The sequence below is a fragment of the Perognathus longimembris genome, chromosome 24 (assembly GCF_023159225.1).
Source record: "Perognathus longimembris pacificus isolate PPM17 chromosome 24, ASM2315922v1, whole genome shotgun sequence".
In the NCBI taxonomy this organism is placed as follows: domain Eukaryota; kingdom Metazoa; phylum Chordata; class Mammalia; order Rodentia; family Heteromyidae; genus Perognathus; species Perognathus longimembris.
Window position 1 is genome coordinate 18,986,797 of NC_063184.1, and position 111,284 is coordinate 19,098,080.

At 40.7% G+C, this 111,284-nt stretch overlaps 3 protein-coding genes, 1 long non-coding RNA gene and 1 pseudogene across 4 annotated transcripts; 3 read left to right on the top strand and 2 right to left on the bottom strand.

Moving 5' to 3' along the window:
* The first annotated feature begins 4,391 nt into the window (after positions 1–4,391).
* Positions 4,392–19,956, top strand: LOC125341491 (annotated as a pseudogene).
* Positions 19,957–33,142: 13,186 nt separating this feature from the next.
* On the top strand, positions 33,143–47,498 carry Adh4 (alcohol dehydrogenase 4 (class II), pi polypeptide). Its single transcript, XM_048333733.1, has 9 exons — positions 33,143–33,290; positions 34,108–34,209; positions 35,316–35,457; positions 37,316–37,403; positions 40,226–40,457; positions 41,773–42,033; positions 44,164–44,299; positions 45,901–46,039; positions 46,891–47,498. The coding sequence occupies exons 1-9, from the start codon at positions 33,273–33,275 to the stop codon at positions 46,913–46,915; spliced, it is 1,143 nt and encodes a 380-aa protein (XP_048189690.1). The 5' UTR covers positions 33,143–33,272; the 3' UTR covers positions 46,916–47,498.
* On the bottom strand, positions 46,560–46,883 carry LOC125341663. Its single transcript, XR_007209038.1, has 2 exons — positions 46,727–46,883; positions 46,560–46,634 (listed from the first exon to the last, which is right to left on the bottom strand). It is a non-coding gene; the product is annotated as an uncharacterized LOC125341663 (long non-coding RNA).
* Positions 47,499–53,255: 5,757 nt separating the features above from the next.
* On the top strand, positions 53,256–64,251 carry Adh5 (alcohol dehydrogenase 5 (class III), chi polypeptide). Its single transcript, XM_048333734.1, has 9 exons — positions 53,256–53,305; positions 55,743–55,844; positions 57,759–57,900; positions 58,580–58,667; positions 61,280–61,499; positions 61,600–61,860; positions 62,432–62,567; positions 63,723–63,861; positions 64,004–64,251. The coding sequence occupies exons 1-9, from the start codon at positions 53,294–53,296 to the stop codon at positions 64,026–64,028; spliced, it is 1,125 nt and encodes a 374-aa protein (XP_048189691.1). The 5' UTR covers positions 53,256–53,293; the 3' UTR covers positions 64,029–64,251.
* Positions 64,252–68,694: 4,443 nt separating this feature from the next.
* Positions 68,695–104,982, bottom strand: Metap1 (methionyl aminopeptidase 1). Its single transcript, XM_048333732.1, has 11 exons — positions 104,799–104,982; positions 90,557–90,608; positions 87,889–88,001; positions 85,301–85,361; positions 82,718–82,809; positions 81,434–81,517; positions 78,275–78,413; positions 76,093–76,224; positions 75,862–76,005; positions 71,292–71,357; positions 68,695–70,331 (listed from the first exon to the last, which is right to left on the bottom strand). Exons 1-11 carry the CDS (start codon positions 104,910–104,912, stop codon positions 70,168–70,170), a joined length of 1,161 nt encoding a protein of 386 aa, XP_048189689.1. The 5' UTR covers positions 104,913–104,982; the 3' UTR covers positions 68,695–70,167.
* Between the last annotated feature and the right edge of the window lie 6,302 nt (positions 104,983–111,284).

Genomic DNA, 111,284 nt, shown 5'->3' on the forward strand with positions numbered 1-111,284 from the left:
GTTGGGGTTCAGCTTTGGCCTTGAAGGGGGGAAGGGCAAAGGAGAGCTATCCCGAGACCCTGCCCTTCCCCCAGCCCTGGGGCAGTGCGAAAGCAAGCCATACTTCTCTGGGTCAGGAACCAGAAGAGCTGGCTTTGCAACCAGCCCACCCCCCCACCTCTCTCCAGCCCATGTGCTCCCCATTTTCGCGGGCTTTGCCCATGGGGTAGTGCTATGCAAGTGACATTAGCTCATGAGGGGGTCTTAAGACAAGCTCGCCAGCCTATCACCAGCTCCTGGTCTATCACCCCTTTTCTCCTCACCATTACTATATTAGCTGTTAGCCCCTCCCTTATTAAATCAGATCTTGCTCTTGAAGCTGTCTCCCTGAGACTCCATACACCTGGCTTCCTTCGTGGGTAAGGAGGGAGGAAAAGGGATCTCGTTCGGCCATGTGCACCTGAGGTCTTTCCTAGCCCCCCTCCCCACCCTCCACCCTGGCCTTGCCTGCAGGTCAGGTGACCAGTGGAGAGGGTGAGAAAGGGAGTGCAGATAATACAGTAAAGCCTGACATCCCCGAGCCAGGGGAGGCGACCCGAGCCCGGCAACCTCCAATCTATGTGATGAAGAGAAATATAATAATCTGTATAATAGTATCATGTCTGATTCCAGATGGAAAACATGCATGTTCAAATTAGTTGTGTCAGGCAGGAGAACCAGTGAAGCGAAAGCAACTACATTAAGCAAATTTATGGCACATACATATATCAAGAGCTTATTGTACATCACATCTACATTTTGGCAACAGTATAGAAAGCTCTTGAGCAGGACCTGCTCAAGACTAGAAGGAGCATTGACTAGAAGGAGCAAGTTGAAATGACAGATTTTGGCTTTTCTTGTGATGAAAGGGCGGAGCTTACGTTGTTGGAATTTCTAACCAACCTCAAAGATAAGAGTTTGCAGGTTTTCTTATCAACTTGACCAGATGTGAGATAATAATGGAAAAGACAAGAGTAGGATTGGACCTTGAAAGTTGATAATAATCAAACATCAGAAGTACAATCAAGTGCCAGGCTTGATGGCATTCAACTGTAATCCCTCACTTCTTCAAAGAGAGAGGAAGGAGGGTCTCAAGTTAGAGGCCAGCCTCTAGCAAAAGTCATGGTCAGACTGCCTCCAAGACAAAAAAATAATACCAAAGTGACTGAGGGCTTAAGTGCAAGTTGTAAAGCATTGACCTAGCTCGTTTAGGACCCTGGTTTAATCCTCTCAAATTATTATTATTATTATTATTATTTGCCAGTCCTGGGGCGTGGACTCAGGGCCTGAGCACTGTCCCTGGCTTCTTTTTGCTCAAGGCTAGCACTCTGCCACTTGAGCCACAGCGCCACTTCTGCCCATTTTCTATATACATGGTGCTGGGGAATTGAACCCAGGGCTTCATGTATACGAGGCAAACACTCTTGCCACTAGGCTATATTCCCAGCCACTCAAATTATTAATAGATGGATGGATGGAGAGACAGATACATAGATGAGAGAGAGAGAGAGAGAGAGAGATCTAGATATGTATATATATTTCATTATAATTCATGTCTAATGTGTAATAACTTTAAAGAGGCAAATACCATACAATTTGATCTTTGAATTTTAATATAAGTAAATTCTTATAGAAGTAAATGAAACCTTCAGTCTGAGGCAAATAAGAGGTAGAAAGCAATTGAATGCTCATTTAGAAGCATTTTGAGAAGTTGCTCATTATCAACAATATCTGTAACTCTGGAGGGGACATAGGGAGTCCTCGTGAGGCCTTTGTATTGTGAGCTTCAAAATTCATAAAACACCATAATTGATTCATAAATACACATAATTTTCCTTCTCAATTTAAAAATTAATATGAAACAAAATGAGTATCCTAAACTAAACAGAGCATGACATCGATTTAAGGTGAAACTCATGCTCTGAAGAAAGTTGGAGACACCCTAATTGGAAATAATTAGTACAGGTTTAGGCAAGTCATAGCAGAGCATCACAAGGCCCAATAGCTATACCCTTATGAACACCTAAGATGATGCTAAGTGAAATGAACTCCATGTTATGGAAACAATTGTTATATCACAGTTGTAACTACTTTCAACGTCCTATCTGTATCTGTAGCTTCTATTATTGATGATATTCTTGTATCACCTTCCTGTGATTGTATATACACTATCTATGTAATCTTATCTGAGTATATTGGAAATCGTGTATACTGGTATTAGAAGTAGGAAATTGAAAGGGAATACCAAAATTGAGAGACACGGGGTAAAAAAAGACAAACAATTACAAAAGCAATACTTGCAAAACTGTTTGGTGTAAGTGAACTGAACACCTCCGGGGGGGGGGGGAAGGGGGAGGAGGGAGGGGGGTATGAGGGACAAGGTAACAAACAGTATAAGTAATGTATCCAATGTCTAACGTATGAAACTGTAACCTCTCTGTACAACAGTTTGATAATAAAAATTTGAAAAAAAAAAAAAAAAGAAAGAAAGTTGGAGACAGTTAAAAGCTTTCTGGAAAAGATCAAGTTCAATCATATAACTAATGAGTTAATTTGTGGGTAAATGGGTACGAAGACAAACTACAGCTATGCTATTGAAGGAGTTTGTGAGCAAAACACACTGTTATGTCTCTAGGATCAAAATGTCTACTAGCAGTATTGGAAATAATCATTAATTTCAATAATATCGGGTGTAGATACCTTAACTAATATGACCAACAAAGCCCTTTTCCCTACTCATAATATTTCTCAGATTAAATGTGTGAATTTTCTATGCTGAGCAATTCTTCAATTCCCTGTGCACAACAAACCGGTGTCCTGTAATTTACTTCCATTCTGATAACTACCTACCTGACTTACACACAGTCATACGTTTATAGTTCGTTCTCACTCTCCTGTTCCCCAGTTCACATGCCAGCCACGAGTAGGGGAATCCCCACGTTAGCTACTCTGGCTTGGCTAGGAATCAGGGCTTCCTATGACCCCTTCTCAAGTTTAATCATTGACTCTAACAGCTCACAGAACTCAGGGAAGCATTTTATTTACTTTTACCAACTCATTATAAAAGATACTATAAAAAATACAAATGAGGATCTCAAGGAAAATTCCCAAACCTAGGTGGGGGAAGGAAAAAAAATGGGAGTGTTATTTCTAATTAAAACATAGTATGTGCATGTCTGAAAAACCACACTGAAAGCCCTTGGTACAGTGAATATGCACAAATAAATAACAGGAAAGGAAAATTAACACAAAGGAACATTAGATGAAAGGGATCTGGAGAAAGGTCTAGATGGGGAGCCTTCCTAAGGGGGGTGGGAAATGTCTGTCCTTGCTGAGCTGAAGGACTCCATATTCCCAGTGTGTTTACCAACCTCAAAAGTCTCCAGAAAGCTTCACAACACAGGTGTAATGGGTCACGGTGGAATCTCCAGCCTCTTTCTACAACCTGGAGAATAGGAGGTGAGGCTCAGAGTTTCAAGCTGCGAGTCATGGCTTGTTATGGTGACCAAACCTCATCCTGCAACTACCCAGGACCCTTCCTCAGAATCTTACTAGAACAACAACAAAAAGAAAATGCTCCTGACACTCAGGAACTTCTTAGGGAATTAGGAGTACTAAACTCCTACCATGCAGGAGTTTCAGGGGCTCTATGTCAGGAACCAGAGGCAGACACCAAATAACAATCTATTATGTCACAAGTCACAATACGGAATAGATTATGGTATTTCACCATCACTTTGCCATGCATTATTTCCAGGTCAAAAGTGGACCACTAAGGAAAAATAATGAAGATGATTATCCCTTTTTTAAAGTTTTTATAGAGTGGGTTACAAGCTTTGAAGCAGTTGCTTTCATTTATGTTGTATTATATTAACAATTTTAACTAAGGGTAAAAGTAGGGAAAGGAGTTTTGTAGCCAAGTCAGTTTTAAGTGCCAACACTTAAATTAACTTTAGCTCATTACATGTGTTACTTCGAAGTATTCAAGCCCATTGTGAGTTATTTCTGTTCTGGGTAAGGATTTAATCAAGGCAATAGCTCCACAGCTAAGGCTAACTCTAATTAGAGTTAAGGTTAATTCTGATTTGAATCCTAGTGTTAAAGTTTGCAAACTAGTACAATTCAGCAGATGTCAAAGATAATTTAGAAACCAGCCTATTTTACAGAAGTCCAAAATCTATTTGATTCTCTTTCATTTTGCTTAGGGATAATGTTTTAAGCAAACTTTTGATTTCCAAGAGACAAATGGCTATTTTATTTTTTGGAGTTATTGGATGGACTTAAGAAGAGTGCCTTCTTTACATTCTTTATATGTGTGTTCTTTCTCCAGAGTCTCAAATCAGTATCACTGGGGTTTAGCCTTCCCTTTGGCAATGGTTGCTTTACAAGCTTTAAGAACCTTGTGGGTAAGGTTAGGCTTAATTAATTTCTTAGCTTGGCCAAGGATTGCCATGAACATTTTTTCCATTTATTCTTGAGAAACAGGACTTTTATTGGTGACAGTAGTCTCGGTGGCACTGAGTTTCGTAGGGTCCTACTGAGTTATATTTTTGCGAGTATAGAACCCATCATTCTGTTCTTCCTCCACACAATTGACTGTGCAGTAGGTATGTACAATGAACAAAAGATCAGTCTTTCTTCTGAGTTTACGACAGAATGGGACAGAATGACTGACCTGGGTCAGTCAGACAATCAATAGTCACAGAATTTGAGTCATTTGTCCATAAAGTTGCTCAGGCTTGTGTGTGTTGGTCCACACCTAGCGGTGTGAGTTGGATTTTGAATTATACGTCTTGATGCTAGAATCTGTAACAGAAGCTTCCTAGGACTCAGTATAGGCAGCCATAAACAGTGAGGTTCAAAATACAAGGGATCCTGTAGGAAGGCCATGTAAGCACCACAGAAGGCACCAGTTCAAAGTACAAGTTTACCAGCTAGCAGCAGTGCCGGTTAGCACTCTAAACAAGAAAAGCTCCCTGGTGGTAGTAATTACTCCTGAAACATACCACTTGCAAGCAGCAGTGGTCATTGTCCACCTTCAGTGATGGGAGGCACTTTTCACCCCAAATTGGTTTAAATGTGGACTGATGGCACCACACGTGTACCAAGAGGGTACCATGAAGCTTTCTAGAGAGAATAGGCATGCTCTCAATCAGGCCCAGAAAGTGGTTTACAAAATCAAAGAGAGGCTCCAACCTTTATTCCACTTTAGAAGTAGGTCAAGGTAAAGGCAGGCGGAGACACATAGTGAGAACTACCCAGAGACATTAGCGAGAGATTGCACAAGGGTCATTGTATGCTTGGTCAGATGGACAACATGCCGAATAGGGATGGGTGGGAACTTGAAAGATGTTACAAACATTAAACATGAAATAGGATTAAAAATAGAATCACTTTTATATCTCTCACTAATGGCTTGCCAGCTTAATATATAATGTACATTTGATTTTTTTAGTGGCTCTAGATTTTTCTTCCTTTCAAAAATTATCATATTGTTGATTGATTACTTGTGGGAAAACTCAACAACATAAACCCACTTATAAAGCATAAATTGTCTTTAAGTGGAATCAAAACTATTTTTAAAGGGGGCTGGGAATATGGCCTAGTGGTAGAGTGCTTGCCTCATATATACATGAAGCCCTGAGTTCAATTCCTCAGCATCACATGTATAGAAAAAGCCAGAAGGGGTGCTGTGGCTCAAGTGGTAGAGTGCTAGCCTTGAGCAAAAAGAAGCCAGGGACAGTGCTGAGGCCCTGAGTTTAAGACTCAGGGCTGGCAAAAACAAACAAACAAGCAAAAATATTTCTAAAAACTTTGAGGTGAAAAATATTTTTCTTTACTCCCCTAAATGCTTCCACTTAGGGAATGTATCACTTGGTGTTCTCTAAATAGTTAGAGTCAGGTAATTCTACTTGGCTGTCCTTCATCAGTCTTTACCCTTTTTTCCAAGTTTTTTTCTCTTTTCATAATTTCTCTTCAAAATTCTACTTTCAAAAATCAAAGGTTTTGAAGCCAGAAATCTTTTTTTTTCAAAATTTTATTATCAAACTGATGTACAGAGAGGTTATAGTTTCATATGTTAGGCATTGGATACATTTCTTGTACTGTTTGTTACCCTGTCCCTCCTACCCCCTCCCTCCTCCCCCTTTCCATCCCCCCCCCCAGGTGTTCAGTTCACTTACACCAAACAGTTTTGCAAGTATTGCTTTTGTAGTTGTTTGTCTTTTTTTACCCTGTGTCTCTCAATTTTGATATTCCCTTTCAATTTCCTAGTTCTAATACCAGTATACACGGTTTCCAATATACTCAGATAAGATTACAGAGATAGTGTAGGTACAACCACAGGAAGGGGATACAAGAACATCATCAATAATAGAAGCTACAGATACACATGGGACGTTGAAAGTAGTTACAACTGTGATATAACAATTGTCTCCATAACATGGAGTTCATTTTACTTAGCATCATCTTATGTGTTCATAAGGGTATAGCTATTGGGCCTTGTGATGCTCTGCTGTGACTTGCCTAAACCTGTACTAATTATTCCCAATAAGGGAGACCATAGAGTCCATGTTTCTTTGGGTCTGTGAAGCCAGAAATCTTATCTGAGCTCTGACTAAAATTCATCTGTAATTCTTTTCAAAACTTAGTCTCTTTACCCATTGAATAATAAGATCAGTTGGCCAATAATATCTTGTGACATTTTAAGTACAGAGGAGAACTCCCCTAAGAGAACCAGATGCCTTGTTCTTTAAAAAAAAAATTACAGGGCTGGGGATATAGCCTAGTGGCAAGAGTGCCTGCCTTGGACACACGAGGCCCTAGGTTCGATTCTCCAGCACCACATATACAGAAAACGGCCAGAAGCGGCGCTGTGGCTCAAGTGGCAGAGTGCTAGCCTTGAGCGGGAAGAAGCCAGGGACAGTGCTCAGGCCCTGAGTCCAAGGCCCAGGACTGGCCAAAAAAAAAAAAAAAATTACAAAGGCTATATGTAACATATGCATCACTGGTATCCCATAATAATATTTTGTAGTATGCAGACATATATGAAATTAAACATGCTTTTTTTTCTAGTGAGTGAACTAGATTATCTACATCTTCATGTGATAGAAGTAAAATAACCAGTCGGCATAGTAGATATAATTTCACTTTGTAACTCATCTGATTTTCATTTAATAGCAATAAGCTCACCTTATCATTTTATATTTATGTGCATGTAGATTATTAGATGTCGGGCAGCTGTTGCCTGGACAACAAATGCCCCTCTCTCCATTGAAGAGATTGAAGTTGATCCACCAAAGGCTGGTGAGGTTCGAATTAAGGTAAATGTAAATGAATCTTTTAGTAGAGATAGATGCAATGTATGCTTACAATGATTTTTTCATTTTAAGGGTGAATAGAATTTTACATTAAAGATAATTAAGGGCTTGGGGATATAGCCTAGTGGCAAGAGTGCCTGCCTCGGATACAGGAGGCCCTAGGTTCGATTCCTCAGCACCACATATACAGAAAATGGCCAGAAGCGGCGCTGTGGCTCAAGTGGCAGAGTGCTAGCCTTGAGCGGGAAGAAGCCAGGGACAGTGCTCAGGCCCTGAGTCCAAGGCCCAGGACTGGCCAAAAAAAAAAAAAAAAAAAAAGATAATTAAGACTTCCTGTGATTTTGACCATTTATGTTGACATATGTAATCATGAAACCATTACATGTTGTTCAATATTACAAACATAAGCTATGAAGTATTGGTAATATTTCAAATACAATGTTGTTTTTAAACATTTGAAAACCAGTACGGAAACTGTTCATCAATAAGCCTCACTATTTTGCAGCTATGAAGTTATCTGGATAGTAATTGATATGGCTTGATTGTACCTTCCAACATTCATGTTGAAATTTAATTACTAGTGTAATGAGAGGTGAGACCTTTAAGAGGAGATGAGGACATGGGACCATGACCCTCATGAGTGGATGAAGGTGGTTATTGTGGGAGTAGGAAGTGGGATCCTAATAAAAAGCACAAACTCAGCACCCTTACCTCTCTTTGTATCCCAGATGCTTATCATTTCTTCCAGAATGTTCTGACACAGGAGGGAATCACAGCACAACTTCCAATTTTCTGGTGGTTAATTGTGGATAAGAATCTCAGGGACTTTCCTGCCTAGGTTGGCTTTGAATTGTGATCCTCAGCTCTCGGTCCCTTGAGTAGCTAGGATTATAAGCATGAGCCACCAGCACTCAACTAGTAGGGTATTTTATAAAGAAATGACATTTATTTGACTCACAGTTTCAGAAGTATAAAAGCATAATGCTGATATTTGACCATCTTCTGGTGAGGAAATCATCTTGTGATAAAAATGTCAGAGAAGTGGAAAGATAAGCTGTATTGGTAGCTAAACTAGTCCAACCAGATTTAACTCATTCCTGTGAGGCCTACTCCAATCTTTTGAGAAAGGCATTGACGCACTCATGAAGGCACTATAATGATGATCTGATCATCTCCCTTTAGACCATATATCTTAAAGGCCTACCCTTCTCACCACCATTCTATCAGGTACCATGATTCCAGCACATAAGCTTCAGGGGACAAACCTTACCCAAACTACATCAGAGATCTTAGTGACAAGCAATTAAGATTAGCAGTTCTACTAACCTACAAGGAACAAGTTAGCCTAGAGAATCAGGCAACATACTATTAAAAAAGATCTTACCAGGTGCCAGTGGCTCACACCTGTAATCCCAACTACTCGGAAGACTGAGATTTGAGGGTCACGGTTTAAAACCAGCATAGGCAGAAAAGCCTGTGAGACTCTTAGCCAATAAATTACAAAAAAATAAAAAATGAAAAGCTAGAAGTACAGCCATGACTCAAGTGGTAGAGTGCTACCCTTGGGGGGAAAAAAAAGGAGGTAACAAGTTTGATAAGAAATGTCCTCACAGGGCTGGGGATATAGCCTAGTGGCAAGAGTGCCTTCCTTGGATACACGAGGCCCTAGGTTCGATTCCCCAGCACCACATATACAGAAAATGGCCAGAAGTGGCGCTGTGGCTCAAGTGGCAGAGTGCTAGCCTTGAGCAGGAAGAAGCCAGGGACCGTGCTCAGGCCCTGAGTCCAAGGCCCAGGACTGGCCAAAAAAAAAAAAAAAAAGAAATGTCCTCACTGCCTTACATATGAAAATGTAACACCTGTGTACATCATTTTGACAATAAATAAATAGTAAAAAAAAAAAAGCCCTGACACAAGACACAACACTTGGGCCCTGAGTTCAAGCCCAGGACTAGCAAAAAAAAAAAAAAAAAGGTCTTGCTACACCACATGCATCTCTGAGAATCAAAAGGCTATGTGCATGCAATAGGCAGTTGAGAGCTGTTAGCTACTGTCTAAACATGGGGGAACCTAGAAAGTCTTCCTTCCCCCACATATGAACAGAGCCATCAGTTTAAACAAGGTTTGAGCACAACCTTTGATCAAGTCCTGGCCAAACATTAGTTATGTTGACCCAGGGAAATGTCTCAGAATCCATGCTTTAAAATAAATTTAAAGGGCTGGGAATATGGCCTAGTGGTAGAGTGCTTGCCTCGTATACATGAAGCCCTGGGTTCGAGTCCTCAGCACCACATATATAGAAAAAGCCAGAAGTGGCGCTGTGGCTCAAGTGGCAGAGTGCTAGCCTTGAGCAAAAAGAAGCCAGGGGGCTGGGGATATAGCCTAGTGGCAAGAGTGCCTGCCTCGGATACACGAGGCCCTAGGTTCGATTCCCCAGCACCACATATACAGAAAACGGCCAGAAGCGGCGCTGTGGCTCAAGTGGTAGAGTGCTAGCCTTGAGCGGGAAGAAGCCAGGGACAGTGCTCAGGCCCTGAGTCCAAGGCTCAGAACTGGCCAAAAAAAAAAAAAAAAAAAAGAAGCCAGGGACAATGCTCAGGCCCTGAGTTCAAGCCCAGGAAAAAACAAAAACAAACAAACAAAAATAAACTTAAATGGAAAAAAAATCAAAACCATAGAATGGGAATAGGGGAAACAGTTCTAGATTAAGTCAGTAACCAAATAAGCAGAAAGAGCAAAATCCACAAGCCATTAACAAGGGGAATAGGAAAGGAAAACTAATCCAAATCTATAGGTATTATATTAATTATTCAATTTTCAACAACAAATTATAGGAACAAAGAAACAGGATAGTTGACCATCATACTGAAAAAAAGAGCAGGTGTTTGAAACTTATCTTTGTGAGGGAAAACATTATCATTGAGCTATCCCAGAGGTTGGACTTAGCAAAGACTTCAAATTGGCTAGTAGAAACATGTTCAAAGAACTAAGACAATGGTATGGAAAATACTTTTTAAAGCCTGAAGACAATGATTCGTCAAAGAGAGGAATAGCAGTAAGGAGAAATTATTTTAAAATAACTAATTCATAAATAAATTTTGTCTCAAACTTTGATCTCGGCTTCCCAAGTAGCTGAGCCACTGAGCTTGATTTAGTTCCTTAGAAATAACCCAAACTGTATTCACTTCAGGAGCACATATACTGAAAACAACCCCATACAGGCCCTTTATCTTTTGACTGAGGAGTCTAAGCCATTTATATTCATAGATGATTGACAGGGAAAGATTTACTGTTGGTATTTTGTTAGTTGTTTCAGTTAGTCATGTTCTTTACTATATCTTTTCATCTTTTACTATATTCCTTGTATTTTGTTTAATTTTTGTATTGATTTCTTTTTAAAATTTTTATTTATTTGTGGGGGTTTTTTGGCCAGTCCTGAGCCTTGAACTCAGGGCCTGAGCACTGTCCCTAGCTTCTTTTTGCTCAAGGCTAGCATTCTGCCAATTGAGCCACAGGACCACTTCTGGCCATTTTCTATATATGTTGTGCTGAGGAATAGAACCCAGGGCTTCATGTTCACGAGGCGAGGACTCTTGCCACTCTGCCATATTCCCAGCCCTGTATTGATTTCTTTTGTGTAACTTCTACGTACGTGTGTGTGTGTGTGTGTGTGAGAGAGAGAGAGAGAGAGAGAGAGAGAGAGAGAGAGAGAGAGGTTGGAACTTACATAAAATATCTTGGAGTTGGAATAGTCTATTTTAAGTTAAAAACTTAACTTCAACTTAACTTCAACCAAATGCTAAAATTCTGTATTTAGCCATCCTTTTTGCTACAATTGTGACAATTTTTTTTGTGAACATCTTTAAGGTATTTTATTATAATCATTTTAATAATTTGTTGACTTTTAGTAGATTTAAAAATAATTAACCCATCCACTTTTCTTTGGGGCTATGAGATATGAACTAGCATACCAAATCAGGTCAGGGAACTTAATGTGAAGAGTCTTTAGAGTTTCAGCCTTTTGTACTGGCAGACAGCGTGAAATGCAGGGAAAGAACCACAAACATGGAGGAATGAGGAAGGAGGTAACAAACAGTTCAAGAAATGTATCCAATGCCTAACATATGACACTGTAACAGCTCTGTATATCAGTCTGACAATAAAAATTTTTTAAAAAGAACCACAAATATATCATAACCCAGGGCTTCCTTCCACTTGAATACATATATAAAAACAGACCCTAAAATTTAGGTTGTCTGTTTGTCCTATCCCAAAGAATTTATATTCTTCTTGGAAAAGATCCAGAAAATAATTTAGAGATTTTTGTGATGCTAAAAAAGATCTAGGGAAAACTAAAAAGGCAAAGACAAATTAATTACTATGGTCCTTTTTTCTAAAATAGTTGCATTATGTATAGATTCAATCAACAGTACCTCAAAGGTATAGGCCCAACTATAAAGAATATAGTCTGCTTCTACACTTGGACATAAGGCAACTAATTTGTAAGACTCAATAATTTTATGACAAGACGTTTTACTTCCAATCGTCTAATCACCTTTCAAGATTATAGCCTCTAGAATCTGTGGTACCGAGATGCACATCCTAGAAGGGAAAAACAAAGTGCCATTTCCTGTCATTTTGGGCCCTGAGGGAGCTGGAATTGTAGAGAGTATTGGAGAAGGAGTAACCAGTGTGAAGCCAAGTAAGTGAACAGGCAAGATAGTAACATATTATATAGTAACAAGAGTATGACAGTGTATTCAAACACCAGATATAGCGTGAGAAGTAGGCCTACTAAGACCCAGAGTCCTAGCCTGGGGATGCAGCTTAGTAGTAGAGTATTGGACCAGTACGCATGAGGCTCCATCCCTAGCACCGAAAAAAAATTAGCTAAGAATTGTAAATACATGCAATGTGTTTTACTGGTCCATTTAAAATATGTGTGGTTAAGAGTTCTTTACACATACTCATGTACACGCACTTGATAATCTTTTAAGTTGCCTGGAGTCAGCATCATCTAATATAATTTCTTTCAGAACTTAGTATTTACTTTTTTCCATATTGCACACATTCATGTTTCAAACCCTTTGTAGTAAACTTGGGTCATAGATACTTTATGCTCACTGTATATATGAGGAAATAGAAGCTTTGCCTTTGGCAAAGTTTAACTGTCTTGTTCAGTTTATCTTAGCTACTTAATAGCAAAGCTAGCATAGAGGTAGTAAGTCATTTTACCTCAAAGTTTAGACTTTTGTTCAATAATATATTATCTAGCAGTGAGTATTAACTCTAGCGTAACAATAGAGTAAAAATATTCTTTCAACAAGTATTAACCATACACTGAGTGCAAGCTCTGCCTTTCTCCTGGAATAGAACACTGACAAAAACATACTAGTCTTTTTTTTTCTTATTTGTTGTCAAAGTGATGTACAGAGAGGTTACAGTTTCATACATTAGGCCTTAGGTACATTTGTTGCACTGTTTGTTACCTCCTCCCTCATTCCCCCCTCCCCCTCCCCCTTTCCCTCTCCCCCCATGAGTTGTTCAGTTGGTTTACAGTTTTGCAAGCATTGCTTTTGTAGACATATAACAATCGTTTCTATAACATGGAGTTCATTTCACTTAGCATCACCTTATGTGTTCATAAGGGCATAGCTATTAGGCTCTTGTGGTCCTCTGCTGTGACTAGCCTAAACCTGTACTAATTATTACCTATGAGGGAGACCATAGAGTCCATGTTTCTTTGGGTCTGGCTCACTTCACTTAGTATAATTTTTTCCAAGTCCTTCCATTTCCTTACGAATGGGGCAATGTCATTCTTTCTGATAGAGGCATAAAATTCCATTGAGAACATACCAGTCTTATTTTCACCAATACTGATGTCACTCTTAAACTTGGCTTTGAACCTTTGAACCTCCGTATTTCTAGAGACAGAAACAAAACTGTTTCTGTACCTTGCAGGTCTATTTATGTTAAATTGATTTGTTTTCATTCCAGAGTTAGATAATTGACTTCAATAATAGTGATAATTTTTATTACAACAAATGAATAACATCTACTATAAATAACTCCCTTACCTTGTAAATGTGGTATTACTCTTTATAACTCTGCCTCAGCTGGAAATTACTTTCTTTGTTCTTTTTTTCTAGGGGATAAAGTCTTAATGTTCCCGCTTCCTCAGTGCAGAGAATGTAACTACTGTTTGCACCCCAAAGGCAACGTATGCATGAAGGAAAAGTTAGTCTCCTTTTACTTTTGACATATTTTCACCCTGTTTTGCTTTCCTTGGCAGTATTAACTCAGAACTAAACTATTTTCTCTTTCCATCACTCTATATTATATATCTGTGGAACAGTGTTCTCTCTCCAAATGGATTGATGTTAGATGGCACTAGCAGATTTACCTGAAAAGGAACAAGATTTATCATCTTTACGGCACTAGCACATTCACTGACTACAGGGTGGTTCATGAGATCACAGTGGGGAAAATTGACGATGCTGCTCCCTTGGAGAAAGTCTGCATCATGAGCTGTGATGTGCCCACAGGCTTCGAAGCTGCATTTAACACGGCCAAGGGAACACCGTATGGCTGTGTGTTTTCAGAGACTGTGCAGTGTGCAACCTGGAGCCATGAAGTCAAGAGTTTCTCCCATCACAGATAAAACCAAATGGCTGTGTGTATTTTCTAGTTAATGCAGGACCATCCGCTTTGGATGCCTAATAGAAGTTTAATCTCTGAATTTGCAGGTCACCCCCAGGTCCACCTGTGTGGTTTACGGGCTTGGAGGAGTTGGCTCAGCCGTTGTCCTTGGCTGCTGATCCTCTGGTACATGGATGGTACCAGAATATAGTCATGAGGACCTCTCATGACCTTATGCAATCCCAATCTCCGGCTAAAGGCCTACCTCTAGACAAATAAAGTAGCTACTCTCTCAATGCCCCACACTGCGGATTAAATTTTTACACATGATCCCTTGAGAGACACAGCCAAACCACACCCAAGCCACAGTAACACTGAAGGAACTGATTTAGGTCTACTAACATTCTTCATCACTTTTTTGCCATGTCTCCTTCCTCCTCACTATATATAAACATGCTGACTGGAGGATTCCGAAATGAAAGCTAAAACAAAGTTTTTTGACCAGTTAATTATTTCAGGTATTTTGAAACACTAACAGGAAACCGAATAGTACAGTTATTAAGCAACATAAAATATTTGCAAATAGAGATCTGATAAAAGTACTAAATACCTCTATTGAAAACAAAAACTCTACTTTTTCTTTTTAACCATCACAACCTCTCAGAGTAGCCTAGAATTTTAAACAGCTATAAAGAATTCTGAGCTCTAGACTCCTCAGTGCCAGTTTTTATATACACATTAGTGTTTTAAGATATCACCAGGATTTGCTTTAGTCAAGAATGGTATGACAGGGGCTGGGGATATGGCCTAGTGGCAAGAGTGCTTGCCTCGTATACATGAAGCCCTGGGTTCGATTCCCCAGCACCATGTATACAGAAAACGGCCAGAAGTGGCGCTGTGGCTCAAGTGGCAGAGTGCTATCCTTGAGCAAAAAGAAGCCAGGGACAGTGCTCAGGCCCTGAGTCCAAGGCCCAGGACTGGCCAAAAAAAAGAATGGTATGACAACAGACACGTAGACAATGGCCTTTAAAGAGCATCTTGCTGGGTACCACCAGTGGTTCATGTTTGTAATCCTAACTACTCAAGAAGCTGAGATCTGAGGATTGCAGTTAGAAGCCAGCCAAGGCAGAAAATGTGTGAGATTCTTAATGCCAAGTAAACACACACACACACACACACACACACACACACACACACACACACACACACACACACACACACAGAATCCTGGAAGTGGAGATGTGGCTCAAATGGTAGAACACCAACCTTGAGCAGAAAAGTTAAGGAATAGCACCTATGCTAAATATAAAAGCTAAGAGACAGTGCCATTGCCAGTATAAAAAGAAATGGGGGAGGGAGGGAGAGTAAGGGAGAGGTCTGGAGGGGGAGGAGAGAGGAGGAAAAGGAAGGAAAAGAAAAAGAAAGAAAAAGAGCACCTTAGAGTTCCCTAAAAGAGAGGCCTACAAAGTGAAGTATGTGAGTCAGGAGGCAGAAGGAAAGAAGTAGAAAGGCCAGAGCCTTAATTGTGGGGTTTGTTTTGTTTTGTTTCAGGGAGAAACAGGCAACGCAAGGTAAGCAAACAGAATTTAATTGAATAATTTCCATCATTTCTCGGATACCAGGTTGGTCCCTAGTGATCTGGCAACTGGCCGTGGAGTGTAGAGAGATAGTATTCTGTTGTCCACTTCAGTCACTGAACAGAAGCAGGTTGGTATGGACCTGGTGCTGTTTGATTTGTAAACTAGAAGCATGATCCTAGGCAACTTGTCTGCTATCTCTAGGAATTAGCTAAAGTTGAGAGGGTCTATTCCTTCCTTTGCTACCAGAGCCCCAAAATGTCAAAACATTATAAAACACAGTCAATGGGGGAAAAATTCATAGTCAATAAAAAATATTTAACCTCTCTGAAATTCAGTCCCCAAAGGTATAAAAAATGGTGACAAAAGCCAAGTGCCAGTACCTCATACTTATTATCCCAGCTAATCAGGAGCCTGAGATCTGAGAACCTTAGTTTGGTGCCAGCCCAAGCAAACAAATCCTTAATACTCTTATTAATCAGCAAAAAGTTAGAAATAGGTGTGGCTCAAGTGTGCAAAAAAAAGCCAAGCAAGAGTCATAAGTCCTGAGTTCAAACCCTAGTGCCAACATGAATGTAAAACAATTAAACACATGAAATAAAATGAGGAAACAGTCCTTTCATTTGCCTTCTTCTTGATAATCAAATAGCAAATGGCCTGGGGACAGGGTACCTACCAATAGCATCTAGCACAACTACTTTATTCTACTACCCTGAAAAAGTTGATACAAAGTTAGATATATTTCTGAGGATGAAATGATAGGTTTGTAAAGCAGATCTAGCAACTCCAAGGAGACTGTAGCAACTCCAATCCAACTAGCAGGAGAGTAAGACAAAGGAGCAGAGCTGGGCTACATGGCTCTGAGTGACAGTATTAGATCTGCTCCTATGGTCCTCTAGGTTCACATGTATAGAACGCCTAGGACACTGAGTGATCTCAATATTCCTAATCACCAACTGGGCTCCACTGTTCAATAAATGGCTTGCTGTTGATGCTTAGGAAGAAGGCCAAAGGGTGGATGAGTTAGTATCTACCATGAGTACTTTTGCCAATGATACACATAAATAATTCATGGGATTCTTTGTTGAATTTTGATATTTTTCAAGTCACATCACTTCTGTCCTTTTCTTTTATAGAGTATAAAACCAGAGATGCTATTTCTAAACTGGTAACTGACTAGCTAAACAAAAAAAAATCAACATAGACCCACTCATAACCCATAAGTTTCCTTTGGAAAGAATTAATAAGGCATTTGAATTGCTCCGAGATGGAAATTAGTGAGTATTTATGTGTGATAGGTATATGTATGCCATATATCTTTGTGAGATTTCATGCATATGACTTTCGCATAAATTTTATGAAAAATAAGAATTCTCAGAATGTGTGGAAATAGGTAATTGTGAGAAACAGTTTGGGGAACAGTAGCCAATGAGATCTGAGTTCACTGAGTGAAGCTCTCAATCCCCTATTCTCTCGTTCTATTACTTGGTCTGCATCACTTGTCTTGCTTAAATTGAAGATACCTGACCTCACTTAAGAAACTGCTATGCAAATCAGAGTTTTTAAAAAGATTAATGAAGAACAAATGCTATGAGTATGTTATAATAAAGCTTTCAGTGTTAACTGCTCAAGTTCTAGTATATATGAGTAGGCACTTAAATTATAATTTAAAAAGAGTAACAGTTTTGAAATCAGAAAAATTATTTATAAGCTATAATTTGTTCTACTCTTAGGGGTATATTTTTAATTGACTGTTTATAATTTGGCATTTCAGAAATATTTCTATTCAGCAAATGCCCACTAAGCACCTAATAACAGGACTCTCTGCTGGACACACTGGCTAAATAGGGCTGAATGCAACTATTGTGTTCAAGTTGTTGATAGTTTAGAATATAAAACACAATGTACATGCATAACTACAACAAAGAGGTAGATGAAATGTCTGGCTGGAAAGTCTCAAACTCAAGATTCAAGATATGGGAACTTTATTTCTTGCTGATTGTAGTGGTGAAAAGCATTGGGGAGAAAGCCACACTGAGCTGGGCTTTGGGAAGTTACAGATCTATATTAAGAATATCTGGGTAAAAGGCAGTATAGATATTGGTGCTCTGTTTAGGAGCCCATAGCAGAGAGAATGAAATGTATATATTGTGAATAGTAAACAAATCCATTTGCAAGAAACAGATTGTGCTTGTCTACAGTAGTAACTGTAAAGTTTTGACTACAAAACATTTTCCTATAAGCCAGTATCAGAGAGAACATTTACATCTGGAGACCACCTGGGCTTCAGGATGATACAGTATCTTGCCTTTCCTGAGTGCAACTACATGATATTACTGTGAAATCTCACCTGAGAGTGACTGACATGAAACAATAGTTGGGGTCAGAACTATTCATTGAGTAGACTGAAAATGAATCAGATCCAAGGCATCTGAAACACAATGATGTCAGGTTGTTTGATCTTTAGCCAATTTTCAACTCTGTGATGCTACCTGCACTGAAGTACTGAATTGTGTAATTCAGCTCTGAGACTGGGGTTGTAGATCCTTTAAGAAGGGGATCCAAAATAGATGGATAAAATTTTGAAATTTACCTTTAAATATGTCCCCTTAAAAAAACCAACAACAGCCAGGCTCACGCCTGTAACCCTAGCTACTCAGGAGGCTGAGATCTGAGGATCATGGTTCAAAGCCAGCCTGGGCAAGAAAGTCCAAGAGACTCTTATCTCCAATTAACCACACACAAAAAAACCAAACAAACAGAAGTGGTACTGTGGCTCAAAGTGGTAGAGCACTAGTCTTGAACTGAATTGCTCAGGGCCAGTGCCCAGGCCCAGAGTTCAAGCCCTACAACTGACCGAGGACAACAACAACAAAATAAACAAACAAAACCCTCTAGCTAACCATTCCATTCCTATACCACAGTACTATTCAAAAAGAAAAACTTCATTAGTCACTAGTAGGGAGAAAGTATGGAGAAAATTCTTCCAGCTCTCATTAGTCCTTTGTCTATGTGAATCTCTCACATTACTCCTACATTTTAACATGTTACCCTTTACACCCAATGCCTCAGTTTCTCCCAAACCCTGTACATCAAAGGCTTCTCTAAGGCTCCCATGAGCCTTCACGGCTATAGCTCCTTATCTTGCTCCAAATCCCACCCCAACCAAACTCCACATCTTAACTCTTAGAAATCATAGTGTAGCCAGGCCTCCAGGCTCCCAGAATCCCAGGCTGCATGTCCTTCCCCTCGGCTCCCATTTTACTCTCCTCTCTATGATAGCATGTAACATGAAACTTTGTGGTTGTCTGCTTAGTTATTCGTCAGATGTGTTCTTGAATATCACATTTCTAACTATAACTGCAACCTCAGTTCCACAAACATGGAAGGTTAGCTAACTACTGTTTAAATAAATTAGTAAGTTAAGAACATGAACTAATGATCAAAAGTCCTCCCATATAAAAGCATTAGGATGGTAGATTTGTAATACGGCCCATTTCTGAGGAACTCACCAATATACAGGGTAAAAGATTATTCCCCATGGAATATGGCTTGATAGTTATTAAGGGCATAATAGCAATGTGAGATTGAAACACAAGTGTTGTTACTAAAAAAACATATAGTGATTGTGCTCATGCAGCCATTTATGGGGTGTGAGTGTGTGTGTGTGTGTGTTTGGTACTGGGGCTTGAACCTCTTCCCTTTGCTTGACTTGTTGCGCAAAGCTTGCACTCTTCCACTTGAGCCTTACCTCCACTTCCTACAATTATTAAATAGAGTGGAGCTGTAAAACTGTCCCTCATTTTCAGCAGACGCGTAAGTGGCCATCTGAGAGACTGTCTGAGCAGATGTGACACAGTGAAGGGGCTCTGAAACAACTCAGGGTCCTTTCTTACCCCATTGTTTCTGCTTCTCATTGGCAAAATCAGATCCCACCATTACTAGTTTCCTGCTGTACTTTATCCCAAAGAATTTTTCTGGTGTCTAGAAGGGAAGGGATCAAAATGAAAATAGAGATAAGACATGCGTGAAAACGTTACAGTGCAATCCCCACCCCTCCATATATTGATATAAATCAATAAAAAGGATTTTAGTTAACAGTGGCAAAAAGAAAGAGACAAGATATGGGGGTGGGTGGATAATTCTCTCTTAAAATCATGTTGTAACTCTTTTACAAGGTTTGCATCTGTACAAACAAGTGGCTGCTTCAATAGTTGAGTGTTTTGTGTTTCAGCATCCGCTGTGTCCTCTTGTTCTGACCCCAGATGGTGAAGATGGAGCACAAGCACCCGCACCAGGGCTCCCCCGGGCTTCTTCACCTCCCACCTGACTTCATCGCCATCAGTAGAGGTCAACATTGGAAGGGGGATACTGTAGAATCTTCAAAAGTAAAACTATTGTAAAACTAACTCTTCTGTGGCACATATTAACTGATGAAATGAGTTTGGTATCAAAGCTAACAATCATACTTTAAATTTGCTTTGTTTTAGGTTTCAACTCGTATTTATTTTAAAACATACTTATTGTATGAAATGCTTCCCTTCTATCTTCCTTCGGAAATAATCTTACCAATATCTTGCCTTTTGCGGGGGGGAAGTACTGGGAAGATGGATCACTAAGTCTGAGCTTGACATGCATTGAGTAAAATTTTCCTAAATCCTGCTTCAAAAAAACATATTTGACAGTCACTTCTACAATCCTTCTTCAAATAAAAGTGCATCTTTTCTATTTATCTTAACATGCTGGATAGATTCATAATCCTGGATTGGGCCTGAGCTATTCCCTTTCTCTGCCCCATTTATTTAAGGCTAAATAGATGAAGAATTTGGGGTAGAGGGCAAGAGGAATGCATAATTATTAAACAATTCTTGTCAGAGGTGTCTTCTGGTGGATCATTCTCCCAGACAAGAGCTCATGTTTGTGCCTGGGAAATGTCCTAAAGCATTTATTTTGCCTCTTCCCATGGCACGCCATGCTTAGGTTATGAAATCATAGCTAAGAGCAAAAGGAGTAAAGATAAACAGAATCTCAAAGAAATGTGGGATCTCTTAAATATGCCTGTAATAATAGTGCTAGAATGAGAACAAAGAGGAAAAAAAGGAGTAGGAAAAAAATGCTTAAAGAAACAATAGATTTAAGTGGCCAAATTTTTATCTTTATAAACCTTAATCTACAAATCCTGGAAACCAAACAAACTCAAAGGGAGGATAAACACAAAGAGATCTACAAATAGGCCACAGTTTAAAAAAAGAAAGAAAGAAAGAAAAAGGAAAAAAACAGCATAAGGGAAAAAATTTTAAAACAGCAAGATAAATGTGTTTCCTCAATTACATGGAAGTCTCTATAAGCTTAACAACTGGCTGTACATGTAAACAATAGAGACAGTGGCTTAACAGATAGTGGCATAATATATTCCAAGCATTCAAAGTTAAATAAAATGCCAGTTAAGAATATTATATTCAGGGGCTGGGGATGTAGCCTAGTGGCAAGAGTGCCTGCCTCGGATACACGAGGCCCTAGGTTCAATTCCCCAGCACCACATATACAGAAAACGGCCAGAAGCGGCGCTGTGGCTCAAGTGGCAGAGTGCTAGCCTTGAGCAGGAAGAAGCCAGGGACAGTGCTCAGGCCCTGAGTCCAAGGCCCAGGACTGGCCAAAAAAAAAAAAAAAAAAAAAAAGAATACTATATTCAGCTTATTCTTCTCCCATAGATGACAGCAAAATAAAGATATTTCAAGATTTAAAAAAACTCCAGTGGAATTGATTAGAAGTCCACACTACTGAAGAAACATTCTTAAATCTTTAGACAGAAGAGGAATACCTTAAAACTCATCCTATGAAGTTAGTACCACCCTAATATCAAAAACAAAGACACTACAAAAAAAAGGGAAAACTGGACTTGTATCCCTGATGAAAATGATGCAGAAATCTTCAAAAACTGAATAGACAAATACATTAAAAGCATCATACACCCTAACCATATAGGATTTACTTTGACATGCAAGGGTTGTTGTGGTTAGGATATGGTTAAGGATAGTAAATGGTTACCAACCATTCATATGTGGGAAGACTTGATTCACCAGTTGGTGGCGCTCTTAGAAAGTGTTGGAAACTTCAGGAAGTATATAGTCTGTTGAAAGAAATAGGTTATAACCAATCAAAGAAAGGTTGGACAAATTGCATGAACTGCAGAACTTCTGAATGGTAAAGGACATAGCTTGCAAGATAAACAGAAAACCCAGAGTGGGAGACAATCTTCACTGGCCATACAACAGACAAAGGCCTCATATCTAAACTATACTTAGAACTCAAAAAATTAAGCTGCCTCAAAAACAAATCCTCAAAGAAACAACTGCTCCTCTATAAGTAAGCTAAAGACTTAGAGAGACTTCTCTGAAGAGGAAATGAGAATAGCCAATAGACACATGAAGAAGTACTCAAAATCTCTGGCCATAAAAGAAATCACATGAGCCGGGCTGGGAATATGGCCTAGTGGCAAGAGTGCTCGCCTCCTACACATGAAGCTCTGGGTTCGATTCTTCAGCACCATATATATAGAAAATGGCCAGAAGTGGCGCTGTGGCTCAAGTGACAGAGTGCTAGCGTTGAGCAAAAAGAAGCCAGGAACAGTGCTCAGGCCCTGAGTCCAAGGCCCTGGACTGGCATAAAAAAAAAAAAAGAAAAGAAAAGAAAAGAAACCACATCAGGCTGGGAATATGGCCTGGTGATAGAGTGCTTGCCTCACATACTTGGAGCCCTGTGTTTGATTCCCCAGCACCACATATATAGAAAAAGCCAGAAGTGGCGCTGTGGCTCAAGCGATAGAGTGCTAGCCTTGAGCAAAAAGAAGCAGGGGAACAGTGCTCAAGGCCAGGACTGGCAAAAAAAAGTGAGGAATCTGGAGAAGTTTGGAGGAGTGGGTTGAAGAGAGTCTAGAATGTCATTCATGGAATGATGACTGATTCTGGTGGAAGCCCAAAAGACCAGAATGCTGATAGGAAGTACCCAATAAAGTCTCTGTTACAGTACTGTAGTTTCAGATAAAAAAGATGATTATTAGAAAATGGACTTAGAGTCATCCGTGTTACATTCTGAACTTCTTTACATTTTGTCCATGCCTTAAGATTTTAAGGAAATCTCACTTTAAAGGTGATAGACTAGTTAATCTGGTAGAGGAATTTTGAAGATAACACAGCATTCAAACAGTGGCACTGAAGTAAACTTTCAGCCAGATTTAGACTGACAGTCAAAAGCAAAATACAGAGTAGAAAGCTTTTTAAAATGAAATTCGATAAGAAAGAGAGCATAATTAAATAGGTACCAAAGAGAAAGCAGTTAATGAAAATATTTGTGACAAAAAGAAGCCAGAGTTGGTGGCTCATGCATGTAATCTTAGCTACTCAGGAGGCTGAGATCTAAGGATTGGGGTTCAAAGCCAGCCAGGGCAGGAAAGTCTGTGACTCTTATCTCCAATTAACCACCAAAAAGTTGGGAGAGATGGTATGACTCAACTGATACAGTGCCAGCCTTAAGCTAAAAGCCTAAAGAGTAGCACCCAAGTCCAGAGTTCAAGCCCCAGTTCCAGTACCTAGATAAATAAATAAATCAAGTACTTTGCTCTTGGATATAGAAAAGATGTCCTGATGGCTTCTCAGAAATAATCAAGACCTCACTCTTCACAAGCTCAAAAGTATAAAAGCAATTTCTTTAGAAAGACTTTGCTTTTAGAAGAGATTCACCAAGTCACCCAGGACTACCTAAGAAAATATTTCCCCAGAATGTGTTTCTGCAGACTTTCTTTCCCTATATTCATCCATCCAGGCACTTAGAGGCCTCTGGAACTATGACCTGAAGAGGCCCAGACACTATGGCTGCAGGCAATGTGTTTCTGGGTTTGCACACATGCAGAATGCAGTTACAGGGTAATAGAGGCAATAGAGGCTTCCACCAGGGTTTCAAAGGAAAGTGTGCAAGGCCAGAGAGTGTAAGGCAGAGTTGAAGTCCTTGGAAACAAAAAATGTCCCTGAGAGAGGGCTGGGGATATGGCCTAGTGGCAAGAGTGCTTGCCTCATATACATGAGGCCCTGGGTTCAATTCCCCAGCACCACATATACAGAAAATGGCCAGAAGGGGCGCTGTGGCTCAAGTGGCAGAGTGCTAGCCTTGAGCGGGAAGAAGCCAGGGACAGTGCTCAGGCCCTGAGTCCAAGCCCCAGGACAGGCAAAAAAAAAAAAAAAAGTCCCTGAGAGAACAATGCATGAAGCTGTAAGACTGAAGCCCAAGCTGCATGAACATCCCATGAAGTTGAACAGACCTGGAACATGGAATACTTGCCAAAGAAAGCTACAGACCATGATTCATAGCGAGAGATAGGCATGTGGGGTCTGCCAGCAAGGCCAGGGTTCACTAGAGCTCACATCATGTCCTTCAGTAGGCAGAACAGTATGACTTCGAAAGAATTCTCACCAAGTTACTTCATAACAAGACGCAGCCACATCACTGTCATGTTCAAGCCAGATTTAAGTGAGGTAAGACTGGATACATTACCCCATGAAACAATGAACTTTTTATTTTCAGTACAATCTTGCAGGTTGCATCTGTGATAAATTAAAAAGAAAAATATTTACTAATCTTGATAAAATGGGTTCATTTCCAAAGAAAAATATTGGTTGTTTTTCTGGCTGACCATGATTTATTTTTTTTTTAAACTGAACTTTTGAGAGGGAATTATTTCAGAATGCTAAAGTTGGTTTTTTAGGGTCTTGAAGAAATAATGTATTATTGGATTGTTTGGCTCTGTCTTCTAGTCAACTATATGGAAACTAAAGAACATTTACTTCCAACTTGGGCCCTTTTCCCAGCATGCAAAATGTTTTTGTTATTCACTATACATGAACTCTCTGATCAGGAAAAAACAAAAAAGATAGAACAAAACCTTTCTCATAGTCACTCTAAAAAGTAGCTTTTGACAATAACTAATGGGAAGATGTCTGCCTATCATTTTGTTAATATGCCATAGTTTATAAACATCTAGCTGTCCCCTTTAGTGTCCAATAGAATTTGTACCAGGTGGCAGTATCTCATGTCTGTGATTCTAGCTACTGAGGAAGCTAAGATCTGAGGATCACAGTTTAAAGCCAGTCTATGCAATTCTTATCTCTAATTAACCACTAAAATGCTGGAAGTGGAGCTGTGGCTCAAGTGTTAGAGCACTAGCCTTGAGCAGACAGTGCCCAAGTCCCAAGTTCAAACCCCAAGACTTGCACAGAAAAGAAAAGCAAAGGAAAGAAAGAAAGAAGAGAGGGAGGGAGGGTAGGAGGGGGGAGGAAGGAGAGGGGGCAGAAGGAAGACGAAGTCTTTATGAAGTTTAACTACCTGTGTCAGTAACAGTTCTTACAAAAGTTGTTATTGTGATTATTACCATTCTTATAATTATGTTCATTTTATTTTTATTTATTGAATACTAAAGTGACAACTACTATCCTAAACAGCATATAATATCTTACTTTTATTTCAAAACATCCTTAGGAGCTGGGAGTATTGCTCAAGCCTGTAATTCTAGCTACTGGAGGTGGAGATCAAGGCCAGCAAGGGCCAAAAAGTCAGGAAGACCCCATTCCAATCAATAACTAGGCTGGTGACACAAGCCTATTGTCGCTGTTTCATAGAAGGCTGTAGGTAGGAGGGTAGTAGTATGAGGCCAGTAGGAACAAAATCTTCAGCCCCCTACCTGAAGAATAACTAAAGCAATAAAGGAATAGGAGCGTGGCTTAGCAGTTGAGAGTACATTTCTAGCTAGTGCAAAGGCCAGAGTTTAAAGCCCAGATATCAAATGAATGAATGAATAAATAAATATCTCATAAGATAAGTTTCATAAGATAAAAAGGATCCTGAAGGAGCCCTCTGATACTATAGAGAAATTTTTTTTTAGAAAACAGACAGATCCCTTCTATTAACTGTACATGCAGATGAACAGTTATCTGGTATGTGTGCTACTACATGCTTATAATGCTCCAGCCATTTGCAAGTGGTAGCCATCAGCTCCAGTCTATTCACACAGTCTATTGTTGTTGGCACAAGCTTCTGAGAATATTTAAGACCTACACACACCCTCAATTTCCTATTAGATGTAAGTTACGCAAGGATTCTCTCTAGTGGTGAGATCTGACATTGACCTACACTATAACATCAAAACAATTTTTGAAGCACTACTTATTTCTCTTTAAAAATCACTCATAAGTCAGATAACCTATCACAACAATGACTAGCATAATCCTGAAGATGTTCATTAGCTTGTCTTTGTCTTTTTTATGAGTTTGACACTTAATCCTTATTAATGCAAAACACATTTTTAGTGTATGCAATAATGGGAATTGGAATAGCTTGACAACTAAAGAGAGATATACAAATAATTAAAATTTAACATCAGAAGCTTCATGTCAGGATGAATATCCAACCAGTAAACAGGAGGGGAGAGATTAGTTCTGTAGAGGAGCGAGAAGAGAAACTTCAGAGAGGAGAGATAAGCCTCTGTGAGGACATCAGGTTTTACCAATGAAGAAAGAACACTGAGACCTTGGGAACAGCCTGGGGAAAGTTCAAGGTGATGAAGCATTTGGTCTGGGGATGGGGATGTAGCTTGGTGGTACAATCTTCACCTTGTGTGCCCAAAGCCCTAGTTCCAATCCCTAGCAAGGCTAAAACAAAAAGAGTATGATCTGTCACAGTGTGTTTGAGGAGAGAGGTTTGGTGAGACAGAAGAGGCAGAATCCTATAGATTAGGATTTAATCCAATAGACCAATGACAATACCAAAAGCATTTCAAGGAAAAATTAGCATGTTCAAACCTGTATCTCAGAAAATATGATTTTGATAGCACTACAGAGAATAGTGTAGAAAGCACAGAGTGGGAACAAGAAAAATAATTCAGAAGCTGTGTATAACAGTAGATTCAGGAAAAAAAAAATCTTCATCTGGGTATGGTGACTTGTGCCTGTAATCCCAGCATATAGGAGGTCAGTCTTTACCACAATAGCGAATCCAAGGCCTCCCTGGGCTGCATACCAAGATTCCGTCCCAAAGGAAGAAAGGAAGGGATGAGGAAGGTAGGGAAGGAGGGTGGAGGGAGGAAGGGAAGGAAGGAGGGAGGGAAGGGGGAATGAAGGAAGAAAGAAAGGAGGGAAGGGGGAGGGAGGGAGGGAGGGAGGGAAGGGGGAGGGAGGGAAGAAAGGAAGGAGGGAATGGGGAGGGAGGGAGGGAGGGAGGGAAGGAAGAAGGAAGGAAGGCAAGAGAAAAGATGGAAGGAAGGGAGGGTGGGAGGGAAGGAGGGTGGAGGGAAGAAGAGAAGGAAGGAGAGAAGGGGAAAGGAGGGAAGAAAGAAAGGAGAGAAGGGAGAGGAAGGGAAGGGAGAGGGAGGGAAGAAAGGAAGAAGGCAAGGAGGGAGGGAGGGAAGAGGGAAGAAAGGCAGGTGAAAAGATGGAAGGAAGGGAGGAAGGAAGGGAAGAAAGGAGGAGGGAGGGAGGGAGGGATGGAGGGAGGGAGGAAGGAAGGAGCGAAGGAAGGAAGGAACGAATGAAGGAAGGAAAGGGAAGGAAGGAAAAAATCTTGATAATATAACCTGCCTATTTGGAGATGGTCACAGGAAGCAAGTCTCAGTTTCAATTCCCACTCACTAAGACCATACTATTAATTAATACCTCCATCCCCTGAGCCAGGTGGACACTGGTGGCTCACACCTGTAATGCTAGCTACTCAGGAAGCTGAGATCTGAGGTTTGCCATTTAAAGGCAGCCCAAGCAGAAAAGCCTGAGAGACTCTTTTCTCCAATTAACCAGCAAAAATCCAGCAGTGGTGCTATGGCTGTGGTGGTAGAACAGTAGTGCTGAGTGAAAAAGCTAAAGGGCAGCAATCAGTCCTTGAGTTCAAGCTTCAGTACCTGCACATAAAGGAACAAATAAACACACAGAAAAGAACCCTTGAGTCCTGGCTACTTACATTCAATTGGCCCCTTATCCAGCTGCTTACCTGGTCCCTTGAAGTGTAGTATTCTCGTTAACACAGTTGACTTTCATCCAACTGCCTCTCATTCATTCTTCAAGGTATACTTATGTTTTACAAGTAAATCACTCATATATATATTCATATATATATATATGAGAGCCAGAGTGGTGGTTCATACCTGTAATCCAGCTACTTAGGAGGCAGAAACAGAAGAATTAGGAAGAATTAGTTTGAGGCCAGCCTGGGCAAAAATGCAAGACTCTGTCTCAAAAAAACCAAAACACAACAAAAAGCAAAGAGGGCTGTGGCTCAAGTTCAGCACTTGCATCATAGAAAGCATGAGGCCCTGGGGGGCAGGGAGTGCTTACGGGTATAGAATTCTACTTGGAAAAGAAAAGATGGCAAGGATAGTTCCACAATAACGTGAATGTACCTGTCAAGATGTCAAAGAAACTGGTTGGATGGTAAACTTTATGCTACATATTTTAGCACAATCCAAATGCATTCATTAGTAGCATCCTTCACTTCCTTGTCCCACCTTTCTCCGCGTGGCTATTAGAAAGGTGTCCCATTCACCCTAGTGATATAGCTATTAGAAGGCTATCAACGATCTAATTTGGGGCTCCTAGGGGAGCCCAAGCTAAGACAGCCTGTACCCGAAATAGGACTAGCAAACAGATTCTAAAGACAGGAGTCAGGACTCCACTCTGCAGCCAGATAGCCAAGGGAAATGATTGTGGGCTGGAGTAAGATAGCCTCCATTTCTGAACAGGTTAGACTTGAAAGTAAAAGTCAAAAGGACTGTGAAGGAAACATACAGGTGGTTTGGAACTCAATGGGCTCGGCGCCAGCCTGCAAGACTTAAAGAAGTCATGTTTAACATGAAATCTGAAAACAAAATTGTATTTACCTGGCATCTAGCTGTTCAAATAATTATATATTAGTATGAATTGTTATCTTAACAAACATTCATCCTACAATGAAGAAAATCATCTTTTTCTCCTGCATTCTAAGTCCTTGCATACAAATGCCATAAGGCAATGATTAACTTACAATAATAAAAGTAAACTGAACAATATCCCAGAGTTCAAAATTCTATTCTCAGATAATAACAAGACAAATAATTACAGAGTCCAAATTTTATCAAACAACCTAAAACTTTCTAATGTGGTGACAGCTTGACAACAAACATGAACTTTGGAATCAAACTTTGGAATCAAATCTAAACCCTTAAACAATGGGGTGATACCAGACTGTGCTCATATTTCCTCATTTGTCAGTAAAGGGAATAATATCTACCTCATAAAGCTATAAGCATTAAATTGATTCAATGAAGTGCTTGATAGTCACTAGGCACTACTGAGGGATAGTTAATTCCTACTAATTAAAGCCAAACAACAATATATCTATTTTATGATTTGTTTTCTTCTTTTGAGACAGGTCTTTCTTATATAGCTTAGGCTTGCTTGGAACTTGTTGCAAACCTCGGACCAGCCTCCTGCCCGAGCCTCCTGGGTGCTGGCATTACAGATATACACCCTCATGCTGTACTCAGCAATGATTTTCTCTGAGTTAATCATTTAAATCGCAAAAAAAAAGAATAGGAACCAACTCTATTATAAAAATTACTCTATTAAAGAAAGAAGTTTGTCCTTTGCCTTCTCCATGATGGAGACTGCAGAAGCGAAGGTCCATTGAGTTAGCATTCAATTGAGACCTCGCCAGACTGGACACGTCTAAGTCTGTTTTCTGGAAAACAAGTGTCATTGAAGAGTCAGTAGCCCCAATGTTAGCGCTCTGGCTGGCCCAAGCCCTGAATTAAATGACTTATAGATGGAAGAAAGACATGGAAGCCTTATCCGATGTGACAATTAAATGGTCCTCCCTTCCTTGCCTCAATATAATTTTAGAATACATATTTTCAGACAATTAATGCTTATTAGATTCTGCTGCCATGGTCCTAAAATTCTAGTCCTTTTGTGGCTGGAGATTTGGGGATATTAGCAGAACTCCAAACCACATGACACAGTCTAAGAGGGGAACATGAGCTCCAGAGAATGAGGCCTCTGAAGTCGGGTTTCTCAAAGGTGATGGTGTCTTGCCAAAGAAAACATTTGACAAGGCCACAAGGGGAGTCAGAAAGAAAATGAGATTTCAAGAGGCTGAGTTCTGAATAATCATAGTTTAGAGCCAGTCTTAGAAGAAAAAGCCAAAAGACTCCATCTCCAATTAACCAGCAAAAAGCCAGACTCAAGGCTTGGCTCAAGTGGTAGAGTACCAGCCATGAGCAAGAGATCCTAGCAAGCTGTTTCAGCAAGATAGATAGATAGATAGATAGATAGATAGATAGATAGATAGATAGATAGATAGATAGACAAAAAAAGTCATTACTTTGAGTTGCAATAACACAGTGGTGAACAATAAGGAACAAGTGCTTCTAAGAAAGGAAAAGGGTTTATAGTGGGACATTCAGGCATTGATGACATGATGCTTTCTTAGAAGAAAACTGTTCTGCATGCTCACATTTGTAACTAACTTTCTCTTGCAATAGTAATTACTTCTTTTCATTCTATTTTATAGGCCAACAATGAATAAGAGTTCAGGAAAGAAAAAGGTACAACATAATAGAGTTCTTTCTCAGGGTAGAACACGTGACCACCTTCTCCACCTTGTAACTAAGCTACTTTGGGAAGGGCAATTGCATACTGCTTGGTGTTACAGCATGGAAACCCATGTGGGAAACTCAGTAATAGGTAACTGCACTAATGAATGACCAAAATTATGCATGGCCTAGTAATAATGGGAAAAAGAAAATAATAAACTCACAACAGAATACTTAGACCTTGTCAATCAGTGATATAGGAATTTGGGGAATAAAAAATAGAGATGCTTGAGTTAAAACAAAGAAATCAAAAAAGCTATTGTGAAGCTGTGAGAGAAAATAATGCAATTCAACCAGAAACTCCATCTAAAGTTTATATTTATCATTTTTAAGTAAAAAATAAAATAAAATGGAAAAGGGAGAAGACAAAGGCTAGAAAAGTAGGTGTTGCAGGAGAGAGAGAGAGAGAGAGAGAGAGAGAGAGAGAGAGAGAGAGAGAGAGAGATTGAGAGAACTCAGGGCCTTGCATTTGCTTAGACAAACTAAATCCCCACTCTACCAAGGGAATTTTCCACAAAGCTAGTTTGAGACTTTTTGGTTGATTTTGTTTTAGTTTTTATGAGACAACTAACAATTCTTAAAGAAAAGTAGTCTAAATATAATGATAAAGATGGAACTAAATGAATTAAGAACTTAAACATATGTAGTAAGAATTTAGAAGTAAAGAAGGCTGGGGCAGTCTTCAGACCTATAATCTTAGCTACTTGGGAAGCAGAGATTAGAAATACAGCCTCCCTAGACCAGCCTGGATTATATATACTAAGAAACCCATGCATACACCTTCTCAAACAAAAAGCCAAGCATACTCAGATACACCATTAATCCCGTCTGTGAGATAGGTCATAAGCAAAGGATCACAGTCCAAAGCCAGATCTGAGAGCAGCCAATGCACGAATCTACCAGAAACACAATTAAAGCAAAAAGGTATCTGGGATATAAAATGGTAAAGCATCTATGTAGCTAACACAGACCCTGAGTTCAGACTTCAGTGCTGAAGAGATATAGGAGGAGAGAAGGAGGAAGAAGAGGAAGAAAAAGTGGAGGAGGAGAAGAAAAAGGAGAGTAAACAAAAGGAAGAGGAGAAAAGGAGGAGGAGGAGGAAGAGGAGGAGGAGGAGACAGACTGAGTCGAAGAGGGAGAGGGAGAGGAGAAAGCAGAAGGAAGAAATAAGGAAGGAACAAAAGAAGGAATGAAGCAATAATATAGAAGCTAAGTATGGAGGAGATAGTGAAATTCTATGAGACTATGAAAGCAATGACACACACACACACACACACACACACACAAGAAAAAATACTGACAGGGAAAGGTGGTAAAAATATGTTAAACTTGTTTAAAAAAACACATGGAATACAGAACATTTGCACATACCTAATGTCAAGCTTTAAGATCTATAAAGCAAAAAGTTAAGAGAAGTACTGTAAGAGATCAACAAATGCTAAAAGCAATTTTAAACAGTGTGATCTGTGCATCTCTAGGGCTTATCACAGAAGTGTAAATTAAAAATATATTTGGGGCTGGGGATATGGCCTAGTGGCAAGAGTGCTCGCCTCATATACAGGAGGTCCTAGGTTCAATTCCCCAGCACCACATATACAGAAAATGGCCAGAAGGGGCGCTGTGGCTCAAGTGGCAGAATGCTAGCCTTGAGCAAAAACAAGCCAGGGACAGTGCTCAGGCCCTGAGTCCAAAGCCCAGGACTGGCAAAAAAAAAAAAATATATATATATATATATATATATATATATATATATATATATATATATTTGCATAGCGTTACACACCACCAGAGTATCAAATGTGTTTTTGTTTTAAGTCTGGCAATGTGAGCATGCATGAGGATGGGATAAGGAGAAGCCTCCTACACTGTTGGCATAGGGCCATCGACTTTGTAAATCTCTTTGGCCTTGACTTCCAAAATTGGAGCACAAAATTCACGGTACACATAAACTGACATGTTGTACAATTCCTTTGTCCAACTACAATAAGAATTTTTGAAAAAGAGTTGGAGAGCCAGCAATTCCATTTCTAGTCACAATAGTTACCAACCAATAGGCAGCATTGCACTTCTTACCAGCAGCCATTCACATGCTACTCCAGGGGACCCTAGCCCACAGCACCAGGGCTTGGAGCCCAAGATCATGGGACACTAGGCTTTGGTCCCCAAGGTTCCAGAAAACCCTGTGTTTTAGAGGATAATCAGAGACCCCCCCCCCCCCAAGGAATAACGAGAGGAGCTTTTCAGCAATGAAAGCACAGTACTCCCTGGGACTTCGAGTTTTTGTGACTGTTTTTTTTTTTTTTTCTAGTGTTCTAATATCTTAACAGTGGATGTCGACTTTCTTATATGCACTGGCTGAATATCGGTTCTGAAGAGTCCCTAAGGAAACTCAAATGTATTTGCATCAGGAAATATGAACAGAACTTTTACACGACCACTCACTCATCTCCAGCAAATAAAGGGGGAAAAAAAGAAAAATCAGCCAAAAGGAAAATGGATGAATAAAATAGTCAATTCATACAGTAGAATATTCAAGAATTATGAAAATGAAGTGCAACTAATGTGACATCTCACCAGTAAGTGAGGAGAAGCTTTTGCATTCGCTTTTAATAAATTTTAACAGCTTAATCTATTGTATAGGGAAATAGAAATGCACAGTTAGACTATACAATCTCCAGGCAAATGACTCTCAAGGACAGGGAAAAGAGACGTTCTAGAGCAATGAGGATGCCCTTAATAATTATTTGTATAATGCATCCTAATATGTTTAATGCACTTTTCCTTATTATGTTATGTTTTGTCATGAAAAAAAAAAGGTCTTGGCGCTGTCCAGAAGCAATAAATTTACAGCTGCAATGTGATAACACAAATGATGTGGCAATGCCGAGCCAAGCTGTGGAGCAATAGAAAGGAAAGTGACTGGATAAGGAAACAGCAGGACTTGTATTTATTCGGGCTTTTCATGCAGGACACTCACTGAGCGTTCTAGTGGAGGTAGACAGCTTCTCAAGCCAGAAATATCCAAAGCAAGCTTCCCAAAAGGAAAGAAGAAAAAAAATGAGCACCAAGGGAAAGGTAAGTAGATAAACTGTTCAGTTTGTGCATTTGTTAGAGAGGCTTCCTTCAGGGATTACTCTCAGATCCCAGCAATTTAAACTTGATTAAAAGGAAAGGAGTAGTCCCTACGCTAAGAATTTATTCTAAGGAATTAATTATAGATTTGCTAAAGTTTTGATTAGAAGACTATTCAAATAAATATGATTTAAACAGCAAAAAAGTTATTTAAGTAACTATGCCATTACCATAAAATAGAATATGTACCTATAGTGTATGAATCTAGATGACAAAATATTATCTGTACTATGATCTTATTCAGGGAGACACATACGATAAAATCAAAAGCATTAAATGAATAATAAAAGTATTCATTGGGCTGAGAATGTGGCTTAGTGGTAGAGTTCTTGCCTAGCATGCATGAAGCCCTGGGTTCAATTCCTCAGCACTACATAAACAGAAAAGGCCAGAAGTGGTGTTGTGGCTCGAGAGGTAGAGTGCTAGCATTGAGCCAGAAGAAGTCAGGGACAGTGCTCAGGCCCTGAGTTCCAATCCCTCAGGACTGGCCCAATACAAAACAAAAAGTATCCATCTGTACTTTTATTTTTCCATCGACACTTTTGTTTTTATCTTGAAACTTTCTGTAATTAATATGTTTTTCATTTGTAAGGAAAGTAATGATATTTAAAAACAGTGCAGACTGCTTATCAACAAATTACACTACTAGCTTTTTCCCACGATACTGTATTTCTTTGTCTCTTTCTCTGTATCTCCCTTTTCTCCTCCTCACTCCCATTTCTTTTCTCTCTCACTCTTTCTTCATTGCCCTCTCTTTCAGGTTATTAAATGCAAAGCAGCTGTTGCCTGGGAAGCAGGTAAGCCCTTGTCTATTGAAGAAGTGGAAGTGGCTCCGCCTAAGGCTCATGAAGTTCGAATACAGGTGAGTGAGGACTTTCCTTAGGTTGATATAGACCATACCCAAACTGCAGACTTCATTGCTGTCAGTTTATTCTGACCTGCTTTGAGTGGGAGTCCTTGGAGTCTCCACTTCTAGTTATATTTATATAACTTAGGGTTGTATTTATAGGTCCAGATCAAAACAGGCGTTATTACATTTTTTTACAATGACCTTAAAATTTGAGAACCAGCAAAGGAATTCACTTTGGGTTAGAGTTAAGCTTTTGTTATTCTCCATTTACCAACTATTGGAAAGTTTATTAAAGGAAAATAGAAGCTAGGCACCTGTGGCTCACACCTGTAATCCTACTAAGGTTAAGATCTGAGAATAGTGGTTTGAAGCCAGCCCAGGCAGAAATATCCTCAAGACTCTTATCTTCAATTAACCAGCAAAAAAGCTGGACTGGATGGAAACTTGGCTCAAGTGGTAGAGTACCAGCCATGCACAAAAAAAGCTGAGAAAGAGAACAGGCCCTGAGTTCAAGCCTCAGTACCATCACACACACACACACACACACACACACACACACACACACACACACACACACACACACACACAGAGAGAGAGAGAGAGAGAATAGAGTAGTGGACACAGATAAGTTCTTCACTTGGGCTCAAGACATAGGTTTGTAGGTGAGAATGAATGGGACAACCTTTTTGGTCAAATCCTAAAGAATAATTACACAAAGATACTCTGATGATTCATTTAGACAATATTTCCCATTTAACTGTAAAAAATGTTATTACCCCAACAACATTTCATGTAGTTTCAACAAAATTTACAAAAGCCATGGAACCCATTTTTCCTCTCTCACCAATAGATTTCATTCTGCTCTTACTACTTTCATTTTTCCTCTGCTGAAAATAATAATGGCCAATCCTACATCTCCTCAGGATTTTTCAACAATGATAGTTAGAAAACTTGCCCAGCCTATTTTCATTTGTTCTTTTGTTTTTTGGAAATGTAATTCTTACGTAATATGGGTATTGTAAGGTTTCAATATGACATGAGCCCTAAAATTATTGTAACATCTATCCCAACCAACAGTAACTATAGAAACATGACTCAAGTCTGTAATTACTTTGTAGGTAATCGCCACTTCCGTCTGCCATACTGATGCTTTTAATATCGATCCTAATTTCAAGAATGATTTGTTCCCAGTGATTATGGGCCATGAGTGTGCAGGAATTGTGGAAAGCATTGGACCAGGAGTGACCAACTTCAAACCAGGTAATTTTACCCTTTGATTCTAACTCAACAGAAATATCAGTAATGATTCCGTGATGATTTCTGATACTGTCTTTGCTCTGCATGCTATAACTTATCTCTGTTAACATAAGAGGAACATCTTTCCCAAATCAAAACTGAGACATAGAACCTTTCACAGCCTAACACAGTGATGGGATATTTAAAATTGAAAATGTCTAATAAGATCTAGGAAATATGGCCACTTTATGTTGTCCCATAACACAAAATTTTATGATTAGCTAAAACTGATGCAACTATGGTTCAAAGATGTTATCTTCATATAAAACAGAAAACTATTTCAACTATTTTAACATTATATAAATAATAAGAATGAGGCTTAAGGCAAAAAAATCCACTATGTTACACAGATCAATGTTAGCATAATTTTCTTCTTGGAAGCTTGTCAGATACATGTAACACCTAAATAAAGCATGTCAATGGGGGCTGAGAATATGGCCTAGTGGCAAGAATGCTTGCCTCCTATACATGAAGCCCTGGGTTTGATTCCTCAGCACCACATTTATAGAAATGGCCAGAAGTGGCAATTGTGGCTCAAGTGGCAGAGTGCTAGCCTTGAGCAAAAAGAAGCCAGGGACAGTGGTCAGGCCCTGAGTTCAAGCCCCTGGACTAGCAAAAAAAAAAAAAAAAAGCTTGTCAATGGCTGAGATTATCTTCTTCACATCACACTACCATGTGGCTTATGCACTGCTCTCTTGTCACATAGGATAAACCGCATGACTATTCTTTGATAAGATTGCCCCAGACTTAGATACATGGAAATGTTATAAATTTCCTCTATCTGGCCTATTTACCCTCTTAATTAAAAAAAAGGTTCTGCTTTTCTATTCATAGTGTTTGAAATTTTAAATAATAACAGTCATGTTACAAAGAATCACAATGAAATCACAGGACTCTGCAGGAGATACAACCAACAAATTTGTTACTTGATTGCCCAGTAGGGTAATTACAAGAAAAATCAATATGCCACCTGTAATCCCACCTATATAGAAAGCATCACAGTCTAAGAATCACAGTCTAAGACTGGCCTTTGAACAAAAATGTGAGACTCTACCTGGAAAAATAACTAAAGCAAAATAAAGGCTGGGGTCATGGCTCAAGTGGTAGAACACCTGCCTAGCAAATACAAGACTTTCAGTTCAAATCTTAATACTACCAAAATAAACAGACAATTGGGCTGGGAATATGGCGTAGTGGCAAGAGTGCTTGCCTTGTGTACATGAAGCCCTGGGTTCAATTCCCCAGCACCACGTATATAGAAAACGGCCAGAAGTGGCACTGTGGCTCAAGAGGCAGAGTCTAGCCTTGAGCAAAAAGAAGCCAGGGACAGTGCTCAGGCCCTGAGTCCAAGACCTAGGACTGGCAATAATTAAATAAATAAATAAACAGACAACATATACAATACTCAGAAGAATGCATAATCTTATTTAATGAAATAAAACATTTTAGCTAACTGTACTTCCTAGGGAATATATTAAAAAGATAAGAGTGGCTTTGATCATAAGTTGAATAGTTTAAACAGGAAAGAAAATTAAAAAAAATTAAATGGTGTTCTGTTCTACAAAGTTTTTTGGGGGAGGTGGGAGGAGTTAAGGATAGAACTCAAGGCCTTGCACGTGATACATAAGCACTCTACCACTGTACCCCATCTCCAGCCTTGCTGCTAGAAACTTAAAACAATACCTTAGAATGCCTGGAAGTGTGGATCAATGGTAGAATGCCATCCTAGCAAACAAGAGGCCCCAAGTTCAAACCCCAGTACTGCACAAAGACAGTAAATAATACCTTAAGAATCATCCCATATATGGACTTTTTTTTCTAGGTGACAAAGTAATTCCATTCTTTACACCTCAGTGTAAAAAATGCAAGTTCTGTCTGAGTCCACGGACAAACATTTGTGGAAAAATGAGGTAAGTTCCATACACTGTTAAAAGGAGCATAGATTGCATAAAGATTGTTAACAATGGATTAGCCATACCTAAATGGAGTTGATAAGTGGCAAACCTACTGAGTACTAATTCTACTTCTAGTGTATCACAGACACTGCTCCAAATGTGTAGTCACATCTGTAATATTCATTGCACAATTGCTTACAATAGCCAAAAAAGAAATGTCCTTCAATAATAGAATGGATTAACAAATTGCTGTATAGTAGCACAATAGAAAATACAATGCAAAGGTTTAAATTTGAAACATGCATATTAACATACATACATCGTGACATACATTGTGTCTTTTGATGCACATAATAGTATTAGGGGAAAAGCAAGTAGCTGAAGGATAGATAGATAGATAGATAGATAGATAGATAGATAGATAGATGTGTCTATACAGTATGATGTTATACATGAAATACATTGTTTATGGTTAAAAGTGTATGCAGTAAAAGTAAATTGACATCAATGAAATGATAAATGCCACATTCAGAACAGTATCTGGGGACTGTGAATGTGGCTTAGCAGTACAGTGCTTGCCTGGCATGCACAAAGCCCTGGGCTCAATTTCTAAGCACCACATAAACAGAAAAAGCTGGAAGTGGCGCTGTGGCTCAAGTGGTAGAGTGCTAGCTTTGCGCCAAAAGAAGCCAGAGACAGTGCTCAGACCCTGAGTCCAAGCCCCAGAACTGGCAAAAAAAAAACAACAAAACAAACAGAACAGTATCTGCTCTAAAGGAATGAGAGTAGAGTCAATTATTCAGGGCTTCAAAGCTCTATGTCTCCTCACATAGATAACATGGCTTGAGTGTAAATCTTAACCTCATTTTTTTTTTTTTTTTGCCAGTCCTGGGGCTTGGACTCAGGGCCTGAGCACTGTCCCTGGCTTCTTTTTGCTCAAGGCTAGCACTCTGCCACTTGAGCCACAGCGCCACTTCTGGCCATTTTCTGTATATATGGTACTGGGGAATCGAACCCAGGGCCTCATGTATATGAGGCAGGTACTCTTGCCACTAGGCCATATCCCCAGCCCCTTAACCTCATTTTTATTTTACTGAAACTATAGTAAGATCTATTTGTTCTTAATGTTAACTGAACCTAGTTATCACAGGTATTAAAACTATACTACTCTTAGGCCCTGTGGCTTGGAAGGTTATAAGCCAGGTCCAGCAAAGTAATGAGACTCTATTTTAAAAACAAAACCAACTATACAACTCATGGGGGAGAGGAAAAAGGGGAAGGGGAAGGTGGGGGGAAAATGAGGGAGGAGGTAAAAATTTGAACAAGAAACGTACTCACTGCCTTACATATGAAACTGTAACCCCTCCATACTTCCCTTTGACAATAAAGAAAAAAAAAAGGAAAGGGCTGAGGATGTAATTCAAGTGGTAGACTGCTTGCGAGAAAACCTGAGTTCAATCCCTACTACCAAACAAAACCACTACTGAGACTGTACTATGCTTGTTTCTACTTCTATGCTTCAGTTCCTCACCTATAGCATGGAGATAGTAATAACATTTGTAGGGTTGTTGTCATTGGTCAAAAAAACTAAATCCAAGAGACAAAGGATAAAAAGACAAACAACTCTAAAAGCAATACTTACAAAACCATTTGGTGTAAACCAACCGAACAACTCATGGGGGGAGAGGGAAAGGGGGAGGAGTGAGGGGAGGAAATGAGGGAAGAAGTAACAAATCATACAATAAATGTACCCCACTGCCTTACATATGAAATTGTAACCCCTCTGTACATCACTTTGACAATAAATAATTATTCTGAAAAAAACTAAATCCACACTCTTTTGCAAACCTTTAATGAAATAACAGATTTGACAATAGAAATGATCAGAATCTATGTTCTTCCAGATAATACTCATCACACTACCTGCCTTTAAAGTATTAACCTCCCTCTCCCCCCAAAAAACTGAATCAGATCAAGTGTTTAGGTCATAAATGTTAGTTTAGGATGAAACATGTCAACAGAAAAATATGTTAAACCCAATTTAAAGTATATCATCAGCAAAATTCCCTAGAAAGAATACTCTATAGGAAAAATGACTTTTTTTTTAAACTAAATTGAAAGGCCAGGAACAGAAGAGAAGCTACAAGTGAAAGGCTACCAAGAAACTTATCAACCATATCTAATATGCAGAATTAAAATAATCTTTTGAAATATTTCAATGTAGATTAAATAGTGATGTCTTGAATTCATATTAAAGCATTCCACAAATTTTGTGGGAAATAACAGATGGAACTAGAGAGCTTATGAGTTAATTTTACTGAAGCCAAAAACAGACATATAAGCTTTATTATAGTCTTTCTTTTTTCTTTTTTTCTTTTTTTTTTGCCAGTCCTAGGGTGTGAACTCAGGGCCTGACCACTGTCCCTGGCTTCTTTTTGCTCAAAGCTAGCACTCTACCACGTGAGCCACAGCACCACTTCTGGCTTTTTCTATGTATGTGGTGCTGAGGAATCGAACCCAGGGCTTCATGTATACAAGGCAAGCACTCTACCACCAGGCCATATTCCCAGCCCCTACTCTTCTATTTTTATAACTAAACTTTCTGCAATAAAGAGTTGAGTGATTTCATATGTACAAATCATTCAACAAAAGTTTATTGCTATGATTTTTAAATTTCTTCCAAAAGGCTATATATGACCACCTTAGTTTCCCATGGGAATTCCATAAAATTGTCATGACAGATAATATAATGCCCAACATATTTTATAGAAAAGTGATCAGTGTCCTATTTACTTTCTTCTTTATATCTCTCCACCTTTCTCTTTTTAATTATCCAGTAATTTGAAAACTCCTGTCTCTGATCAAAATCTAATGGAAGATAAAACCAGCAGGTTTACCTGCAAAGGAAAGCCAGTTTACCATTTCATGGGAGTCAGCGCATTCTCTCAGTACACGGTGGTATCTGATGTCAACCTTGCCAAAATAGATGATGATGCAAATTTAGAGCGTGTGTGTCTGTTTGGATGTGGGTTTTCATCTGGCTATGGTGCAGCAATCAACACTGCCAAGGTAAATTATTTGTTTTTTTTATTAAACTTTTTTCTTTATTGTCAAAGTGTGGTACAGAAGGGTTACAGATTCATATGTAAGGCAATGAGTACATTTCTTGTTCAACTTGTTACCTCCTCCCTCTTTTTTCCCCCAGCCCCCTCCCCCTTTCCCTCTTCCCCCAAGAGTTGTGCAGTTGGTTTACACTAAATGGTTTTGTAAGTATTGCTTTTGGAATGCTTTGTCTTTTTGTACTTTGTCTCTTGATTTTGATATTCCCTTTCCCTCCCCCTGTTCTAATTCCCATATAAACAGTATCCAGGGTACTCAGATGAGATACAGTGGTAGAGGGGGTATAATTGTTAAACCTAAACAGTCCAGGGTTACAAACAGTGGTTCCTGGGAGGCAATGTAAAGAAGCCAGCATTAATTATCTTGCCTGTTTTGTTTCTTGCTCTGTGGTAAATAATTTAACTTCTCTAGAAAATTACTCACTGATAATACTTAGGAGAATAGTTAAATTATACCACCTATGTAAAATATCTGGCCTCATAGCTGGCAAATGCTTAGCACCTGTTACATGTTAGATGATAAATCATCCCTGATTTAAATAAAGTCTTATCAATATCTTCTTAATATCCTATCTCAGGACAACTGACCCTAAGGACAACAGTAGTCACAGAAACCCTCACCATCATATTCATCCCCTTGCTTCCTCCCTGATGCTGGGGATTCTCTTTCATTGAATAATAATTTATCTTAATGGGTACAGGGACTGTGTCTTTCGCCACCCCTCATGGTAGCAAGATATGGCTCTGGAATCCCATGTTAGCAAAAAAAAAAAAAAAGTTGCCAGGATATTTAAGCTAGATACAAGATAGATGGTGAGAAAGTGACTCCTAAGCAGATGCAGATTCTTCATTGTCGGGCAAGACATCTGGCATCCATTCCATCTAAAGAAATTGGTTAATTGAAATGATCAAGTGAATCAATTGCCTGAGAGCTAATGTTTAAAGTGGGGTGGGGGGGGGCGGAAATGACCTGTATAGGCTTTTTTTTCTGAATACGCTGAAAATTAAAACAAGGGGATTATTATTATTTGGTTTATTCTTTAAGAACCGATCATCTTCATGGCCCTTAATTCTCTAAGCTTAGGAAGTAATGCATCCATTTCCACACTGGCAGGTTTTCTTCACTGAATGTATCATATAGTTCTATAACAAGCCATCTTAGGCTTGTACTTCTGAGTCTTCACCTCACACTACCCTTTAAGAGAAAATAAAAATGTGGAACTGGCCACTATAAAAGTTACACTCCATAATTTTCCTGCCGGCAGGTCACCCCTGGTTCTACCTGTGCTGTCTTTGGCCTAGGAGGAGTAGGTCTTGCTGCTGTGATTGGCTGTAAAACAGCAGGAGCTTCCAGAATCATTGTTACAGACATCAACAATGAGAAGTTTACTCGGGCCAAAGCCCTGGGAGCAACTGATTGCCTAAATCCTAGAGAGCTAGACAAACCCATCCAGGAAGTCATCATTGAAATGACCAATGGCGGGGTGGACTTTGCCATTGAGTGTATAGGAGGATATCAACACATGGTTTGTATATTTTTTTCCTTGTGTGTTTTCAATTTGTTCTTTAATCATCAAATAATAGAGGAAGATGGGCTCCTTGCAGTTGGTGTAATTGCTCCTTCTTAATCTTCTGAAAAGTGGTAACAAAATAAGAACTGTCCACCATAATTTATTTAAATTTTTCCTCAGCCTTCAATGTCCACTGATACATCCTATATTCATCTTCTCTCTGTTACTAACAAGGAAATATATGAGACTGGACACTTGTACAGAAAAGAGGTTTGTTTACAGTTGTGTAGGTTAGAAGCCCAAATAGTATAAGGCTGTCCAGTCAGGATGGCCCTCATCTCAGATAGCATCAAGATGGGAGTACATATGAGGAGAAAGTTACATGGCAAGAGAGGAAGCCAGAGTGAGGATCGGGCCAGTCACAATCATGCAGTAGGCCATCCCTTTTCATTTGAGATACCTTTTAATTGCTTGATATTAACATACTATTAGACTGAAAATAATTTTTCAATTTTGTTTTCCAATTTCTTTTTTATTTAATTTTTCTGAACTTCAAAAGATTGTACAAGGGGGTTAAAATTTAATAGGTCCAGTGAAGTGTCCAGTACTTCCTGTTCAGAGTCACCCCTTCCATCATTTTTCCCCATCCCATCTGTTTTCTCCCCCCAGACTCATTGCACATTTCCTATTTTCCTTATCATGTAGGTGCATTGAATAACTTGGCTGTATATGTCCTCTGTCCCCTTCTTCTTTGGGAATAAAAAAATCATTTTTGTTATGTAACCCACATTGGCCTCAACATCACTGTGTAGCCCAGACTGACCTTGAATTCACAGTGCTTCTGACTCAGTCCCCTAGTACTAGAATCATAGGCAAGTACCACCACACTGGGTGGGTTTATTGATTTGTAATTGGCCAAGAAAATGCCCCCTTTGACTATTAAACTAAAATAAGGTAAAAAGCCAAACACAATACACAGGCCATGTATGGAAAAGTTACCTTGCTATAATGCCCAGCATTATTCTTCAGCAAATATTCACCCAATATACATTTGCTCAAAAACATTACACTGAGCTTTTTTTTGTTTTGTTTGTTTGCTAGTTTTTAATGAAATGATCAAATAACTTAACTGAAGAGAGCTAGACATATAGCTCAAATGGTAGGGCAATTGCCTAGCAAGTGCAAGGACCTGAATACAAAACTCCAGTATCATACCAATACAGAAAAAAATGAATTTATCAACAGCATCATCTGCCCATAGATTCTTCTTGTTTCATTAGTGTGAATTATAAAAAGTAGTTGAGTGGAAGTGGTACTGAGCATGAGCCTTAAGCAAAAGAGCTCAGGGACAGCACCCAGGTCCTGAGTTCAAGCCCCATGACTGCCAAAACAATAAAATAAAACGAAAAATTTCACTAATCTGTTGCTTGGAATGTGGCTTAATGATAGAGTGCTTGTCTAGCATGCATGAAGCCCTGGGTTCGATTCTTTAGCACCACATAAATAGAAAACGCCAGAAGTGGAGCTGTGGCTCAAGTGGTAGAGTGCTAGCCTTGAGTGAAAAGAAACCAAGGACTGTGCTCAAGCCCTGAGGTCAAGCCCCAGGACGGGCAAAAAAAAAAAAAAAAAAAAAGTAATTGTGGCCAGGTGCCAGTGACTCATGACCATAATCCTAGCTACTCAGGAAGCTGAGATCTGAGGATCACAGTTGAAAGCCAACCCAAGCAGGAAAGTATATAAGACTCTTCTCTCCAATAAACGACTCAAAAAAAAAAAAAATGTGGAGAAGAGGTGCTATGGCTCAAGTGGTAGAATACTTGCTTTGAGCAAAAGCAGCTCAGGGACAGAGCCCAGGCCCAGAGTTTGAGAAAAATGAAATAAAAACTAGTTCTGATTTTATTCCTGAACCCTCCTCTAGAGGAGAGATAAAGAATAAAATTCAGCATTCCCAGAAGTAGACATGGACTTTGTGCTGTGTCCTCCCCTGAATTTTAATTGACTGGTGCAGTCCCTAAGAGAAAATGCAAACCCAGGAAGAGCTGTGATGAGAATGAGATACTCCCTAAAATATGGGGTATTTCCACATTAGAGTTCATGTTCTACTCTTCTACTTACTCTAGCAATATTCTGGTTTTGACCCTTCAGAGAGCAGCTCTAGACTCCACATCAGCACGTGGGGGAACCTGTACTTTGGTCGGAGTAAAGGCTGGCGACAAACCATTGGATGTATCTGCAGAGGAGCTAATAGTGGGCCGTACTTTAAATGCAACGTTCTTTGGAGGTTAGTATTTTTTACCTTCATAGATTTTACTTTTCTTCATAATAATATGAAATCATTAGACTGAGGATTATTGAATCATCTGCTTAAATATCGAGAACCTAAAACATCTCTAAAGACTGTACAAAAGCTACTCATTATATGAAAGTAAATGGAGTCTATATAGAAAGATAATCAATTACAACTGATAGGGCTGGGGATATGGCCTAGTGGCAAGAGTGCTCGCCTTGTATACAGGAGGTCCTAGGTTCAATTCCAGCACCACATATACAGAAAATGGCCAGAAGTGGCGCTGTGGCTCAAGTGGCAGAGTGCTAGCCTTGAGCAAAAACAAGCCAGGGACAGTGCTCAGGCCCTGAGTCCAAGCCCCAGGACTGGCCAAAAAAAAAAAACAAAAACAATTACAACTGATAAATTTAATTGAAATGAACCAATATAGAGAAGCAGAAAGTAAACACTGACCTAATTAGGTAATTCCTTATCTAGAGTAGAAAATAATCTTTTTTCTTTTTTTTTTTTTTTTGCCAGTCCTGGGCCTTGGACTCAGGGCCTGAGTCCAAGCCAGGCCCTGGCTTCTTTTTGCTCAAGGCTAGCACTCTGCCACTTGAGCCACAGCACCACTTCTGGCCATTTTCTATATATGTGGTGCTGGGGAACTGAACCCTGGGCTTCATGTTTAGGAGGCAAGCACTCTTGCCACTAGGTTATATTCCCAGTCCGAAAATAATCTTCATGTCTGTGTGTGTGTGTCCACCAGTACTGGGGCTTGAATTTGTGTCCTTGGCACTGTCCCTGAGCTTTGTTGCTCAAGACTAGTGTTCTATTACTTGAGCCACAGCTCTACTTCCAGCTTTTTTTTTTTTTTGGTGGTAGTTACAGGTGAGTCTCATATAGAGAGTTTCCTGCCTGTTTGGCTTCAAACTGTGATCCTCAGATCTCAGCCTCTTGATTAACTAGGATTACAGATGTGAGCCACTGGCACTGGGTTGGAATATTTCTTGTGAAGAAAAAAATTGCTGGAGCCTGCCGGCAATGAAAGGAATCCTGATTGAGGGGGCGAGGATGAAGAAGAAAGACATAAGACAAAAGATGGGGTTGGGAGGTCTACAGTTCAAGACTGCAGCCCTGTTTATTCTTAACTTCCAGCTTATATGCAGTTTAGGAACCAGGGAATAGCATGGGATTACTAAAGCTCAAGAAAACAAGAAAACCCTGAAGTCGGTAAATAACAAGAGGCAGTAAAACAAGATATGGTTGAATGGTTAACATAAACCAGACTCTTGTGGACATAGTAAAACATCTCTGGTTAGTGCTGCCTTTCAAGTAAGCCATTTCCTTGCACATTCCTTGAGATAACAACGTAGCCAGAGGTCAGGATGAACTTTGCTGTTGGCTCCCTACAAAAAAAATAGATAAAATTAAAGCTATAGAGAAAGTATAGAAAAAGATGTATACAAAATTTAAGATGGAGGGGATGTGCTTAATATATTTGATTCTTGGGTTACTTCAGACTGGCCTAATATTAATTCATTTAACTCACACTTATTAAACTAATTCTTCATGTGCAATCTTTTTCTTTATTTGATATATTGGCCACATTACAGGGTGGAAGTCTGTAGATTCTATCCCAAAGCTGGTTAATGACTACAAGAATAAGAAATTCAATCTGGATCTCTTTGTGACCCACACCCTGCCTTTTGACAAAGTCAATGAAGCATTTGACTTAATGAACCAAGGAAAAAGGTAAGTCACTAGAGAGATGACTGAGTGGTTTTTACAGCTTTGTGCTGAGTCTTTTTTATATATAATTTAAGACCTAACCGGTTTGTCTTGTGTGACTTTCCTTACTGTACTGAGTGAATGTGCTTCAAAGACTAGACAATGGCCAGTGCTGAAGAGGAAGCCTAGACTTCCTACTCCCTTGCTGGGCCCCAGAAGAAACTACCTGACTGTCCACACAGATGGAAAGGTAGCATCAGGAAAGGAATATGAGGGTCTTTTCCAGGTGTACTCACTATGTGGGTACAGGTCCTCCTTCCACAACAACTGCACAGAAGCAAGGGAGTAGATGGAGGGAAATGGGGCGCCATGTCTGTTTACCCTGGCCTGTGTTGAGGGAAAAACATGGTTTCTCCTTCCACACAAAGATGTCACTTCCAGTTTCTGGGGCAAGAAAATATGTAAGCATGGAACCCTGCTGATGTCAGGAAGTCTATAGTAATGCCTGAGATAAGGAATTCTCTGTCCTAGAGGCTTAGCTTTGTTCCCACACTTTGAAGTTATGAGGAATTAAAAACACCTAGGTTGTCAGAAAGTAGTGTCCCCAAACACCAAATTCCTCTGATACTCATCATTGCCTAGGCAAGGGGAAAGCCAAGAGCAATGACTAACCTCCCTCCCTCCTTGGTATGCTCTACTTAGCAATAACACCAAAGAGCAGCAGGACCTCCACAGATCAAATGAGATCACAATTTCCTGAGTGACTATGAAGAAAGATTAGACCAAATGCTGAAATGAAAGAGAAAATATCACTGTGGGCTTTGGGTAGATTGTTCAGGTAAATTAATTTATTATTGCTTTATTTTTATTAACAGCATCCGAACAATTATGACCTTTTGAAGATCCCAGGAACAATTTGGAAGATCTGACTGTCTTGATTAATATAATAAATCAAAGGAAGGATGAGTTTTAAATAGTCTCAGTTAATATCTCAACATAAAATAGCAATTAAGAGTATAAGCATCTATAATCACCAAGTATTTTCAGACTTACCTGTGTTAACAATGAGAACTAAAGTGTTCAAGAATAGAATCAGAGGATGTTTAGGAATTGTCTAAAACTAGTCTTGGGGAGAAAGAATTAAAGAATAAATCAACTTGGATTTTTCTATGTTTATAATTTTCAAGTTAGCTAATGAATATATGGAGTTGAAATATACTACTCTCTTCATTTTTGTCTATGTTGAAGTTTTTCTCCAAAAATTTTTTTACTGGAAATTATCACTGTGTATCACTATGTTGATCATACACATATATAAAATGATGTTATATTATTTGTGTTCTAATAAGCCACAAGGTGTTCTTTTTAAATAATTTGCCAAATAATTTTCTTTTTAATTCATCTTCTCTTGTCCCCATTACTATAACCAGAAGTAATGAGATATCACAACCTACATAAACAAGTATTTTTTAAAGGAAAATGAGTCTATACTGCGCAAGTTCTATTTCCTAAAATATCTTCCCCTTTATCTTTGACAATTATCACTACTGTAATGCTTAGTGCTTTTCAGATCACTGTAACTCAGATTAACTAACATGATTTTCTACATTCAACTAAAAGTACAAAGAGCAATGCAAGCTGGGCTTCAGTGGCTCACATATGTAATCCTAGCTACTCAGGAAGCTGAGAGCTGAGGATCGGGGCTTGAAGCCAGCCCAGACAGCAATGTCTGTGAGACTCTTATCTCCAAGTAACCACTAAAAAAACTAGAAGTAGAGCTGGGGCTCAAATGGCAGCATACTAGACTTGAGCAAAAAGTCTCAGAGACAGTGTTCAGGCCCTGAGTTCAAACCCCAGGACTAACAGAGAGAGAGAGAGACAGAGACAGAGACAGACACAGACACAGACACAGACACAGACACAGAGAGAGACACAGAGAGAACATTACCATAAAGTCATATAGTGGGTGAGAACATTTATAGTTTTATAAGATTCAACAGTAAGATTAATATAGGAGTAGCAAGTGTGAGTTTTCAAACTCTTACCTACATACATGTCAGAATGACTAGTCACATATGATGAGTTACATAATTCAGGTCAGAGTAATAGAAACCAGCTTCTAACATGGAGTAGTTTCTTAAATCTCCTGTTTTCTTTAAAACTTGTGTACATTTTGAACTCTGAGAGAAAAACCATCTCTGAGGCTTTAGCTGAGGAGAGTAGTAATGACACAAAGCAGACACTTACATTCCTGCTTATTTAAGATGTTATTTCTTTGGGAACAGAAGCCAGTTCATCTGTAGATGCTTCCTGTGTTGGCATGATGGGGACTAAGATGCACCCCTCAGCTGGCTGCCTTTCTCCTGCCCTTCGCTGTATGGTGGTCTTCACTCTCCTCATCCTCCGTCCCCTGTCCTTTGCTTTTCAAATCTCCTAGGTTCCGTTTGGAACTCACTTCCTTTTCAAATCCTCATAGCCACGAAGCTGTTTTCATCACTTGGTCTGCTTTGACTTCTAGTCTCTTTATTGAAGTCTTAGCATATGCTGCTTTTGTAGTATTTTATGTATTTGTTTGTAATCTCCTTGAAATTAGAGCAATCTCTAAATGCATTCAGTGACATTCTGTAAATACTTTTCTTGATATCGAAAATTTTTCCTTGTGAATGTGTAAATAGTTCATACTTTTTAGGATAGAATTTTTCTAAGACATTTTCTATACCAAAAAAACTCTTCAATTTTCATGGAAAAATAATTAAATGCGCAACATAAGGAGAGGCTGATTTTTCTGGGCCTGAAATTATTATAAATATTTAAGAATGTCAGCAGATAAGGTGCACAATATTGAACCTCCAGATCCCCAGTTTTCAAAATGCTGCTACAGCACCCTCTGGTGGTGACTCATTTCTCTATCTCCTAGATACTATCCTCTCAGTGCCTTGCAATTACTAGGTTTTCTGGTTCATGGCAGTTCACAGCAAACACTCTACCATTTGAGCCATGCCTCCAGGCAACTTTTGGCTGGATATTTTGGGGATGGAGTCTCAGGAATTTGGCTTCCCAGGATGGCTTTGAACTGAGATTCTCCAGGTGTCAACCTCCTGAGTACCTAGAATGGTGGTATAAGCTACTAACACCCAAAGCTGACATTTTAAAGAGCACTTTCATGTATTATTTCATCTGCTCCTCAAACATTTCTTCCCAGTCCTGAGGCTTCAACTCAGGGCCTGAGTACTCTCCCTGGCTTCCTTTTGCTCAAGGCTAGCACTCTACCACTTGAACTACAGTGCCACTTCCAGCTTTTTCTGTTTATGTGGTACTGAGGAATTGAACCCAGGGCTTCACGCATGCTAGGCAAGCACTCTACCACCAAGCCACATTCCCAGACCTCCTCAAACATTTTAACTATGCCATAATCTCTTTAAGTACATGTCCATTTTCCTACTTTCTGCCTGACCTTGAGGTCTTCTCGCTATTCACCCTGAGACAGGCAAGACAGAATTTATTAGCATTGGGCTGGAAGAGGAGAAGGAGGAGGAGGAGGAGGAGGAAGATTTATTGGCATTATTGAGTGAATTCTGTATTACAGGGAACATACTGTTTTCTACCTAGCCTGTGAGAATCACAGTTTTTGCAAACTGAAAATTGCAAACCTATCCAAGGACAGATAAGCGCAGATAGGAGAATGTTAGTGTCTTTATGAGAACTAGAAGGGAGGGGGGGAGGGAGGGAGGGAGGGAGGGAAGGAGGGAGGGAGGGAGGGAGGGAGGGAAAAAAGGAAGGAAAGAAGGAAGGAAGGAAGGAAGGAAGGAAGGAAGGAAGGAAGGAAGGAAGGAAGGAAGTCAGTCTACTGGAGGGGTAGTAATTTCCATCTTGATAAAAAGTGAAACAGACAATGGTAGCGAGAAGACCCTTTAATTCCTGCCTCTGGATATTATCATGTAAAGATATGGCAGGCTAAAGTTATGGCTGTCTTGCAACTATCATAAGAAAGATAAAGAAATGGCAAAAAAAAAAAAACTGGTGTCATGGAGCAGCACTTTTGCCACCTCCAAAAATCAGGGTAGATCAGACAACACTACGTGGCAAACTGATCCTACTCCCTGTATAGTGAGGGTGCCTACTTTGCCTGCCTCACTATGAGTTCGTGACTACCCCAGTATCTGGTTTCCTAGGTGAAACCAAAAAGCCCATCTCAATCACAGCATCCTACCAACCTAGAGATAAAATTAGTCACCACATTCTTCCCCAACAATAGGTTTCCCAATACTTGTGTGAATGCTTACTTTTTACTCTTTCACCTTCCCCTCAAGGAAGAAGTAAGTAAATGGATGAAGTGAGCAGGTAGAACATTGTCTCTAGCATTCCTCTTCCTTGGTATTAATTTTTCTTTATATTCATTCCTTTATACTTTCAATAGAATACCTGAGAGCTCAACTTCATTGGATTACCACTGAGCTGGGGTTTCTATGTATAAATAGATTATTTTAACCATTCATGTTATAGTAGTACCATAAAGCACCCATAGTGCTTAGACCATGATAGACCTAAAATTATGTTCGATCCTTGAATTCCCACAGAATCCATTCTCACAAGAACTGGTAAGATATTTTTATCAACATTATATTTTATTATATTATATATCAAAGTATAATGCAAACAATTGTGGTAGTTAAGCTGTCTCCTTCCACAATTAACTTGTAATTGCTCCTCACAGTGTAATCTGACCATAATTACAGGTATGGAGAAATGAGGGTGATGATGGAGGGAACTTGAGGACTTGGCTTCCTCTAATACTTCTAGTACTCCTTTTGCAGTGGCAAAAGCCATGGCAAGCCTTGTTAAGAACAGAAATTTCTGGCACATTTCAAAACAATTGCTTTTGTAAAGGAAATGCAAATAAAAACAATCCTGAGATACCACCTTACCCCAGTTAGAATGGCCTATACTCTGAACTCAGGCAACAACAAATGCTGGAGGAGATGCAGAGAAAGAGGAACCCTTCTGCACTGCTGGTGGGAGTGGAAACTAGTACAACAACTCTGGAGAACAGTATGGAAGTTCCTCAAAAAACTCAGCATTGACATACCATATGACCCAGCCATAACACTTCTAGACATCTATCCAGAACAACAGGATCCAGGATACCACAAGGACACATACACATTCATGTGTAGCACTGCATAACTCACAATAGCCAAGATATGGAAACAACCCAGATGCCTCACTACAGATGAATGGATCCAAAAAATGTGGTACCTGTACACAATGGAATACTACACAGCAACTAGAAATGAGAAAATAATGGCATTCACAGGGAAATAGACAGGTCTTGAACAAATAAGGTTGAACAAGACAAGCTTAGAACACAGAGAACAAAGGTACATAGTCTCCCTGACATGTAGATACTAGGGAAATTTTTTTTTAAAGAGAGGCATGACAAAGAATAAGAATACAGGAGGGGGAAAATCAGAGAAAAAGAAGGAACTGATTACACAAAGCAGAGAAAGAGAGAGAGAAAGAGAGAGAGAGATACACATATATCACCCAAACTGTAAGGAATTGTTCTACAGTTACCAATCATAAGCACTGTAGACTAGAGGGACAATGGACATTAAGGATAAAGATAAGATCTCTGTTTATTTTATTTCATGATTTGGTCTCTGAAAAAATAATTAAGAAATCAAGGGAGGTGGGGTGAGGGGCTGGGGGAGGAAAAGAAGGAGAAAAACAAGGAAGGGGATAACTGGTATGACAAGAATGTATATGTAATCACTGCCTTAAGTATGTAGTTGTAACCCCTATGTACAGCATGCTGACAATTTTAAAAAATGGCTGCTTTCCAACTCCCTATAGGAAAGGGGAGAGATTTTTCTCCTATCTTCACTGTGAGGACTTATGCAGGTGACACTCGTGAACCATGAGAGAATGCCCTCATCCATGAATGAGTCCCCTAGTAAGTTTTAACATTCTGCTAACCACAAGAAGACTCTAGCAATTCATTTACATCTCAGTGTTTTCAATTCCAGTACTAGTTCCAGTAGTGATGGGTTTTTGCCTCGGGTAAATACAATTGTCTGTATTCATCTGCCTCTCTAATTTGGGAGGCAGCAGTTTCCCCTGTGACCTCACTTCTCTTACAGATCTAAGAATCTGCTAATTCCCCAGTTTATAATGAGAGGCTAAACTGAGCCAGGGACACAAGATGTGAGAGATATGTAGGGGTTTGGTGACAAATGCGATGTAGGGAGAGAGAATTTGTGACTCTCGGGTTTCTGGCTGGAGGAAGTAGATGGGTGCTATCAAGGTAGATATAGAGGGGAGAAAGTCCCTTTAAGGATGAATACAAGATAAATCATAGATGAGTTTTAAATAACTGCAATATTTCCTACCAGAGACAAGTATCTAATAAGCAGCTGTGCATGCAAGCCTAGACTTTAGGACAGCCATCCCGATTGGAGACAATAACCTGGTAACTATTCTTGTGAACTTAAAAGTCATTGTGTGGACAGAGGGTGGAGGGAATGAAAGAAGGACTTGGAATAGAATGGCTGAGAAGACCGACCATTAAGATGCATACTTCGGAAATGAGTCTTGCAAGATTGAAAAGGAGACAGAAAGTGGTGCCTCTGCTAGGACCGTTTCAACAAAGCCATCTTCCCTCTCTGGGGGGTCCCACTGGGAGGCTGTTCACAGCCTCCATCCCCTCCCTACAAAGTTCTTTTCAAAACCCTGTCCTATTCTTCCCTCACCCCCATAGAAACTTGGGAAGTTTCTAGAATGCCCCTTCCCCTTGTGTACCACCTTCCTCATTCGTCTCATAACATATTTTGCTATCTTGGTGTTCCGAAGCACACATGCAGTGTATAGAAAGGACAGAAGGCTTTGCCTAGAGAGCGCAATGAATGACTTCCGGTCACGTGCTCCGGTGACCTTCCACACCATTCCTCTAACCCTGGCGATTACTAGGCTAAACTTACATGGGGGAACTTCTAACAAAGAGAGTCTGCAATGAGTCGATCAAATGACCCACAAAGGCGTCGCCAGGTGGCCCCTCAGGACGGACACCACCTCAGGCAAGCACTCCTCAGGTGTACTTCCGCCCTTAACCCCACACTTCCGGTCCTCACGCTCTAAGAACTTCACTTCCCTCTCTCCTTGCCAAGCCCCGCCTCCGCGCATGCGCCGCTGGCCGCCGCGCTTCCCAGCCCCGCCCCCGCTCTCGCCCCGCCCACATCCCGGTCCCAAGCTGCCCGTCCGGGACGTCTGCGCCGACAGGACATGGCGAACCAGGTATTGGTGGCTGCGCGCGGCGGGCCCGGAGGATGGGGAAGGGAGAGCACAGGTCGCCTGCCCTGGAGCGCGTGGGGCATCTGCGAGAGACCGGATCCCCGTTATCCCAGCTGATCCCGGGCGAGCCCGGGAAGGAGAGGAAGGACGGCTTTGTCCGGGTCCGCGGCTTAGAAAGCGGCTTCTTGCTTTCTGCAGCGGCGTCGGGAGAACGCGGTGCAGAGCGGGGCGGAGCGGGGCCCGGCTCGGCCTCCGGCCGCCATCGCCCTTCGGGGCTTCGGAATGCCGCTCGGCCCCCGCTCCGTGGATTGCGTTTCCATGTTGGAGTTTGCCCCATGCTTGTTACTGGGCCACCATGCACTTGCATTATTTGGGAAAGGCGCTCGGGTCCCTTTAACGGTTTGGTCACTTAGTGATCTCGTGCAAGCCTTACATAACATCTCTGCGCGCTCTCATCAAACTCAGATCAAAGGTTGTGCTAGGGCGCGGCGGGGGTGGGGCGGGGGTCAACACCAAGGTAGGGATGCCGACTTGCTTCTGCCCCCTTGCACCAGAACACTGGTTAAAAGCAAGACAGGCCATCAGCCGAACGTTGCTGAGCGTTTTTGTTTTTTTTTTTTTTGAGCGTTTTGATTATTTGCAAACTTGGGAAATTTTTTGGAATGATCTGTGGTCCGAAATGTTGAAGGTTTTGTGTTTTTGTTTTTTTTTAAATGAGAAATTGCAACAGGTCTTTCAGTCTTAATAAAGAAGCAAGCAGCACTCAGGAGACAGAAGCAAGAGGATTCAGCGTTCAAGGCCCACTGGGGTTACAAAGCAAGACCCCACAGTCTGAAAAGAAAAAAACCCAAACTAAATAAATACATCGTTTTTCCTTATTGCCAGAGGAAGTGCAAAAATGTAACTCCTTTAATAGTTCAAAGGTTTGAAGCAGAGCAAGTTCCTTAAGAGTGAAGATTTGTTTTGCTTAGAATTGTCAGCACAAGGAATGGCTAAGCTCTTTCCAAACATTTTCTGAAGGGGAGAAGTGTCAGACTTTGATTCTGGATGAATTATTATTTATAGTGTTGCTTTGTGCCTGTAAGTTACAAGAGTAACTTTGTTTTGAGGTCTTTGTTACATTAAAGTGAAATTAGATTCTGTTCTTGTGTCTTTTTTATCCTGTCTGATTTAATATCTATAGCTTATTTTTTTCTCTTTTGGGAGGAGGGCACTACTGGAATTTGAACTCAAGGCTTTATACTTGCAAGTGTTCTGCCACTTGAGCCTCACCTACAGTCCATTTTTTTTTACTTTTTTTTTTTTTTCAGATAGGGTCTCATTTTTTTTCCCCCTGAGCTAGCTTCAAAACTCCATCCCTTTATCTCTGCCTACCAAGTAGCTGAGATTCTGGTAGGTACCACCACCATTCAGGGCCTGCTCTTTGAGATAAGGTCTCATTAACTTCTTCCCTGGGCTGGCTTAGAACCACAGTCCTCTTTTCACTGCCTCCTAAGTAGCTAGGATTATAAACTGCTGTATGAGCCACTACATCTGGCCTCTACATTTTAATTTTCAAGGTGATATTTCTAGTCACATTGTTTATGTAGGCTACTTCCTGTGTCTATGTAAGTTCACCATTTTTTCCACCACACTTTGTTCAACTAACTTACATAAAATTTCATTGACAAAAGCTGTGTAAGGCACCTCACTTTTGGGAATCACCATTTGTAGATGTTTTATCACCTTCCTTGGCAACCTCCTCTTCATCCTTCCATTCCAGGTTAAAAGTGGAGTTTTCCCAAAAATGTCACCCAGGGTTCTTCTACTTGTTTTTCATAATTACTGATTTTCAAGTCTGTCTCCTATAAATCCAGGGATTTGTTCTGCCAACACATTTCATAAGCATATGAATCTACCAAAACCTAACTTTCCTTGTGCTTGCTTCTAGTAGTAGTTCTCACTAATCTTTAGCTACTCTATGCTATAGATAAGTAACCTGCATATGTAGTTTTAAATTTTTCAGTAACTGCATACAAAAGAACAAGTGAAGTTAGTTTTAATAGGTTGTTGGGGGTTTTGTATTGTTTTGTTTTTGGGTTGGGGTGGGGGGGTTTGCCCAGGCTGGCCATAAACCACAATCTCTCTCATCTCCACCTCTAGAGTAGATGGGATTACAGGTGTACACCACCATGCCCACCTCCTCTGCTCATTAAATAGTTGATGAATATACATTTTAGCTGAAAGAGGCTTTTATATAATGAAGAGGTCACCATCTTAAGTATACCTTTTAAAGCATATTGTTCATATGAAATCTTAAAACAATTCTGCATATTGCTTAGAAGGACATGTCTCTCTGTGAATCTGGTATACTTTCAAAGGTTAGCACTCATCGGTATCCAAATTGTCCACTAAGTATTTTAGTAGACAATTCATTTTCTTTTTTTCCTCTCTGCTATAGGTTATCAAGTGCAAGGCTGCCGTTGCCTGGGAGGCTGGAAAGCCTCTCTCCATAGAGGAGATAGAGGTAGCTCCACCAAAGGCTCATGAAGTTCGAATCAAGGTAATGATGCACCTGAGACACTGGGAAAAGGCTCACAATGAGGTCTTTGGAGAGATGAGCAAATCTGAGGTCTGCAAAGATAAAGTCTCAAAGGACAGAGTTGGAAAGAATGTATGAAAAGTCTCTCCAGCCCTAGAATCATAACCTTCTGTTCTTAACCTTGCTCATCTTTGCAGTATTTCCCCTCCAGCACTTCAGCTTTGGATTGGAGCGACCATCCCCATGGATTACTGAGTTACTGCATTATGTATAACTTCAGTCTTTTGGGTTTAAGGTCATTTTGTAAGCTCCTCCTATTTCTGTGGATCCCATCACTTCAAATGTACTGGGTCACACTAGAAATAGAGTAAGAAATGATTTCCAGTTTTGTTAAAAGACACCTCAAATAAAATCTGGAATGAGGCTCCAGCTTGACTAGAGCAATCAGCAAATGAAGTCCTGGGCTTAGGGAGCTTTCCGACGGACGGTCCCTGGCGGCAGGGCCAGGTATCTGTGGATTCATCTGTGGATTCGTTTTTCCCTGTGCTGCTCAGCCTCACGAGAGGAGAAGGTTCCCTCTGAATAGAGGTCTGTTACAGAAGGCAGCCAGCTGAAGCCTTGACATTTATAAACTTGACTTTTTTTTTTTAGCATTCTCTACTTGTTTTTAGATATAAAATGAATGCTTAAAAGTTGTGGCTTTTTTCTTCCTCAACAATCTATGAAAAAGTTACATTTGAGAAAATGTCACAGCTCTTTTTTTGTTGTTTTGTTGGTTTTTTTGCCAGTCCTGGGGCTTGAACTCAGGGTGTGAGCACTGTTCCTGAGCTGCTTTTTGCTCGAGGCTAGCACTCTACCACTTGAGTCACAGCACTACTTGCACCTTTTTCTGTTTGTGATGCTGAGGAATCGAACCCAGGGCTTCACACATGCTAGGCAAGCACTCTACCTCTAAGCCACATTCCCAGCCCCCGCAGCTCTTTTTAAGTTGACTAATGAAGGTTATGGTTTTTTGCCACCAATGAAGACAGTGTCTGTCCTGGGAACTGGCTGTATGCAGCAGGATTAGTTCAGCTCTCATTCTGGGAAACAGCCAGTGAGTGGCAGAGAATGTTACACTGTCCCTACACTTGGAAGCTAGAAGCCGAGCAGTACAAATACAAGAGCTCTGAGAGTCTTTTTTTCCTGTGCTTTGGTGGCTTAGAAAGATAATATTCTTAAAAGCCAGAGAGAAGAGTTAAAGGCTTATGTACAAGTTGTCTTCGGTGGCAGAAAAGGAGTTGCTTTGACTGAAAGCTCTGGGTTTGAGCCCAGACTCCAGAAGACACCTGGCATATTTCAGAAATAGCTAATATTCTTTGAAGAAATCCCATTTTTACAGGAAGCCCAGCAGTGAGAGAGCCGTGATGTTCCTCTCCACACCTGAAAACACAGTGCCCATAAAAACCACCTCATTTACCTTCTTTTGCCAACAGCATGAAGGAAGAGAATGGGGCACTTTTTTTTTTTTTTTTTTTTTTTTGCCAGTCCTGGGCTTGAGCACTGTCCCTGGCTTCTTCTTTTTGCTCAAGGCTAGCACTCTACCGCTTGAGCCACAGCGCCACTTCTGTCTTTTTCTGTTTATGTGATGCTAAGGAATCGAACCCAGGGCTTCATGCATGGTAGGCAAGCACTTTACCACTAAGCCACATTCCCAGCCAGTGGAGCCCTTTTCATTGCATAGAAACACATCACCAGCAAATGCTACCAGGTGAGGTCTCATTGTGAGGACTCCTTGGATTGCAAACACTGCTTTCAGGGCATTAATTCTGAATGAAATATCCCACAAAATTAACAAACTACTGTGTATGGTAAAGTGCCTCTCACCGACTTGCCATCTCACCCTGAACTGCATGTGCGCCACCCTGAGAGCCTTTTATTGTAATCTCCTTGCAGATCATTGCCACGGCTGTCTGCCACACTGACGCCTATACCCTGAGTGGAGCCGATCCCGAGGGCTGTTTCCCAGTGATCTTGGGACACGAAGGTGCTGGAATTGTGGAAAGTGTCGGGGAAGGAGTGACTAAGCTAAAGGCAGGTGAGCAGAGTATTTGAACGACTTCATGATTTTGACTCATTTCTGTAAGGAAATTACTTTTTTAAAATTTTATTTTATTGTCAAGGTGATGTACAGAGGGGTTACAGTTGCATACGTAAGGCAGTGAGTACATTTCTTGTCAAACTTGTTACCCTCCCCTCCTCATTTTTCTCCCACTTTCCCTACCCCTGGAAATTACTTTTCTTATATACTGCATAAATGTTTATTTATGAATAGTTAAAACCAAAGAAAGTCATCGAGATTGATGTCTTCATCTTGGAAGCACACATATTGGAATGGATTTCCCTCTCATTCTGCAGGCTTGCTATGTATTTGAAATTGTTTTAAATACACTCCCAAAGCCAATCTTGGCAATTTAAGGCAAGGATTTTTACAAGGCAAGCACTTTACCACTAGACCATAATCCCAGCCCCGGCAAGGATTTTTAGATAGGTGAGTAAGTCAGTGTCTTGAAGTACAAGGTCTTTATATTTTAAACTGAAAACTTTTGAAGCATACTCTTTTTTGCATGATCAGTATCGAAATGCTGTTCTGAAGGTAGTTTCAGACCTTGATCTGAATGTGTGGAACGGCCGACAGGATGAATGTTCGAGGCTGCTGTATTGGTACAGAATCACATGTCCCCACCCAGGATAATAACTGTGCGTTTGCTTCCCAGGCGATACCGTCATCCCGCTTTACATCCCACAGTGTGGAGAGTGCAAATTTTGTCTAAATCCTAAAACCAACTTATGCCAGAAGATAAGGTTGGTGTCCTTTTATTATACTTGTTGTTTTTAAATGTTTATTTAGTTATTTTTTTGAGACATGATCTTCCCACATAACCTTCATTGCCTTGCTATTCACCATCCTCCTTCTAATTTTTCCCCAGTCCAGCTTTTTTTTAAAAATTCGTTTACTTTATTGTTATTATAAAGGTGATATACGGAGGGATTACAATTACACAAGTCAGGTAATAAGTACATTTCTTTTCTTACAGTGTCTTCTGTTCCCTTATTCTCTCCCAGTCATTCTTAAAACAAAAGGACATATTAATAGCAATTATGTGTTCATTTTTACATGAGCTATTTCATCTCATCTTTCAAGTTACCTCACTGTCACCACCATTCATTTCCCTGTTTTCAAGGATGACAATATCAAGACTTTTCCCTGTTTTCAAGGATGACAATATCAAGACTCCGAAGTTAATTTGCATGGTGTCACAGCCATAGAGTTACAAATCAGAATTTTCTGAACCTATCCCCATCTTCTGTTGTCTTTTTGTAATGAAGGAGAGGTTTTGAGATGAAGTGAAATCATTTTTATGAGCCATTTTATTGTCTATGTAATCAGAGTAGTAAAGTAATAAAAGCTACCTGAGGTTATTGGGAAGCTTAGGAGCGATAACATAACCTTTTGACCTAGGAAAGGTAGTTATCTTAGTGTAAGGGAATACCATGAGTGACTAGAGGCAATTTTTTTGTGGTTTTTGTTGTTTTCTAATTTTTTGATGGGTATTATAAAGGTGATGTACAGAGAGGTTACAGTTAAAGTCAGATAATTTCTTTTGGGACAATGCCACCCCTTCCCTCGCTCCCAGTTTTTCCCTCCCATCCCCACCCACATGTTATATAAGTTCATTGTCAACATAGTATCTCCTGAGTACCACTGCTGCGTTTGTTCACCCTTTGTCCAGATTGGAGGCAGTTTAAGATCCCCTTTGCTCCTTTTCTTTTAATAGAAGTAGAACATGCATAGGATACAGTACTTAAGAGTATACACATCTTAAATGTACAGCTCAGTGATGTTTATAGATGTTTCTCTAATGGTTAGAACCTTCACCCACATCAGGATAGAAATCACAGCCACCCCTTAAAGGTCCTATGTCCCTCCAACTGAGTGTCAGCTTTTTTCTTTCATTTATAGTATCTGCAAGCCATATCCAAGTTGTTGTGTGCATCTCTACTACAGTCTAGTGCTCTGTCAAACTACATTCCAAACACCACTGCTTGGCTCCCCTCCAAATGGACATTTGGGTTCTTTGGGATTGTTAGGATTAACGCTACTAGGGACATTTCTTCTACAGACATTCTTGAGGCATTTTTGCATCACTGTCCTGGAGGTGGTTTTCCTGGGACTGAAATTGCTAAGTTATAAGAAACACAGTTACAGCTCTCCAATAAAAATGTAAGAGATTTTTACACTGCTGCCAGAATTGTATGAGAGATTGTTTGCTCTTAAATTTGTTTTCTAATGACACTAAGAAAATTAGAAGCAGTGCATTTTCTCCTTGTCTATGTATTTATTCATGCAGACACCAAAGGATTTGTTTGAGTGTACAAGTTACAGTGTTTTATTTTGTTTAAAATGATTGTACAGGGGCTCTGGGAACGTAGCTTGGTGGTAGAGTGCTTCCCTAGCATGCATGAGGCCCTGGGTTTGACTCTCCAGTACCACATATAAACAAAAAATAAGAATAAAATGATTACAAGGTGCAGTCACTCATACGTGTAAACTTAGTTCCCACGGAAGCAGAGGTCAGGAGGATCATGGTTAAAGGCTTAACCTGAGCAAAAAGCAAGACCTCATCTCATTTCGTAAGCCAGCTGTGCCTGTCATCCCAGCTACTCAGGAGGCCACAAATAGGAGGATCACCACTTGAGACCGGCCCCAAACAAAAATTTGTAACCCTGCCTGGAAAATAACTCGTTAAAAAGGAAAGTTAAGGCACAAAGATCCAGGATCACAGAGATTTTGAACCAAATGATCTTAGGGCCTGTGGTCCTAACCAAGATGTTGTGTTCCTGCCTATTTTGAGATATCTGTTGTAGTTGTTACCTTTGTGCATTTGGGAGTTACTGTTTTTGTTTGCTTTGGTGTTGTTGTTTTTTTTTTTTTTTTACTGGGGTAACCCACATAGGAAACAAAAAGGAAAAGAAAATCGAACTTGAATCTTTTTGGAAAAGGCCTGCAAGAACTCCATGAGCCAGTTTGCCCACTGTTTTCTTGGCCTGGCCTGAGTCACTTGCTCCTGACTCTCTCCCTGTGTAGTTACTGGCTGTGGCTTCTTTGGCTAGGGTTACTCATACATTTTTATGATGGAATTTTAAAATAATTTCATCTCGTTCTTCCATTGTATGTGTTAAAAAGAGTTCAGTATTCTGACAGATTTCCAGAAGGTACTGAAAGATGGTTACGATTATAATCTTTTATCAGCTTACTAATAAGGCTTTGCTGAACTGGGATGCTATTAAGGAAGGTATTAAAAATTAGGCTTTGGGTCTCAGTACACATTTCTGAAGAATTTATTTTCTCCTCTGGGTTTTAAGAGACCTAATTCCACACTGCCATTTTCCTTTTTATTGATTTTATTTTTCAGAGTCACTCAAGGGAAAGGACTAATGCCAGATGGCACTAGCAGATTTACTTGCAAAGGAAAAACCATTTTGCACTACATGGGGACCAGCACGTTTTCTGAATACACAGTGGTGGCTGACATCTCTGTTGCTAAAATCGATGCCACAGCTCCGCTGGACAAAGTCTGCCTTCTGGGTTGTGGCATTTCCACTGGTTATGGTGCTGTTGTGAACACCGCCAAAGTAAGGGGCTTGCCTGGGTTTTAGCCTCCACCTTGGCCTCCTCTGTGATGTCCTTGACGGCGGTGCACTGCATCCCTGACTGCCTTGTCTGTGCTGTTAGGTGGAGCCTGGATCTACTTGTGCTGTCTTTGGTCTCGGAGGAGTTGGATTGGCTGTCATTATGGGCTGTAAAGTAGCTGGTGCATCCCGGATCATTGGTGTGGACATCAATAAAGATAAATTTGCAAGAGCCAAAGAATTTGGAGCCTCTGAATGCATTAATCCCCAAGACTTCAGTAAACCCATCCAAGAAGTGCTCGTTGAAATGACTGATGGAGGAGTAGACTACTCCTTTGAATGTATCGGTAATGTGAAGGTCATGGTGAGTCCGTGCACTTCATTCTTTGTTTGTGAATCTGTTTCAGTATAATTTCCCCAAGATAAAAATGGAAAGCAGGGGCTGGGAATATGGCCTAGTGGTAGAGTGCTTGCCTCGTTTACATGAAGCCCTGGGTTCAGTTCCCCAGCACCACATATATAGAAAACGGCCAGAAGTGGCGCTGTGGCTCAAGTGGCAGAGTGCTAGCCTTGAGCAAAAAGAAGCCAGGGACAGTGCTCAGGCCCTGAGTCCAAGGCCCAGGACTGGCCAAAAAACAAAAAGAAAACGAAAAAAAAAAAAAAAAAAAGGAAAGCAAGTTAACATTTTAAATTTGTTTAATTTGTGTTATTATCTAGGGGGCCATTTTAAAAATATTTAAGATACTTGTCCAAAAATACAAGCTATACTTGTCCAATAAAACTAAACTCTGGAAATGTTAACCCCCTCAGTACAACACCTTAATGATCACAATGAAATTTTGTTTTAAACAAATAAACTCCACCCCAGAGCTTCTGGGGACCAGCATTCTTGGTTTAACCTTGACTCCTGAGCCAGTCTTTTCCTGTGCATCCAGAGGGCCGCGCTTGAGGCCTGCCACAAAGGCTGGGGTGTCAGCGTGGTGGTTGGCGTAGCTGCTGCCGGTGAAGAGATCGCCACTCGCCCTTTCCAGCTGGTGACAGGCCGCACGTGGAAAGGCACAGCCTTCGGAGGTAATCAGCACGTAGGAAAGAGTACAGCTTTCTCTTGGCAGCTGCAGTGGCAGACTAGAAATCTCGGGTTCATTTTTTGTACTATTAAGCGTCTCCTTCATGGGGCACTTTGTTGTCATAAATTATCTCCTGCACTTACTCTAATGGAAGGGTTTCAGATTTAGTCAACAGGGGACTCATCTTCTGAAACACTGTTACAGTTTTGGTTTTTTGGGTGCCAGTACTGGAGCTTGAACTCAGGACCTATAAGGGCATTCTGAGCTGGGTACTGAGCCCCATGGGTCTTGGTAATAACCTTACACCCTTACCCTTCTACATACCAGTTGAGAAATTGGCTGGAACATTAGAATTCATTGCACCTAAAACATGACCCAAAGATGTAAATGGAAATCCTGGTCTGAAGAACAGGCATGCTGGAATAGTCTATATAGTATATTTAAGGGAGAAATATAAAACTTCCACTATTTTGTGGGGGGTGGGGGTGATTATGGTGGAGGATGTAAGCGTGATTTGGAAAAGACCCAAGAGATTGAAGTATCCTCTAAACTAGAGACCTTAAAAATATGGGATGGTTTGTTGATTTTAGATAAGAAATTAAAACTTAAAAAGTTTTGTCACTTGAACATTTTATATATTGTTTTGTTTTTCTATCCTGAGATGCTGTCCATATTTCATTGCTAAATTTAGGACCCAGGAAATACAGTCCTATATTGGCTTAGTTTTTTCTTCCTTAAATACAATGATGGCAGAAATCTTTGCTATTGTGGACGTAAATCTGTTGCTCAGACTTCCAGAGTTCTGTATAGCTTAAGTCTCCGTTGGTGCTGGGAATGTGGGGTGGTTCTCACCAGCAGCGTCGGCATTCAGGAAGCTGAGGCAGGACTAACACAAGTTTGAGGCCAGCCTGGGATACATAGCAACATCCTCTGTCCCACAAAAAGTCACTTAGCCAACACTTCAATGAGATTTTAGTAAATCTTAATCCAGAAAAAGGAAAATATTCGAGTATATGTTTTCATAAAGATGTATCTCAAATTCTTCCCTGCTCCCTATCAATTTGGGAATCTGTTCTCTTACATGTCTTTGTGCCACCTACTGAGTAATAAGCATATGGTAGCTGCATAGATTTGTGAATAGATGTATGATTTCTTATAGGATGGAAGAGTGTAGAAAGTGTCCCAAAACTGGTATCTGAATACATGTCAAAAAAGATAAAAGTTGATGAGTTTGTGACTGGCAATCTGCCCTTCAACCAAATTAATGAAGCTTTTGAACTTTTGCATTCTGGGAAGAGGTAAGTTTTCTCTCTAGATCCATGTTCTAGTGTGTAATAATGGCTTGGGGCTTATGCGTTGGAGGATCAAAAGAAATGTAACATTAGTGGTCATAAAGGAAACCATCATTCAACTCTGTGTTTATTGCTTCCTTCTTTACAGCATTCGAACTGTCGTAAAGATTTAGATCCAAGAGAAACTGTCCCATCCTATCTTGCAATGTGATGGGAAAAGACCTTCCAAGTTCTCAGCTTCATCAACATGTAGCAACTCCCTGTGAAACAGTGGTGATGCCATCTGTAATCAGGGGCAAGGCCAACATGGTCACAAATCTGTTTTCTAGTTGCTTCACATAAATCATTGCTGGCTTAAGGAATATTTTTAACACAATAAAAATGATTTCTACGTTTCTGTACTGTTGCCACCTATTTTTTATGCTGTACTTTCTCATGATTGCCCTTCATTATTTTCATTCCATAAAGGGAACAGAGACAGAACAGAGAAGAACCTGTCAGTGTTGCTATTGAGAACAAGTGTCATTATATAAGCCCAGAATGGCCTCAAACACATTCCCTTGCCTCTGCCTCCCATGTTGTGATTACAGGCACTCAACACCACACTCACCTTTTTTTTTTTAAAGCCATGTTTTCCTGTATGAATAGGAACAGCATATATTTTTGTGTTCACAAATATGAAGAAGATTCTCAATAGTGCTACTCCAGTCACCTATAGCTGACCAAATCATTCAGCTTACTGCCACAGGTAAGTACACATTCTTGAGCTAGTCAGTTCATTTTAACAAGCATTAACATTTCCTGGCTGACAAGTACAAGATCCAATATGTGGAAGCAGGGTTACAAGATCACTAAGGGTTCCTGGATTAGAGACCTCAACTAGGGGTGTAAAAGTCTTTAAGATCCTTTTTAATATGTCTTGTTGGGTACTGTGTATGTTGCTGAACCAAGAGTTTTTGGAACAAAGTATTGAAAGAGCAGAAGAATAAAAACTTTGGGCATCCCAGTCACGCCTATCCTGATTGTCCCAAATTGGGATTCTATGACGTTGAGAGGGTTGTGGGGAAAGTATCTTCAAAACTACTTCCTTGACTAAGAAATAGAATTTCAGAACAGATGCTGTCAGTCACTGTATTTCATGAAAGCCAGTAATTGCCTTTAAGGATCTAAAATTTTGCAATGTTAGGAACTTAAGGCATCTTTATGACATTTTAGTTGGTAAATTTCCATATGCCTAGCACTTTTCAAATCTTGCCCACCGTTCCATTTTTAGCTGTTGTTTTCTGTCTGGCCAACCTAGTAATAGAATACTTGCTGGAGGTACAAACAAGCTCTTTAGTCCATACTCAGGAGGGCAGGCAGCCAAGCAGACAAAAGTTCTGAAGCGTTCTTTGCATGTAAAATGAGCCTCCTAACTCCACATCAAAACACTTGAGAATCTCCAGCTAAGCAGGCTTGCATACATGAGGTCCATGGAAGTGCTCCACACCTTGTACAGGCTTCAGAGCCCTCTCTGGTACTAGTTGAGCAAGCTCCGCAATAGTACAGCTTATTCCTCGCTTCCCTCCCAAGTGACCCAGTGGGATAACACATGAGACTGGAATGTAGGATTATATTTAGATAATTAATTCTCTCCATTGTGTAGAACTGGGTAAGGAGAACATTTTCCATGCATGGGAAGCTCTGAAGTAAGTTTTCTCTGCTTGGCTACCCACCTACCCAGCAGGCCAGCGTCCTGAAGTAACTGACAGTTCTTTAGGCCTAGAAACAATGCTGACCCAGGAGAAAGACTGGATTCAACTGATTTGTTTTAATTAACATGTGATTACTTTCAGAAAAAGTACCACAAAATATCTGATCATATATTAAGTATTTAAGCTATTCTAATAATGCATCGAACTACCAAGGGCATTGGGTCTTACCAAGTAGACAGGGTTTGCACACTGTCCTCCATTACACAAGATTATGGCAGCAAAGTAGTTGGAATAGACTGGGCTCTTAAACAGATGGATTTTTATCAACCGGAAAGCTCACAGTTCAGTGTGTATGAGTTAAACGCACACATATTAACATACACATACTGCAATATGTGTATGCATATGTACATATTTGTAATAAGTTAGAACTGAAGTTTTCATGCTTGCTAGAAAGGTACTGATCATTTATAAGCCATGACTTTGGCTTCAGCTAGCCTGCGTGACCCACCACACCCAGCTTTTCCTGTTGTATAGGGCTCATGAACTTTGAGTCTGACCTGAAACAGTGATCCTCTCAGTCTCAGCTTCCCATTTGACTAGAATGCCAGGCATGAACCACCCTGCTCAGCTTCTGGTTAAGGTAGGAGTCCTGCAAACTTTTAATCCAGCCTGGCCTCAAACCACTGTCCCTCCCAGTTTCTGCCTCCTAAATTGCTAGGGTTATAGGCGTGAGCCACTGCATCCCACTGGATACTCTTTTGGTTGCCAAAAATAGTAAAATGTGTTAAGATAAAAAGAGGAGAAATGTGCTTTAAAATATATTGATCTACTAAAGTTCTTTAGTGTTATTTTCTCAGAAGCACTCAAGGCTCAAGTACAGTACAAGGACTTAACTACTAAAGGAAAGCAAGTTGTCCTAATCACGCAATCACTTAAAAATGGTAGAAATCAGATCCCTCAGCTGTATCCTCTTGAAACACCGTCATACACCTGTGTGGAGAGGTTTTAGAAAAAGCATCCTTTGCACCTGCTTGTTGTTGGTCATAGGGTAACTAAGGCAGAATAATAGCGATAGATCTGAGAATCTCATCACTCCACTGATGGGAGTAATTTTACAATAAAGGCTTTTGAGTACAAGGCTGGACATCCTAGAAAGTTCCACAAGATAATACTAAAATACCTTAAGCTACTAACAACCACATCAGTAAGAAGTGGAAATCTTTACAGAGGACTATTTTTTAGTGCTGCACATAGCGTTGTTTTGGAACATTTTAGTAAAATAACCACACAAATGCCACATAGAAGCTGTTTTGTTGTTCAGTTCCCAAAATGAAAAGCAGCAGAGAAATTGTAGCCAAGGCCATCTACTTCCTGCTTTTTCTCTTGCAAAGCATCCAAATGCAAGCCTCTGTTTTTCTTTTTCAAACTTAGCACCAGCCAGAAGAGGGGGAAAATGAGGTGACGGGGTGCCTGCCACAAAGACAGCATCCCCGCAAGGCAGCAGGCCCCTCAAGAGCTCCACACTGGCCAGGGGTTTCCATGCATGGATCTCCGGCTACCACACTAACGTCCCCTTCAAAAGTGGAAACAGATTTTGTTAGTCCAATGCAGCCTACATTCTGAAACAAACTGTTCCTAACCCAATTAGGTGCAGATGTTATTTTCTGATATGAAGGAATTGGGAAACAAGCTACACATCCATGTTACAAGTGGCCATTTAATCCTCCTTAGCTAAAAGCTTGGTACTAGTACCACGAGAGCCCCACTACTTCTAATTCCAGACTACAATATTCTCTCCACCTCTTCTGTATGATTTGCCCCCAAGATTCACTTTTTTAATGGCTCAGGATTTATGAAACTTAAAATACAAATGAGATCAAACTTATCTCACATATGTTCTAAAACCAAGGACCAATTTCCTTCACTGTTGGTAATTTGGTATTGTTTGAAAACTAAAGTTCTCAGAGAAGGACGATAGAAATGTTAACTGCATGTTAACTCTAGGGAAGGAAGATCGGTGTAGAATCTGTGGAAGAATCGGAATGTATTTGGGGTTTCTTAAGAATACATTGGTGCCTATGTACACTAAGACACCAGGCAAACCCAGGCTCTTGATTTCCAAACACCATTCCCCATGCAAAGAAACCAGTTATCAGTATGGGGCAGAAAAAATACATAATAAACCCATAACTTACTATGGCAAAAGCAAGAAAGTACTGAGATTCATGATATAAAATAATCCACAAACAAGCTCAAAGAGACTTCCATTGGCCAAATCAAGAGTAAGATTTTTTTAAACTCCATGCTTCCACACTGATTTTTTATAAAATTTTTAATCTGTCGCTTTTCTTTTCTTTATAATTATATTATTTATTTTATTTTTTTGCCAGTCCTGGGCCTTGGACTCAGGGCCTGAGCACTGTCCCTGGCCTCTTTTTGCTCAAGGCTAGCACTCTGCCACTTGAGCCACAGCACCACTTCTGGCCATTTTCTGTATATGTGGTGCTGGGGAATCGAACCCAGGGCTTCATGCATATGAGGCAAGCACTCTTGCCACTAGGCCATATTCCTAGCCCTCCACACTGATTCTTAAAAAGAGAGGAAAGAGGCACGTGGAAGAGTGCCAGGTAATAGACACAGATTTAATGCTAAACTTAGAAAATGCCGGGCAGCCCAGTGTGGCAAAGTAGTGGATCTCAGCGAGGGTTATCAGGAATGTGGAAACCCCTGCGTGAATGACACCAAAGGTCACCAAGTCCTAGGGGGAGAAATGGTACTTTTACAATTGAAGGATCTGAAAGATCCCAATTACCAAATGGCATTAGGAATAACATGGTGCTGACGTACCTTCGTGAGATGTAATGAAGCAGTACCTACAACCTGCTGTCTGCAGGTTTCTGTCCAAATGCTTATCCCATATTGTCATGATCATTATGCCTTACAAGCCAACTCATTTTTCAAGTGTCATTCCATACACCACAGAAAAGGAGGCAGGGGGCAGATTACTGTAAGACTACAAACACCTAACATACAAATGTCATGAGTGTGGCTCCTAGACCTTCCCCCCCTCCCCCAAAATCGGCTTCCCTTTCCCCCCAGTTCCCTGTGAAATCCCAAACATGCAGCAAAGATGACCAGGACGTGAAGGGAAAAAAAATCATTCAAATTTTTAATCTCCCTTTACACATCATATTAACATTCATATTACAAGGCATTCCATTCACAAATATTAAAGTTTTAAAAACTTCACACACATACCCCCAGAAAGTCTATACCAGATTCAGTCACTTTACTAAATCATTAAAACAATAAAGGTAATGAAAACATTATCATAATTCTCTTAAAGCAATAAGGTCTGAGGCACTCTGGGAAAGATGATCTCCTATAGGTGTAATGGGTCAAGTCATCGATACTCAGTAGTCAAGGAGACTCTAATGACCATGACTTTATGATCTGATACGTCTTCACAGGATCCACTTCTACTTGGACAACTGCAAAGAGGAACATAGGTTTCGGGCAGCTGAGGCATTTCTAATGAGGGGCTTGCTCAACTAGGAGGAGTGCAGGGCGCGAGCGTGAGCACACCAGGCACAGCCACACTACTCAACACGTTCCACTTCACCAGCACCAGGCTGCTAGTGCCCGGGCCGACTCGCTCACTACCTACCTAACCCACTGTGCTCACAGAAGGAGACCATGGCTTTCCCATCACCCCACGGTGCACCCATCGCTTTTCTGTGTGCATTCCCAAGGTATACCCTTGAAAAAACCAGGGGGCTTGCCTCCTCTCATTTCTGACCAATGGAGGTTTGAAATAGCTGGGTATGACAAAATCATCACCCCCACGACAGCCAGCCACCGCCTGTGGTGTGGTTACATCTGCTCTCTAGACGTTAAGAAGCCTGGTGACCTCCTTCCAAAGTGGATGTTCGTCACTCATCACTGGCAGAGTCCGCGCTGGAGAGAAAGCCTCACTGAGTGAGGGCTTCCTGGTCCACAAGAACAAGGGTGAATAATTAGCCTGGGGAGGAGGAAGCCAATTCCCACCTAGGAATTAAATCACTACAAACTAAAGATCCATTAGGACATCAAATAACCCTGTCAGAGCAGAATCAACCCAAATCAAAGGTCACATAGTATTCAGTAATTGCATTTGTGGAGTTTAAAATATATGCATATATGTTTCCACACATATATATAATAAAAAAAAATCTGGAGCAATCTGTGTTGCTGGTTTCAAGGATTCTCATCTTCAACATTCCCCTGGAAAGCAGCTGGCTCTGGACAGCCAGTTGGTGGCAGTGATAAAAGCAACTAGAAGCAGGCTTACGTCAAAGTGTTCAAGGGGCAAACAAGAAACTGGTGTTGCAGGGCTGGGAGGGAGAGGGCTTAGTGGGGCACTGAAAGGAGTTGAGCAACATTTCCTTGATTCTTCTCAGCTTTTTCAGATCCAAGACAAACTCGTGAGGACACACACCAAAGGCAGTAGTCCTTTCTGATTACTGTCGAAACAAGTGATTTAAAAACAAAAAAGAAAAAAGAAAGAAAACTGCCTCTTCCTTTCTGTACTCTCAATAAAACGTGCAGTACAGTAAGAAAGTGCTGTGGTGGGAAATTAAAACTGGGACATGAAGTGAGGGCGCGTGCTGCCCAGCCTCCGAGTCAGGATTTCACAGCCAGTGTCCGTGACCAGCAGGGTGTGCTCAAACTGAGCAGACCGTTTCCCATCCCGCGTGACTGCAGTCCAACCATCGGGCCAGGTTTCATCCTGCCATCCACCTTAAATAAACAACAACAAGTTTAGTTTGATCCTTCCATTTTCTAAATGAACTCCCCACAGGGAAGTGCCTATCATTAAGAAAACCCAGCAGATAAGTCACTATTACCATCTCTATTGATACTTTTGTTTTAGCTAAAGTCTTTCCAACTTCAGTCTTCATTTTAGAAAACAGATCCATACGACTCCGCACACAGTGGTAAAAAGGTGAATTTGCTGGGTACCAGTGGTTCACATAAGCAGCTAAATGACGTGAGCAAGGTCCTCTAGAGTTTATTCCTATGTGTAATAGGGATAACACCTTGCCATAAATTGTGGAAAAATAAATCTTTTATCTGTGTCTGCATCAAAATGAGTGGATCAACAAATGTTCTCCCTTTTTCTTTTTGGTCGGTCATGGAACTTGAACCCAGGGCCTAGGCACTCTTCCAGAGCTGTGTTTCACTCCAAGCTAGCACTCTACCACTGGAGCCACAGCTCTACGTCTCCTTTTTTGGTCGCTAATGAGAGATAAGACTTTCTAGGGCTGGCTTTGAATCTCAATCCTCGGATCTCAGCCTCCGGGTTAACTAGGATTACAAACCTGGACTGCCAGCACCTGTCTCAACTGCTCTCCTCTCTTCTATTCTATTCTCTTCTGTCTCCTCCTACACTAAGCAAGCACTTCTTCACAGGCCGGATGTTGGCTTCTAATGATTACAAAACCCCTCCTCCCATGAGGTCTTTATGAAGAGGGAGAAGAAGTGAAGCATTTGGTACCTACAAACAGCAAACTTCACCATCTTCTTGCCAAACCCAGTGAATGCTCAGTTCTCTGCCCGATGCCTCATTTGTCCCAATGGGATAAGGCATGAAATGCAGTAAGAAGCCAGTAGAACAGAACCATGCTAATGGTTAACCAAAGACCAAAGTAATAAGACAATAGTTAAAGAATGTGACAGTATCGTGGTTTTTTTCCTCACCTTCACAAATCATTGGCTCAATTGTAAACACGTGGCCTGACTTCATCACTCCAACTGCTTTATTTTCTGAAATAAAAGTTAAAAAAAAACAAACTGAAAGCCAATCCTATACCATTGAACAACTCAGAAGAAAGAGTACCGAAGTTATATTCCCATCAGTGATCTGACCATTGATTTGGGTACAGATACTCTTCTAGGCACATTTCATTCTGCCTATGTTTTCTACATTAAAGTAGAGGTCCACAGGCTAGATTTCAGATACCATCGATACTACTGCAAATCAGAATGCAATCACAAAACCAGGCAGAAGGCATCATTTCGTGTCATTCATCCATGTGGAGAAGTCTCAATAACAAGCTTTAAATGCAGGGTGTACCCCCCACATCCCTGGGGAAAGGAAGTGTGTTTGTGTGTAAAACAGTCTATAGAACAAGCACATGACTTAAAGTGTAAGAAATTCGCTTTTTTTCCTTATTCCTAAGTAGGACAAAGCATCATGCACTACCGTTTGATACTCCTTTCTGTTCAAAAAACATGCAAAACTTCACCCTCCAAATACCTTTTTTGGTCCACGTTCACTAAGAGGAGAGTATTTTTCAGGACCATGATGACATACGATCATAAAATATCCCTGCCATTCATCACTCCAATTGCCATCCCTCCAAAAGGGCCAAAAACATTAAAAACAGAAAGCAGTCTGTTGAGTCAATCTCAGACAAAATTGAAGAACTGCTTTAAATTTCAAATTAAAGACCAAGAGGTGATTGATAAAGGGTATCAATAAATGAATGGAGGCATTTGCTTACTCTGGCCACCAGGTGGCAGCATTTCCAGGACGTATTGGCAGTCAGGCCCTTCACTTAAAGACGCCCCTGTGGCTGAGGAGGCTCTAACACTAGATGCCCCGGCCCACACTTACATCCCTGCACCTTTCCTCACAAGCAGCCACCACGCTGTTTTCCACTGCCTGAGCTTTTGCCAAAATCTATTCACTGCAGATTCCAAATCTACCTTCTAAATTCACATGCACCCTCCAAAACAAACCCTAAGTAACAGCCGACTGACTGCTCATTTATAATCTCGGGTACTTTCTCTCAAGATGACATGCAACTTGGGAATCAAAGAGAAATTTTTGAGTATTAAATTTTGGGTTAAATTTCACATATTTGGCTACTAGAAATTTAAAATATACCTCATCTTCTATTTCTGTGAGACAGTGCTGACACAGAAAACCTACTGTTTGGGCTGGGAATACGGCTTAGTGGTAGAGTGCTTGCCTAGCATGCATGAAGCCCTGGGTTCGATTCCTCAACACTACATAAACAGAAAAAGCCAGAAGTGGCGCTGTGGCTCAAGTGGCAGAGTGCTAGCCTTGAGCAAAAAGAAGCCAGGGACAGTGCTCAGGCCCTGAGTCCAAGCCCCAGGACTGGCAAAAACAAAACAACAACAAAAAAACTAGTGTTTCTATAACGGACTCGTTAATATTCTAGCAAAGTTACAAGTGCTCTTCATCGCTCAGAATCTGAAAAGTTTCTCACTTCTGGCTTTCACTCACAAATACACATTATCTGCAGAACTGTATTTTGGACCCACTCTATTATCTGTAATGGGCACTGCAAATGTGGGGTGTTATGGTCATTACTTTCACCACAATGATATAAGTAAGCAGCAAATAAATTCACCTAGTAAGGGTTTCTGGAGAGAAAGTTATTCAACAATTTCCTGGTTCCTCCTTCACTTGGGCAAGGAATATTTATTGAGTTACAAACCACAAGAGGTAGTAAGATTTCAAAAAAAATAACTCTGGAAAACACCCCCCCCCCTCAACAGTTTCCTTGAACACTTCTGTAACAATTGTAACAGATGCACATTTGCTTTACACTTTACCTTTCATAAACATGATCAAACGTATAAAATGAAGTACATCTGCCCTACTTCTTTCAGCATTTTTCTATATTTAATTAAATGCTTTAAAATGAGGGCTGGGAATATGGCCTAGTGGTAAAGTGCTCACCTCGTATCCATGAAGCCCTGGGTTCGATTCCTCAGCACCACATATATAGAAAAAAGCTGGAAGTGGCGCTGTGGCTCAAGTGGCAGAGTGCTAGCCTTGAGCAAAAAGAAGCCAGGGACAGTGCTCAGGCCCTGAGTGCAAGGACCAGGACTGGCAAAAAAAAAAAAAAAAAAAAAAACAAATAAATGCTTTAAAATGAAACCCAGTGGTAGCCCAGTGGTAGGTCTTATATGTTAGTGACACTGAATTTTGTGACATCACTGCACTGCCTCCTCAGTTTTTCCCCACAAACGCTCCTGTGTCATTTCCTTGCCATTGAATGTGAGGGTATGTTTTCCAACCCCGCCCCCTCCACATTTCTCTTATACCCACCATGGCCGCCACTGCCATATTCAGACCATTCTTCCATTCTGTGAAATGGAGTGTTCAGGTCATGAGAGCTTAAGTGATGGGAATGAAGTCAGCGACATGCTTTGTGCCCTAGCCTTTTGTTCTTTGGTTTACAGAAACGTGTTAAGATTGATGGCACCTTTTATCCCAGAGCGTCCGTCCAGCTGGCTGAACACTGGGAGGTGATCTGCGAGCACGCGCTGATCCTCTCCAGGTACTGTACACAGCACAAGGCTGCTCCAGCTTCTGCAAGATTCTCACCTGTTTCACTTTCTCTTCACAGCTGGGATTTTACCACCTCATCCCTGGACTACAGCAACAACCGCCCATCAGGCCCACTCTCCTGCGTGGCTTCTACTGCAACCTATCCTAAGACACCACTGCCAAGTTAGTCTTCCCAGTCTACCACCTCATTATGCTGCTCTTCTGCCCCTGAGCCAAGTCAGACCTCACTGCCTAGCCTTCCTCACCTCCAGCACTGCCTATGCCAGCCATCAAAACACACACTCAGCCAAGCTCAGCTCAGCTGTGGGCTCAGCGTGATGCACCTACTCAGGCTTTCCTCCAGAGTGATTCTTACCTCTGCTATAAACCAAAGTCTAAGCCACACTATTTTCCAGCATCCAGTGCCCAACGGCTTCAGTGCTTACTGTACGGAAGCATGAAACACAGAAGACTGACTCCAGAAACGCAGGACCAACCCTAGCTCTGGCAAGTAATCCCCGACTGTATGTCTTTGAACAAACTGCCTCTATGAGCAGAGGATCTGCTTTTAAAACTCAGGCTGAGCGGAGCTGGGGATGTAGCTCAGGGCACTCAGAGCGCTTGCCTAACACATAGGAGGTCTTAGCGGTGGTCCAGCACCAGAAAACCCAAATAACTGAGGGCTGAGAAGTTACTCGAGCTAGGGTTGGGTTGTGATGACCGAATGAGAAAATACCTGCCATCATCGCTGTGGTGCTCAAAGTGAACATCAGGTCATGAGCTGTTGCCGCACAGAGGTCTAAGTCCTTCCCATGTATCCACCATCCTCTTAACAATTCCACCACAGGTGTCATTCCCCACTTACACAGGTGAGAAAACAAGTAGAGGGAGAGCACGAAGATGGACACATCACAGTGGCTCAAGGTGCCTGTGTGAGTGTGGACGTTTGTGTCCATTTGCACATGTGAAATTCCTTCCTACACCACTTATGGTGCTGGTCCTAGGGCTGGAACTCGGGGCCTGGGCACTGTCCCTGAGCTTATTTGCTCAAGGCTATCACTCTACCCCTTGAACCACAGCTCCACTTCCAGCTTTTTTGGGTGGTTAATTGGAGGTAAGAATCTCATAGGCTTTCCTGCCTGGGCTGGCTTTAAACCACAGTCCTCAGGTCTCAGCCTTCTGAGTAGCGAGGGTTACAGGTACTGAGCCACCAGTGCCTGGCCAGCTTTCACTTCTAGCACTTATTTATAACACTCAGTCCTGCGCATGTCTAATCTCCGGAGAAATGGTTCCTGGAACATACTAATGGCTTTACACTTTTTCCCTTGTTATTCTATCATGCGTTTCTCAAGCTGAAGAACACAACTTTGGTTATTCCCTTCCACTTGTACCAATCAACAGTACACAGTACATGACAGGCACTAAGATCTCAAAGCAAACCAACCAAGATGAACTGACTTCACCTAAGGAACATGAATAACGAATGATGGCAAGACATACGGCAGACTGTTGTCGTTTGCCAAAAACAGTTTACTTTTCTTCCAGAGCTTGCAGCTGCATTTTGTTTCCCAACCTCCCTTGTAGTTAGTAGAAAGAATCATGTGACCAAATTCCTGCCAATGGAAGGCAAATATAAGCCAATTCCAGGCTGGTCTGTGGAACCTCCCTGGCACACTCGCCCACCTGCCCCCTCCTCCTATGCTATCTGTGTGGACTGGGCAGGCACCTCCCAAGGTGACCTAAAAGCCACAAAGCTGGGGTCACAGAACAGGTGCCCCAACCCACAGCGATCAAACATACCTACTCTGGAGTGCTACTGGAGTGAGACCTAAACTTGACTTGTATTTGAAAAAATACATATTTCAGGAAACCTGCTAGTTAATATATTACTCTAAGAGATGTAAATAAAAATCAAGTATTTGTTGAAAAAGTAAAATAACCAAATTTAGGGGAAGCACTTACTGGCATAGTGGGGCACATTGGGGGCTGTATGAAAAAGCTTGTGGATTCCATGCCCACAATAGCTTCGAACAACTGAAAATCCATTTGCTTGGGCGTGCTTCTGAATAATGTTTCCTAATTCTCTGTATCGAACACCAGGCTTCACTGGAAGGAAAAGAACAGATCCATAATAAAGAGCAACATTCATATGCCTTCCCGCCTGAACGTAACGATGAGGAACCCGAGTCTGACCTGCATCGATGGCCTGCATCAGGCACTCGTACGTGGTCTGAACTAGTTTCCGTGCTCCTTCATCAACATCTCCAACGAAAAACGTCTCGTTCAGGTCCCCGTGATAACCATTGCGATAAAGAGTGATGTCCACTGCAAAACAATGTGCGAAGAGAAAAACCACAGCTGTTTTCACTTCAAATAGACCCTAGTTTTTCCAACACCGCAGTATCAAGCCCTTATGGAAATGTCATTTCTGCATCCTCAAATGCAGAACACCAGTGAACAGAGGACCCCTGTCCACCAGAAGCTCTGTGAGGACAGTGCAGCTAAGCTCACTGTGGAGAGAAGAAACACAGCCATGCAGCAGCACAAGAGAAAGGACGGCTTTTGTACTCTTTAAGTACATCATTTGTGGCAGAAGAAAAAAGCAATGTGGGATACCATCATGCAAGATAAATAGAGTTTGTAACAGTAAACTGACAAGTTTGCTTCATTTTGACACTAAATGGAAAACAGTATTTTCATTTATTATCTTTAACAAGTTTTTTCCTCCTAGGGGAAGGAAAACTGACACAATTATACATTCATTTTATTAAAGTTCATTTACATTTCATCTGTCTTCTTCCTTGCCTCTATATACAAAAATACAGACTACTACTGTAGCACTACAGTACACTAGATGTTGACCTAGAAGGCACATTAAAATCAGTTTATACTAAGAACTGCAGTCAACCTCCAATACTGCAAAGCACAACATACACATTCCTAAAAAACCTCATATGTTATACATGTAATAAAAATAACTGCTATAGCCATGGGCCAGTAAGCCACCCCTGTAGTCTTAGCTACCCAGGAGGCTGAGATTTGGAGGACTGTGATTCAAGGCCCACAGAAGCAGAAAAGCTTGCAAGTTCTATCTCCAAAATACTCAGAAAAATGCCAGGTTGCAGGCATGTCTCAAGTGGTACAGGACCAGCTGAGGAAGTGAGAGGCCCTCAGTTCAAACCCCACCACTATCAAAAAAGCATTTGTGGGGCTGGGGATATGGCCTAGTGGAAAGAGTGCCTGCCTCATAGCACCACATATACAGAAAACGGCCAGAAGTGGCGCTGTAGCTCAAGTGGCAGAGTGCTAGCCTTGAGAAAAAAAAAAAAAAAAAAGGCAGGGACAGTGCTCAGGCCCTGAGTCCAAGGCCCAGGACTGGCAAAAAAAAAAAAAAAAAAAAAAAAGCATTTGTATGAAAAAATAGGGTTGGCCTCAAAACCTATGGAACGCACTATAAACGGATACCCTAACTAAAGGCAGTAGCAGCTATAATAAAAATAGTTAAATAGCTAAATTTCTTCTGTCCTTCATACCCAGCACCACAATTGGTCCATTTTGCTTAAATAAGCACTCGAGCTTAATTCCTCAGATCATTTTAGGATCCTAAAAAGACTAATTTCACTAATATTAAAAAAAATACCATCTAAAGCCCAGCACCAGTGGCTCAGGCCTGCGATCCTAGCTACACAGGAGGCTAACACGTGAGAATTCAAAGCCAGCTGGAGCAGAAAGTCCAGTCCACAGGACTTACTTCCAATAATCTACCCCCCAAAAAGCCAGAAGTAGAGCTTCTCTTCAAGTGGTAGAGTACTAGCCGTGAGCAAAAGCAAGATCGGGGACAGTACCCAGGCCCTAAGTTGTAGCCCCAGTACTGGCACAAAAAGGAAAACCAAAAAAAACAAACCACTTCTCTTCCACCACAGGAAAAGCTGAAACTTCTAAGACAGTACAGCACAGAAGCCTTTAAAGCCATTTCACTCAATGGGTTCTTAGCTCTGAAGGTTTTCAAATATTACGAAGGGTTTCTCTCTCTGGTAAGAAAGCCTGCCTTGATCATTTCCAAACCATTACTGGCCATGAAAATAACTGCATTATACATCTTATTCTTATCTTTCACTTATTTACTAGTGGCATATGTGCTAGTCCTTGAGGAAATAATGCTACAACACAGCATATAAGTACCTTAGACACAACATGCACAGAACCATTTAAAAAAATTTAAGGTTTCTACAGATTTCACAGTGCTGTCAAATTTAATGGGAAGAAATGGTTAAGTTCATGAAGCAAGCCAAGAAAAGGGAAGTGACTAACAGCTTCCCAAACCTTGGCTGTTTCTTTGCTTATGGTGACGAGGCTGCACTTACATATTTCTTACCATTTACGATATCACCTTCTTGCAAAGGCCGTCTGTCTGGAATTCCATGGCAGATGACTTCATTCACTGAGGTACAACAGGACTTTGGGAAATTATAATAATTCAGGGGAGAAGGATAGCAATTTCTTGCAATGCATGCCTAGAATAAATTAAAACACAGAAAATACTTAGACTGTCCAAAAGGAAACTATATACAATTCATTAAATTTGACATCTGAGAAAAGCTGAACAGATACTATTACAAAAAAACGTAATGACTGAGTGTTTTTTCTTAAAATACTAAAGGGCATTTATTATCTCTTATGTATGTGTGTGTGAAAGAAGGAGGGAGAGAGATCATTCTGTATTTTCTTTCTTCATTTTGAGACAGGATCTCACTGTATTATTCAGATTGGTCTTGAATTCATGGGCTTAAGTAAGGGTTGGGAATATGGCCTGGTGTCAAGAGTGCATGAGGTTAAGTAATAAGGCTCCGGCCTCGCTCCTCATCTGGGTGTTAGATATTATTTTAAACAGTATATAACAGGATTTAAACCAGGTAAGTCAGATACAGTGTCTGCTAGCCATTTAACAAATATTTATGCAAAATAAAAACAAATTCACATGTTATAAATATATACATGTTACTATACGAAGATTCTACTTTTTTTTTTTTTTTTTGCCAGTCCTGGGGCTTGAACTCAGGGCCTGAACACTGTCCTGGATTCTTTTTGCTCAAGGCTAGCACTCTACCACTTGAGCCACAGCGCCACTTCCGGCTGTTTTCTATATATGTGGTGCTGGGGAATCAAACCCAGGGCTTCATGTATACAAGGCAAGCACTCTTGCCACTAGGTATTCCCAGCCCCTCTCTACTTTTTTGATGGGTTGATTTCTCTTCTCTTTTTGTTTCTTTGAAGCAAGTTCTCACTCTGAAGATCAGGCTGACTTTGAACTTAAAATTCTCCTAGCTCAACCTCCTAAGCTTTGGCATACAAGCAGTACTACTGCACCCAGCTTGAGGAGTCTACTTTAGAATGAACCACACCCCGTAAATATATTAAGTAAAAAGATAATATTTAAAGTAAATACTAATAAGCCCTTTTGATGTAATTATGAATTTTTAGGTTAAAAACAAGCTTATATCCTTATAGGCAAAAACCTAAATACCAGTATAATTAGGAAATGGCAAAGTACTTCCCGAGACATTTTTAATCACACTATTCAGTGGAACAAAGGACCTCTTAAACAACAGGATCAAATTTCCAGAACAAGTCTAACTTATTTGATGTTTTCCCACAGGACTAATCACAGCATACAAATTTGTTTCCACACTGCCATAGGCCTCAGGTTAAAATTGTTCTAATGGTTGTATAAAAACTACCAATGGAATACATTCTAATTTTACTAGCAATTCCACTACAGCTGGAAAACTTAATTAATTTGAAGTTTCCACAATTATTTTTTTAAGCCATACAGCCAAGAACATTCTCCATACTTAGGATATACTTCTCTATAGATCTCACAGTAGGATCACAGCATAGAATATTAAAAAAAAACAAGCTGTCTTGACTACAACTGTGAGCTCTATGACACCTAGGTTCTGCAACCTTGGGTGACAATTAAAATCTGAGCTACCATAAGATAAAAATGATGCCAGCACCCACCTCACAGTCTGCTGGAGACCTCAAATGAGTCAGCACAGAAGCAGCACTGGACAAGGAACCTGGCCCAATAAAGTCACTCAAGAGTGCTCACTACAATCCAGACATTTTATACTAACATGTTAGGGCATCAAGATCAAGTCTTAAGACACTTCTGAATTTAAAATGTCACATTTACTCTTGAACAAAACATGTTACTCCTTGTTTATATTTCTACTTTATCTTGTTACACTAAATTAAATCCTTGCCAAAACTTTTTACAAGGGCGGGGGGGGGGGGGGGAGAAGACATGACATCAAAATCTTTTAGCAATGGCTTTCCCATTTACACCACCATCGCCAAGCAGGAGAGAACCTAAGAGCCAGTTTCATCCGCACCATAGAGCATCAGATAAAAACATCTTAAAAACACTAACCAACTAGATCTTTATAACTTACAGTTGTTTGATTACTAGAACAGGTTTAATACAATTTTATGTACTTAACTGATTAAAACTCTTTTGTGAACAATTTGTCCATGTAATGTATGCACTCAATTATGAAAAGCCTCACGGGCTCTAACAAATAAGAAACCTTTAAAAGAAGATAAGGGGGAATAGGAGTGGGGCCTGGGAATGTGGCTTAGTGGTAGAGTGCTTGCCTACCATGTATGAAGCCCTGAGTTCCATTCCTTAGCACCACTTAAACAGAAAAGGTAAAATTGGTACTGTGGCTCAAGTGGCAGACTGCTAGCCTTGAGCCAGTGGGACAATGCTCAGGCCCTGAGTTCAAGCCCCAGAACTGGCAAAACAAAAAAATGGGGGATGGTCTGGGTATAGTGACATGCCTGCAATCCCAGGATCACAGGCCATCCTGGGCTACAAAGTAGGACTCCATTGATTAAAAAAAAAATCCAGGCACTGGTGGCTCATGCCTGTAATCCTAGCTACTCACGAGGCTGAGATCTGAGGATCGCAGTTCAAAGCCAGCCCGAGCAGAAAACCGGAAGTGGCGCTGTGGCTCAAGTGATAGAGTGCTAGCCTTGAGCTGAAGAGCTCAGGGACAGCACCCAGGCCCAGAGTTGAAGCCCCATGATTAACAACAACAACAACAACAACAACAACAAAAAGACAGCCCTATATCGGATTTCACAAATATTTATCTCATCTGTACCCTAACTTTGCTTGTTTGTGGTTATAGAGCAAACACTGCTTCTTCTGCAAATAATCTTGGCATATATGCGCCTCCCTTTTAAATCATATATACATCACTTATAATACTAAGAGTGTGCATATATATTCTATGGTTTACAGTAGTAGCAAGAAAAGTATTTTCAATCAGTGGTTGGCTGAGTCCACAGGTGCACAACATCAGAGGTAGATGGAAGTAACAATAACAGCCCAATGCTTTCCATACTTTAAATAAAGCAAAAATTCACTTTTGTTAGATAAACCAAGTTACTGTAAACATTGAAAACTTAAGTCAAATATCTAATGACTTGAAGTTTTTTCCCCAAAGTAAAAAAGTAAAATTCTTACTAAGTGTACAGCATGATCAATTTCTTCAGTAGTTACACCTGGTTTAATCATGCCAGCAGCAATATCCAAAACTTCTCTAGCAAGCTGGAAAGGGAGAAAATAGTACACTCAAACAAAGAGAAATAGAAATCTACCCTTTGTACCATCTTACATTCCATGGGAAATTTGAAAAGTCAGTTTCTCCTTTAAAATGTTTTTCATCAAACATATTAATACATTACAAACATAACAAAATGAAAATGTGTGAACATTCGCTTACATAAAAACTGGGCCAAGCTAATAAGTAATCCTGAATGATTTCCATATGAAAAGGTACATGCTAAGTTATCTACTATTAATTAACTATTAATTGATGAAGGTCAGATCTTCTTCCAATTCTATAATGGTAAAGGTTAGAGGGAAATAAAAGAATACATGAATGTTCTTCCTTATAAAATCACAGCATAGTAAAAGAGATATAGAGTTCTCCAGATTATAAACAAAAACATAGTATCAAATTGCTTTTAAAGTGTTGCATAAAAACCATACAGATCACATCTGAGTGAAGAGTATCGAACCAATTATTTTCCTTAGAAAATTAAAAACACATGACTTTGCCTCTGTAATACCAACCACTACCACTGTACTTTTTGATATTTCACAAGACTCTAACCCTTAAACTTTGTCCTGGTATGACCATCCATGAAAACAAAATGCCAAAATACCATAAAAACATGGTTGTTTTAAAAAGCAACACAAAGGGGCTGGGGATATGGCCTAGTGGCAAGAGCACTTGCCTCCTATACTTGAAGCCCTGGGTTCGATTCCCCAGCACCACATATACATAAATGGCCAGAAGTGGCACTGTGACTCAAGTGGCAGAGTGCTAGCCGTGAGCAAAGAGAAGCCAGGGACAGTGCTCAGGCCCTGAGTCCAAGGCCCAGGACTGGCCAAAAAAAAAAGCAACACAAAGGGGAAAAGAATTGAGCTATCAACCAAATTTTAAAACTACTTGCTATATTAATTCCCAAAAGGCTATTTAAAACAGGTATCACAAGAAATATACTCACTACCTTATTATGTAACTGTACCCCCTTTGTACAACACCTTGTCAATAACATTTAATTAATAATAAAAAAAGGCTATTTAAGAAGAAAATAGCTGGTATATGAAGTTATATACTGACAGTAGTTTATAGTGTGGCCAATCATAATCTGACAATATAATATTTGACACATTTGTAAGTCTGCAAATCTAAGAACTGTTTGAACTGCTTCTACCCCAAGGGAAAAAAAGAACTCTTACCCTACATACAAGTCGCATCCCTTCTATATCTTCAGAGGAGAGTAATTTAATCTGAGAGGTACCTTTAAGAGCCTGTTCAGATTCAGACATTCCTGAAATGGAAAGCCAGTATGTAAAACCAAAACAAATGAAAAGATATCCAATTTATTAGCATAATTATATCCCTGGTCATCTCATACACACTGGTAGCTTTAGGTTAGTTATTTTGAAAAACATTTTTAATATGAAAAGGAAATCTGCTAACCAAATCGAAGGCAGAATTCTAAAGGACCAATTTTTTAATTTACCAGAAATGAATCCATATTTATAGATTACTTATTATGTACAAGACAGTGTGGTAAAGACTCAAACATGAACCGTGCCACACAATTTAGAAATTGCTTCATAAGTACATCATCTCATGAAGGATCTGTGTACTCATGAAGCAACTACATACTAGCACCAACTAATCTCACTAATTTTTTGAAACAGCAACCTAATCAATATTTCTCAAACTCTAGTTCATGACCTTTTACTTGTCTATAAGTAACATTTCAAAGTAGAAATGAAGATTCGATTCTATAACACAAACCATGGTATGAGAAATGTTTTTAATTTACATACACAGTTTGTGCTATAAAACCTATTCCTCCTCTAGTAACAAAGAAGGTTGGAACACATAGTATCCTAATAACTCAAGTTTCTCATGCATTTAAAAGAAATAAAGCTAATGTACCAATGACTCAAGTCTAAATATATACACATAATAAATCATCAACTAATCTTGTTTATAAGCACTGGTGGAAAAAGTCCAAAAGTATGCTACCAAACAGAATTAAAAACAACCCACGAACACCATGACTTCATTGAGATTCAGGCAGAAGGCGGGGAGAACTCAAGATTATGAGTGAGTGATCATCCACAGAGGACAATCCACTACCCTAACACAACAAAGAGAGATCTGGAACCAGGAAACACCGCCATACAATGGCTGCCATCGGCTCTGCTGCAAACTCTGTCTGTCTCACAAGAGAAGAAATATGACACATTTAATTCAATTTCAGGTATGATTATCTGTCCCCTCAGCAAAAGAATCATCTGGAACTCAGAAAGCTGGCAGATAAAGTATAGCATATTCAGTAATTTTTCCACAATATAAAATAAGCTAAAAATTACAGAAGATACTATCCACAAAAACAGCAAAAAAAAAGTACCAAAAAGAACTTAACAGTGAAAAATCTTCAGAAAGAAAATCTGAAAACATCACTGAGAGATATAAAAAGGAACCTTTTATAATACAGAAAAACCCTGTTCTTGTATAGAAAGATTCAACATTGTCAAGGTATTGATGCCTACAAATGTATCTATAAATTTAATACTATCCTAATAAAAAATACCAACAAGGTCTTTTGGGGAACCAACACAAGCTGACTCTAAATTCATACAGAAGAATAAACTTTCAATAGTAACTAAGAAGGGGGAGCGTCACAGGGGAGTAAGACTGTTTCAAACATAAGGTAAATATGTGTGGGAATGGAACAATGAAACTCCTCTCTGTATATCTAATGTAAGCTAACAAAATAAATAAATGAGAATAGCCAGGAAAACTCTGCAGAAGAGAAAAGGCAGGGAGGGCCTCAAACCACTGGAGGTGAAATATTCTGTATCTGTAGCAGAGTCTGACACTGAGAATAACGGGATTACTTGTCCTCAACAGTCCTCACACTGTCTTTTCTTTCAATCTGTCAGCAATAATGGGTTGAAATGAATTTTAAAATTATGTATAGAAGAACTTGATTTGGTTCCAACATCTGAAAGCAAAGACAGGATGATCAGGTTTGAGGCAAACCAGCCTAGGCTACCAGGTGAGGCCTCATCTCAAAAAAAAAAAGAAAGAAAGAAAAAGAAATAGCAATAATAACAAAACATGAAGCTGGTGGCATGCAGCCATTTTAACATAAACAAGTCTGTACTTTCACACAGGCTGACTTAAAATGGACTACTGTACAAGGTCAGAGACCTCTCCACTGTCCTGTCTTTCATACTATCTATCTTTCTTCATACCCAGAATTATCTGTAATAGAGAAAACTATAGAACCCACTTGGAAAATGTTGGAAGTGTTAAATAGAGTAATACATGCAAAGAACTTAGTTACTACTGCAGGATCATCCCCTTTCTGCCCCTCCCCTCTTCCTCATGGCTATGATACCACCTCATTACTACCAACTCCATCACTGCTACAGAACACATCTGTGGAAGACTTGGCCTCTGGACTCCCGTTACACACTTTTACTTCATAAGGTGACAAAGAAAGGATAATATCAAAACTGCTTTTGTTTTCCTCCATCTAGAAATGGCTATAACACAGACTACAGTATTGTTCTGAGTACAGTGTTTGCTTAGCAACAACAAAACAACGTTTACAGAACTGGATTGATTTCTAATGGTAGGGAAGTCTCTAGTTTTCTTAAATGCTCTGATGTGCCTGAGCAAACAGCATGCCCATTCATTACAAGTCCAGCAGTGACAGCTTTCTACAAGAAAAGCACTCCTCTCCCATGCAGCTGCCTTCAAGACTACACAGCAGAAAATGCAGGACTTACCTAAGGGGTGATCAGCATAGTCTGGTCTCTGAATATAACTTGGCACTGGCCTCGTTGGCATCTGAAAACAGCAAAGAGTGAAAATCTATTTACCAGGAAAAAAGATAAAACTGGGGGGAACATTAATGAGTAAGTTCAAGCAAAGGCTTTACATGGGACACGTTTTCCTGGACACCTTAGCTAGCCTAAGATATGTCTATCACATTAAGCTTAGGTATTACTTTCCTGTATTAATGCAATCCCTTCACATTTAAATAGGGGGAGATCAGTCAAAGCCATCAGTGAGTTAAGATTATATCTACCAGGTGCCAGTGGCTCACGCCTGTAATCCTAGCTACTCGGGAGGCTACGAAGGTTTGAAGCCAGCCCAGGCAGGAAAGTCTGTGAGGCTCCAAGGGGCTTGAACTCTGGGCCTGGGCACTGTCCTAGAGCTCTTCAGTTCAAGGCTAGCATTCTACCACTAGAGCCACAGCAACACTTCGGGTTTTCTGGTGGTTAGTTGGAGATAAGAGTCTCACAGACTTTCCTGCCCAGGCCGACTCTGAACCTTGATCCCCACATCTCAGGCTCTTGAGTAGCCAGGATTACAGGTGTGAGCCATCACGCCCTGCTCTTTGAGACGCTTATCTTCAATTAACCTCCAGAAAGCAGAAGTGAAGCTGTGGCTCAAAGAGGTAGAATGCTAGTCTTGAGCAAAAGATCTCAGTGACAACACTCAGGCCCTGAGTTCAAATCCCATGACAGATCAAAAAAAAGAAAAAAGACTGTATTATATCTTTTTTTTTGCCCCCTCCTGGAGCTTGAACTCAGGGCCTGAGCACTGTCCCTGGCTTCTTTTTACTCAAGGCTAGCACTCTGCCACTTGAGCCACAGAGCCACTTCTGGTCTTTTCTATATATGTGGTGCTGAGGAATTGAACCCAGGGCTTCATGTATATGAGGCAAGCACTCTTGCCCCACTGTATTATATCTAGACCAAACATGCCTCTGTTGTTCCAAACAGGTACCCTAACAATAAAATATTGTACCAACATCTTCCTTAATCTCTGGATTAATCTGTAATCTTAAATCTGTAATCCTAACTACATGTGCAGGAGATTGGGAAGACAGGGGTTTGAGGCCAGCCTGGGTTTTTTTAAAGTTTATGAAACTCCATCTCAACCAATAAAAGCTGGAAGGTGGTGGTACATGACTAGTATCCCAATTGTGCAGGAAGCGTAAACAGGAGAATTGTGATCCAGGATGGCCCAGTCATACTTCGAGACTCTATTTGAAAAATAACACAGAGGGCTGGGGATATAGCCTAGTGGCAAGAGTGCCTGCCTCGGATACACGAGGCCCTAGGTTCGATTCCCCAGCACCACATATACAGAAAACGGCCAGAAGCGGCGCTGTGGCTCAAGTGGCAGAGTGTTAGCCTTGAGCGGGAAGAAGCCAGGGACAGTGCTCAGGCCCTGAGTCCAAGGCCCAGGACTGGCCAAAAAAAAAAAAAAAAAAGAAAAATAACACAGAAAGGGCTAGGGGTATGTCTCAAGTGGCAGAATGACCGTGTCATTAGAATGCACATGTGTCAGCAGAACGCACTCTCTTCAGTTCAAACCCCAATACCACAAAAAAACTGGTGGGGGGGGGGGGGGAGGTGGAAATGGCAGGGAAGAGATAACATCCTATCTCAAAAGAACAAGCTGGGCATTGTGGAACACACTTGTAATCCTAGCTACTCAGAAAGCAGAGGTAGGAAGATTGGGATTCACAGCAGCATAAGATCCTATCTGAAAAATAACTAAAGCAAAAATGGATTGGGGAGTAGCACAAATGGTAGTGTTTACCTAGCAACCTTGAGGCCCCAAGTTCAAATCTCAACACTGTCCCCCCAAAATAAATTGCTTGACAAATATATTACACATATGAATTGACAATCACAGTAAAACCTCTTTGCACATTTAACTTAAAAAAAAAAAAGACAAGAGCATTTGCCTAGTTCAAGGCTTTGAGTTCAACCCTAGTATCTGCATCTGGATCTGGATCTCTCTCTCTCTCTCCCTCCCTCCCCTCAAACACACACACACACACACACACACACACACACACACACACACACACCCCTCTGAGTCCTATCTGCCAAGAATTCAGGAAGGGACAGGAATGGCAGAAAAGCCAGTTTCTTTAAAAAAAAAAAAAGAAAGAAAGAACAAAAGAAGGAAAGAAAGAAAGAAAGAAAGAAAGAAAGAAAGAAAGAAAGAAAGAAAGAAAGAAAGAAAGAAAGAAAAGAAAAGAAAAAAGAAACTGTAAAGAAGTGGTAATATATACTCCCAGCATGCCAACCAGAAAACATCTATTCCACTGGACCCATTCTCTTTTTTTAAGGTTTTACTCTTCCATGTAAAACTAACCATTTTTTCCAAGAATGCCAATTACCCTACTAAATTTCCAAGTACTGCACCATCAGAGTTAAAGAGCCGGGATCCAAGTTCTTTGGTGAATAAAATCCTACTAATATGGTTCATTACTAAAATACAGATTACAAGTATCACTCTCAGGGAATCAAAGCTGAAAAGAAGGTTAAATTCTTTTACCTTATGTACTCACCAGTGGGTAATGTGGTCTCAGTTTGCCAGTATAGCGGTAGCCTGTCCATGGGTCTGTGTTAATGTCCCCTTCAACAGTCCAGGAGGATGCCTCTCTCTTGGCCTTTTCATCTTCTATGAGAGGACAAATAGGCACAGAAAGAAGCAGGGAGAAGAGAAAGGAGTACTTCAGAGGCAAGCTTACTCAGTTAAAAAAGAAGTCAAGATGCCCAGTACAAAACTCGAGCAATCCTCTACCATAAGCAGAGTCACTATTTTACTGCTACATTCACAACCTTCAGAACGCCCAGGAACCTCACACTCTTGCTCTTTTTTTTTTTTCCATAGCTGGCAGTCTACCACTTGAAGCATACTTCTATTTCTGACTCTTCAATTAACCAGCAGTCTCTCAGATATGAATGACCAGACTAGCTTCAAACCTCAGCATCCTGAGTAGCTAGGATTACAAGTGTGAGCCACTAGCACCAAGCTGGAAATTCACTTTAAAATATCAAACATAAAGCTACGCATGGTGGCACAAGCCTGAAATCCCAGCATTCAGAAGCTAAAGCAGTAGGATTATAAGTTCCAGATCAGCTCAGCTACACAGCAAGACCCTGTCTTTAAAATACACACATACACACAAATATATAAATGAAATAAAATATGAGCCCTAGCAAAACCTATCTAACAGAAATTGTCAATAAACAGGGTTTTTAAAATTTATTTTTGGGGTCTCACTATGTAGCCCAGGCTAGCAATCCTTGTGCTTCCATCTCCCAAGTGCTGTGATTATAGACCTAAGTCTCCATGTACAACTCCTAACGGAAATCAGATATAACAGATGAATTAAGGTTTTACTAAAAGAGATCTTGAGTGTGGTAGGGGCACATGCCTGTACTCTTAACACTTGGGAGGTGGGGTAGAAAAAAACACTGAGTTCAAGTCCAGCCTGGGCTAGATATAGTAATACTCTGTCTCAAAAAAAACCTCTCCCGAAGCAAGTTTAAAAAATTGTATTTCCCATTTAACTGACCCATGACTTTTCAGTCAATATTTCAAACTACTATGACAATTTTATGGCTGTCATATGCCTTGTTTTTAGAAGGGAAAACCAGGAAGAGGCAGGAAAGAACAATTTGTTCAAAGTGACTTAACACTCAGTAGAAAACTCAAGGGAACAAATACATACACACATCACCATGTTAACTATTATATATATATATCACCATATATATATATATATATATATATCACCATGTTAACTATATTTACTAAAATGTACTAATAATCCTTTCACATAGAACAGACCTTCTATGGTGCCTCGCATCTACAAAGTAAAATAAAACTAGCAAGGTAGGTTTTTGCATAGAAGAATCCAGCTTAGCATAGTGGTTCACACCTGTAATCCTAGGTAAGTGGAAGTATAGCCCAGAAGATCCAGGTTCAAGGCTGGCCCAGGCAAAAAGAAATTATCATGTGATGAAAGAGTGAATAGTGTTAAATGCCCTCTTGAAAACCCATCCCTGGACTCTGAGGTAGCAAATCAAAATTTCATCTTTTATGCTTTGACAACTTCCACTTAAATCACTCCTTCACACACAGCCATCCCTATATAATCAAAGAAAATAGGCCCTTTTAAAATGTTTATTTCCTTTTCCTCCCAAGGTAGTCTGGCTGACCTCAATTACATTTGTTTTGGTAACACAAAAATTCATTAAATCAGCTAATTCCTAAAGACAAGGACACACAAAGATGAATGCAAGGTCAGTAAACCAAAAGCCATAAGGTACTCGCCAAGCATCCACCCATCAGACAACAATGCTGGCGCAGAAAGCCCTTGCCAAGTTTCCAGGTGACTGCAATACCGGGCTATGGGAAGTCAGCCCGCTAACAAGAGGCTCACAGCTTCAAGGCCTTGTAGTGTACACAGACTAACTTCCAAAAAGAATATTCAACATTAGAGCAAAAGAAATAACCTGAAGATTCTAGAAGAAAGCACATCCATCCCGTGGTACCCCAGGAAACTGGCTCTGGGACCTCACTTGAAAGCCCAAGCATTTACAGGAACTTATGTACATCTTTCCCACATAGTTCACCTCCAGATTATGTGTAGTGCCTAAAATCACATAAATTTACAGGAATTGTGGGTATTCTGTATGGTCTAGGAAACAAGGACAAGAAAAAATCTGTACCCGCTCAAAACAGATGAAAATTGTTTTCAAATACAGCTATGGAATTGACAGATATGGAATCCCAGGACAAAGAAGCCTGACTATAATTAACCTTAAGTAGGAAAGGCAATGTGAGCTTAAACTAAGCAAATGTAAAAGGAATCTGGCTAAATGAGTCAAAGAGTTCATGTGTCTTCAGCCTATGATAAGTAAATAACATCTAATAAAGACAAGAGGGTACCAAAGACTATGAATACTCGTCAGCCATTACCAACAATTAACTACCTACCCTAGCACAGACCTCATGCTTCATGTTACCCATGTAAAATAAGATTAACGTATATTATACTGCATTGTATTCATGGTTACCTACCGTGAAGAGTAAAAGGGCATTCTAGCATGAAGGAGTACACTTTCAAAACATTCAAATACAGACTTTCAGAATTAAGAGAATTCCATCTTCTGGTACAAAGTCATTTCTAAGACAAATTGTCTAAAGACAGGTGTTTCACTTACTTGCTTTCTTATGTAGTAACTTGTGAGTAGCCCAACTCCCTTTAAAACATTCCTAGAAGAGCAAACAAGAAAATTAGTAATCATGCCACCTTAACTAGAAAAAAAAGTCTTTTTTTGGTTACTCTACCACTTAAGCCATACAGTATACTCTTAATTGGAAAACTTTTTGAGGAATGCTAAGTGTAAGAAACAGTTATTGCAAGCCTTATTTGAAAAAACTAAAAATTTGGAAAAAATATAAGAAATGGTAGCTTATCGAAACTTCTCTTCAAAGGGCAGAGAGGGTATAATTTAGTGGTAGACTGCTTACCTAGTAAGTGCAAAGTCCTAGGATCAACATCCAAACACACACATACATACACACACACACACACACACACACACACAGCACACAGCAGTAATCTAAAGTTTATATCAAATAAGCAAAAAAAAGATCCCTTAGGCTGAAAAGTTGTCATGGTCATATTAAAATTTTAATTCACCGAATTATTTTCAAGTATGTAAAAAAACCCATTAGTCAGTCCTCATCATATACTGTAAAAAAAATAAGAAATAACATTTTAAAGATTATTCTATTATGTATCGTAGTTCATCAGTCAGCACACAAGTAACTAGCGCCTGAATACAGCAGGCCTAGAACACAACCATGGCGAGGCTTTAGCACCTCTGTCTGGCTGACAAGCATGGACAAATAACAAGAGACAAGGTGTCTCACTTAGGGAACTATGATAGCAATAAAAAAAAGTAACAGTGAAAACTGTCCCAAGCCTCTAGAAAATGAAAAAGACAAAGAAAAGGACAAATCCTTAGGTACACAGAGGAACACAGAACGGCTTCAGCCCTGAAATGTGGGGCAGACTTCTGCCCCACCAAACTGGTTTATTCCTCCTTTCTTTCCTTCCTTCCTCCCTCCCTCCCTCCTCACTCCTATCATTCCCTCCCTCTTCCGATCCTTCCCTCCCACCCCTCCCTCCCTTCAGTTCTCTCCTTCCATTTCCGGGAACTTTGACCCAGAAGGTTGAGATAATGAATTTGTGTTCTTTTAAACCACAAAGTTGTGACAACCTGCCAAAGCAGCTATAGAAAACACAAGAGATAAAACAGTTCATCCAGTCATCAAACTGTAAAACTGATGAAAAGATTGGTGCCTCCCAATCCCATTGTCGGAAAACTAAAGATTCTAGCACAAAAGGAGAGATTACAACCTAGCACTAAGGTGGGAAAAGTGGTTTCTCTGCTATTATTAATTTGTACAGAATAAACCTGTTAAACCATAATAATGAAAATGATAAGTTATTGCCTGCATTCTCCTCTAATTTTCACAAAACCCAACAAGACTAAGTCACATTCCATTTTATTTATTTATTTCTCTATCTATCTATTTCTTTTTGCCAGTCCTGGGGCTTGGACTCAAGGCTTGGGCACTGTCCCTGAGCTTCTTTTGCTCAAGGCTAGCACTCTACCTCTTGAACCACAGCACCATTTCCAGCTTTTTCTGTTTATGTGGTGCTGAGGAATCGAACCCAGGGCTTCATGCATGCTAGGCAAACACGCTACCACTAAGCCACATTCCCAGCCCTGTCACATCCCATTTTAAAACTGACAAAAAACTAAAGCACAGACAGCATGGTAACACATAAGGGGGATTCTAACTCAGGATGAGCTGACTAAGTTATGCCTTCCCAGGGTGTTGCTGTGTCCCCTGCACATATTCTCAGTATGCAAAGCATTAAGTAAGCACCAGACATGGAGCTAGAAAGCATGGGTCTGATTAAGCAGCCCCATGTATTACCTACACCATTGTAAGCACTAAAGTCCTACTTTCAAATTTAGGGAATTTGTGTGACTCTTATCTCCAAATGGGCTTGTGTAGGCAGTATTCCCCAAAGGGCTCATGTGCCAAAGGCTTGGTCTAATCTGGTAGATCCCTCCTCATTGAAAGATGATGAAGATATGAGGACAATAACTTCATCAATGGTTATTTCTGCTGCTCTGTTCACACTGAATGGGCCATTAGGAGGAAAAGCCTGGTTGAAGGAAGTAGGTGGGGGTGTGGGGGTTGTATCTACCTCTGAAGGAGGTATCTTGTCCTGGTCCCTACCCAAAGCAATGGAGCCAGTAGGCCACGAAATGGAACCTCTGAAACCATGAGCCTAAACAATTGTTTTCCTTTTAAGATGTCTCTCTCACAGTCTCTTGTCAGATTAACATAATAAAAAATAACTTCTACAATAGCAGGTTAAACGAGATAATGTAACTTATACAAAGCAGTTAACAGAATTTTGTGTGGCTTGATGGATGGAATACATCCTGATTACATTTCCCCTGTTATAAGGTATGGGCTGTTACATATACAACCTGTCATTGTCAGAAGTTTCACTATGCAAGTTGGGAGCCAGGGCCAGTCCAATGTCTATCATTACAAAAGCTGCATACATCCCAAACTAGAGAAAGAATGCAGGTGATTAAGACCATAAGCACATAAGACGGCCTTCTGTTGCAGACAGAGGTGTGACACTTGCCACTATTACCTTCTGAGCAGACTGACTCTACAGTCATTGCCCCTTCCCTTAGCAGTAACAGCACCGTGCTATAGTTTAGAGCCCAGCTCCAAATATTCCCTGCCTCCTGGATGCCTGTGGCCATGCAATGCAGCTGGACACAGCTGTTGGATGGGGCTCTGGAAAGCGTCTGGGAAAATGGCACTCATGCTTTACTCTGTTGGCTTCCTGCTTCCTGCTCCAGTGCCTTAAATACTGCCTCAGTTGATGTGGCAGGCAAAGTTCATCTTAGGAAGCTTGGCCTCTTGTGACATCTATGTACCTATACAGGTTCTACAGGGTCTGTCCAGACCCACTGTCATAGAAAAACAAGAGCAAAGACATCAGGGGGGAAAAAAATACACTTTTATTTGGAGAAGATACACTGAATTAGAAAGTCCATGACATCCTGAGAAACAAAACCCCAAAGAACAGTAAAACAACTCTGTCATTTCTCTGTTTGGTATTAGACCAACCAAAGAAAGAAAGTAAAGACAGCTATAGTAACAGTAAGCAGGCTGAAGAACAGCCACCCAAAGATACTAAGTAGTAATCCCCGGAACTTTACAGGTTATTTGATTTGGGAAAAGGGTTCTTTGCAGTGATGACTAAATTAAGAATTGTGTGTTAAATTATTTTAGACTGTCAAGGTGGGCCCCAAAAACCACTTTGTTAGAAAAGACATTCAGGTAGACTACACACATACCAGAGGAGATAACATGACCACAGTGAAGTTGAGATTGGAGTGGTAAGCCTACAAGTCAAGGAATGCTGGCAGCACCAGAGGTTAGACAAAACAAAGAATAAGACTCTCAGTAGATTCATCTAAAGACAACACAATCTTGACCTTCATGGTCCCTTTAGGCCTATTGAAACTGACTTTGGAACCAAATATAATGGCACCTGTCTATAATCCCAGCACTCAGGAAGCTGGGGCAAAAGTAACAAAGCTTTGAGAACAGTCTGTGCTACAGAAGTCTGGGCCTCCAGGCCTCCAAGGATACATAGAAGACCCTGTCTTGAAGATAAGGGTGAGCCAGCCACTGGTGGCTCATGCCAGTTATCCTAGAGACTCAGGAGGCTTACATCTGGGGATCATGATTCAAAGCCAGCCCAGTCAGGAAAGGCCATGAGACACTTTTTTTTTTTTTGCCAGTCCTGGGCCTTGGACTCAGGGTCTGAGCACAGGTCCAGGGCCTAGCTTCTTTTTTGTTCAAGGCTAGCACTCTGCCACTTGAGCCACAGTGCCACTTCTGGCTGTTTTCTATATATGTGGTGCTGGGGAATCAAACTCAGGGCTTCATGCATATGAGGCAAGCACTCTTGCCACTAGGCCATATTCCCAGCCCACCATGAGACTCTTAACTCCAAAAAACCACCAGAAAACTGGAAGAGGCACTGTGGCTCAAAGTAGTAGAGCACTAGTCTTGAGCAAAAAGAGCTCAGTGCCCAAGCCCTAAGTTCAAGTCCCACAACTGACTAAATAAATAAACAAACATGAGAGGAAAAAAGGAAGGGAAGGAGAGAGGGGAAAAAGGGAGAGGAGGAGGAGAAGCAGATAAATTTAGGTAGGACTTTCGGCTTCCAGAGCTTAAGGTAACTTTTTCTTTGTTTTACACCATCTAAATAACCCCTAGTTGTGAAAATTTGCTGCTGTAGTCACAGAAAATTTATAGAGCAACCTGTTAACAAGACATCTGGGCACACTAGAAGAATAACACTAATAACTACATCGCAACTGGGTGAAAGACAAATGACAGGGTTCCTGAAGCTTTCTCTGCTCACACGCACTCATATGGGGAGTAACTCCTCATTATTCATGGCCATGGTTAAGCAGGGAGATCAAACACAGTTTATCTTAAGACACATAACTTCAGACAGCAATGTCAACTTCTCTTCCTTTCCATACATACCATGGAGTTGCACTTGCCAGTCTAGCCTATAGCAGAGTTATTTATGCCACCAAGACGCAACAAAAAATAGAAAGGGGATGGGTAAGAAAGAGAGTGAAGAGAAAAGCTGGTTCTAGAATCTAGTTCAGATCTCATTTTAGAAACCTAAAAATCTGTTGAACCCAGGGGCAAAGTCCTACCATGGCGAATGCCAGGTGTACCATCTCTTCTGAATACAATGAAGTTAGGGAAATCTCCCCCAAAGAGTGGAGCCAATGACATGATGTTGAAACAAGTGACCAGGTACAGTGGCTCACACCTGTAATCCCAGCTACTCAGGAGGCAGAGATTGGGAAGATCATAGTTCAAAGCCAATTCAGGTAAAAAGTTAGCAAGTTCCCATTCTCAACATGAAGGTTGCACATGTTGTTTCACATCTATGATCCCAGAATTAAGGTCCAGGCCAATATAGGCACAATCATACGACTATATCCAGGAAAAAAAAAAAAAAAACTAAAGCAAAAAGGGGGAGGACTCATTAAAGAAGTAAAACACTATGGTCCCCCTCATAGGGAATAATTAGCACAGGTTTAGGCTAGTCACAGCAGAGGATCACAAGAGCCTAATAGCTATGCCCTTATGAACACATAAGATGATGCTAAGTGAAATGAACTCCATGTTATGGAAACAAGTGCTATATCATTATTGTGCATGCCATGTGAAACCGTAGCTTCTATTGTTGATGATCCTATTGTATCCCCTTCCTGTGGTTGTACCCACACTATCACTGTATCTCATCTGAGTACACTGGATACTGTATATACTGGTATTAGAACTAGGGAAGTGAAAGGGAATATCAAAATCAAGAGACAAAGGATAAAAACACAAATGACTACAAAAGCAATACTTGCAAAACCATTTGGTGTAAACCAACTGAACAACTCATGGGGGGAGAAGGAAAGGAGGAGGGGGGAGTGGGGAATGAGGGAAGAGGTAACAAACAGTACAAGAAATGTACCCAAGGCCTAACGTATAAAACTCTAACTGCTCTGTACATCACTTTGACAATAAATAAGAAAAAAAGAAGTAAAACACTTGCCTGGCAAGCAAAATGCCCTCATTCCAATCCCAGCATCACCAGGAAAAAAATACAAAACAACTAGAGATAATATGAGATTAGCCAAAAGGGCTAACATTTAATTAATGAAAGTTTGTTTCAACAAATGAAAAGGAGGCTGGGCACAGTGTCTCATGTCTGTAATCCTACCTACTCGAAAGGTTGAAATCTAAGGACAGAAATTTGAGGCCAGCTCAGTCAGACTGAAAAGTCCAGGAGATTCCATTTCCAAAATAACTTGCGGGCTGGGAATATGGCCTAGTGGTAAAGTGCTCGCCTCATATACATGAAGCCCTGGGTTCGATTCCTCAGCACCACATATGTAGAAAAAAGCCAGAAGTGGCGCTGTGGCTCAAGAGGTAGAGTGCTAGCCTTGAGCAAAAAGAAGCCAAGGACAGTGCTCAGGCCCTGAGTCCACGTCCAGGACTGGCAATAAAAACAAAACATATAAAATAACTTGAAAAAAATGGCTAAAAGTGTGGCATAAGTATAAGAGTATAGCCAAGCAAGCAAGCTAATCTAACACAAAGCCCTTTCAGAAGAAAACAATTAAGAAAAAAAACAATTTTTTAAGAAAAAAATAACTGACAGAAACAGGAGTTTCCAAACTGAAAGAGCCCACAGGACAGATAAAAAAAGTCGCCTGCCCCAAGGCCAGCAAAATGAGATTTCATTGAAGTGAGGATAAACAGAAGATCTAATAAAACTTTCAGAGAAAGAGGAGGAAAATGGCAATATACAAAAGCTGAACACCAAGAACACATCAGACTTTTCAACAGGGAATGCTAGATGAATAACAAAGTTCTGAGAAAACAATTGCCAAAGTAGCATTTTTCACCTAAACTTAAAATCAAGCGTTATCACAGGACACTTCTATATAGGCAGAATCTCCAAATGTTAACTCCTGGCTACTTTTTCTCAGGAAGCTACAAGAGAAATAGCCATGCAAGAAGAGACGGATACAGACCGGCCATGAGGGGATCATAGAGGACCTCAAGTTGCCTGCCTACAGTGACTGAAGACACACCAGAGGGGACTTCCACAAAGTCAGCCCAGCCACATGTTCTCATGGGAGAAGTCTGAGAGATACTTCCAATGGCAAATGTACTTTAAAGCACCGGAAGTGGTGCACAGCTGTAAGATCATATGGGCATGGACCCGTATATAGCAAAAGCAGCTGTTAAAAGACTGGAAGAGGGGCTGGGGATATGGCCTAGTGGCAAGAGTGCTTGCCTCGTATACATGAGGCCCTAGGTTCGATTCCCCAGCACCACATATACAGAAAATGGCCAGAAGTGGCGCTGTGGCTCAAGTGATAGAGTACTAGAGTGCTAGCCTTGAGCAAAAAAGAAGCTAGGGACAGTGCTCAGGCCCTGAGTTCACGGCCTAGGACTGGCAAAAAAAAAAAAAAAAGACTGGAAGGAAGGCAGAGACAAAGTCTTTGTGACTTAGAAGCAAGTAATTAGAATGTGAAGGCTCTTCATTTAAAGAGAAAAGATTCAAAAAAATAATAATAAGCCATGTATTATGAACCAAATCAGGAAATATTTGAGGGGCTGGTAATGTGGCTTGGTGGTAGACTGCTTGCCTACATGCATGAAACCCTGAGTTCAATTCCTCAGCACCACATAAACAGAAAAAGCCAGAAGTGATGCAGTGGCTCAAGTGATAGAGTACTAGTCTGGAGCAAAAGAAGCTCAGGGACAAGAGAGAGAAAGAAAGAAAGAAAGAAAGAGAGAGAAAGAAAGAAAAAGAAAGAAAGGAAGGAAGAAAGAAAGAAAGAAAGAAAGAGAGAGAAAGAAAGAAAAAGAAAGAAAGGAAGGAAGGGAGAGAAAGAAAGAAAAAGAAAGAAAGGAAGGAAGGGAGAGAATGAGGGAGGGAGGGAGGAAGGGAGAGATGGAGGGAAGGAGGGAGGGAGGAAAAAAAATGACAAACTCATCATTTTAAACTTAAACAAGTACTGTAAAACATGAATTTGCATCTAATAAAAATCAATACATAATTCTTAAATGATAACACAACTCTTTAAAAGTTACTTTCTAAAAGGTGACGTCTGCCAAGTTGTCAATCCTCATGTAACAGCTCTACCCACTGCCAGAGCTAATGGAACCATCGACAGGTACACATCATGCAAGCCTGAACTACCACAGGTGGACATTTGAACTTGAATTTCATGGTCTAAAGACAATGCATTTCTGGAAGGCTTGCTCGTGGCAATCAATACCTTATATGTGCAGACATTCGGATGCAATTTGAGACTGGAAAGATTAACATCTTAATGTATCATCTACACTGTATATCTGTGTCACTGTAACAGTTCATAAAACATAATTCTTATTTTTCTAACAAAGAATATTAGAGTTTAAACTCTGGGCCTCAAGCTTGCTAGGTAGGCAGGCACTCTACCACTTTCCCATCCCTTTTTTGCTTTAGTTATTTTTCAAGTAGGGTCTTATATTTTTGACTGAAACTGGCCTCAGACCACAAACAACCTACTTAAACCTTCCACAGAACTGAGGTCATATGCTTGCACCACCACACCCAACTTATTGACTGAATTGGGGTCTTGCTAACTTTTTTTGCTCAGACTGGCCTCAGACCAACTCCACTCCCTGAACAATGTGACTACAGATTACAGGCATAAGCCACCCCACCCAGCCACAATTCTTAACTTTTCTGATCACCAAATCCTTCAAGGATCTTCAGGAAGCAATCCCTCCCACAACACACCCACACATCCATGCACAAATAACATGTGCATACTGTTCTGTTTATTCTTTCACATACATTAATACATGTTATTATCAAAGTACTGGGCCAGTAGGGAGACAGGCAGCAGTGAAGATGGGCAGGTTCTTAACCATTCTAGACAGACATTATATGACTGATTACATAATTCGGGTTATAAAGGTTAAAAAGAAAAATCACACGGGGGTATGGAAAGAGGTGGAAGACCAAAGCTAAAGATATCAGCAGGGGTCATATCATAAGCATCAGTGTATTCTAGAAAACAACAGAGAACCACACCAAAAGGTTTTGAACCAAGAACCTATACAGACTTCAGTTCATGGCATCTCTGATCTCCATCCATAAACCCAAGATTAAAAGTCTTCTGTTTCCAAATAAAATACAGAGTCCACAAAATAGTCTTAAGAACATCATAGAATGAGTTTTGGGGGCTGGGAATACGGCCTAGTGGCAAGAGTGCTTGCCTCCTACACATGAAGCTCTCGGTTCGATTCCCCAGCACCACATATATGGAAAACGGCCAGAAGGGGCGCTGTGGCTCAGGTGGCAGAGTGCTAGCTATCCTTGAGTGGGAAGAAGCCAGGGAGGGTGCTCAGGCCCTGAGTCCAAGGCCCAGGACTGGCCAAAAAAAAAAAAAAGAATGAGTTTTGGATGCCGACTGCTTCTGCTTGTGGACCCACAGAATTCACAGTGTAAACTGCTCCTGCAATTCAAAGTAATCTTTACAATCAATAACACAGTTATAATTATACCATATCTTTAAAACTTGTCAAAGCAATAGGACTCTCATAGTTGTTATATAAAGGAAATGGAAAAAATAGTAGAACTAATAGTGTCTAATAAAAAAAATTACAAAAAAGTAGGGGTTTTGTTCACTTGTTTACATTGAGACATTAGTCACACTAATTTGTCCAGGCTGACCTTGAACTTACTATACTGCTCTGACTGAACTGGAACTCCCTTGGGGAATCCTGAGCTTCTCAAGTGCTGAGATCATGGGACATCGTGCCCAGCTTAACAGGCTTTATTTCTTCATTCTAAAATTCATAGACACATTTGGACAGTGATTGCCTTCTTCTCACTGTTAATATACAAAACAGCAAGTATTCGTTGTATGCTTGGCAAACCTTACAAGGTTTGAAGTCACTCCCCAACTCCATCCTTGGTACCTTCAATTCTTCTGCCATGGGAAGTTTTTAATGCTATCATTTCCTCTGAGCCATCACCACACTCTATTTCATGTCCCCAGCTTCCTCTAGAGAGCCTGCAATGACAATGTTCTCATGGCCATCTTCAAATATTTCTCTACAATCCCACTTACATTTAAATTTCACTGCCAGATTATCATTTATTCTTTCTTTGCCGGTCAAATCTTTCTTTGGATTATCTATTTTTATGAAATGTGGCTGAGTTTAGGAGCAGGAAACAAGAAACAAAACAACACAACCTCACCCTCTGCTGTCAGCATGTGAGTTGCAGGCTGCCAGTGACAGCCACGGCCAGGCTTTGGCAGAAGTGCAGAAGCAGATCACTGGTCAGCATGCACATCTACAGTGGCCTGGTGATCTCTAGGAGAGCAGTCACATCTGCACTTTACATGATTACTTCACAGTAAAACCGTGTTACTGCAATATAAACTGTGTTGCTGGGGGACTTTACACAACTAAGTGGTCGTAACTAAATTCTTGCATATCTAAACTGCACACACAAAAGGAGGGAGAAAGGATGCGTAAATGCAGTCATTATATTCACTGTACTACATAAAACATGAACTATGTAATTTGAGGGTAGAGATTGAAGGGGAAAGATGGGGAAGAAAGATGGAAGGGATGACATTGTTCAATATGTATTGTACTTACAATCTGACATGAAACTGAAACCTCTTTATACAACTATTTTTTTAAGCTGTGCAAAATAAGATGTTTATTTCATAAGTAACATGATCTTGCCTATTTATAAAACTTTTCATCACCTATCATCTCCTTAATGCTCACAAAAGCAGATAATTTCATTAAATGAAATCACAATCCTTAGCCAGACATGGGGGACTCACCCCTGTAATCTTAGCTACTGAGGATGCTCTGGGCAGAAAGATCTGTGAGACTCTTATCTCCAATTAACCACCAAAAAGCGAAAGTGAAGGTATGGCTCAAGTGGTAGAGTGTTAGCCTACAGCAAAAAAAAAAAAAAAGAAAAAGGCTATGGGACAACGCCCAGACCTTGAGTTCAAGGCCCAGTAATAATACAAAAATAAATAAACCAGGGGCTGGGAATGTGGCCTAGTGGTAGAGTCCTTACCTAGCATGCATGAAGTCCTGGGTTTGATTCCTCAGCACCAAATATACACAAAAAGCCGGAAGTAGCGCTGTGGCCCAAGTAGTAGACTGCTATAGCCTTGAGCAAAAAGAAGCCAGGGACAGTGTTTAGGCCCTGAGTTCAAGCCCCAGGACTGGCAAAAACAAATAAATAATTCATAATCCTTTACCAACTAACTTAACTCATCAAGAAAATACAGAAGTTTACATACCAATCTATCTCCAACTAACCAGCAGAAAGCCAGAAGTGAAGCTGTCACTCAAGTGGTAGAGCATCAGCCTTGAGCCAGAAAGTTGAGCAAAAACCTAAGGCCCTGGACAGAGTTCAAGTCCCAATACCAACACACACCCAAGAAAACATAACCAAAAAAGCCCTAACCTACTAACTACCTAGGACAACTCATCACAAAATCTATTTTTCTAAATCATACTCAATGTCAAAACCAAGGATGAGAAATAGCTAAAATCATAGACTGAGATGTCACCATTTTACCTTTGCTTGCTCACTTATTAGCAGGGGAGTTCAATTTGCTTTCCTTCACTGTAAAGTGAAAGTATTAAAGAAATATAATAAGAAAACCTTGGTAGCTTGTTTGTGTGGTAATGGGGATTGAACTTCGCCCTCCTACTAGGAAGTGTTCTACTGCCTGAGCCACACTTCCAGTCCTAAAAAGACTTCTAACTGGTGGTCTAGGAGCACTACCTGCCCAAGCATGAATAAAAGAATGCCTTGTGTTAAAAACTGTGGGGTCAGGAGAGATTCAGGATCAAGTAGAAAGGGTTATGATCATATTTACATTCCATTCTATTCCAATGAAGAGAAGCCCCTGGCTGCTTAGAAAGTATCCCAGTCTTTGCTACATCTACCTAAAAGGGTTTGCTAGTAATGCTAAGGACAGTTCCTCACTCACTGATAGGCAAGCAGGCAGCTACCACTACTTCTCCTAGCTAATAGCTACAGCAGGCGTGTGCTCACCTATGCACTCCTTCCAAATTTACTAATTTTACTAAATTTACTAATACCAACCTAGAAATTCTGCATACTATGCCAAACCTGAAAACAAACAGGATGGTGTGACAGAATGACTGAGAAAGGCTTACTTCAGTTACGGTGTTACCAAAAAGTCCCTTGTAGTTTCCTTCTGCTTGTTTCCAAAGACAAGGTGGCCAGCTGCTTAGGAGCAGAGGAGGGAAGAGCGGGAGAAGGCCCGTCTCAAATGAGGGATCCGAGAAGCACAGGGAAAAGCCCTAGTTTCAACACCGATGTGAGCAACTAAGGAAAACGTGCAGTGACGTGGGACTGAAACAACAGCTGTGACTGCAGATGACATTCTTTGAAGAGGGAAAAGGAACAAATGTAGCCTATGAGCAAGAGAATAGGGCCAGACTAAGAAGAGGTAGTGTATGGTATCCTGAGAGCAATGGGAACTCTGTGTTGGGGATAAGCATTCTCAGAGTGGGGCAAAAGAACTTCTGAACAAAAGGTCTGTTGATTGGTTTCTTGTAGGTGTTTGCAAGGTAATTACGGTGGAGAAATGAAGAAATTGAGATTCCTGACTCAATGACCGATTTTACCGACTGACTGTAGAAGGTAGTCATACAAATGAAGGAAGGCAGCTGCGGGAGCCACTCTGGGTATGTCCGACTACAGATCTAACAGTGGTAGCAGAAACACATCCACAGAACCACCATGGAGTACATGCAAACCCTACCATATTAAATAATAAAGCCTGCATGTTTTTACAATAGGTGCCTGTACTTATCCACAAACTCCACTAATTGCATGTTCTTATGTCACCTAAGCCTGATCATAGTCTTCTAGTTAGTACCACTATACAAGTGTCATAAATATTAATGCATGCATTCTTTTTTTTGAGAGTCTTGTTATGACCCTATGCACTATGTGGCCCAAGCAGGCCTCAAACTCCCAATCCTCTTGCCTTAGCAGTCCAATGTTGGGATTTCAGCTATGTTTACTACACTCAGCAATGACCATCAACTTTTCAACATGGAATAACTTTTTCTACTTACTTAGAGGGTACACAATTTTCACAAGCAAGTTATTACCTTTTGCTCTAAGTCCACATCTCAACACAAGGCTCAAAAAATTAAAAATGGAAAAATGTTAAAGAATCCAGGAGAATTGCATCAGGTTTTGCATGTGGAGGAGCCCCACTGCTATTTTTAGAACAAGCAACAGAGCTTCTCCATGTACAACTTTTTCTGAATGATATAAACAAGGTCAAGGGTCATATCCTATCTGAAAAGGAGACCTATGAAACAGTTAAGGTCTCTTGTAATGACTTGTCTACAAGTGCTTTGACCATATTAAGGCTTCTATTTACATGTTTATTTGTATATGCAGCTGTCATATATAGTTCATTCTTGTTCATTCCCCTTCTTTTTGAACTACTTCTGGGGCTTGAACTTGGGGCCTGGGCACTGCCCAGTGGCTAGGCTGAAACTCTACCAATGGAGCCACAGCTCCATTTCCAACTTTCTGCTAATTAACTCACATCTTCGGAAAAAGAGAGGGGAAAAAAGCTTTATAATGTACAGCACTTTGGATTCACAGGATCTTTATAGAGTCTCAGAGCAATCTTATGAAGTTCACAAGGAAAACTCCCATTCCCTGGTGTATAAGGCACCATGGGGCTCAGAAAGACTAAGTAATTTCACTAATTCCGGATGTCACAAGAATTAGCAAGGGTAGCTATAGGACAAAGCCTTGGGAGTCTCATTCACTTTTCTTCCCCCAGGACACTTCCAATCAAGTATCCCAGTGTATTCGTGGGCTTCTCTTCCACAAACCTGGGCTAGATGGGAAAGCCAAGCTATCAGGGCAATGCCATTATTCTGAAGCTCAAAACGCGGCGGGAACCCTGGTGCTCTTCCGTAAAAACAAACACGAAACACATGCTCTTCGGATGCGACCCCAGTCAATGCCGGCTTCGCTCCCCGGCAGGAAACTTAACTGAGAGACACTACAGCCTGGTAGTGTGGCTCCCAGCACAGATCTGTCCTCCTCACAGAGAGAAAAAGAGATCCATCCCTCATACTTGGGGAGAGGGGTGTCTTAGAAATCAGTGAATTCGGGGTGCAAAGGAAATGAATGAATTGCACTCATTTCAACCCTCACCCCGCCCCCGCCCCACCTCCCAAGTTGCTTAACTGTCAGGACCCGGTAGTAAATAAAACACAAAAGAAGCGGGGTTGGACCGAGCAATTCCCCTTCTCCGTGGGTCCCCAGGTCGGCCACCCCAGCAGGACTTCAGGGATGACAACCCGGCCTTGCACACCTGGCAGCTCCCGCAGGGGAGGATGCGGGGCCGGAACCCGCGTGTAACGCGGAGCCCGCGGGTAGCCCGGCGACCCCGGCCGGGCAGCTTCCGCCTCCATGGGCCAGGCCGGGCTGGGCCGCGTGGGCCTCACCACCGTCCCCGCGAGCGCGGCGCGCGGCCCGGGACCCCAGACCCCGCAAAGCCCGAGGGGGCGGCGGCACCGTGGTGGGGGCTGGGGGGGGGGAGGAGCGAGACCCGAGGGCCGCGCGGGGGGGAGGGGGAGGAGAGAGGAAGGGGGAGGGAGGGGAGGGCTCCGGCCCGCGGAGGGCTGCGGGGCGCGGGCGTCTACCTGCGAGCAGAAGTACGAGCCCTGGATGCCCAGCTTGATGCAGGTGGGACACTGGAGCTTGGCCTCGCTGCTGCAGCCGTCCGTCTCGCACACCCGCGTCTCCACGGCCGCCATGCTGCCTGCCTGCCAGAGGAGCGCCTCACCGAGGAAGAGGAGGAGGGAGGGACGAAGGGGAGGGAGAGAGGGAGGGAGGGAGGGAGAGAGGGAGGAACCGGCGGGCGGAGGGGTGGAGAGGGGAGGGGAGAGAAACCGAGCCGGGGGGGAGGAGCCCAGGCCACCGCCGGCTCGGGCGCGGAAGGGAAAAGGAGCTCGAGCCCCGCCGGCTGCGCTGCGCGCCACGCCCACGCCACGCCCCTCGCGCTCTAGTGTGACCCCGCCCCCTCGTGAAGCCACGCCCCCTCCTCCCGGGAGCCCCGCCCTGCAGAGTCGGCGCGCACGTGGGGGCCGCGCACGTGGGGGCCGCTCCGCTAGGGTCCCCGGGTGCCCGAAACTCCACCCCGGTGGGAAGTGCGCGTCCTCGGGATACGAGGCGGTGTAGGCCCGGAACCCCGAACGACCTGCCCGCGCACAAGGCGGCGGACGAGGGCGCGGGGCTCCTCCTCGTGCCTACAGGCCTCCGCCCCTCGGAAAGTAATTTCCTCTTGTGAGTTGTATTTCTCACCGGTACTGACGCCTGCTCGCTCGCGGCCTTAATGGCCACCGCCCATTCACAAAAAGGAGAGCCGGAGCTTCAATGGACCGACGAACTGGGACTTACAACGCGTCCTCCCGCGAGCCCGACTTGTTTTTTCCACGTAGGTGCAAATCAAATGCAGATTTCCAGTACTCATAGTCATTGTGCTTTCCCGTTAGACACCGAGGCAGCCAGGAGACATTTGTGTTCGTCAGGAAATGTCAAGTTGGAAAACTGTAGGGCTTGTCAGATGCAAACCTGTTGCCTGGATCAACTACGTGCAGAGCTGCCATTTTCCAACCTTCCTTAACTCCTGTCACTAAAACGACCATTTGTTGAGCAACTAAGTGCTGTGAATTTTGTTATCTGATCCTACGTTGCTTAAAACCCTTCCATAGGTACTAGCCCACAAAAGCTCATATTATTTTTTTTAACACCTTGGCTTGATTCTACAGTATGAGCATTACACATAATGTAATAAAATCAAATAAAGACAATGCATACATAAGGCAAAAAGCAAAACAGTCACTGTAAATGTGTAGGTGATACATGTACATATATATTAATATTGTATATAAGACTTTTGGCACGTAATTTTTTTTTGGTCAGTCTTGGGACTTGAACTCAGGACCTGGGCGCTGTCCTTGAGCTCTTCAGCTCGATTTCCGGTTTTCTGGTGGTTAATTGGAGATAAGGGTCTCAAGGACTTTCCTGCCGGCTGGCTTTGAACCGTGATTCTCAGATCTCAGCCTCCTGAGTAGCTAGGATTACAGGTATGAGCCACAGGTGCCCAGCTATATTTAAATATTTTTAAAGCGGTACAGTGTCATATACAGTAGTTATTTGCTTTCTTTAATTATTTTGTAAACTTCCTTTACTGTCATTAGACACATAATTTTAGTAACTCCCCTAATCTATTATGTGAATAATTTACCAAGTCAAATCTACTAGTAGTTTTTAAAGATTTGTAGTTGTAAAGATTTGCATAGTTTTTAAAGATTTATTAGCATATATTAGCTGTATAAAGGAAGGAGTTCCTTTTGACATTCCCATAAAATGTACTGTGATCATACTGACCCTTCTATCTCTCCCCCATCCTTCTTAAAATGATTCCAACAAATTTCATATTTTTATAATGCATATAAAGTACTTCTATCATATCATATTTACCTGTATTCACTCTTTATATTAGTCCTCCTTCTGCCATCTTTATACATAGAGGCAATAGATTTATTTTTTTTTTTTTTTGGCCAGTCCTGGCCCTTGGAACTCAGGTCCTGAGCACTGTCCCTGGCTTCTTTTTGCTCAAGGCTAGCACTCTGCCACTTGAGCCACAGCGCCACTTCTGGCCATTATTTGTATATGTGGTGCTGGGGAATTGAACCCAGGGCCTCTTGTATATGAGGCAAGCACTCTTGCCACTAGGCCATATCCCCAGCCCCAGGCAATAGATTATTTACACAGTTGATGGGCATACATAATATATATTATACACACATATGTATGTATATATTATGCCATATATTATACATCCACATATGCATGAATATCTAGGTTTATATGCATTTGCATATATATACATATATTTCAAATGAGTAAAAACATGCAATATTTGGTTTTTGAACTTGGCTTATCTCACTCAGTAAGATGATCTCCAATGCCCTACACACTTTCCTGAAAATCAAATAATTTTGGTTTTTTTTGATGTCTGAGTAAATCCTTTTAGCATCTTTTCCTTACCCATTCAATGGTTATTTAGTACTTCAGCTGATCCCACAGTTTGACTATTGTGAACAAAGCTACAGTAAATGTGGGCATGTGGGTACATTTACTATATACTGATTTACCTCAAATATGTGCCCTAGAATGGTACAAGAGGATGATGAGTTAGACTTTTCTTTTTTTTTTTTTTTTTTTTTTTAGTTCTTTAAAGAATTTCCGGGCTGGGAATATGGCTTAGTGGTAGAATGCCCACCTAGCATGCATGAAGTCCTGGATTCCATTCCTCAGCTCCACATATACAGAAAAAGCAGGAAGTGGGTTCTGTGGCTCAAGTGATAGTGGGCTAGCCTTGAGCAAAAAAGAGGCAAGGGACAGTGCTCAAGCCCTGAGACCAAGCCCTAGAACTGGCAAAACAATAATAATTTCCATTTTGATTTCCATAATAGTTGCATTAGTTCGCATTTCTACCAACAGTGTATAAGGATTCCTTCCTCTGTCCCCCACCTCGCCCCCCCCACCCTCACTAGCATTGTTTGTTTTGCTCATGATTGCCATTCTGACTTGGGTGCAACAGACTCTTAATGTAGTTTTGATTTTCCTTTCCTTTATGACTGATGATGATGAACATTTCTTCATGAATCTATTGACCATTTGCATTTCTTCTGAGAACCCTACTAATTTGTTCACTTATCAGTTAGGTTGCACATTCTAGACATGAATCCTTTACCCATTGGATGACTGGTGAAGATTTTTGCAGGTTCTGTTGATTGTCTCTTGGTTCTGGTATTCTTAATGACATTCTTTACAGAAATAGAAAAATCAACCTAAAATTTTATAGAGAAGCATAAAAGCCCCCACATTGCAAAGTAATCCTGAGCAAAAAAGCAATGCAAGAGTTATCATAATAATAGACCTCAAATTATACTGTAGAACCATAGTAACAAAAACAGAAACAGCATGATGCTAACACAAAAACAGACCCAAAGACCAACAGAATAGAACAGAAGATCTATGGCTTGGAATATGGCCTAGTGGCAAGAGAGCTTGCCTTGTATACATGAAGCCCTGGTTTGGATTCCCCAGTACCACATATATAGAAAATGGCCAGAAGTGGCGCTGTGGCTCAAGTGGCAGAGTGCTAGCCTTGAGCAAAAGGAAGCCAGGGACAGTGCTTAGGTCCTGAGTTCACGGCCCAGGACTGGCAAAAAAAAAAAAAGGCCTATGACTGACAAAAAAAAAAAAAAAGAACATAAGATCTAGAAATAAAATAATACTGCTACAGGTGTCTAGTTTTTGACAAAGGAGCCAAAAACACACTGGAGAAAATAGAGCTTCTTCAACAAGTGGAACTGGGAAAAGTGGTTGTCTAATGCAGACGACTGAAAGTAGACCCCTCCTTCTCTCACACTATATAAAACATTTGGATCAAAGACCTAAATGTGGGCTGGGAATGTGGCTTAGTGGTAGACTGCTTGCCTAGCATGCATGAAGCCCTGGGTTCGATTCCTCAGTACCACATAAACAGCAAAGGCTGGAAGGAAGCAGTGCTGTGGCTCAAGTGGTAGAGTGCTAGCCTTGAGCAAAGAAGCTCAGGGACAGTACCTAGTCCCTTGAGTTCAAGCCCTAGGACTGGCAAAAAAAAAAAAAGTATAATTACCAGAACCAAGAGACATTGGAGTTATTTTCAATTGTTATACATTATAAAGGCTTTGGTAATTATCCTTTTAGCTAGAACTTTGCCTGCATGCTAATTTATGGAAGATATATTCTTAGAACTAGAAGTCCTGCATCAAAGGGCTTTTCCTGCCTGTCACTTTTTTTTTTTTGCCTATCACTCTTTGTGTCACATTTTACACACTTTATTGTATTTGAAAAAATGTATTTATCAGAGTTTATTATGCTAAGTGAAGGAAACAGATCCAACAAGCCAGTTGAAGTCTAAGAAGCAGAGAGGAAAATGGTGGTAGCCAGGGATTGATAGTTGGAAGTTGGACAGCTAAATATAACCATCCTTTCCCTTGTTTTATTTGTTTTGTTTGCCTAAGGGCTTTTGATTTTCTTTTTTCCTTGTCTCAAGTGCTAGAACACTAGCCTTGAGCACAAAAGCCTAGGGACAGGGCCCAGGTCCTGAGTTCAAGCCTGAAGATTGACACAAAAAATTAAATAACAACTACAAAACAGGACTGGAGAAGTGGTTTAGTGGTACAAATCCTACATAGCAAACTTGGGCACTAAGTCCAAACCCTAGTACTGCCAATAAATAAAAACCACATGTTCATCTATACCTACATATACAATTTCTATTGGTTATTAGATTTCTTAGAATGGTTTTTATAAAATGCAGTAAAATTAGCATGTTTTGCTAAAATCTACCTATAAGACACTATTTCTTTCACTCTTATTAGCATAGAATGCTTTCTGGCAAAATATTTTACAAAGTTATTATAAAAATAAATTGTTATGGGTTGTTTGCAAGCCTAAGCAATAACATCTTATTCTTCTTGTTAAACTTATTCTAATAGATGCTTTCATCAAATTGTATAAATAACAAATTATCTGTCTTGATTTACCAATGTTTATTTGGACTCATCATTAGAGGGAAGGAAACTCCCACACCTTCATTACACATAAATATACACATTTGAAAAATGCTATAAAGATGCCATTTTTAAAACAAAACAATACCCTGGATGTGGGGGGTAATAACGCAGGTCATAAAGTGCTTATCTGGCAGGACCAAGGCTCTGACTTCAATACCTAGTAAAGGTGCTGGTGGCTCACACCTGTAACCCTAGCTATTCAGGAGGCTGAGATTTGAGGATCACTGTTTGAAACCATAGTAGGCAGGAAAGTCCCTGTCATACCCATCTCTAGTAAACTACTGAAGGAAGCCACAAGTGGAGCTCTGGCTCAAGTGGTGGAGAAAAAAATAAAATGGTCCCTTCAAAGGGCTTGGAGTAAAAATCAGTGGTAGAGCACGTACCTAACATCCTAACATGTGATGCCCCTGGGCCCAATTTCCAGCAGAGAAACAAATAAATATTCCTATCTCTTTTTTTTTCTTTTTTTTTTTTTCCTGGGGTTCCAAGTCTGGGTCCAGGTGCTGTCCCTTAGCTCCTTTTGCTCAAAGCTAATGGTGTACCATTTGAGCCACAGCACTACTTCTGGCTTTTTCTGGTAGTTAATTGAACATAAAAGTCTTACAGATTTTCTTGCCAGGAATGACTTCAAACCATAATCCCCATCCTATTTATTTATAGTTTTTAATTCAAGAGGCAGAGTTCAGTTCAGTTAAAATGATAGGGAAATTTATATCATATATATTCAAAAATAAATGGCATTTAAAAAAAGTATTCTGAACCCGGTGCTGGTGGCTCACACCTGTCATCCTAGCTACTCAGGACGCTGAGATCTGAGGATTGCATTTCACAGCCAACCTAGGCAGGAAAGTCCACAAGACTCTTATCTCCAATACACTTTCAAAATGTTAGCAGTGGAGCTGTGGCTCAAGTGACAGAGTGCTACATTGAGCAAAAAAGCTCAGGGACAGTGTCCAGGCCCTGAATTCAAGCTCCAGGCAGTGCAGACACCCTAACTCCCTCCCTCAAACAAGAGTTTGTGGACTCAAAAGAGGAAAAACTCCTTGACTACACCCCTAAACTCCTGTCTACTTTTCTAAGAAAACACATCTTTCATTTTACAAGTCAGCCTGAAAATTAATTGACTGAAATTTTGTGTTAAGGCAACTCTGTCATCTAAAATTCAGTGGCTCAGATAAATATCAATCAAGCACTACAAAGTTTAATTGGAAAGATGTGTTTCCCATCTGGTTTCCTTCCATACCATCAAGCAAATTAAAATGGCAAGTGCGATCATCTGCTACCTCTGGGAGCTTAGCAAGAGACACCAAAGTCGCTTGAATTGATTTCTGCTGACATATTCCACAATGTACGTATACCAAGACCATTCCAAGATTGATTACACAGACAAGGAGAGCTGAAGTAATTTTTCAAGTGGGTTTGGAGTGGCAGCATAAAATAGGCACTATTCTAGTTTTCTGCTTTAATCACCAGTGATAAATTTAAAAGAAG

Coding starts and splice junctions, on each gene's coding strand:
- Adh4 (XM_048333733.1), top strand. Junction 42,034..44,163: donor TAGGAGGATATCAACACATG/GTTTGTATATTT, acceptor TTGACCCTTCAG/AGAGCAGCTCTAGACTCCAC. Junction 44,300..45,900: donor AAATGCAACGTTCTTTGGAG/GTTAGTATTTTT, acceptor GCCACATTACAG/GGTGGAAGTCTGTAGATTCT.
- Adh5 (XM_048333734.1), top strand. Junction 55,845..57,758: donor CTCATGAAGTTCGAATCAAG/GTAATGATGCAC, acceptor ATCTCCTTGCAG/ATCATTGCCACGGCTGTCTG. Junction 61,861..62,431: donor TCGGTAATGTGAAGGTCATG/GTGAGTCCGTGC, acceptor CTGTGCATCCAG/AGGGCCGCGCTTGAGGCCTG.
- Metap1 (XM_048333732.1), bottom strand. CDS start 104,912: ATGGCGGCCGTGGAGACGCGGGTGTGCGAGACGGACGGCTGCAGCAGC. Junction 88,002..90,556: donor GTTACTACATAAGAAAGCAA/GTAAGTGAAACA, acceptor GTCCTCTCATAG/AAGATGAAAAGGCCAAGAGA. Junction 70,332..71,291: donor TGAGCCAATGATTTGTGAAG/GTGAGGAAAAAA, acceptor TGTTTATTTAAG/GTGGATGGCAGGATGAAACC.